This window comes from Panthera pardus, unplaced genomic scaffold, assembly GCF_024362965.1.
Source record: "Panthera pardus isolate Hobbes unplaced genomic scaffold, ASM2436296v1 HiC_scaffold_25, whole genome shotgun sequence".
Lineage (NCBI taxonomy): Eukaryota > Metazoa > Chordata > Mammalia > Carnivora > Felidae > Panthera > Panthera pardus.
The window spans coordinates 4,828,680-4,951,567 of record NW_026526821.1 but is presented as its reverse complement, the minus strand read 5'-3'; the positions used below and the strand labels follow the sequence as shown (position 1 = coordinate 4,951,567).

Sequence of the window (122,888 nt, the reverse complement as noted above, 5' to 3'; positions counted from 1 at the left end):
GTAAATACCCAGTAGTGGGATTGCTGGAGCACAGGGTCGTTCTGGTTTTAACTTTCTGAGCAACCCGCCTACTTGCCAGAGCGGCTGCACCCGGTGTGGGCGGGTCCCACTTCTCCACACCCTCACCGACACCTGTCGTTTCTTGTGCTCCCGAGTCTAGCCATTCTGCCAGGTGTGAGGTGACAGCTCATCGTGGGTTTGGCTTGCATCTCCCCGGTGATGCGCGATGCTGAGCATCTTTTCACGCGTCGTGCGTTTTGCGGTGCTCTTACCTTGTACCAAAGCCCGTCCCGTGTATAGTGTCGCATGCAAAGCAGTTCTCACAGGCTCGCAACGAAAGCCGGTAACCCTCATGGCCCTGCTTCCCGCTTGTCCAGGCAGCAATCTTATTAGCATTTGTATTTCTCTTCTTTTTAACTTTTTTTTAATGTATGTTTATTTTTGAGACAGAGAGAGACAGAGCATGAGCGGGGGAGGGGCAGAGAGAGAGGGAGACACAGAATCCGAAGCGGGCTCCAGGCCCCGAGCTGTCAGCACCGAGCCCGACGCGGGGCTCGAACTCACCGACCACAAGATCACGACCTGAGCTGAAGTCAGACGCTCAACTGACTGAGCCACCCAGGCGCCCCTAGCATTTGTATTTCTTAATCATGGGGCTATATTACTTTTTCTTGAGTTTTCCTTCTAAGGAAGGTAAGGATTAGTTCCAATATAACCTTTCTCTCCACCCCCGTCTGAAACACAGTCTCTTTCCCTCCCTCTCATAGTGTTATGTCACAGTTTTTGGCTCTGTCGGTATCCTTTTGCTTGATAAAGATTTAAATGTTGTTCACAGCAAGGTATTGTCTGTTCTACGATTATATTTCCCATTTACTTATTTATTTATTTATTTATTTACTTATACTTTATTTATTTATTTAATTTAAATCCACATTAGCTAACATATAGTGTAGTAATGGATTCAGGAGTAGAATTTAGTGGTTCATCCCTTCCATACGACGCCCAGTGCTCATCCCAACAAGCGCCCTCCTGAATGCCCATCCCCCGTCTAGCCCATCCCCCCACCCACCTTCCCTCCGGCACCCCTCAGTTTGTTCTCTGTGTTTAAAAGTCTCTTATGGGGGCGCCTGGGTGGCTTAGTCGGTTAGGCGCCCGACTTCGGCTCAGGTCATGATCTCTCTGACCCTCCCCCGTTCATGCTCTGTCTCTCTCTGTCTCAAAAATAAATAAACGTTAAAAAAATAAAAGCAAAAGTCTCTTACGGTTTGCCTCCCTCTCTGTTTTTATCTTATTTTCCCTTCCCTTCCCCTGTGTTCATCTGTTGTGTTTCTTAAATTCCACATATGAGTAAAATCCTATGATACTTGTCTGTGGCTGGCTGACTTATTTCACTTAGCATAATACACTCTAGTACCATCCACATTGCTGCAAATGGCAAGATTTCATCCTTTTTGATCACCAAATAGTATTCCATTGTATGTATAAACCACATCTTCTTTATCTATTCATCAGTGATGGCCATTTGGGCTCTTTCCATAATCTCGCTATTGTCGATAGTATTTTTTTATGTTTATTTATTTATTTATTTTGAGAGGGAGAGAGAGAGCAGGGGAGGGGTAGAGAGAGAAGGAGAGAGAAAATGCCAAGCAGGCTCCGAGCTGTCAGCACAGAGCCCGGTGCGGGGCTCGATCTCATGAACTGTGAGATCATGACCTGAGCCGAAACCAAGAGTCGGAAGCTTAACCAACTGAGCCACCTAGGTGCCCCCATATTTCCCTTTTATATATAACCTTTATCCCCCTTCCCAAGTTACTAAATCCCAGTGTTTTGTTTGCTTAGTTTCCTTCCTTCCTTCCTCTCCCTCTCTCTCTTTCTCTCTCTCTGTCTCTTTCTCTCTCTCTCTTCATCTCTTTCTTTCTTTCTCTCTCTCTTTTCCTTCCTTCCTTCCTTCCTTCCTTCCTTCCTTCCTTCCTTCCTTCCTCCCTTCCTCTCCCTCTCTCTTTTTCTGTCTCTTTGTCTCTCTCTCTCTTTGTCTCTCTCTCTCTTTGTCTCTCTCTTTCTTTCTTTCTCTCTCTCTCTCTTCCTTCCTTCCTTTCTCTACGCCCAGTGTGGAGACCAATATGGGGCTTAAACTCACAACCCTGAGGTAAAGACCTGAGCTGAGATCAAGAGTTAAACACTTAACCGACTGAGCCACTTAGTTTCTTTTTTTTTTTTTTAAATGTTTATTTATTATTGAGAGACAGAGAGACACAGAGCGTGAGCAGGGGAGGGTTAGACAGAGGGGAGAGACACAGAATCCGAAGCAGACTCCAGGCTCTGAGCTGTCAGCACAGAGCCGGATGCAGGGCTCGAACTCACAAACTGCGAGATCATGACCTGAGCCGAAGTCGATTGCCCAACCGACTGAGCCACCCAGGCGCCCCTCTTAGTTTCTTATATATCTTTATAATTAATTCAGCCCCAGACTCTGACAGAAGTGTAAGAGCATTCACATGTCAGGTACTGTGTAATTTTTTTTTAATGTTTATTTTTGAGAGAGAGCACAAGCAGGGCAGAGGCAGAGAGAGAGAGAAAGAGAGACAGAATCTGAAGTAGGCTTCAGGATCTAAGCTGTCAGCACAGAGCCCGATGTGGGGCTTGAACACATGAACTGTGACATCATGACTTGAGCCAAAGTCAGATGCTTAACCAACTGAGCCACCCAGGTGCCCAGGTACTCTGTGATTTTTATGTATTTTCTCAGAAAAGTCCCGCCTGGAGCCCTCCATTCTCTTGCTGCTCTCTGGACTGATTGGTCTCTAGACCTGCTGCACAGCTCTCATCCCAGGAAGGCCCTTCCTTCACCGTCATCTTCCTTTGTTCTCTTTTGGGTTGATCCCATTTTCCAGATCTCTAGCTTCCTCTTTCTTGTTTTACATCCTCATTGTGGTGGAGCACATCCTTAAGCTGGTTTCTGAGAAAGGAGTATGGGAGATAACTTTTCTGAGAACTTTACATATCTGAAAATGGTCCATTCTGCCCTCACACTTGAGTGATAGTTGTACTGGGTATAAAAATCAAGGTCAGAAATCATTTGGAGGGTTTTGAGAACGTTGTTTGCTGATTGCTGGCTTCCAATGTTGCCCTTAAGAAGTCTAATACCATTTTAACTCCTGATCCATTTTTTTTTTTAATTTCTGGGGAAATTATTCAACTTTAATTTCCAACTTTCTCTTGATTTTTATTTGCTATTGTATTTATAATTTTCAAGAGTCTTTCCTTTCTAATTACTATTGTTTGCTTATAACAGCCTGCTCTTGCTAGATATATGTGTTCTTTTCACTGAGGATATTACAGTTACTTTTTTCTTGTTCTGTGAATAAGAGGGACTAGATAATGGCGATGGTCTTTAAAAGGTTAGCATTGTTTTCACTGAGGGTGGTATAGTTCTTTTTGTTGTTTTTCTGTCCCCTGCATTATCTGCTTCATACTAGTCACTTTGGACTAGGTTTTATTCTCTGCCATTTTGGAGGCTTTCCTTAAATGTCTGGTGATCCTTGACTGTCCTTTAATATATTTACGAGTTAAACACCAAAAGGCTGATGGGAAGCTGCATTTATGTAGGTGGGCTTTGCCGAATCGTAGGTATCCATGCAGGCTTACTGGGCAGGGACCTCACAGATACCTCCCCGGGGAACTTCTGGCTCTGGAATCTTCCTGTCTCCTGCCTGGCAGCAGAAGACTGACCTCTCAAGGAAAAAAAACAAACAAACAAACTGTGAAACCCAACAGTTTAATGTGTAGAGTTTTATTTGCTACCTCTGCTTTTAGCATGACATCTTGCCCTGGAGAGTCTCTAAGTCCAGACATCCCCTGATAACACTTCAGGTTTCATACAGGGGTTAGGAAGAGAATCTGGGGCTAGACCTCCTTTGTAGACTTTGAAATAGTCCTGTTTTCAGCCCCAGGGCTCTTTTGCTTCTGAGGTTCCTTGGGCCACCACTTGCTAAGACTTTGGGGGCACGAGTGGACTTGCTTCTGACCCCTCCCCCTCAACTGGCCTGGCAGCCCACCTTTTCTCTGCTCTCTGTCACCTGCTGTCAATATGTTGCCCATCAGACCTCCAGACTCCAGAAGGTTGCTGCCATCTCTCGTTGACTGTGTTCTCTTCTCCTTTTCCATGTGTCCATGTGATCTTGTGCCTTTTTGTTCTCTTTCTGTAATTTATTGGGATTTCAGAAGGAGGTAGATGTGAACGTATGTGTTCTGCCTGGCCCATGTTGGGTGCTCGGTACGTACATGCAGTTCTTAATAAACTGACGGCTGATTTTTTTTTTTAATGTTTATTTTTGAGGCAGAAAGAGAGAGAGCAGGGGAGGGGCAGAGAGAGAGGGAGAGAGAGAATCCTCTGACAGTGCAGAGCCTGATGTGGGGTTCGAACTCACGAATCTGTGAGATCATGACCTGAGCCAAAGTTGGGCACTTAACAGACTGAGCCACCCAGGTGCTCCCTGACAGTTGATTTTAACAGAAGTAATGACCACCTAAGGTTTTTTTATTAATTATTATTCTCCTGGGGGATTAAAAAAATACCAAGTGTAGGAGTGAGAGTAGGGGGTTATTAATAACCCTTAGGAAGTAAATACAACATCACTTGAAGAAGACCCATCCTCACTGAGGTTTTTGTTGAAAGTCATTCCTCTTAGAATGTGTCCCTGCTTCCTCTTGAAGCTCTCACCAGGAATGGTCTTTCCACACGTCTCAGCTCATTCTCCTGGCGAGGGAACTGAACCAGGGGCTCCACAGCTAAGGGTGGAGAGTCTTAGGTTCCTGCATGATGCTGAGCATCTGTGACATCTCTGTGACTATGTGTGAGACCTGAGGGGGGCTCCCAGGGAACCCCATCCCATGTCAGGCTGTGTGGCCCCCCCTATTCTGGGATAGCAGTTGGCCCCACCTGGGTAGGAAAAAACAGATTTCCTCAAATTTGCAGTTCTGGGCTCTTATTTACTTATTTATATTATTTATTTTTAAAATTTTTTTAATGTTTTTATTTTAGAGAGAGAGAGCAGAGGAGAGGGGCAGAAGGAAAGAGGGAGAGAATCTCACGCAGGCTCTGTGCTCAGCTTGAAGGCCGACATGGGGCTCAATCCCACGACCCTGGGATCATGACCTGAGCCAAAATCAAGAGTCAGATGCTCAACCGAATGAGCCTCCCATGTGCCTTCTCTGCCCATCTTATTAAAAAAATATAGCAACATGAAAATTCGGAACCAGATTTAGGGGATGTGGTTCGTCGGTTTGGAGCCTCCAATCAGCACCCAAAGCGTTGATTCATTCAACCAGTGTTTACTGAGCTCCTACTATGTGCCCACGCACCTTCCCCACCCTGGGCACGTGGTGGGGGGGCCAGACAGACAAGGGCCTGCTATTCTAAACGAGAGAGGCCGACAAGAACTAAGGAAACAAAGCAAAGGCTCCTTACAGTGAAGGGTAAGGCGGTAGGACATTCCAGGCAGCGGGAGGGGTGAGAAGACCCTGACAGGTGGGGGCCCAGGTCGGCCCTGGGCCCTCACGTCCACCCAGCGGGGTGTGTGGGAGGAGGAAACCGGTCACTTAGGACCATCCGGCACGGATTACAGGTCTCCAGCTGCTGCCAGGCTCCCCCCGCAGTGAAGCAGAACCTGCTCCCCGGCCGCCGATGGCCGGGAAGCGGCCTGGGCCGCGGCCCCGATGCGGCCCTGATGCGCTTCTCTGCCTCCTCTGCGTCAGGAGCCGCCACCCCCCGCCCTGCCCCCTGCAGCCTCCCTCTCGCCTGAGTCACCCAGGCCCCCCGAGACCGGCCGAGTGCGGGCGGCAGAGCCCGCGTCACTGTGAGCTGTTCTTTCCCAGGCCGGTAGCACCGCTGGGAGATTAAACACATTCGCTTAGAGAAGGCAAAGAAATAGCTTCTTCTGATAACCAGCATCTGGTAGTTAATGGGCCTCTGAGAGCTGTATACAATTTAAACTTTTTATTAAAAAAAAAAAAAAAAAGCTCATTTACTCTCCTGGGAGCTTGCACTATGAAATTATAAACTGCATGGGTTTTTTTTTTTTCCCCTTTTAAACGTGACTGAACATAGAATGGAGAACATTAATTTTGTGTTGTTTTGTTTTGAGCTAGAACTATAGGTTTTACTTTCCCCTCCGTTGATTAAAGCCATCCTGGGTTCTATGTGGAGGGTATTATAAGGAGCCAAGGAAGGAGCCAGAAGGCTGGAGTCTGTGGGCTCCTCCCCAGCCCCCTCGGGCCGCCCGGATGACCCCTCCTTATTTCAGCCCAGAGTCTGGGAAGCACGGCCTCTTGCCCAGGAGAAAAGGCCTGTGGTCTTTCTCTCCGGCCATGATATTTTCTACCAGCATCAGCCGCTCCAGAACCAAGCGGCCCTGGGAGAGAGGGCATCTCAGTCCAGTCCAGAGAGCCTCCCGTTAGAAGTGGCTCATGCTGTGCCCCACAGAGCAGCTCTGACTTGCTTTCCCCAAATACAGTCAAGGAATCCCACCCCTGTGAGGGACTGGAACCCCGGAAGGACACCCCAAGACAGAGACTTAGCCCTCGGGTTCTGGGGAGCAGCTGGGCAAGGCCCCTTCTCCGGCCTGTGCCTTCAGCATCCCCCCCGAGCAAGATACAGTCACCCACCCCTCACCTAGCCTGTTGCCCGCCCCCCCCCCCACCCCCCCACCATGAGGGACGCTATGCCTGGCGTGTGTCTGTGGCCTCTTCGCAGGTCTTGGTGTGGGGATTAAGCAGGACCGTCAACGTTTGTTTACTCGGCTGTATTTACTGAGGTCTCTAGCACGTGGCAGGCACTGCCGAAGCTGCTGGAAAAGACGGCAGAGACCCTCCCCATTCCCACGGAGCTCACAGCTGCGGTAGAGGAGGCAGAGAATAAACATGAATGCAAGAGGTCATTTCTGACGGTGATCCGTACGCATTATAAGGAAGAGACGGCATGATGGAACGGAGGCCGCTGTTCGGGGTTACTGATGGTTGGCCTCCCTAAGCAGGAGACTAGAAAAAGCCAAGCTTCTGAGGATGGAGGTGGGGGTGGGGGGGGCGGGGAGGGAAAGAGAAACGGCAATGACACATGCAAAGGCCCGGAGGTAGGGCACGGTTTATTGTGATCGAGAGACAGAAGGAAGGCCCGTGCAGCCAGGATGTGGGCATGCACAACAGCCAGACCTTGCGGACATCAGTGGCCGAGGAACTGGGACTTTATTCTGAGCGCGCTGGAAGCTCCTGGAGAGTTTTTAACAGGGCAGGGCGGTAGCCTGAACCAAAGTAGCATGACAGAGAGCCAGAGTTCACCTCCACTGCTTTTATTCTCTTTCACACATTCTCTGGGAGACACTCACTTCGCTTCCTTTCTTTAGAACCATAATCCCCTTGGTTGACTTTAATAACCAGCAGGAACATTTTTCAGGCTGTTTAATTTTATTAAAAGATTCAAATTTGATGATAAATGGTGTCATGGTTGCCTCAAGCCTCGGATACAAGACTTGCTCAGCCATGGACACATTATCGCCACCCACCCCCCTCCCCACGGGGAACCGCACCCCCCCACCCCGAGGCAGTCTGAGACCGTAAATAATCTTAATTACTTTTTGTACTTCGGTAAATACACCAGGAACTCTCCTAGCTTTGCGAGACCTACAGAGAATATTAACTTGGTGGGGTTCTTTTCTTTTGTATTTTTGTTGTTGCTGTTGTTGTTGTTGAAGAAGAATGGGTAGATAAGTCAGAGCAATTTCAGCGGGCTAATGGAACCCCACACAATCTCACGGAAGACAGGGGCTTGCTCTGAAAGCATCATTAGCCTCACAGACAATTGTTGTTCAAGATCTGTGATAAGAGCCAGAGATAGGAATCGGGGGGAGGAAGGAGGGGGCGTATCACAGGCACAGAGTCCGGAAACCCTTGAGCCCACCAGGATGCTAGTTAATTTCGCAGTAGACAGACGAGGCCCTGGGAACACAGGCAGGGGCCTTGTGTCCTCCCCCCACCTTGATGACAGCCCCCCCCCCAGGCAGAGGAGGACATCACGCGGCGAGCAGGCTGCCTCCTTCTCCAGAAGTTGCCACGTAGCCCGGTGACCCTGACCTCTCCCTGGGATGGTCCCCAAAACACACTCGGAGGTTCCTCTCCCTCCTTGTCAGTTAAGCACAGGGAGCCTTGAGAACAGAGGACGCCTGTGCGGGGCTAATTACAGAGCAGGCCGGTGTTACCGCGATCATTAGTATTAATTACTCTCAAAGGCTGGAAACCGGGTTCCTCCAAAGACCTGCCCCCAGCAGCCAGCCTGGTGCGGGCGCGGGAGGCGCTCCTCTGGGCCCCGGGGAGCGCTGGCCCCGGAGGGCTGCGCAGTGCGGCCGGCTCGAGGCCCCGGCTGGCAGACGCAGGGGCAAGTGCAGGCAAGCGCCAGCAGTCAGAGCCGAGGCGCCCCCAAGGAGACCGGCCCTCCTCCAGAAAGCTGCGACGTACCCGAAAGCCCGAAGCAGCATCTTGAATTCACGGCTGCGGTTTGAGTTTGTCTCGCTAAATTCGGATTAATCGTCTTCAGCCCACAAGCCGCGGGCCCGGCCGAGCAGCCCCGGCCCCGTGCGGAATGTCGCTCCCGGTCCCCCAAAAGGCCGAGGACGGGACAAGGGGTGCTGTCCTCCACCCGCCCGGGAAACCCCGGAGCGAGCGCTCAGAAACGCGGGGCGCTTGCCGCGGCCGCGCCCAGGTTCGTGGTCAGCGCTCGCGTCGAATTGCCCGCCGTGGTGTCCTCGGCTTTGCAGGTGCGCCTGGATTCGGGTGCTCACCCACCCCCCCGCCCCGCCCCGCCCCGGGGGGCAGCGGGGCCGCGTCGCTCTCCACGGCGGCGGAGACACAGCCGAGCGGGGGACGGGCACCTCCTCACCGATGGATGGAGGGGTCTGCGCCCCGAGGGAGTCCGCCGGGGCGGCGAGGGGCCAGAGGAGCGGCCTGTAGGTCACACGTTAATTTCATAGCCACTCGAGGAGGGCCAGCCCTAGAGCAAGGGGCAGGGCGGGGAGAGGGGCCGCTCGGGGACATGGTCCCGCGCCCCTGAGGTCGGGCTTCCGCAGCAGGGGCCCGGACACCCCGTCGCAGAGCACCAGGGGCGCCTGGTAGGACGTGGGGCGCTTCTCCGGGGAGTCGGGACTCGACCCGTCCGTGGGCCTTTGTCCAATGAAGAGCAGGCTTTGCCCGAGGGGGTCTAGCTCCATCTTGAAAAGCTCGTACTCCACGTGGGGGAGCCTGATGCCCAGCGGCAGGCACCCGTTGGTGGCTGTGACGTCCCGCTCGGTCCCCAAGGACCAGGCCCCCGGGCCCCCGCAGCTGCTCGGCTCCGAGAAGTTGAGCATGGCCGTGGTGACCTGGTCCATGGGTGTCACCCGGGCCCGCGTGACCTGAAACACCAGCTCGGTGCCCCCGAGGACCTTGTTGGACGGCGTGCCCCTGGTGTAACGGCCGGCTGCGTAGACGGTGAAGGTGGGCTGACGGCAGGCGGGGTCCGAGAAATGGTGGTAATACCCTTCCCAGGAGCGGTTGTGCCCGTGGAAGGTGAAGAGCCTGGTGAGGAACAGCACGGCGGGGCGCACCTCGCACCCGGGGCTGACCCAGCGGCCGCCCAGGCGCAGGGGCAGGGCCACCTGGGGGGGCAGCACGGGCGGGTGGTGCTCGTTGGAGCCGGCGATGAGGCTGCACGCGGGGCAGGGGCGAGCGTGGTGCTGGCAGAAGGCAAGGAGAACGGTGAGTGTCCGACGTGGACGGGGCGTCGGGGCGCACCCTGCACCGGGGCATCGCGGGCCCCGCCCGTCACTCCCTGCCTCCCGTGCCAACGGCCACTTTGCCCTCCTCGGACCTCCGTAAGCTCCGCCCCCTCCTGGGCCTCCGCACCTGCTGCCCCTCCCCCCCCCCCCCCCCCCCCCCGGTGTTGGCCTGGCTGGCTGCTCCTTGTCCCCCCGAGTCTCTCGGCTCCGGGAGGCCTTAGCGACACTTTTCCAGATGGCACACCTCTTCTCTCCACCCCTCCCCCTCCCTTCGCTGGAGGGTAGGTCCCGAGAGCCCGGAGGCCCGCGGCTACTCTGTTCCCAGCTCCCTGCACAGGGCCGGGCTCACAGCAGCCACATAACGCGTGGGTGAATGAGCCAGAAAGAGTGGAGGTGCCTTACGCCCTGGGATTTGGAGGTTTCCTGTCCCACACCCCGCCTGCTTGGTCCTGAGATTCGGCCATTGGAGTTTGTGGCCTTTCTCCTGGCTCACTGTTAACCCCCTCCCGCCCCCCGTCACTTTTAGGAGCTTCCTAAGTGCCAGGCGTTGTGCAGGGCCCAGCTCGGGCAACCGCCACGTGTTCTGGCCGAAGCTGCTGGAGCTCCGGGAGCCCACGGCCCAGCCCGGACGTGGCGGAGACGGGCTGGACCGTGCCGTCTGGAGCCTCTTCCCCGTCCCTTCCAGACTGAAAACTTCACCCTCCTCGGAGCCGCACCCTCTCCACCTCGGGGTGGAGAAGAGGCGCTCTTTTTGCTTCAAAAACGTCCCCCGGGAAGGTGGGCATCGTTCTCTCCCTCCCTTAGAAAGCACATGTGGCGACAGGGAGGCAGGGCCACGAAAATACTCCTGCCCGTTGCTCAGAGTCTCACCGAGGAGACCGTGGAACTGAGACGGTCCCTGCTTTACAGAGTCCCCGAGCTGGGCTTGCAGTAAAACCCGTCAACAGGAAACGGATGCCAAATCCACGTGTGGGGAAGGACTCGGGCTGCATTTTGGAGGAAAGAGGCTCAGTTGAGGCCAAAAAGGAACCAGATATAGACATCTTGGTGTGGGGTTTTTTGTGCATTTGTTTTCATTTTGTTTTGTTTTGTTTTGGAAGGGAGCTGTTGCCCAGAATTTGATCCAGAGCATCATTCTCAAAGGTAAATGTCCTGGGAGCGACCGCTTGTCAAAGCAAGGCTTGACACTGGGGACTGGCAGACATCCCAGGAGGGAACCTCAGGCCAGGGGCACGGGCAGGACAGGCCAGGGAAAAGAGGGGGCACTTTGAGAGCCCAGCTGGGAAGTCAGCTCCATTTTTTTTCTTTTTTCTCTTGCAAACACACACACACACAATTTGCACAGATTGCTGCTGGGTGAGTTTTATGCCACACAAGCGGCATTCGGGAGTTCTCGTTTAGAAAGAAAATATTGGATGATTAAGAACAGGGGTTTTTGTGTTTGTTTTTAATTTTTTGCTTTTTTCGTTTTCAGATCTGCCACATGAGCAGCTTTTATTTTATTTTTTCTAAATTTTTTTTTTTAACGTTTATTTTATTTTTGAGACAGAGAGAGACAGAGCATGAACGGGGGAGGGGCAGAGAGAGAGGGAGACACAGAATCGGAAGCAGGCTCCAGGCTCCGAGCCATCAGCCCAGAGCCTGACGCGGGGCTCGAACTCACGGACCGCGAGATCGTGACCTGGCTGAAGTCGGACGCTTAACCGACTGAGCCACCCAGGCGCCCCTAGCAGCTTTTATTATTTGTGTCTGTGATGGACCTCAACTTGCCTCGATTTCCATAATATGGAAACATGCATTATTTTTGGCTTGGGGGATGTTGACGTGAGGGCAGAGGACGGGAAGGCACTTTGAAATGCCAGCGAATGGCTGCAGAAATGTGACGGACAGAAATGAGCAAGCTGGGTATTTAGCTGCCGGGCCGGTTAATTGGAACGCTGGCTGATAAGGGTCGAATTTAGGCGTTTTAACCCACATTTGGACTGTTGTCACACTGATGGGGATTGACAGGGCAGGATGCATTACATCAAAATAACACCAGGGCTGTTCTCCCCCCCTCTTCCCCCGCTCCCTTCAAATCTCTTGCAGACAGGACACTGGGGATGCTGTTTGGTAATTTGGGGCAACTGGTGTTCTGCATAACAAATCGAGAGGTAGTGAGCCTTTCAGGTGGGAGAGGAGAGAGGAGAGAGAACAGGCATTTCCTCCTCTGCTGCGCTTGAAGGGGAAGAAAAATGAAAAACCTTTGTGGCGTCATCCTGCAGAGGTCTGGAGTGGCACGTGTTAATACACAAGGCCCCAGCCAGCAGAATTCACGCTTGTGCGGAAGCCAAACTCTTACTGGTTCAAACCTGTTACATAAAGTTATCTCTCAAACAGCACATAACAGTTTCTAATTAACCCCCAGAGGTGACAGCAGGCTTAGATGATTTTGGTCGAGTGTTGGCTGATTGATTAGGATTCTACATCCAGGCAATGAATTTGGGGATCAAATTGGTTTTAAATTAACTTCTAAAAATGTTATGTTTACCATCTGGTTTGGGTCCTGGGCAAAGCTTGGGCCCCAGAGAGCATAAGGTAACGACTAATTCGTTCCTTGGGGGTTTATCTGCAGCATTTTCTTCTCTGAAATGATCTTTTTTTTTTTTTTTTTCCCAGGGAGGGGGCAGTTGGTGAGCGGATATCTAATTTAATGTCTGTGCATCTGGCACTGCTTGCCTGTGCCCACATTCCTGATCTGTTTCTCAGTCACCGTTCAGGTTGTATTGGCCACGCTGGCTGGTCAGGCAGCAGGACGGCAGGAGTCTGCGGCCCCAGAGTCCTGCCTGGGGAGACCTGAAAATTGTCATCTTCTGTGCCCCGGGGGTCCGTCCTCTCTGTATTCAGAGCCGTTTGCCCTCCTAATGAGGTAGTGGGCACCAGTAATCACCCCACTGCCAGAGCCTTCTCCTCTCCAAGTAGGATTAACGTCAGACCAGCCTAGAACATTGGCTGCCAAAAAGGGAATAATTTTGAGATCATGAAAAGAACTCGGGCTGATTTTCTGATTATGAGAACTTCTCACGCTTCTCTGCTGTCCGGATCCTGGCTTGGGAGGAGGTGGTGGGAGAGGAGAGGAGGGCAGCTGGGCTCATCCCTAGTGCCCTCCTTTGGGGTACTTTGGCAAGCAGCTGCTCCCAGAGATGAGACATTGCCCGTCTGCTTTCGTTCCGTGAGTGTTGAGTACACAGTAGGCACTCAATACATGCTGAATGATGCGAGCATTGCCTAAGAGCTCAGAGAGCACTTGGTGGCGGACCTCCTGAACTCATCCATCCAATCTATTTGTTCCCAGTTTGGGTTTTTTTTTTTTAAATGCTTATTTATTTATTTTGAGAGACAGAGAGTGGGTATGTAGGAGTGGGGAGAGGCAGAGGGAGAGGGGGAGACAGAGAGAATCTCAAGCAGGTTCCGAGCTGTCAGCGCAGAACCTGACACGGGGCTCGATCTCATGAAGGGTGAGATCATGGCCTGAGCCAAAATCAAGAGTCGGTCGCTTAATTGACTGAGCCACCCAGGCGGCCCTGTTCTCACTTTTGAAAGATATTCCTTGGGGACCTTGTACTGACATTCTCACCATGGCATCCTACCTTGACTTCGCTTTCAATAAACCCTAATAAAAGTGAACTTTTCTGTAATTGTGAGTGTAGGCAGCAAACCCCTGTACCCCGGGACCTCTGACTTTGTTGCCGGCCTCCTGGTAACCGTGTTGCAGATCCTGGGAACATCGTTTACACCCAATTAGGGAGAATAAAGAATTCGCGTTCGTAGTATTCCCGTGTTACAAATTAGTGCTTTAAGGCTTGGGCAACTATTTTAGTAGAATCGGTTTCTGTTTAAATTCTTTTGTATTTTATTTTATGCTTCTACAAACACTTTTCTGAGGAGGGGTCCTTAGGCCTCACCAGCCCCACTGGAGAAGTCACGAGCCTCCCTGCGCCTTGCTGGCCAGGCTCTGCGTTCCCTGCCGAGAGTCCATTCTGCAAATGAAACTCAGATTCTTTCTGCCCGTGTGCTCAGCAGGCAAGAAAGGGCGACCGGGATCTGCCCCAAATGGGGGCGGTTTGTTTGTGGCCGCTTCATTTAAAAATGTACGTTAAGCACCTCGAGTGAAATTCACGCTGGAGTTGGGGCGGGGGAGGCGGGTCTCACAGGGCAGGTCCCTTGGTACTGCCATCTCCTGCCCAGAGTGGGGGGGTGGGGGGGTGTCCACGGGCCATCTGGGAGCAGAACCCCAGGCCCCACCCCGGACCCACAGAACCTGACGTTCTGCATTCAGACCTGAGGTTCTGCATTCTCAGAAGGTGCCCAGACGATGCCGTCTCAAGTCGGCGTCGTGAGAACAGTCAGCCTCAGAACGGCTGCTGCCCCTGACTTGGGTATGAACATCTCTGGCTCTAGGCCAACAGGGAGGTCCACGCCGAGCTTTAGAGCGCTGCCCTCCACAGGCTGTGTGGCTGTCCAGCAGAGCCCTGGAGAAGGGCTGACCTCTCCCTGGTTCCTTCACTAGCATTTAGTGGCCCCGACGGTTCGCCAGACCCTGGGCCACGTGTGGCGACACTGGAGAGTGGGACCCCACCCTTGCGGAACGTCTACTTCTAGAGGAGAAGGAGGCGGGTAACAAGTAAACCATGTAGCCCAGGGCAAGCTGAGCGCTGGAAAGTGTGCAGAGTGGGGATTGGAGGGCACATCTGATCTGAGAACTGAGAGAGGCCTGCCCAAGCCCACATGGCCAGCAGGGCAGAAGGGGACCCTCTGGGGCCCGCAAGAAGGATGTCAGGAGGGTCCGACACAGACAGGCTGAAAAGCGGATCTTTTGGAAGAAGCCAGCCCCGTAAAGACCCGAGTAAAGGTGTCTCAGGCAGAGGGAGCAGCATGTGCAGATGTCCTGAGGCACGCAGGCCAGAGTGGGGGTGCGGAGAGGGTCCTAGGCAGGGACCGGACCATAGAGGCCCTGCTGGGTTGGGGCTCAGTGCCCGCCCTTCCAGGGCCCCGGACTCACCAGGGCGCTCTGAAGCGGGCGCTGGTAGCCCGTGGGCCGGTAGTGCCTCCTTTCCACTGGGTCGGTGTGGACGTCCCCCAGGTATAGCTCGTCCACCAGCCGGGGCCCGGCCCGGGGCTGCAGCTGCACGCGGCGCTGCGTGCGGACCAGGCTGAGCTCGTGCATGGTGAAGCCCAGCGCCTCCGTGCAGTCCCGCTTGGCCCGGGCGCTCAGCAGCTCGTACAGCGCCCCGGGCAGCCAGGCCCGGGCCGGGGGCAGCCGCTGGGCACAGTCCTGGCCCGCCCAGGTCTGGTTGAGGCTCCTGGTGACGTCGAGCAGCGCACGGCGGCTGTGGAAGACGATGCCCACCTTGTGTAGGTGGTAGTCGGCCTCGGTGGCACCCCGGGTGACCCAGGAGGCCCGGCGCAGGCGGACCTTGCCCTTGATGAGCAAGGAGTGGGCGGGCTCCCGGCAGAAGGGGTCCCTGTAGTAGAACTGGTAGCCTCGGAAGAGACGGTTGGGGTAGAAGGTGTAGGAGCGGGTGAGGAACTCGGGCCCCGGGCGCACCTCGCAGCTGTCGGACAGAGACGGGGTCGGACAGAGCCGTGAGAACCAGCGCGTTGAGCCGAGCGCCTCCCTCTGGGCTGGGCTCCTGCAGCCTCAGTTTCCCTGCGTGGTCTCAGCCCCACCCTGCAGCCCAGCGGCCCCGCCACGTCGTGCCCTGCGGCCTCCTTCAGCGGACACCCTCCCTTGCGGCACGGGTCCCGGTGGGTCCTGTGGATCCCCACTGGCCCAAGAAGTGTGCCGGCCTTGCAGCCAGAGGACCCGGGCTCCAATCTCGTTTCCGTCCCTCAGTGGCTGCGGGGAATGCCCCGCTGCTTCCTCTGTGACGTGGAGGCATCAGACTCACCGTCAGGGCCTCCGGGAAGCCTGAAGCACGGTGACAGTGCCTGGGGGGTGCTTGGGAAACAGAGGTTCCCTTGCAGCATTTGGGGAGCCCTGTGCTGTGAGCTGCAGGAGGCCGTGGCCTGTCCGTCCTTCCCCCACTGGGTCCCCGGCACCTGGCCCGGAGCCTGGCACCCCACGGCCCCTCCCTGGGGCCTCACTCAGTGAATCGTGACCGATGGGCACTTACATTCGGTCTCCCCTTCGCTAGGTTGAGTCCCCTGACCGAGTGTAATCCGTGTCTGTGGCACGTTTGTCGGTCTAAACCAGGGGTCACCAAACTTTTTCTGGGAAGGGTCAGATAATAAATATTTGTGGGGTTTTTTTTGTGTGTGTGTGTGTGTGGGGGGGGGGTGGCCAGGCGGTCTCTAGAGCAAAAGCAGCCAGAGACCATAAGGAAACGGGGTCGGGGAGGAGGCATGATCGTGTGCCGGTAAAACTTTGTTCACCAAGAACAGGGGGTGGCCGTCCCCCAGGGCTCTTCTGCTGGTGGTGAAAACTAGCACGGGGTGGCCTTGAGCACAGAGGGCACCCAAATGGCTCCTAGACCCACCGCCGCACCCTGGATTCGCGGTTCAGACTTTGCTGCGGAGGGTTCAGATGGGGCGGACGTTGGATGAGTTCCGGGGGGAACGAAAGAGCAGGCAGGTACCCCCTTCGCATGGCTCACACCATCTATACTCTTATTTTTGCAAGAGTTTTCAGACCAAGGCTGATGGCGCAAAGGAAACATGTTCTTACCCAGCACGCAAACAGTTCCCTTTTCCTTTCTTTCAGTCTTTCTGATTACGTGAAGGAGAAAGTCCCTGTTGGAGCTAACGTGTCTTTAACGCCAACCTCCCTTTTCTCCCAGAGAGAACAGACTCTGAGGCAGGCGACGAATCCAGTGAGAATTTAATTATGTTGTCTTGTTTTCATTGACTTTCTTTTTACAGTTGCCTCCTATTTATGGCAGGTGGCTGTGCTCTCCCTATCCACAGTGAGATTACGCTTCCGTTAAAAATAATTATAGTGCGTGGTAAATGTGTGCAGTTTACTGTATACCAATTATACCTCAATAAAGCTGTAAAAAGAAATGAATATATTTAGGTAAACAAAAGCAAGCTGGTTTAAAGAAAAATGGTAAGGAGATGCCAGTACAGGAGGTAGTTAAAAACAGAGAGGGGTGACTCATCCACCTGAGGGTGGGCCACAGCCCTGTCCTCACCTGCATCCCAGACGGGGCCGGAGGTGGGAGATTTGCCTAATGGGGTGCAGCAGGCCACAGCGGATACCTCAGTGGTTCCCGGACTCTGGATTGTTCCCTGCACTGCCCCCAGGAAGCAGCAAAGCCTGTCTAGAGGGCACGAAGAGGAACTTTCTAGGAAGAAAGTTCTAGAACTTTCTGGAAGAAAGTTCTAGAACTTTCTAGAAGAACTGTCCGGGAATGCCGTTGTCTCAGGGCAGAAGCAGCCTGCAACCAGTTCTGATGTTCCCCACACCCCAGTTCTATCTCAGAGTGACCCGGGCCGGTGGCGCCTGGACCTCACCTGGGTCTTGGAGTCGGGGCCGGGGCAGAGCCTGGGAGTGCATCCAAAGTGGCTTTACGGAGCTCATGTCCCCTCCCTCCGCCCAGAGTGCTAACAGATGTTTGGCCGTCGGGTTTCTCCCTGACCCCACGAGGTGCATGGGGGACGTGGAGTGTCCAGTCCCTGACCCCGGAGCAGGACTGGCCCAAAAAGGGATGGCGGGGGAGGCAGGGATGTATTAGGTGGGGAGGAAGCCACTGCCTTCTCCCTCACCCAGGAGGGAGGACTGCAGGGTTCACGCCCCACTGATGAGGGCGGAGCACAAAGCCGGTTGCCCCAGAGCAGCAGACAGGGCCTCTGAAACGCCAGGCGAGACGGTCAAGGTAGAGAATTCAACAGACCCGCGGGACGCCTGGGCCCTCTCTCGCCTGCTGCTTCCTGCCTCAGGACTCTCAGCTGAATCTTACCACCTCTGAGAAGCCTTCCCTGACCACTCTCAAGAGAGCCCTCCCAGATCCCTGGCTATCACATCCTTGGTCTCGTCTCCTTCGTTACGGAGCTTAGTGCCGTCTCAAGTTTACGTCCCTGATTTCTGTGTTAGCCGCGTTCAGGCTTGTTCCCGCCGTGGCTCCCCCAGACCTCGCGCGTAGGTGGCACTCAGTGAGGACTGCCTACCAGGCGCTCACGTGGGTTTCATTCACGCTGGGACGGGATGCCCAGCACGGCCCTGCCTACCAGGTTTGCTCTGTGGAGGGGGCGGGCAAAGCCACGCGTTTGACAGCTGGTGAGCCTCTCGGACCACTGGACGAGCCGTGCCGCGTGGGTGCTGAGGCTCAGGGAGGGTGAGGTCTCCCTGCCGGGGGCCTGCGATCAGGGAAAAATCTCAGGGTCTTACCCAGTGGAGACCCAGGGCCCATCGAGGCGTGGGGGCAGCAGTGCCGTGACGGGTGCTCTGTTGGGCAGGGGCCGTTGGCAGCGAGGCTCCCAGTGTAGGTGGCTGTCCCCTCCCGTCCCAGTCGCCTCTGCCGTGTGGGCTGCAAAGCAGACGGACATGGGTTAGTGGTCCCGACTCCCTGCAGAGACTCTGCCCGCCCTGCCCGCCTCCCCGACCCATCCTGGGCCACAGCAGAGAGCCAGGCACAGTCTGGCTTTGGCCTCTCCCCAGGGTGCCCAGCTCCCCCTCAGCCGCACCCAAATCAGGGTGCCTAGAATCGGCCTCTGGACCCATCGTCTCCTGCATCTCAGACGTGACCGCCACAGAGTACTAGCCTCCTGGAGGGGGATTACCCCAGGTCCCAGCGCTGGAAAGTCTCTGAGAGTTGCTGCGACACACCAGACTCCCAGGAGCCCAGATCTTCCAAAGACGGGCGCCGCCCGGTCCACCGAAGAGCCCAGGTTCTCCTTGACCTCTGCCCCACGGAGCAGGCCAGAACGGCCACCTGCCTGTCGAGGCCACTCGCACAACGGGCCCTCCTTGGTTGGTGGGGCCCGTGTGTCGTCCGTCTGGGCGTCACGGGCCCCCCCGCCGGCACCTGGCACATAGCGGGCGTGTGCAGGCCTGTGGCGCGTGCCCGGGCTGATGCGTCCGGCTGACGGCGGGGCCGGGGAAGAATCGGAGGCCCAGGCAGGACGGCCGTGAGCCGCGGGGGCCTCAGATCCTCCCGAGGGACCCCCACATGTGCTCATCTTATGGAGACAAGCCAGGCTTGGCCACGGGGCTGTTCAAAATCCCTCCTGCTTGCTGTCCTGAGGCGAGCGCCCCGGGGCCTTCGGCTGCTGAAGGGCAGCGGTTTCTCCGGAAACCGTCATCTCCACTCAGAGGGCCGGGCTTGACACAACGCAGATGGCGGGATGTGTGGGAAGCTGGGCGGTGAGCAGCGTCCAACTATTACGGCAACGGGCCGTGTCCAGGGGCGGCCGGCCTCGACCCGCTGGCCGGCTCCCGCGGCAGGGCTTTCCAACGGCACTTCCTCCCACCCAGCCTGGGGCCCACGCGATGGGGGGCCAGCGGGGGACCCGGGCCCTGACGGCCCAGGGGCCCCAGGAAGGCTCGATGGTGGAGTGGAAAAGCAGACGAAAGGTACATCCCGCCCCCTTCTCCTCTGCACACCACACCTTCCTGGCACCCCCCCCAGGGCAGGCCTGGGGAGGCCTGGGGGTCCCACACCAGCCCCTTCGCAGCCATCCGATGGGGCGCGTGACCCCCAAACTCTCTGCGCCTCCGCAGCGTCTCAGGAAAATGAGGCAGAGCAGAGTCCTCCCTTCCTGGAGGCCCCGGGGTCTCATTTGGAGACCCTTGGGATCCCCCGAGATCAGCTGAGAAAGCAGAGGTGACGCCCTGGTGACCACAGTCATGGCAGCCACAGTTTCTGTGAACCGAGTGTCACCCCCCGAGGGTTTTATTCGCTGCCTGACTTTCGTGACGGCCCTCGGAGGCGGGCGTCAGCATCAGCCTCCTCTTATGGGCAGAGAGACAGGCTGGGTGAGCTGGGCTTGGCTTGCACAGGGGCACGTGCTGCCCAAATGTGACAAAACCCATGTGGTCAGACTCTGGCTGGCTGGTTTCACTATTGGCCGTCTTGCATCACAGGCAAGGAGAAAGGGGCTGTTTTCAAGACTCGGTGGGATGAATTTGCTGGATGGATGGATGGATGGATGGATGGATGGATGGATGGGTGGATGAAAATGCTGATGCCCCACTGCGTCCTTGCTATATTCCCAGTGTGTCCTATAGCTGATTTATGGGTTTTAACCCACTAAATAGGAGGAATGAAAACAACCACCCTACCAACTGGGGCTGACATGGCCCCCCATGGACACATGGGGCTGCTGGAGGGCTCTCAGGCCATACCAAGGGGAGTCTTGAAGAAGAGGCTCGTGGGGAGTTCCGTATTAACTGGGGCACATCTCGTTTCTCGCGGGGCGTGGGTGGGCGGGCACTGGAATTGGGCCACGTTGCCAGCGTGACCCTATCAGGAATCCTGAGCCAGGGTTCACATCCGAGTCAGCACCTCCAACCTCCTCCTGCTCCCACGAGCGGCCTCATCGGGGGACACCGGGGCCCCTGGATTCAGTCCTGCGGTTAATGCAAACATCAGCAGCGTGAGCAAACCCTGTCTGACAGTGCTGATTTGGAGACTGCGTGGAAGCAGAGGGAAGAAAAGAACCGAAGGGGTCGGTGTTACCTGCCTGGCCGGAAAATCGAGCTTATGTCTCAGAGCAAAACAGCGGACGGGCCCTGAAGGTTATGTTGGCATTGTCTCCACCAAGCTCTGTTTCTGGAGGAAATGTTTTCTGTTCAAAAGAAAACAAGCCTTTCCGCCCTGTACTCTCTGAAGGTACCGAGAAGAGATGGCCCTTGATGTTAAATTCTGTCCCCAGTCCTCAGAGGGCACATTCCCGCTGAGCGTGTTTTAGTCTGTCCTGTTTTCCTAGGAGAAATTAGGATCTAGGGAAGCCATGAAGTCCCAACTGTGTTCGGAGCAGACACACGCAAAACACGACACACAAACCGGAGACCTTCGTGGCGAACGCACCAGAGTGGCGCATAAAACGTCGCCTCTTGGCCGTTTGCAAAGCTTCAATTTAAAGGTCGCAAACATGAAATCAACCAGTCACCGATGAATATATGGAGGGCTTTCTGTTGCAGCTTTTGAGGTAGCTTTTTGTTTTTTTTCTCCCCCGACCTCGTCTGCCCCCCCCCCCCAAAAAGTCTTAGCTTAAGGAACAGCTGAACGCAGATGGTGCCGTGGGTCGGTTGCACAACTTTTCGCGGGGACCTGATAGACCGAGTTCAATGCATGGGCCAAATTGATTTTTATCAACCATGGGTTTTTAATTAACAGTGGTGTCCACTTACCGCCATCCATTATTTACTGTTTACCCACTAATTAAAAATTATGCTGCCTTCGCACTCGTAAGAGCAGGGACATTTGAAATTAGATAGCATCGTTCAAATTACCTGCAGAATTACATCCAGAGCGCCCGATTGCTCAGACCAAGCTACCGGGGTTTAAAATATGATCTGCTCCGAGCTGATGTGCTGTCGTGAGTCAGAATGCCAGGAACAGCCTACAGAGGCCAACACCGTACAGAGCCTGCCGGGGGCCTTAAGGGGGGCAGGAGGCTCGCTAAGCCTCTTCTGAACACACGTCTGCAGACCAGCTGCTCTGTCTACATTATGGTGGTGAGTCCTTCCAGCAGTCCCAGGGGAAGCAGCCTGTCAGTGTGCTGTACCCGCCGGTGACATCTACAGACCCAGTGGTATAATCCACACGACGACCCGTGATTCTGCCGATGCCCCCGTGTTGCAGATGAGGAAACAGGTTCGGAGATGGTGTCACTTACCCCAGGCAGATGCTTCCTTCCCAATTAAAAAAAAATAAATAGATTTTGGCGAAATACACCTAACATAAAACTCATCACTTTATTATTTTTTTTAAGTTTATTTATTTTAAGAGAGAGTGAGTGGGGGAGAGGAGCAGACAGAGAGGGAGAGAGAGAATCCCAAGCAGTCTCCCCACTGTCGGCTCCATGCCCAACCACACACAGGGGCATGAACCACAGGGTTCAAACTCACACACCGTGAGATCGTGACCTGAGCCGAAACCAAGAGGCAGACACTTAACTGACTGAGCCACCCAAACGTCCCTAAAACTCACCATTTTAGCCATTTCAATTTTTTTTTAACGTTTATTTATCTTTGAAGGAGAGAGAGCGAGTGGCGGAGGGGCAGAGAGAGAGGGAGACACGGAATCCGAAGCGGGCTCCAGGCCCCGAGCTGTCAGCACAGAGCCCGACGTGGGGCTCGAACTCACAGACCGTGAGATCATGACCTGAGCCGAAGTCGGACGCTCAACCGACTGAGCCACCCAGGCGCCCCTGAAGCTCATCATTTTAGCCGTTTCAAAGTGTACAAGTAAAATCCAGTGGCATTTAGGTCAGTCACCATGCTGTGCAACCATTGCTGCTGTCTAGTTCCAGAATGTTCTTATCACCCCAAAAGGAGGCCCTGTACACGTCAGTGAGGACTCTTCATTCCCTCCTCTCAAACCCTGGCAACCACTAATCTGCTTTCTGTCTCCACGGATTTGCCTATTTTGGGTATTTCATAGAAATGCTGTTAACAATCTGTGCCCTTTTCTCATCCGGTCTTCAGAGGACGTGGTTATATCCTCATTGTGCGGATGAAAATGAAGGCTTAGAGAACTTTCACACCCAGCTCCCCCGTCCGTGTTTTCTTTAAAGAGCACGATAAGAGTGGGCCTGAATGAAAAGGGGTTTGTAGCCAGACAAGTATCAGGTCTTCAGAGATCCTTCTTTTGGGGGCAAAAAGCAACAGAAAAGCAGTCTTTCTTCCTGTCCTAATTGGCTTGTTCTGAGGTTCTGGGAGGTGAGTCAGCTGATTCTGGGTGCGGCTGTGAACATTTCTTACCCTCATGGTTGTGCGCAGATTTTAGAGGGTGTTAAAAAGCAGCCACGGGGCGCCTGGGTGGCTCAGTCGGTTAAGCGTCCGACTTCGGCTCAGGTCGTGATCTCACGGTCCATGAGTTCGAGCCCCGCGTCGGGCTCTGTGCTGACAGCTCAGCGCCCGGAGCCTGTTTCAGATTCTGTGTCTCCCTCTTTCTCTGACCCTCCCCTGTTCATGCTCTCTCTCTGTCTCAAAAACAAATAAATGTTAAAATAATAATAATAATAATAATTAAAAAAAAAAAAAGCAGCCACAGTTACCGTAGCAAACCCATGCTGTGCGGTCCGCATTGTCGAGGACAAGACCGAATTTTACAAGGGGGTTGGTCTGTGCTTGATTTTACAATATTAAGAAATGCTCAAAGTAAATAACATTTAATAAGTAAATGCATAAATGACTCACAGACAGCCCGAGGGAGGTGCACAAAACGAAGGGGGACAGGCGTGAGGTTAACTCATCACTGCACCTCAGAAATGCAAAAGGACAGTGGCTGTGTGTCCTCGAGCTGCTCTGACAAGGGACCACAAACGGGGAGACCTACCCAACACAACTTTATTCTGTCAGACCCTCAGACCACAAGTCTGCAGTCAAGGTGTGGGCAGGGCTATGCTCTGTCCGGAGGCTGGAGGGGAGGATCCTTCGGGCATCTTCTGGCCTCAGGTGGCTCCAGCCGTCCCTTGGCTTGTAGACACATCGCTTCAGTTTTCACCTCCATCTACACGTGGGCTTCTCTCCTGTCTTTCCAGTGTCATCCTACAGATGCCACCGTATTTCTCTTTTGGGCGTTCCTAGCAAAGAGGAGGGATGCAACTTTCCTGCCTCGGGGCTGTTGTACATGCTGTTCCTTAGCCAGAGCACTGTTCCGTGTGCTTTGTGCTGGGTTCTCCCTCTGCAGTGAGGTCTGAGAGCACATGGCAATCCCCGGCAGGCTGATATCAAACACCCTCTTCTCCTCTTTTCCATTCCCCCTTTGTTTTGTGTGGTACTCGCTGCGCCTGGCAACTATTTACCTGCTTTCTGTTTTTTATTTACTTTTATTTGTTGACTTTTCAATTTGAAATAATTTCAGCCTCACAAAAATGTTGCAAAAGCAGTAGAAAGTGCTAGCATACCCTTCCCCTAGTTCCCCAAATGTTAATATCACGCACAGACATAGTTCTTGATCAAAACCAGGACGTTAATATTGATAACAATGTCAGTAACTAATCTACAAACCCTATGCACACTTCACTGACTGTCCCATCAGTGTCTCCTTTTTGGTCCAGGATCCGGTTCAGGATCACCCATCACATTTATTTTTCACGCCTCTCGTGTCCTTTCATCAGAGACACTTCTTTGGTCTTTGTCTTTCACGACCTTGCTGATTCTGAAGAGCGCTGGCCAGTATTTCATAACGTGTTTCTCAGTTGAGGGTTGTCTGAAGTTTCTTCATGATTAAATTCAGCCTATGTAGTTTTGGCCGGAATGCCATAGAGGTGATGTTGTGTGACTGCCAGCGCAACACCCCAGGAGACACCTGGTGTCACGTCAATTTGTCCCAATACCGGTGATGCTCACTCTGATTATTTGCTTAAGGAGCTGACCGCCAGGTTTCTTCACTGTTAAATTACTACTTTTCTCTTTGTAGTTAATAATTATTGTATGGGCATATACTTAGAGATAATGTAAATATCTTGTTTTTCATTACACTTTAACCTCCACTAATTTCAGCATCCATTGATGACCACTGATGATTCTTGCCTACAGCAATTATTACTGTAGTGTTTTCCAAATGGATATTCTCTAGTTCCACCAAAGCTTCTGAGTTTATTGATTGGAATCGTGCTGTATGGAAGCACTGTCTGTTCTCCCATTTACCTCTTTATTCAATTGTTGTTTGTATTAATATGAACCCGGATATATTGATTTTGTAGGTTACAATCCATTGCTATCATTATTCATGTTGTTGCTGAATTGTCCCTGATTTGGTCATTGGGAGATCCTTCAACTTAGCTCTTGCGTAACTTTCTATATGCCCTGGTCATTTTTGTGAGCACTTCCTCATTTTCTGGCACCGGAAGATCTTCCAGGCTCATTTTGTACTTTCCTTGCCCTTGCCCTGGAATCAACCATTTTTTCAAGGAGTCCTGGTTCTTTTTTTTTTTTTTTTTTTTTTTTTTTTTTTGATGGATGGTGTTTAGAAACCAAGATCTGGACTCTGGGTGTGCTCACTGTTGCTGGGGTGTCACACAAGTTTCCTCAATTTTCTTTTCTTTTCCTTCTTTCTTTCTTTCTTTCTTTCTTTCTATTCTTTCCTTCCTTCCCTCCTTCCTTCCTTCCTCCTCTTTTTCTTTATTTCTTTTTCTTTTCTTTTTCCTTCCTTCCTTCCTTCTCTTTTTCTTTATTTCTTTTTCCTTTCTCCTTCCTTCCTTCCTTCCTTCCCCTTCCTTCCTTTCTTTCTTTCTTTCTTTTTCTTTCTTTTCTTTCTTCTTTCCTTCCTTCTCTCCTTCCCTTTTTCTTTATTCCTTTTTTTCCTTCCTTCCTTCCTTCCTTCCTTCCTTCCTTCCTTCCCCTTCCTCCCTCTCTTTCTTCTCCTCATTTTTCTTTATTTTTCTTTCCTTCTTTCCCTTTCTTTCTTTCTTTCTCTTTCTTCTTTCCTTCCTTCCCTCCTTCATTCCTTCTCTTTTTCTTTGTTTCTTTTTTCTCCTTCCTTCCTTCCTTCTTTCCTTCCCCTTCCTCCCTCTCTTTCTTTCTTCTCATTTTTCTTTCCTTCTTTCCCTTTCCTCTTTCTCTTTCTTTCTTTCTTTGTTTCTTTCTTTTGTCTTTCCACCTTCCTTCCCTTCTCTCCTTTCTTCCTTCCTATCTCTTACTGTCTGGTTTGTCCACTACATGAGAACAGGTCTTTATCTCTCTTGCTTACTGCTGATTCTTCAACACCTAGGGCAATGCCTGATGGATACTCAATTCATATTTGTTGTCAAGACTTGAAAGGACTTAGAACAATGCCTGCCCATAGTAAATGCTCAATAAATGCTAGCTATAATTGCTCCTTTAGTTGAATGAATGAATGACTTGTGCACCATAACACTGATGCACATGAGCTCCCTGTTGACACTTCTCCCACACTTTGGGGTTTTCCCTCCTAAAAATCAGCTGGTGATTTCCATTACATGTGTGGCTGTTATGATCAGGCTTGAACTGGAAGCAGAGAAAGAGAAGGATTATGGTTGTTGGGATCCCTAACAATGTGGCTAAAGGTGCAAGGGTGGTGGATAAGGGAGTTCCCAGTAGGCTGGGGGTCTTGGGTGATCCAAACAAGTAGAGAAGAAAGAGAATTAGGTGGAGAGACATTTAAGTGTGAGCATCAAATCCTGCTGAGAGCTTCGAGGACAGGCTGGATCCAGCATCAAAACCTGAGGCCAGGTGCTTTGCTTTAAATCCTTTGATGTTGTTGTTATTATGTGTGTGTGTGTGTGTGTTTCAATGTTTATGTTTTGAGAGAGTAGGTGAGAGAAAGAGAGAGAGAGGGAGGGCCAGAGAGAGAGGAAGAGAGAGAGAATCCCAAGCAGGCTCTGCACTTGTCACCATGCAGCCTGACACAGGGCTTGAACCCACGATTGTGAGATCAGGACCTGATCCAAGATCAAGAGTTGGGCACTTAACCCACTGAGCCACCCAGGTGCCCCAAAGCCTTTGTTGAATCTTGGAACCTACCCCAGCCAAACCAGGACCCCGATGCGGTTGTATACCCCCAGGAAAGGCTCTACCTGGCTCCGTGGCACTACTCAGTAGAAAGAGAATACGAGCCACGAATGTTAGCCATGCATGTGATTTTACATTGTCTAGTAGCCACATTGAAAAGGCTAAAAAGTAACAGCTAAATTAATGTTAATGATATTTTATTCAGCCCCGAATATTGTGTCTTAACATGTAATAAGTATGAAAACTATTAATGAGATAGATGCTTTTTTTCCATAGAAGTCTTGGAAATCAGCTGTGTATTGACACTCATAAAACAACTCAGTTTAGAACTAGCTGCATTTCGGGGGCTCAGGGGCCACATGTGGCTGGTGGCTGCCATATGGGTGGCCTCGCTCTGGCTCAAGAGTGGAGTGTGTTTTACCTTTGCTTGTACTGGATGCTTTCAAGCTGGTTTCTGAAGACCACTAACGTTTTTTTCTGGGAGAAAAGGGGAGGCCCCGTGAGTGGAGCTTTAGCTCCCCCCCCCTCCCCTGCCGCTTTAGCCCACATAACCCCTGGTTTATATATTGGGATGCTAATTAAGATCTGCTTTGGATAAAAGTGTTCTCTTGCTGAAAAAAAAAAAAAAAAAGAAAAGAAAAGAAAAAAGAAAATCGGAAACCCTCTGGTTTATTTCAAAATCCTCAGCTTGAGGTAATTCACCTGGAATGTTTGGACTTGGAAGCTTATGCACATTTTCAGTAAAAATCCCCGCCCCCCAAAATAAGCCCTCCTGATTAGAGGTGGCCGCTTTTTCCAAACGGACATGTGCTGGTGTGCAATGGTACCCAGCGGCTGCTTCGCCAACAAGCTTCAGAAACCGGCTGTTGCAATGACAGCCATCACTGTGCTGCTACAGGAAAAGACGTGCTTTCCAATGAAGTCATCGCACAAAAGGCACGCAGACTTTCCATTCAAACTCCCCCGAGAAGGTTACGGATTGTCATGCTGGGACGGTACCAGCAAATCGCAGAAATATGAAGACAAACGCTGAATGCTAAGGAGTCAAAACTTCCCCTCTGGTGTGGACGGCGGGGTCTTCGGATCCCTCATATGTCCCTCATTTGGCCATAATTGAAACTCATCCTCCCTCCAATCTGAGGCCTTTGTGTTCAAGGCCGAGTGTTGGGGATGGGGAGTTGGGGCGGGGGGAGTGGAGATGGGCTTTGTGCTCTTGGGAAACTCAGAAACGGCGTGCCCTAGAAAAAGGACAGGCCGCTGCCCACTCCCTGCAGCGCCCGGGACTTTGAAGCGTGCCCTCCTGTGCTTGCTGAGCTCAGGGATTTGAAAGTCACCCTGAGGAATCCTGGAGGGACTGGGGGACTGGAGAAGCAGGTTCCGAGCTGGCGGGAAGGAAGAGGGCATCAGAGTCAGATGTCAGTGTGTTGAAGGGCTAGTGGAGGGCACACATGGGTCTGTTACTGTTCACTCCGTTCCCCACGAAAAGTCCTGGGGGCGGCCTGGACCATGGTGTCGGTGGAAAAGGTGGGTCTCACTTGGTGCCACCTGGAGGGGGCGATTGTTTTACGTTTGTGTTTCCGAAATTGAAAACATTTTGTAACGGGGAGCGGCTGGTCTCGCAGACGTTTCCCCGCCCCCCACCCCCCACCCCACAGCTTGTGTCTAGCATTTCCTGCTGAGGGAAAAGGAAATGTACAGCTCCGGGGATGGGGAAGGAATGGGGGGTTTGGGAAATGAGTCTGGCCCACCAGGCCCGGCTGGTCAGCCAGTGTTTTTTGTTTGTTTGTTTAGGAATGTTCCAGTACAAAAAACGGTTCCCATCAAAACTCTCCCTCGGCCCCATGATCATGCTAATTACTCCTCGTTCTGGCTGGGGCTTCCCCCCAGATGAAAACTGGAAAATTCCAGCCAAAGCCCAGCTGTTTCCAAGTAGTCAAGGCATTAGGGTGATTGATGGAAGTTTTTGCCTTTTCACCCAGATGTTCTGGTGTCTTAGACACAAGGCCTCGTCAGCTCGACTCCAGTGCCCGTGTTCCCAGATCTGCATGTTGGTCCTTAGATGTTCCTAAATTATACCAAGTCCAGCGGGACATCCTGGTGCCTGCTGTAGGGGTACAGTTACCAGTCAGCATTTGCTCAACAGAACGTGTGTCCCATCGGACCGAATCTTTGTTCGTCCTCTCGGCGGAAGCCTGAAGCTTTCATCGTTCCACACAACAGGAGTTGGGTAAGATGATCACAAGGTTTTGACACATTCAATGAGAAGGAAGACGTGTGTGCAATCGCAGGGAAGACTCTGGAAGAAAGCAAAGCAAAAGGCATCTTCGAGCGGCACCTTGAGGAGCTTAACTCTTCACGGGGCCTTGGGAGATGGTTCTCCACCAGCTCTTGCGTGGAGGGGCCAAGAACGTTCTCGTCCCACAGAAACATTTAGGTCTTAAAGAGAGAAGGATGGAGGCCAATGGTTTCCGTTGAGTGTCTTTGGGTTTGAGAACTGCCGGGAGGCGTGGGGGGTCACGGGGAGCAACCCGTCGTTGGGGGAAGTGTACCACTTGCTGGGCTGTTCTTGGGAGTCTCCACAAGGGGGCCCTCTTGAGCTTTGGTTGGGGTGGTTGGGCGCCCCGGGTGAAACCCGGCACCACCTCCAGTGTCCGGCCTCCAGCCTGGGGCCACCAAGGCTCCCTGGTCCACCTGGACTTCCGTAAAGAGGGAGCCCATGGAAGGCCAGCTCTGGGCCCCAAGTTTTCTCCCACAGGGCATCATTTCTACTCCCACAGAGAACGTATTTGGAGACCAAAGGGCACAAGTAATGGGGTCACCCAGCCTTGCCTTCTTTCAGAGAAGTTTGCAGCACGGAACAAAAACTCCAACTGGAACCACAAGAAAGGGCATCTAGGAGGCTTCATAAACAACAAAACAAAACATCCTGGCTCCTTGAGTCTTTCCCTAAAGACACATATTGGGGGGGCGGGAGGGGGGGGGGGCTTTGGGTCAGCTACGACAGGAAGCACGGAGATTTTAAATGCAGGAAAATTATTGTAATTTAACAAATCAATTTTTCTTACATTGCGTTGAGATTAAGTTCGTGGTCTCTTCCATACATCGAAAATAACGAATTTCCCCAGAGTGCAGTTTTGTGGGAAAACCTCCATCATGTTTCGAAAAACCCATTTTGTTAGGAGTTACCAGATTTTATTTTAAGAGAAATGGTAATATTTAATTATGGCATTATTTTACCGTCCAGAAAATTAATGTGCTTTCAGACTTTCAGGAGTAAGGCCCTGCTGTAAGTCCGAACCCTATTTTTAAATTACCATACAAATAGAATCCCAAAGACGCAAATATTGGCTTAAGTGTTGCAGACGAGGTCCAGGAAAATGCGTTGGCTTCCTAAATGTTAAATAAACAGGCTTGTAATTCTTGCCTTCCCCTGCGACCCCGGGCGGGGGGCAGTCGCACGCTGGGGAGGCACCCAGGCTCACAGAGGGGACACAGCAGTGCAGATTGGATAGACACAGAGGATTCATCATCTATGTCCCTGGTACCATCCCGGGAATGAGCCCACATTTCTGTAAAGCTCCAGAGTCTGCAAAGCCCACGTTCACGTCTCTGCCCGGTCGCGCTAAAGCCTTTGCGATGGGAACTTGATCACCCCATCTTACAGACGGGGAAACAGAGGCTCAGGAAAGGAGCGTCTGAGAGTGTCAGGCTTCGGTCACATAAGTCGGTGGGTGGAAAGGCCCAATCTCCAAACCAGGTCTGTTCCCTGTAAATTCCAGTCTCCTTCCACCTACACACAGCCCCTAGTGTTTGCTCGACATTTATCGAGCACCTACTGTGTGCCTGGCACCAGGTGGAAAGATGCTTCTACAAGGGCTCAGGGTACCGCTCCAGGGCAACAGAACCTTGGAGATGTTCTGTGCGATGCTGACCCAGTTTGCCGAAGGGAAGAACAAGGAGGGGCCGCCAGGAGGGGCCTTGCCGCCTACGTGCTCCTTGAGAGGAGCTGCTTGACAGGTGGACGAGAGCCATCACGGGCACTCGGGCAGAGGCTGTGAAGGTGGCAGGGAGGTGTGAAACAGCAGACAGTGTGGAGGAGACGTAATTAGTCCCTGTGACGGGCGGGCACAGGGCGAGGGTTGTCATGGGACAGGGAGGGGGGCAGGAGGCACCAGCAGCTACGCAGGAGGCCCTGTTCGTCCCTTCAGGGGTCTGGAGTGTTCTTCAAACAGACGGAGCCATGCGGGGGCTGAGAGCGGGTGGGCGTTTTGAAAGGCAGGGCTGTGCCTACGTGGGTGACACTGGCCGTGATTCCAGGGGAACATGATGGACAGCTCACGTCTGACTGGTTACATGTCTGTTTTGATTTGGTTCAATAACTGATACATCACGCCTGGGATTTCGTTGGTATGAGGCTAAAGCATACAGGGATAGGTTGGGTTTTTTTTTAAACTAAGTGAAAATGAGTTACTTTAGAGAGAGAGAGAGAGAGAGAGAGAGCAATCCAATTATAGGACAGTAGTGATCAGATATGGCCGAATTGCCATGGTGGCCATTGGGGACCAACGCTCTAAGGCCTCCTGATTTCTGTGAAGGATGATCTAGTGATGGGTGTTGGGTGGGGGTGGGGAAGGAAGGGCTTGAACCTGTGAGAGACCCCCTCAAATCCCAGCCACGGAGGTGAGGTGGGGGCAGGCGTGTTGAAGGGCAAAGCCAGCCCGGCACCGTTGAGATGTGGGGTGAGGGCGGGAGCAGAGGTGGCTTGGCTGTGTGGGTTCTCATCCCGGAGACCGGTTTGGGGGGGTGTTGGGTACCACTCCATCGCCCAGATGGAGAACTGGGGAGTTTTGTCTCTGGGGTTTGTTGTTTGAGGAGCTTCTGGGGCATCCGGGAGGAGGCAGCCGTGAAGGGCTCACTGGGGCCACCCATCCGGGGACGATGCACACGTGGGGGTGAGGGCAGAGGCCGGAAGTCGGGCAGAGGCAGAATCCCAAGAAGAGCAGCCCCAAGGGACGGGCCAGGGAGGGCCGAGGAGGGCCACTCGGAGGGGATCAGAAGTGCTGGGAGCCTGTTGTTTACAAGTAGGGTTGCAGATAAAACAGAAGGTGCACACTGAAATTTGATTTCCAGAAAAATCCGTTGGTATCAGTGTATCTCCAATACCGCATGGATGAGCGTAGGCGTTTGGAGAAGAGAGACGAAACCAGAGGGGTAGGGAGATTGTGTTTTATGCCTTAATTATTATTTTTATATAAGATCTTTTATGCCATACACAGGGCAAGCAAAAAATGAACCAGAAGATACAGAAAAACATGAAGGTGATATAAAAGCTTAGCCACGATTGCCTCACCCACAGTGAATTGCCGTTAACCTGCTGGTACACATTACCCTGCAGATTCTAGAGTCTGGGATGCAGAGAGAGACAGCACAGGGGCTCTGGTGCCCTTTGAACTTGCATCTGCAACAATGCTTGGCTCTCGGTAGGCACACAGTGCATTTCTGTCGAATGAATGGATAAATCTTTCTCGACTTTTTTTTTCTTTTATACACACATACACGCGTTTATTCCGTTATTGTTTACAAAAGTGGGATCATTTTATGCATTTTACTTGAAATGTGTGTTTTTGTCTTGATCATAGATTTTGGAGACCTGTGGGGGAAGGTTGGCTTTTTAGGACCGGTGGGGGGGCGGCGGGGGGACTAAGGATTATTCAGTCTTCAAGGGAGGAACCAGGGGAAATGATAAAGTAGCACCAGCAGGAGAAATAGTAACCGTGGGGAGCAGGTTCCCTAATCAAGGAGAGTCCGATAAAAACAGGCTAACCTCTTCAAACAAAGGCAATACAGGGCTTGCAGTGGAATTTTCAAAATGTATGAAAAAGGTGTAAAATGGAAAGCGAAAGTTGCTTTCTACCCTGAAGCCCTGCTTGCTTTCTCCCACGTGCATCATTTTAAGTTACTCGTGTGTCCTCCCAGTCAATGGTTTCATGCCGATCTCTGCATATAAATGCATATGGTTTTTATTTGGCTGTTAAATTTTTTTTTTATGGACGCGATCTTTCTATACACTTTGTTCTGCATTTTGCTTTCTACACTTAAACTATCAGGGATAGCCTTCGACCTTAGATGTGTCTCTTTGTGGCAACCAAAAACAGTATTCCGTATAGAGATGAATCTTCATTTACCGAACCAGTCCTCGCAGATGGTCATTCAGACCGTGGTCAGTTTCTCTGGCTGGTTTTGTTTGTTGCTGTTACTACGTTCGGCAATATGTTGGACATCCTGGTAACATCTTAACGTATTTTGGTGGACATTTTGTACGTATCCTTTGGAAAAATCCCTAACAAAGAGATTTAACATTTTGTTGTGCATTTAACATTTTGATAGATTTGACCAAATTGTCCTCCAAAAATGCTGTTTCAGTTTAGCCTCCCCCAGATGGTATACGAGAGTATTTGTGTCCTTTTACCTTTTAATTTTTTTTAATGTCTATTGATTTTTGACAGAGAGAGAGAGACAGAGAGAGAGACAGAGCATGAGCGGTGGAGGGGCAGAGAGGGAGACACAGAATCAGAAGCAGGCTCCAGGCTCTGAGCTGTCAGCACAGAGCCCGACGCGGGGCTCGAACTCACAGTGTGTCCTTTTACCTTTTGACCACACTGGATATTATCACATTTTTCACTTTCTGCTATCTAACATATGAACAGTGGAAGAGAAATTACAAGCTAATGAGAGTTTGTGGCTAAGCACACATTTCTGTGCCTATAAGTAAGCAAGGGACACAAGTTAATAAGCAGACACTCCACTACCTTGGATTCATACGCTTCTGTTTATTTTCACTGATCCCACCCTGGGTCGGACCACCACCATTTCTCACCTAAAAGACTGACAGTTGCCTCTCACTGTTTCCCCAGCATCCACTCTGTCCCCCCGCCCCCGCCCCCGCCCCCGTAATCCTTTCTCCATGAAACAGTAACTGTGATCTTTAACAGATGAAAATCAGCATCCTGTTTCTACAGGGTTGCTCTCTGAATATTCAGAGGACACCTTCACTATGCACAACTAGATTTGATGTAAAGTATAATTTTGCAGACAGTAGGGCAGCCTCTGAGTTCCCTGGCCCCAAGAATGAGCTGAAGTGGGAGCCGTGGAGACCCTCCTGGGGGCAAATGTCATTGTCAGCACTGTTAGTGGTCAAGAACCAGGTTGCTGGGAGAAACAAATATGAATGTTCTCTTGAGAAAAGCATGATCATTTTTCTCCCCCAAGATTTTCCATGGATTAAGACCAAACAAATATGAGTTCTCAGCTAAAGATCACCAAATACACAAGTAAACTATGGGAGTAAGAGTTAGCAGAAACAAAATCTTACATCCCAAGAGCATCAGATATTGGAATTACTATCACAGAAAAAAGAAAAGCATATATGAAATGTTTAATAAAGTTTGGAATTAAAAAAACAATGAACATTTAGCAAATAATCATCTCAGTAAAATACATCACCTAAACTTAAATTTGGAAACTAATGAAGTTGATGCCCTTGTTATTACACTGTATAAAAATAGTTTCAAAACTGCTGTTGGAAGAAAACATACTTTTGCTTCAGTTCTGATGTTAGGCTGTTTACATTTTAACTTCTAATGTGCCTTGTCATTGAGACTGTACTTGATCACAAAAACCAAGTGCTTATTACAGGTGCATCTGTATCAGCAATTAAAGAATAAATAAGTAAAGGTGATACTGTAGGAGAAGCTGAAGCTCGTATAACCTGCACCGGAAATCTGTTCATTAGCTTGCTTCCCAAAGAGCAGAAGAACTCAGTCTGAATATGATCTATTACTGATGGATTTCAGCCACAAATACACCAAGTACTATTTTCTCACACGGCAATATGCTAGGTAGTGCTGGAGATACCAAGTTATGGCAGAGTTCCTGCGCTTAGGGTCTTTATCAAAATAAATAATCTTTACTAAGCAAAAAGAAAGAAAAAAGAATAACAAACATGAGCCTATAAGAAACGACCAAGCAGATTTGGAAAAAGAATCAAATACAACAATAAGAAATAAAAAAAAATTATTAATATGAAAACTTAGTGTCTGGACCAAGGAGCAGGTTAGACACAGTTGAAAAGGGCATTAGTGAACTGGAAAATAGATGTAAAGAAATTACCCAAAATTTGGGAAAGGAAGAGAGGGGGCTGAAAACTAAGAGAGAGGGGTTGGAAGGCATAGCAGTTAATATTGAGAAAGTCCAATATCTCCTAGAAGGAGAGAAAAGGAAGGGTAGTGGAGAAGCAACAGATGAAGAAACAATGACTGATAATTTTATGGAGGCAATGAAAGACCCCCAAACACTGGTGCCAGGAAGAACAGTGAGCACCAGACAAGATTAATAAAAATAAATTAACCCTTGGACCTGCAGAACACTAAAGGTAAAGAGAGAGAGAGAGAGACAGAGACAGAGAAAGGAGCCATTGGCTTAGAATTGTGTACCCGGCCAAATAATCTTTCAAGAACAAGGATTAAGCAAAGGCATTTTCAGGTAATCACTACTGAGTGGGGCACCGAGAGGACGACTATACTAATGACTTTTTATACAAGGGAATCGAAGAAGGAATGTTTGGCTTTTAAGACGATTTCATGAGCCAAGAATTTGAGAGTGTTGTACATCGAAACAACAACAACAGCAACAACAACAACAACTGAAGTAATAATCTCTGATTTTGTGGGGTCAAAACAAAAAAAGACATGACTAAAATATTGGAAAATAGGAATATGTGATTTTGGAGAGGAATGTTTAGGTTCGTGTTCCGAATTCTTTGTGTTCTCAGGAAAAGGGTGAAGCTATAAGCAAAGGGTGAAGATATAAACGTGTTCTAATTTCAGAGGTAGTCACGAAAGTTATAAAAGTATTGTATAAACTTCCAAATCAGAGGAAAGGAAAAAAACTAATGGGAACAAACACAACCCAACTGATCTTTTGAATATATCGGTGTCACGTACATGATACACAAATATAGATCATACATACATATATATACACACATACATATACATGAATATATATGACAAGAAAGGAGGAAGAAAGCATAAAAGCATAATTTGTAGAAAATAAGCAGGTGATAGAAACAAATGTGATTTACTTGCCACTTAGAAGACAGTATCGAAGTGGATTTTCAGGACTCCCGCTATATGTTATTTACATACTCAAAGCGTACGAATACAAAAAGGTCGAAAGTAAAGTGATCGAAAGCCACTCATTTACTAATACTAAGTGAAAGGAGACTGATGTCAGATAAAGTAGGATACACCATAAAAAGCATTATCAAGGATAGAGGTCACTCCATAAATGGTCCAATTTGCCAGAAAGATATCATAAAATAGCATCAAAATATACAAAGCAAAAATTGCTGTTGACATAGGGAGCTATTGACAAACCCATCACCCTGATGAAAGATTATAACAAAATGTTTTCAATAATTTATAGGTCAAGCAAAGTTAGTAATGACACAGAAGATTTAAAAACACAATGAACAAGTCGAATTCATTTTATATGTGTGTTGTATAAGCACAAAACCGTGCTCAGCCATGAAAGAATGTACTTTCTTTCCAAGCACACATACAATACTTACAAAAACTGACCCTGTGCTAAGTCATAGATTACGTCTCAACAAATTCAGAGAATTGGTATTGTACAGGCCACATTACTGATCACAATGCAACTAAATTAAAAGTCATAAATAAAAACATTTTAAGAGATTCTATGTGTTTGGAAGTTAAAAACACTTCTAAAACACTAACACTCAGGCATTAATGAAGAAATCAAAATAAATAAAAAACAGAACTTACAGCTGAGTAAAAGTTGAAAATAGTACATATCAAAACTTGTAGAATGCACAGAAAGCAAGACTTTGAGGTAAGCTTATACACTTATAAACATATTTAAAAGAAGAAGGATGGGGTGCCTGGGTGGCTCAGTCGGTTAGGCATCCGACTTCAGCTCAGGTCACGATCTCGTGGTTCGTGAGTTCGAGCCCCGCGTCGGGCTCTGGGCTGATGGCTCAGAGCCTGGAGCCTGCTTCCGATTCCGTGTCTCCCTCTCTCTCTGCCCCTCCCCCATTCATGCTCTGTCTCTCTCTGTCTCAAAAATAAATAAACTTAAAAAAAAAATTAAAAAAAAAAAAGAAGAAGAAGGCTGAAAATTAAAGATACTTATCCAACTTAAAAAGTTAGAGCAAGATGCCTGGGTGACTCAGTTGGTTGGGCATCGAACTCTTGGTTTTGGCTCGGGTCATGATCTCGAGGTTCGTGAGTTCAAGCCCCACATTGGGCTCCGTGCTAAAAGTGTGGAGCCTGCTTGAGATTCTCTCTCTCCCCCTCTCTCTCTCTCTCTGCCCCTCCCCTGCTCTCTCTCTCTCTCTCTGTCTCTCAAAAATAAATAAATAAACTTAAAAATAATTTTTTTAAAAGTTAGAACAAGAAAAAGAGTAAGCCCAAATAAGGGCAAAGGAAGGAGGTAATAAGGGAAAAAAACAAACAAACAGATATTAAGGAAAAAACACAGAATAAACAAGGCCCAAATTGATTCTCTGAAATCCTTAATAAATGAGATAAATCTCTGTTAAAACTAAAGAAAAGAACTGTGGGTGGGTGGGCGAGAAGAGAAAAAAATCAGGAATGAGAGGGGGCAGAACTACGGATCGAGCAGAGGTATTTTTTTTTAAAGAAGCTTATGATTCGATATATGTAACTGCTGCCTAAGTAGTTTCATAGCTGAGAAACTGAGCAGTAATTTGAAAACTCCCACCCCGCCAATAAACAGAAAACAAAACAGAACACAAAACGAAAAAGAAGCACACAAACACAAAAACCCCAGGCCAGAGTGTTTTTACAGGAGTTCCACTAAACTTTAAAGAAACCGTTCATTCCAATTTTACATAAACTCTTGCAAAAAGTAGAAAATGAGGGAGCATCTCTCTCCTCCTACGTGAGGCCTTTTTACCAAGGGCAGGGCCTGAAGTTCCTCCAATTTGGGAGATCTCCCTGACAGCAACCCGTGCGGACGTATGCAAAAGTGAAATAAAAGTAAATCTTGATTTAGAAGGAGAAAAATATCACAAGAAATGACAAATGTGAGGCCGTTGAAAGATGTCAGAAACACAACACGCGGGAGAACAGCACACCCTCCTTATCGGTCAGCTGCTCAACCCTTCTGCAGCCACTTTGCCAACGTTTTTGGGGTTGAGGACTCTTCGATCACCTCTTCATATGACAAGGATTTTGTACTTCCGTTTTCTTTGGCGAGAGTAGAAAGGCCATTCAGGCTTTCTTCTGCCCTCGTTGACTAAAAATATCTTTCTTTGGTTATTGATCATTTAGAACCCTTTTTTTTTTTTTTTTTTGGTTCACAAGCTCACTGTTCTATGTCCTACATTTCGTAGGGTGTTATCAATGTTTGGGAAATCTCTACCAAATTTCCTTCCCATATGAGCCAAATGATGCGAAGTAACTTTCCGTTCGGTAGCTCTGACCCCCTATGTTTCACGCCTTGTCTCTCCACCACCCGCATGAGTTAGGTGACTGGTGCCCGAGGACAAATCCAAATGCACCTTCCTTCATGACCGTAGCCCCTACTACCCACCCAGGGGCAAGAATACTCCTGAAGCCAGCCCCACACCAGCTCGGATGGCAATAACTTAACAATACAGGGACGTGGCTGCAAAGCATGTGAATATATCCCACGAAGTAAAAGGATTCCCAACTCAACCTCTCCTTAAACTGGATCCCCCAAATGCCTGTGCTCACCCCAACACTTTACAGCAAGAGGCAGAGATGGAAGGGAGTCAGGGTGGAAAGAGCGAGCAGGGAGCAGGAAGAGACTCTCTCCTAACTGGATAATGTTAAATGGCTTCCATTTTCAATGTCTGTGAAAGCTGATCTCCATTTGAACACGTTGCTAGGGTTCCGCCCCCCACCTCCAGGTGTTGGAAGGGACCCTCACAAGAGAAAGACCGGGAAGCCTTTTGAAGACAGTGTGAGGAAGGGAAATTAAGGACAGGGTGAGAAAGGAAAGTTATAGGGCAATCTCTTTATGGACAAGGTTGCAAAAGTCCCAAATAAAATATTAGCAAATGGAATGCAGTGGCATATAAAAGGATCATGCATCGTGTCCATGTTGGGTCGATCCCCATAATGCAAACACGTTTCATATTAGAAAAATCTATAAATGTCATTCACCACATTCACAGATTAAAAGAGGAGAACCATACGATCTGCTACTCATAGATGCAGAAAAGGCATTTGATAAAATTGTACACCCATTGATAATTTAAAAAAATCTTATCAAAAGAGAAATAATTTTGAAATGTCCTGATGCTGATTAAGGGCAGTAGTAAAACCTGTACATTAAAGGGTATATTTTTTTAAGTTTATTTATTTCTGAGATACAGAGTGCAAGCGGAGGAGGGGCAGAGAGAGAGGGAGACACAGAATCTGAAGCAGGCTCCAGGCTCCGAGCTGTCAGCACGGAGCCCGACACGGGGCTCGAACTCACGAACCGTAAGATCATGACCTGAACCGAAGTCGGACACTTAGCCAACTGAGCCACCCAGGTGCCCCTAAATGATATTTCTTCATAGTGAAATACTGAACTTTTGAGATCAGGAATAAGAAAAGACACCACCATCACAGTGGATGCCAGTTAGTTTCAATGCTTACTGTAGGTCCTAGCAGTAAGGGAAAAAAGGCATAAGGATTAGAAAAGAAATAAAAATATCACTATTTGTAGAAGATAGACTTATCTTTGTACAGAACTCAACATCTACAGAAAAATGGCTGGAAATAATAAGAGTGTTTAGCAAGATGGCTGGATAAAAGAAATCAATGTAAAAAAATCAATTACATTCTGTAACAGCAACAAATAGTTGGGGGAAAAAATACCATTTACAATAGTAGTAAAAAGTATAAGTTACCTAGGAATAAATCTCATGAAAGTAAGCAAGACATATTTGGAGAAAACTACAAAAATGTATTAAAAGACAAGATATGAGAAATGAAGTGATGTATTAATGGATCGAGAGATGTCTGTTCTCTTCTGATGCACAGACACAATGGATTCCAGTCAAAAATCCCAACAGGCTTTTTTTTTTTTTTTTAGGCTCTTGACAAGATGGCTATAAAATTTATACTGAAGAAATAGATTATGGGGGCCTGTTGTATCAGAGATCAAGATTTATTGAAAACTTGAATAATTATAACATTGTATATTCTGTGAAGACATCAACTGACCGGTAGAGTCGAGAACTCAGATACTGGCTCATGAAATTTATAAGCTTGATATACGCGACGGGATTGCTGATCAGTGGGGAAGAGACGTCTTTTCAAAAAACAGGACCAGGACAACTGGTTTCCACACAGCAAATAAGGAGATTGGAGTCCTGCCTCACACCATACCCCCAAGCCAATTTCCAGTGGATAAAAGACTTAAATATAAATGCAACATGCTAAAACCTTAAGGACAAAATGTAAAAGAATATGTTTAGGACCTCAAGGTAGCAAAGGATTTCTTAAACAAAATGCAAAGAAAGACAAGCGGACAATATTACATAAAAATTAGGAACTTGTGTTGCTCAAAAGACACCATGCAGAGCATGAGAAGAAAAGCCACAAACCAGGAGACGCTACTTTGCAACACAATAACCAGCAAAGGATTAATATACAGAATATGTAAAGAAGTCCTACAAATCTTAAGGAGAAGAAACAATACAGTAGAAACACAGACACAAAACACAAGCCAGTATTTCACAGGAGAGGAGACACAATAGTAAATAAAGCTATGTGGAAACGTGCTCAAACCCATTAATAGTCAGGGCCATGCAAATTACGATGCAACGAAGTAACATTTTATACTCATTAGATTAGCAAAAATTACAAAATCCATAAACAGCAAGTGCAGGTGAAGATTGGTGGGGACCCTGTCAGTGGGAGCGTAAATTGGGATAATTACTTTGTAAAGCAGCTCTTGTAACTGAGTTTTATGAAAGTTTACCCTCTGAGAGTAGCAGCTTACAAGCATTTCCTGTGAGTCACAGTTGGAAGTGTGTCTAACTTCAACGCCCACTATGTATGCTGCCCACGCACGCGCACACACACGCACGTGCACAGGACAGAAGCAGCAGTTTGGCGGAACAATACTGGCTCTGAGAGATGACCGCTCTATAAACGTTAAAAAAAATTTTTTTTTTTTAAATTAAACGTTAAAAAAAAATTTTAGGGGCGCCTGGGTGGCGCAGTCGGTTAAGCGTCCGACTTCAGCCAGGTCACGATCTCGCGGTCCGTGAGTGCGAGCCCCGCGTCGGGCTCTGGGCTGATGGCTCGGAGCCTGGAGCCTGCTTCCGATTCTGTGTCTCCCTCTCTCTCTCACCCTCCCCCGTTCATGCTGTGTCTCTCTCTGTCTCAAAAATAAATAAACGTTAAAAAAAAAAAGAGATGACCGCTCTGTAGCATTCTCTTCTCTTTCGTTGAATAAAACCCACTGGGTTGGGCCCCATGAAATCGCCAGTAATCACCACTCAGATCGTGGAACTCTCGCGCTCGTGTTACCCGGTGACGAGTGCAGGAAGGTTTGTGACACGCTCGCCTGTGATAGCCCGAAACTGGAAACAAATGGGATGTTTGTAGACCAAAGAACAGAAGAGTAACCTGTAGCAGCCTTACCCATTGGAACATTATACAGCAGTGAAAAATGGATATAAACTGTGGCCACATCCAACAGCACCCCCACATGGTGGAAACAGAACACGGAGTGACGTAAGTGGGCGCAGAAGAATGGATACAGTGAGCAGTAACACAGAGCTCAAGAACAAGCCCGGCTTAAAATGTACATTCGGGGCGCACGTGCCCTGAAGAGGCAAGGACGGATAAACACAAGGAAGGGAAGGGAAGCCGACAGGTGGAGAAAGACTCTGGCGAGGTTCCGGGTCATCGTGCGAGAGACGGGTTCACAGGTGCTCATTTTATGTTACATTTCAGAGGACACGGAGTTTTGCTGTTATCAAGTATTAGGTCATAGAAACGTGCATACGATCAAGTTGCTCTCCTGTTTAATACTCTTGCCGTTTGTAAGTCCTAAGAAATCCGATCTTGGCCTGGGATTCCCCTCGTCATTTTCTCCTGGTGCCAAGCACACTATCGCACCCGCGGTGATGGGCTGAATGCTTGTACCCTCCGCAATGTTAGTTGTTGAAGCCCTGCTCCCCCAGTGTGATGGCATTTGGATGTGGGGCGTTTGGGAGATAATAACAGGTTTAGATGTAGTCATGGGCGTGGGGTCCCCACGCTGGCATTAGTTCCCTTACAAGAATAAGCAAGACCCCCAGGCACAGCAAGAAGGTAAACCAGGAGGTGGGGGGGGGGGGGGGGCTCACCAGACTGAGAATTTGCTAGTACCTGGATCTTGGGCCTCTGAGGTCCCCAAACTGAGAACCACATGTTCAAGCCTCTCTGTCCGTGGTATTTGCTGTAGCAGCCTGAAATGACTGAGGCACCCAGCGTGTAACCACCCCAGGGCCTTTGAACTTGGCACTGTCCCAGGGATGCTCTTTTTGGACCTTCTGGCTCCTTCTCATCCTTCGGCTCCCTCTTTGGTAGGAGCTTCGCATGACCCTATCTTGAGTTGGGCCTTCGGGAGCCCCCTAGAGCCTGTTGTGCCGCCCTTCCCTCCTCCCCCCTCCCCCCAACCTACAGGGAACAATGGCAACCCTGGCCACCACCTTCCCAGCACTGACCACTGTCAGTGCAGGTCAGGGCATTTGCTGACCACAGGCCCTTGCAGCTGACTGTGAGCCTAGGGAGGGCCGGGATGCCTCTGTCTTGCTCACCTTGTCGTCCGCCAAGCCTGTTGCCGTATCTGCCAGAGTCTCACAGCAAACACTGGCCGCCAGAACCGGCTATATGATTTGCAGGGCTCAGCGCATGTTGAAAAAGCAGGGCCCATGTTCAGAAACTGAAGAATTTCAGGAGAGCGATAGCAAAGCATTAAACCCAGTGCGAGGCCCCTCTCAGCCTGGGGCCCTGGATGAAGGCCCAGGCCACGCGCCCACAAGGCCGGCCCTCTTGCAGATAAATGTGGGAAAGAGCTGGAACCTGCATACAACAGCACAGGGCCTCGGGGTCTCACTGAGTGACCTGTGAACCACATTAACCCCCCGCTGAAGGCGTGCTTCTGCTAGGGGACCAGGCAGGGGCCTCACTGCTCCCTGACCCCCGGCATACACCTGTCCCTTAAAGGCAAGGGCCATGGCCGCAGTGCCCCGCGGCTGGAGCCCAGGCTGGGCCGGACAAAGCTAGCCTGGAATCCAGCTCCTGTGGCTTGGGGTGAGATGCTGGTGCCTCACCCCAGGAAGCCTCGATTTCCTCATCCGTCCCACGGGTTCAGAGCTTGCTGAGGGAGACACGCAGGTGAAGCGCTCCGCGTGGTGTCCCACGCGTAGGGAAGAGCTCCGCCCGCGTCTGTGGTCCCGTCGCGGCACCGAGGGAGGAGCGCGTGGGTCCACCGCTCTGGGCCGTGGTGGGACCCTCCCCCCCGCCCCCCTCTCCCGGCCCAGGCACAGCAGGTGCTGCCTCCGTGCACACAGCCGGCTCCGCGGGGGCAGGACCCCCAGCTCAAAGGTCACTGCTCGCCTGCCCGTGGGCACCTGGCCCCCTCCCCACACCTCCGTTTCCGCATCCTCAGCCCGGGGCTAACGCAGCCCCATCACTCATTTCTGGAGCCGGGAGTGAGGACCACATGATGGGGGGGGGGGGGGGTGGGAGCCGCTCACTCTTTACGACTATTTTTATGAGCAGATGAGGGCAAGGGGCATTTCTATCCAGTCCCGCTTCCCCCAGGGTTAATGGGTTCAGGTTGGTTTTCCGAATCCTGAAAAGAAGTTTTAGTCTGTGCAATTAGCTTTCATTTCGCAGTAACCTGCGCCCAGCCCCGGGTCAGGCGTGGGAGGGCCGTGAATAGGAGCAAAACGGGGAAGTGGCGCCAGAGGGGTTCCCAGCCCGGCCCAGGAGCCGGACCCCGGGGCAACAGTGGCTGGGGGGTGGGCGGGCCGGGGGGCCGTGCCGCGTGCGCTCCACGCATCGGAGCTATGGGCTCGTGTGAGGTCCAGCCCGCAGGTGCGCGCGGGGACAGACGGGGCTCACGCGTGCTCACGGATGAGACGCGATGGCAAATCGTGACACGTCCAAGGAGATCGGGAGGGTTCCCCTGAAAGGACTGGCAAGGAGGGCTCCCCGAGACGGGGGCCCGGGGAGGTGCCTTTGGGGCGTGACACGCGGGCATGAGCTGGGGGCTCCCCAGCTGGGCTGAGGGACCAGCATGTGCAGAGACCCCGGCGGGAAAGGGGAGGGCGGGGCCGGGGGGCGGCGGTGGCCCCGGGATCAGGCCCGGAGGCTCGGGGCAGTTTGGACCTTATCCAGAGGCCCCAGAAGCCCCTGCAGGGCGCTGGGAGCAGAGGCAGCGGAGGAAGCCTGAAGCTCAGCGCGGTAGAGGGGGCGGAGGGGGGCAGGAGGAGACCTCTCAGGGGCTTCCCGGTGGGCCGGGCAAGGATGGGGGAGGCCTGGGCCTCGCACGGAGGAAAGGGGGCGTTGTTAGTAAGACTCTGATCTATGCTCAAGTGAAAAAAAAAAAAAAAAAGGTTACCCAAACTCTGAAAAAAAAAAAGTCACCATTCAAATTTGCGTGTGTGCAGTACAATGTCTGAGCTCAGGGACCTGGTCAGGAGGTCCCTCTGCAGAGCGACCCTGCGGGAGAGGCTCTGAGAGGGGCAGCTGCAGGGGTGGGCTGGGAGAGGGCTCAGGGGGCCCTTGGAGCCAAGAGCCCTGGAGGCAGACCAGGTTTTGGGGGGACGGTGATTGGGTTAAAGTTTAGGGAGTCGAGCTGAGGTGTCTGGGGGCTCCCACTGTGCCCGAGGAGTGGAGGCCCGAGGGGCAGGTCCGGGCCAGAGTCTGGCCTGGGGGCTGACTTCTCCCCGGGTCTCCAGGGAGGCCTGGGACCCTGGCCGGGACTCCCCCTGCTCGGGGGGGTGAGCTGCCCCAGGAGAGCCCGAGGCATGGATCAGGAAGGACGCCTCTGGGCTTCACGAGGCTCAAGGCCGGGAAATGCGGGCATCCACGTGAGCGGGAGGGGCCACGGCCAAGACCCTCAGAGGCGATGTGGCCGATCTGCGTGGTGTGGCCAGCGTGACTGAGGAGCTGAGATTGTGAACGATGAATACACTTGAAATTTAGCAGAGTTCCGGATTTACAGGAAAGTTGGGGAGATGGGACAGAGTCCTCCCGAACCCCATCCCCAATTTCCCGGCTATCAACCTCTCACACTGCCCAGCACATTCGTCACCGCTGCTGACGAACTGATGTCGCACCATCGTTATTTACTGACAGTCATGCTTGATTCAGATTTCCTAGGTTTTTACCCAAGGTCCCTCTTTTGAGAAACTAGATCTTTTAAATTTGAAAGCGGAAATTCAACTCAGTTATTGGGAAACTTACATTTTGGAACCACATGGGTAAGTGCATGTCTGTTTCAACCATAGATTCAAACCTAAATACAGATTCAGCATGTCCTTCCTTCCTTCCTTCTTTCCTTCTTTCCTTCCTTCCTTCCTTCCTTCCTCCTTCCTCCCTCACTTCCTTCCTTCCTTCCTCCCTCCCTTCCTTCCTTCCTTCCTTCCTTCCTTCCTTCCTCACTTCCCTCCTCCCTCCCTTCCTTCCTTCCTTCCTTCCTTCCTTTCTCACTTCCCTCCTTCCTTTCTTCCTTCCTTCCTCCCTTCCTTCCTTCCTCCTTCCTCCCTCACGTCCTTCCTTCCTCCCTTCCTTCCTTCCTTCCTTTCTCACTTCTCTCCTTCCTTTCTTCCTTCCTTCCTCCCTTCCTTCCTTCCTCCTTCCTCCCTCACGTCCTTCCTTCCTCCCTTCCTTCCTTCCTTCCTCCTTCCTCCCTCACTTCCTTCCTTCCTTCCTCCCTCCCTTCCTTCCTTCCTTCCTCACTTCCCTCCTCCCTCCCTTCCTTCCTTCCTCCCTTCCTTCCTTCCTTTCTCACTTCCCTCCTTCCTTTCTTCCTTCCTTCCTCCCTTCCTTCCTTCCTCCTTCCTCCCTCACGTCCTTCCTTCCTCCCTTCCTTCCTTCCTTCCTCCTTCCTCCCTCCCTTCCTTCCTTCCTTCCTTCCTTCCTTCTTCCTCCCTCACTTCCTTCCTTCCTCCCTCCCTTCCTTCCTCCCTTCCTTCCTTCCTTCCTTCCTCCTTCCTCCCTCACGTCCTTCCTTCCTTCCTTCCTTCCTCCCTCCCTTCCTTCCTCCCTTCCTTCCTTCCTTCCTTCCTCCTTCCTCCCTCACGTCCTTCCTTCCTTCTTCCTTCCTTCCTTCCTCCTTCCTCCCTCACTTCCCTCCTTCCTTCCTTCCTTCTTCCTTCCTTCCTTCCTCCTTCCTCCCTCACTTCCTTCCTTTCTTCCTTCCTTCCTTCCTTCCTTCCTTTCTCCCTTCCTTCCTTCCTTCCTTCCTTCCTCACTTCTCCCCTTCCTTCCTTCCTTCCTTCCTTCCTTCCTTCCTTCCTTCCTCCTTCCTCCCTCACTTCCTTCCTTCCTCCCTCCCTTCCTTCCTCCCTCACTTCCTTCCTTCCTTCCTTCCTTCCTTCCTTCCTTCCTTCCTCACTTCCTTCCTTCCTCCCTTCCCCCCCTTCCTTCCTTCTTTCTTTCTTTCTTTCTTTCTTTCTCTCTCTCTCTCTCTCTCTTCTCTCCCTCCCCTCCCTCCCTCCCTTCCTTCGTTTCTAGAGCGTGAGCTTGGGGAGGGGCAGAGGGAGAGAGAAAGAGAATCTCAAGCAAGCTCCACACTCAGCACAGAGCCTGACTCCGGGCTCGGTCCCACGATCCTGGGATCATGACCTGAGTCAAAATCAAGAGTTGGACCCCCCACTGACTGAGCCACCCAGGTGCCCCAAGATTAAGTGTCTCTGATGGAAATTTTCTGTCCGAAATGGGATGTACTTTAAGTGTAAAAATACACTGCAGACTTTGAAACTTCCTTGGAAGTTTCCGTGGAAAAAGAATGGGAACTATCTCCATAATTTTAAAATGTGGATTACATGCCAAAATCATAATACTTCAGATATATTGGGTTAAAGAAAATAGAAAGATAACTAAACATTAATTGAAATATGTAATTACATAACTTCATTTCATTCATTTTACCTTTTAACAAGGTGGCTACTAGGCCGTTTAAAATTGCACGAGTGGCCAGCCTCCAGGGCCACTGACCAGCCCTGCCTTAAGAGGCAGGAGCCAGGGCACCTGGGTGGCTTAGTCGGTTAAGCTTCCGACTTCGGCTCAGGTGGTGATCTCACGGTCCGTGGGTTCGAGCCCCGCATTGGGCTCTGTGCTGACAGCTCCGAGCCTGGAGCCTGCTTTGGATTCTGTGTCTCCTTCTCTCTCTGCCCCTCCCCTGCTCTCGCTCTCTCTCTGTCTTCCAAAAATAAGTAAACGTTAAGGGGCAGGAGCCTGCAAGGGACAGAGGAGCAAATTCAGGGAGCAGAGAACAGATGAGGGGAGCAGGGTGGGCTGAACCTGTCGCTGGTGGCCTCCGGAAGGGAGGGGGGAGGAGGAAGAAGGCAGGGTGAGTTCAGAAGGAGTCCCGTGGAGGCGGCAGGGGTGGAGTCAGTTTGGGGAACCGGTGGAGGGGGCCGGGGGGGGCCTGACAAGGTGTGCCGAGGATTTCAGGGACTTGCCAGAGAATCGAACGAGAGAAGGCAGAGAACGTGTGGGTCACTGGAAGTGGACAGCGTGGGTGAGATCCGGTGATACGGATCCCTCCCAACTGCTTGCGTCTGGTGGTGCTGGTGGGAGAGCAGATGTAAGGGCAGGCGTAAGAGCAGCCTGGGTGGAGACTGGAGGAGGTGGGTGTGATCCAGAGGCCGTGGCTCCGCGTCCAGCTCGCATCCATCTGAACACTCCACTCCACAGAGGAGGAACCTGGACCCGCTCGCGACTTGCCCTTAGACGCCACATGCTGGCGGCTTCCACCATGGAAACGGATGCTCTCCCAGTTCTGGAAGCTGGAAGCCCCAGACCAAGGTGTAGGTGGGGTTGGTTCGTTTGCAGCTTCTCTCCTGGGCTTCTCTCTGTGTTTTCACATGCCTTCCGAGTCTCCCCTTTTCATGAGAATGCCGGTCACGGTGGAGTCAGGACCCAGCCCAGTGACCTCAGTTTAACTCCATCACCTCTGAAAGGTCACAGTCAGAGGTAGTGGGTTGGGGTTAAGACTTCAAGTATGAATTTGGCGGCGGGGGCAGAACACGGTTCAACCCATAACACATACCCCAGCTCGCAGGATTGGGTCCTGCCTCTATTAATATATTCTCATTATTAAAAAATAATCCAGTGTAGGGAAACAACAGCCTCTCAACATCCTTGCCCCTTCCTGGAGGCAACTGTTGTTATTAGTTTGTGTATCTTTCCACAGCTTTTTAAATGAAGGAATATAAATAAATATGTGTTCTTGGGTTGGGGGGGGGGCAGGCTGTGTTTAAAATAAAATTTAAATCCTGTTACGGTGAAAAACCTGGCTAATGAAAATTATGTTTCAAAACAGACGGAGGCATTCTTTGTGCTAAATATGGTGTTCTTTGTCTCATTTGCAATGGAAACGTCCCTTGTTTAAAAAAAAATACATTATTAAGAGGCCTTACAATACAAACTACATTTTCCAATTCAATAGCGTACAAGGTCAGCCAAGCAAAGACAATGTAAACTAGCTTCAGAAGTGTCTTGCTCAATAATGAAATTTGTTCAGAGGGGCCGGCATTATAATCAGAGCCTCGTGTCGGCTGGCTGTGTGCAGCTGAAGTGTTAGCCTCTAAAATGAGCCCCTTCGGTGGCTGGGAACCTAGCCTATTAGAGGGTGTTGAGTGCAGTCCCAAATATCACATTTCCTGATTAACAAGGATATAATTTCTTGGAGTTAAAAAAAAAAAGAGGGAGGCACCCAGGTGGCTCAGTCGGTTAAGCATGTGACTCTTGATTTTGGCTCAGGTCATGATCTCATGGTTGTGAGTTCGAGCCCCCCCCACATCAGGCTCTGTGCTGACAGTGTGGAGCCTGCTTGGGATTTAACTCTCCGCCTCTCTCTGCCCCTCTTCTGCTCACTCACTCTCTCGCTCTCAAAATAAATAAATAAACTTAAAAAAAAAAAAAAAGACTAAAAATAAGGAGGCCGTTAACATCCTTGGTCTTCTTGAATTGGCCTCTGAAAAAAGAACAGTCGCCTGTTACTGGTCCGGGGGGGTGGGGGGCTGACAGGGACACACTTGACCAGGAAGAGGGTCTTATTTTTTTTTAATTTTCTTTTTTTTTTTTTTTAATTTTTTTTTTTTCAACGTTTTTTATTTATTTTTTTGGGACAGAGAGAGACAGAGCATGAACGGGGGAGGGGCAGAGAGAGAGGGAGACACAGAATCGGAAACAGGCTCCAGGCTCCGAGCCATCAGCCCAGAGCCTGACGCGGGGCTCGAACTCACGGACCGCGAGATCGTGACCTGGCTGAAGTCGGGCGCTTAACCGACTGCGCCACCCAGGCGCCCTTTTTTAATTTTCTAAAAATGTTTATTCTGAGAGAGAGAGGGAGAGAGACAGAGAGAGAGAGAGAGAGAGCAGGGAAGGGGCAGAGAGAGAGGGAGACACGGAATCCGAAAAAGGCTCCGGGCTCTGAGCCATTAGCACAGAGCCCGACGCGGGGCTCGAACCCACGAACCGCGAGATCGTGACCTGAGCCGAAGTCGGACACTTACAGGAAAAGAGTCTTAAGGAGAACTTTTAGAAGAGCACGTGCAAACTGGCCACCTGACCTCTGTCCTGGTCTGGGCACCGGCCGAACGGGCACCCCCATCCCTGATAAACTTGGTCTCCCACTGAATAACAGCGTCTTTGACTGCAGACCCTAAGCCAGTGCTGCTTCTAGAACATTCTGCCGCCTCCGTCAGGCCAAAGCACCTTGTCCTTGGAGCTCCGCCCTTGGTGGTCACCTCCTGGTGGATGTCATGTTGCCTCGCTGAGGCCGTGGGCTCTGCCCTCACATCCCCCCGCCCCCCTTCCCTGGAGTCTTGTCTCCACCGTGTGTCCCTCTGGGTGTCCGTCCGGTCCCCACCTTGGGCCTGGAGCCCTCTCTCCCTCACTTCCCACACCAACTGCGCTGACGGGGATGCGGTTGTGACTGACGCCGGCTGGAAGTTGGTTTCTACTCCGCAGGCCCGGCTGCCTGCCTCACGCCTCGGTGTGACCGTCGCCCGTGTGTCCGGCCTAATGGACTCTGAGCGTGTCTGCATCTCCAACCGGGGCAGGGAGGTGGGAGGAGGGACAGGCGTGCCCATCCTGGTAGTCACACACACCACGGAGCCGGTGGCCCGCCAGCTGCGAGGGAGGCTGGACGACGCTGGGCCAGCAGAAGGGACTCGGGAACGGTGGGAGAGGAGGGGAAGGGGTACTGGGGGGGGGCTCCCCGCCGACCACACCCATGCCCCCCCCCGCCCCGATTTCTCACTCTTGCCCACCACCTGCCCTCCCTGAGCCACCAGCTCGGTGTTTGGTTTCATAAACATCATGCACCGACCCACCTTCCTTGCCCAGCAGCTGCTGGAGAGAAGCCCCCCGACGTGCAGGGGACCAAGCCGCTCCTAGTCAGCTGCTTCCCTTCCCCTCGGCGTCCCTTTCAAACCTTCCTCATCTCCCAGAGCCGCTGGCCCGACTCTGGGGGTGACATCCCCGTCTCCGCATCCCACCTCCCTCAAGAAGAGTCCCCTCCCCCCGCCTTGCACCCCTCCCCCCCAGCTCCTCCCCCCAAGCTCCGCCCCCTCTCCTTCTCCAGAACCTTCTGTGTCCTTTCAGAAGTACTGACCCTTCTCAGAAATACTCAGGCCTGCTCAGCTCTGTCACCCGCCCTGGCCTCACCCACCGCCTGGCCACACCAGAATGCTTCCATTTAATCTCCCAACAGGTATTCTGTGTGGGCCTACTATGCACCAGGCCTTTTGGCATCTGATAGTTTTAGCTTTTTCTTTTTTTTTTTAATTTTTTTTTTTTAATGTTTATTTATTTTTGAGAGAGACAGAGACAGAATGCGAGTGGGTTAGGGGCAGAGAGAGAGGGAGACACAGAATCCGAAGCAGGCTCCAGGCTCGGAGCTGCCAGCACAGAGCCCGATGCGGGGCTTGAACTCACGAGCTGTGAGATCATGACCTGAGCCGAGGTCAGATGCTCAACCGACTGAGCCGCCCAGGCGCCCCATAGTTTTAGCTTTTAAAGAAAGACGACATCTAGTTAAAAAACAACAACAGAAAACAAGCCTCGGTGACCATGCAGGCTGTCGGAGGGAGCCTGTTACGAGCTTGCTCTGCTGAGCCGAGTCTATCACCCCTGGGTGCCCCACTGGCCCCAGATGGAGCCCAAGCTCCTGGGCGGGGCTGGGGGCCTCTGCGACCTGTCCCCTTCCATCTGACTGCCTCCTACCACCGAGGTGAGCCAGGAATGACGGCAGAGCGCCCTTCCTTGTGTCCTCTTGGCCAACTCCCACTTGTCCCCCCGGGACCTCACCAAAACTCCTGTGCTCAGGGAGGCCTTCTCTGAGTCTCCGAGGGGGGCAGCCCATGCTCTTAGAGAGTCTACCACCTGCATTAGGATTTTGTGACTGCTGTCATTCACACATCCACATGACTGCTGTCATGTCACCCTTCTGCAGCCACCTCCACGGTCTCTGTGAAGGAGGGGCGGTGGCTACGTTCAGCAGACAGGTGCCTTCTGCGAGTGCTAACATAGCTAAGAACATCCTTGCTCTCGGATAACTTGAGCACCATATGGCCCATCCGGATTCTTGATCTCCTCCACCTCCGACCCGATCCATTTGGGCTACAGCTAGCCCCTAAGGCTAGTAAGGAATTTGGACAACGAGTTAGAAAAAGGTGACCCTCCGGGCAGGCACAGTCCCCACCAGGGCCCTTGGCTGGGCTTGTGGAACACAGATATCATTTCGGTCCGGTAGAGCGGACAACCCACCCGATAGTTCATGGTGGTCCAACCACCACAGTCTTCCCCAGAGTCTATCATCCTCCTGATAGCAGAGCACGCATCTGGGAGTCATCTCGTCACCCCGCATCGTGGGTTGAATTGTGCTCCCCGGAAAGAGACGTTCAAGTCCTAACTCCCAGTACCCATGAATATGATCTTGGAAATCGGGTTTTTGCAGAGGTGGTCAAGTTAAGATGATGACCTACTGGATGAGGGGGGGCCCTAGTCCAATAACCGGTGTTCTGAGAAGACGGAAACTGGGACACAGACCCAGAAGACGTAGGGAACCATGCCGTGTAAAGACGGGGATAGAGACTGGAATGAGGTGACCAAAAGCCGGAGAACACCCAGACCCACCAGAAACTGGAAGAGGCAAGGAAGGAATCTCTTTGGAGCCTTTGGAGGGAGCACGGCCCTGCCGATTCGTTGACTTTCCAGCCTCCAGAACTAGGAAAGAATACATGTCTGTTGTTTTAAGCCCTAGTTGGCGGTACCTTGGTCTGGCAGCCCCAGGACACTCTCACGGCATCCGCATCCGGTCCACTGACGAGTCCTAGTGTTCTGCCTCCGCATGTATTTAGAGATAGTTCTGCTCTGTCCATCTCCGCCAGTGAGGCCCAGCCTTCCCCGCTGCCTCCCAGAGACCCATTCTCCGTCCAGCAGCCGGACAGCCTTTTTGAGCCTCTAAATTTGCCATTGGACTTGACCACAACCTTGTCCAAGACCTTCTACCACCGCACGAGCTGGCCTGCCCTCCCTTCTGACCTGTCTCCATCACCCTCTCCTCCTCCAGCTGTTCAGATTTCCCTCCCGTTCCCTAAACCGACCAAAGTGACTTCTGTCTCTGGGCCTCTGCACCTGCTGAGTCCCCGACTCTGGGTCCCTTCATCCTAGATCTTTCCATGGCCGGCTTCTTTTCCTTTCATCTTTTTGGAGCGAGCTCCAAAGTGGCCTCCTCCCAGGTTCACGGGCAGCCCTGCCCCTGGTGGGTCACACCACCCCCTGGCTTCTCTTCTTGTCACAGAGACGTCACCATCAGTCATTTCCTCGTTTATTTCTTTCCTTATTGCCTGCTCCCCCCTCCCCGCCCCAAGCCCCGCACGGAACTAGAATGTGAGCCCCGTGAGGGCCACACCCGTTTTGTTTACTGTTGCGTCACCCCCCTCCCCCAGGGTGTAGGACAGGTGTCTGGCACACAGTAGGCACCGCCTGAATGCCTGCTGAAGAACTGAAAACTTGAACAAAGAAATACACCATTGAGTTGAAGTTACATGAAGTTGCATGAAGGGAGAGAAGTGTGTCTTTGTACTGAAGTGGGATAAAAAAAGAAAAGAACTTTCCGAGCAAATTAATCTACGTAAACAGGGTGAACCCTGTGTTTCGCCCTGTCAGTAATGAACTGCAGAAGCCCTGGCCTCAGGCTCCCGGGAGGATCGCTCTGGAGACGGATATGTAAATTCCAGGCGAATCTGTGTCCTTGGTGAAGCCCTTAGAGGGTTTGGGGGGGCTCAGGCCCCAGCCTGTCCTCCCTGGGCCCCCGTCAGCAATCACGAATGCTCTGGATAGGAACGGACTTAGCTCCTCACATGTACCTGGGGGGCTCCGATGGGAAGTCGGGCGGTCCCTAAGCACCGTTAACAGCAGAACACAATTTCTGAATTGCCCCTAAGCAGGCGCTTACCAGCCCTGAATGCTCGGAGTGGGGTTTGCCAGGAGAATGATGGTGCTGCACAGTTACCCTCTCTGAGATTTCAGTGGTTACTTTAAAGACTATCTGTCTATCCATCCATCTACCTATCTATCTATCTCTCATCTATTTTGAGAGACAGACAGCAAGCTGGGGAGGGACAGAGAGAGAGAGGGAGAGAGAGAATCCCAAGCAGGCTCCGTGCTCAGCACGGGGTCCGAAGCGGGACCTGAGCCGAAACCGAGAGCTGGACACCCAGGGGCCCCTCAGTGGCTCCTTTAAATGGATCCGTTGCAAAAGGCCGACGAATAAGACCGGGGAGGAAAAAACAAGGCCGAAGGTCCGCCGTTGTAAGATGCCAGGCACCCCTGCTCACTGGCAAGTTGGTTTTCATCGCAGTCACTGGGGGCTGCTGGGAAGGAAGTTGGAGCCCAACAGATCTGGTTAAAGCTGACGGGCTAAACAGTAGACTTAAGTTTCCAACTATCTAGAAACCACACCCAACCACCAAAAACACATGTTAAAACAACTCTAATTGTATATTTCAAAGAACAAGCAATTTAGTTTCACTGCGGTCGCTGGTGATTCCAAGCTAAATACATCCGTGTCTTGTTCTCCGTTTTTAGGCATGTTTTTTCGGGAAGAGTGGGGTTGGGTGTGAGCTGTTGTTTTTCTTCCCCTTCTCTGCATAATTTAGTATTAAGGCTGGGGGACGGCAGCCCAGATTTTGCAGTGCACATTGAGCTCTGGGGAGAGCTAACGATGGAGACCAGAGCATGCACACCATCCAGCTAACTGCTCAGAGAGCACGGTCTCAAAATGGACATTGGAGGCACCGGGTGGGTGCTTTGGTTGTAGGCAACAGAAGCCGCGCCTGACTCAGCAAACCGAGAGGGAACTCCTTAGAAGAGCGTGGGTGAGCACTGACCTCAGCGGTGCCCTGCACCCGGCTGGTGGGAACTATCCTACGGTGCCCCTAGGACACCCCGCGTGGGCAGGGTGCACCCAAGCTTCCGGTCACTTGCACGGAGATTCTAGGTCCCGGAGCCGGCACCCTATCTGCCCAGCCTGACACTCCTCCCCCAGCTGGAGGGGAGGCACCTTGACTGCCAAGTCCTCCAGGATGAGAGTCAACGGGGGAATTTTGCTGTGAGCAGAAGGAGGCGTTTGTCCGTTACATTCTGCGTCGGGCAAAAGAGGACTTGAGAAGGGGGGTGGGCGGGGGATGCCTCAGGGCCAAGGAATCAACGCAGCGAATCTCCCCGGTGTTGGTGAGGACCGCACCTTCCCTGGTTCTCCCGTGTGGTGAGAAGTGGGTCCCTCAGCCCCCTGGGCTGCCCATGCAGAGACTGTTTGCATCTCTGGTCTGCCAGGGAGCAGTGAGGCTCCCTGGGCTCACAGGGTCCGGCATCTCGCGCGCTCTGGATGGCTCCTGAACAACCACCAACCCACAGGCTCCGGTCTGTCCAGGCCTCTGCCCCTGAGAAGCCTCCTAACCCCGTGGCCTCCATTCACTTGGGGGGTCCCAATGACAATGACAGAGGCACCTGGGTGGTTAAGCATCTGACTTTGGCTCAGGTCGTGATCTCGAGGTTCGAGAGTTCGAGCCCCACATCGGGCTCTGTTGTCGGCGAGGAGCCCGCTTCAGATCCCCTGTCTCCCCCTCTCTCTGCCCCTCCCCCACTAGGGCGCGCATGCTCTCTCTCTCTCTTTCTCTCTCTCTCTCAAAAATAAATAAACATTGAAAAAATGGCAATGACAGCAATACCCGAATCACAAAGTGGCTGTGAAGAAATAACGTAATGTCCCCCTAAAGTGCTTAATGAGAGCAGGTGCCCGGTGGATGTTAGCTGTTGCTGATACTGATACATCCGGAGCCATGGCCTGGCCTCAGTCACCCTACACGGACTCTAGTCCCCTGTCCTGTAGCCCCGTGTGCCCCTAAAGCTTCTCTAGGCCTGGGACCCGACACCAGGCCCCCCACCCTGCAGCTGGGGCAGGCTGAGCAAACCCCAGCCTTCATGACTTCTCCAACCAGACTTTCCGGGGGGGGTCCTGGCAAACCTGGGGGACTGTGGCCCTGGGAGGCTGCAAACCCAGCCCAGATGGAATTGATCCTGAAGGAAATACACAAAGACAGAGAAATCACCCATAATCACACCTCCCAGAGATAACCACTCACTCGCCTATCTTCGTCTAGTTCATTTTTAAAGAATAAGGATGCCCCCGTCCACCCCCCACCAGTGAAAATAAACCTGAGAGCAAATGTATAGATACCGGGTTTCTGTTCTAACGTTTTATCAAAAATATCTTTCCGTACCGTTCAATGTGGTTTTCTGACATATGATTTTTTTGTGGGCGCGTAATTCCCTCCAAATTTATTCAAGTCTTTGCCTCGTGTTGGAATATTTAGGTTTTGGTCTCCCGGCCTCCTTCCCTCCTTGGGTCCCTGGGTCCAGCTTGACCCCGTCCACCTCTCAGCTGCAGACCGGTGACATGACTTCCAGATTCTCCACTTCCCAGAAACACCCGCTGCCAGTCCCACCCACGGGTGGGTCCTTCGAATGCAACACAAGGTGTCATGGGCAGATTTGCAGCCCCCCCCAGATATGTTCGAACCCTAACCCCAGTATCTTGGCATGTGACCTTATTTAGAGATAGGGTCATTACACACGTAAATAGTTAAGAGGAAGTCATACCGGAGGAGAGGTGCCCTACGCCAAGACGACTGGGCTCCTTCCAAGAAGGGGTGAAGAGGGACAGACACGCAGGAGGCAGCCACGTGACGGCGTGGGCAGACACTGGAGGGCTGAATCTAAAGTCAGGGGAGGCCACAGATTGCCAGCCAACACCAGAAGCCATGAGGGGCAAGACGGGATCCTGTCCTACGGGTTTCAGAGGAGCGTTGGCCCTGCTCCCACCGGGATTTCAGATTTCCAGAAGCCCGAGGGCAGTGACTTCCCGTTGTTTTGAGTCACCCAGTCGGCGGTACTTTGTACGGCAGCCGTGGGACGCGACGCAGACTTCCCAAATCCTCTGCCTGAAACACACCGCATCAGACCACCCACCACGGTGGGCCCTTCGGCTACCTGGTCGGGCAGAGGCCAAGCCCCCTCGCACCTGTGGAGGCAGGAAGCTGGGCTTCTGACCCCCTCCCCGTCCTCTGTGCCCCCGGCCAACCGTTTCTGACCCTTCCTCTCTGGCCGTGCTGCTGTTGTCCCCGGAGGCCTCGCAGCTGTCCCCGAGACGCAGTGTCCCTTGGTCTCTGGATGGGAACCCGCAGGGCAGCGTCCTGTCCCTGTCTAATGGTGTGAGTGACCCAGCAAACGCCTGTTCTGTGCCTGGCGCTGTGCTGACTTTTCCACCCACAGAGTCTCCTGGCAGCAACCCCGTGGTTGTAGACGTTATCTGGCAAAGGAGGAGACCGAGGCAAGAAGGAGGAGTAATTAGCGAACGGAGGCGCAGCCGCTGGGGTCTGAATGTGGGAAGCTGTTTCCAGGACCCAGTCTACACCGCAGTCCTCGCTGACGGACAGTTGGGGTCCTTCCCGCTCCAACAGCTTTCTGATCGGCACGTAATCGGGGATCTAGGAAGCTGTCCAGCCGGCTTGCCTGCAGTCTCTGTATGTGCTCCCCACGTGGGGGCCACGCACGGAGACCAGGGCCCCGATGCCTCGGGCGAGTACGTCTCCCGGTGCCCAGACGTCACACGGGCTCGTGGAGGAAGGCAGCAGGGCAGGGAGGCCCCTGCCTGGGCTTGGAGCTGGACCCTCACTGGCGGGGCATGGTTGGTTAAGGCATGAAGTTCCGTGGCCCACGAGTCTGGGCCCTGGGCTTCCCGCCGGATGACCCCTGGGCACATGATCTTGCTTCTGTCTTCCGTGAAATGTGCCCATCACACAGGGAGGTCACAAGAATGAGGCAAAGCGAGCGGTGTGCTTGGCACGGCCCCCTGAGCTATGCCCTTCTCCCCAAGGAAAGTCGGTCTTGCTCTCCCACACATACACTCAACATGTGGTCATTTATGGTAAGAACATCTGGCCATCTATCCGTCCCTCTGGGGAAAAATGCACGTTTAGCTTATAGCCTATGAATGTGCCCTTGCACATGTTCCAATGGAGTAGAAGCGAAAAGGCTGAGGAATTGGCAAGTTCCCTTTTAGGAAGCATGAGTGGACAAGTGGAAGGCTGCAAGAAACGGCAACATACACAGGAGACCGTTTGTTTTCTCTATGTAAAGAGCACTCACAAATCAACAAGAAGAAAAGATGTTTTCCAAAAGGTCAATACAAAACTGGACAAAGGATATGACCGGACAGTAGTTCACAGGAAAATCAATTCAAGGGGTCCATGAAAATCCAAACAGACGTTCCTCTTTTGCTCATTAGAGGAATGCAAATCCAAACAAGCGAGCATCGCCACTGGCAAGATTTTTGAAGAATGATAATGACGAGGACTGCAAGGTTGGGAACTGGTGCTGTCCGAGGCCATCTGTGGGGAGTGCTAACTGGTGCAACCCATCTGGAAGGAAGGCTAGTGAAAGAAGTTAACACACACATTTTGCCACGGCAATTCCACCGTTAAGAACTTACACCCAGATGCACGGGTGAAGGGGAGGCTGGGGGAAGACCAGTGCGGGCAAACAGAAGGGACGGCACATGAGTGCAAGGAGACCGTGGTAGAAGGGACTTCCTTGTGACTGCGTCACGACAGTGGCTGGCGGCCACCGTCTTCTCCAAGGCGGAAGAAAGCTTGTCTGGGAAATGTGTGGGGACGAGGGGTTCCGATGGGGACTGACGAGCACCAGAAGGAGAGGAGAGAGCACAGAGTCGCAAGGAAGAGGGGTGAGTGGAGAACGCGCTGAGCTGGACAGAGGGTCTGGCTGCGACTGAGTCCCATGCACGCTTTCCTACAGCCTATATCGTGACAGGATATGAGCATTTTCAATCTCAAAATGCACCTCCCCCCCCCCGGAAGTGGCTGACAGCCTCGATTAGATGAGGGGGAGAGAAATGAGGGCCGAGGAGCCAGAGTAATGACCGAGGGCTGGAGGGCTGGGGAGGCTGGGTTTCCCACCCCTGCTTCTCCTCCGGGGAATGCTGTGCGTGTGCTGACGTGGGTGCCACGTGGAGCGTGGGCCTGTTGGACGTGTTCAGATAGCCCACCGCCCTTACCAGCATGACTACGAGGCTCGGGATTCGGGGAGCCTGCGGGGGGCCAAAACCACAGTCAAACGCATGTGTCCTTGTTGGTGGAGCTCCTTAGGCTCAGAGACTTTCAGGGCTGGAGGCAAATCCAGGCAGCTTCCTCACCGAAGCAGCCCCCTCCCCCCACATCATTCCGTTCGCTCTTGGATGCCTCCAGTGATGGGGAACTCACTAGCGGGTTCCTTCCCTGCCAAAACCCTTCAGTGGACCCTCCACTGCCCTCGAGGCGAAGTCCAACTCCTCCTCGAGGCCCTCTCTGATCGAGCCCCTGCCAACCTCCGGGCTCACCCACAGCCACCCCCCTGCCCCTCCGCTCACCCCTCGCCAGCCCCGGGGGCCTCCTCTCTGGTCCCCCAGCACATCACTGTTTCCTTTCACCACCTCGGTCTTGGCACATGCCGGTCCCTCTCCGTGGATGTTCCTCCTCCGATTAACGCCTCCTCTTTGGTCAGATTTCAGCTCGCATGGCACCGCCCCACCCCGCCGCCTTCCTCCTAGGCTCCGTGCCCCTGGATGTCCTCTCTATGGTGCTCATCATTTTGTCATCAGTTTCTCTACTGAAGATTTCCTCGCCCGTTTGACTCAGGCTTCTACGAGGACGGGGGGGCGGGGGGGGGGCTGCCTGATTTAGTTCTTGTCTTCAACGCCGCGTACCAGCAAGGGACACGAACCCAGCGAGGCCCCCGGTGCCCGGTCGCCGAGACGAGCCTCACTTGGGCGTCTCTGCTGGGCAGCTGCTTTCGTCAGCTTCACCCGACGGCAGCCCCGGGTGCGGCCAGTGCTCCCATTTCGCAGAGGAGGGGCCTGGGGACGGCGGCTGAGGCTGCGGGACTTTGGGAGGCAGCGCACAAGGACGGCTGAGCCCAGTTCACTCTCGGGGGGCGGGGGCCGTGCCTCGTTTTGTCAGGGTTGCCGGTCCCATCGCAGCGGTCACGGTGTCCTCAAGGACATGCAGGCCATCCGAGTGGGAACCAGACGGACGTTGAGGGACTCGCTCAAGCGCGGTTGAACCGGCGACTGGCGGAGAGCCGGGGCCCTGCCTCTTTCCTCTGCAGGGCTGGAGAAGTTCGTGCAGGGTCTGGCTCTTTGCAGGGAGAGCATGGAGGGTTCACCAGGTTCTGGCCAAGCGCTGGCCTCAAATCCTCTCATGTAACCCTTCTAGCACCGCCTGAAGGCTAGGGCTATTCCCCACTGACTGATGGGGACATCGGGGACAGAATCGGCGCCAGAGCTAGGGTGGGGACCAGGTCCGTCCCAATTCCCAAGATGCCGCTCTCAAGCTCTCTGCAGCACACAAAACATGCGTTGGGTTCGGCCACGCCCGGCCGGGCTCCGGGGCGCACAGGTGGGGGGGGGGGGCCTGGGTGGGGGACCGGTCCCGCACCCCCTCCCCCGTGCTGTCTCGGGTACCCCCTGGACCACAGGCGGCCCCTCCAGCTGGGAGGTCTGACATTCGCTGGGATATGCTAGTCGCTGTGGCACCTTCCCCGCCCGCTCGTGTTCTGCAGCTCACTTACTGGGTCGTACAGTTCGTTTCCTGCATCAGGGTCTTTTGCAAACTGTCTGAATATCCCAGGAGGACAGGGGACTGGCTTTGCACGGAGGGTTCCTGAAAGCCACTTGGGCCTAAGCAACGACCACACCACACGTCTGGCCACACCTCATGGCCAGCCCCTGGTGCCAACTTCAGAATTTAGGTCTCAGCTCCATTGTCCTCAAGTTCAGTCCGATTTCAGGGTCCTCTCTCCCTGCATCGGGCTATCGATCTTCATTTTCTAGACCGGCTTTGGCGGTGAAAGCAATATGCCTTGGAAGTTTCATCAGGGGCTCATTCTGGCTTGAAGCTTTCATTAACACAGTTAACTTCCAGTACATTGCACAAATGTTTCTTCATGTGTGGCTTCTAATGGTCTGCCATCCAGATGGTTTTGAAATTAAGGAAGCTGCTATATTTGCCTGGAGCTGCTTATTTTGAATTTGGAGATTAGACCCCCGGTCAGGAGATAAGCAACACAGCTGGCCACCGAGATCCGTCCCTAGCCGTTGCCTGTGCGGCCAGAGGAAGTTTCCTATGACAGCTGTCTGTGTTTTGTTTTGTTTTTTAATTTTTTTTTAATGTTTATTTATTTTTGAGAGACAGAGAGAGAGAGAGAGAGACAGAGCGTGAGTGGGGGAGGGTGAGAGAGAGAGGAGACACAGCATCCGAAGCAGGCTCCAGGCTCCGAGCTGTCAGCACAGAGCCCGACGTGGGGCTCGAACTCACAAACCGTGAGATCATGACCTGAGCCGACTGAGCCACCCAGGTGCCCCTGTCTATGTTTTAAATAACTAACTCAGGGGCACTTGGGTGGCTCAGTCGGTTAAGCGTCCGACTTCAGCTGAGGTCATGACCTCATGGTCCTTGGGTTCGAACCCGCGTCGGGCTCTGCGCTGACAGCTGGGAGCCTGGAGCCTGCTCCGGATTCTGTGTCTCCCTCTCTCTCCGCCCCACCCCTGCTTGCACTCTGTCTCTCTCCGTCTTTCAAAAATGAAAAAACATTAAAAAATTTTTTTAAATACCTAATGTAATTACCGATCTTCATCCGCATTTGATCTTCAGATGAGCGTCCTTAACTTTCTTCCCAGTTTTTACTCTCGGTTTTGAAAGCGAGTCCCACATCGACAACTCATTCATTACGGAACAGCCTCTGACTCTGTTTTAGTTCATCTGTCTTGAAACGATAACTTGCCATCACAGAGTGTATGGCTCGAGATAAAAGCAGGACCGAAATTAGAAAAAAGAAATACAAATGAGGGGGGAAAAAAAAAGAAAAAAGAGGCTGTGGTTTTTCGTTTCCCCCTCAAGCAGCACTTGCTGAGTAAGGAGATTTTTAGAAGCCAGAAATTGCTGTGGAGCAAACCAGCGCTGGAAGCTGGTGAACTGGCACAGGATCTGTCTGGCACTGCAGGGCTTGGGGGAAGGTCTCTGCTGCAGCGGGGGGACGAGACCGCTACCCACAGCCGCGCTCCCGTCATCCCCGAGGAGGAGGAGGACGTTTTCAGAGACAAGAGGGAGGGAGGAAAAAAAAAAATCAGCGTCCAAATTAGAAACTACCTAAGCTGCCTTGTTTTCTTGGGGCCCCCACTGTGCCTTTGATTTCCTGATTGCCCCAAGCAAGAATAACAAAATTCATCAGACCCGGTGATTTTGGCAGATTTCATTTGAAAAGCCACCAGTTGAGTCGGATTGATCCATTCCAGTGGTTCTCGACCCGGGGGCGGCTTTGCAGCTGGGGGACCCTGGGCACTATCTGGAGGCCCTTTGGGTCGTCGTAACTGGGAAGCTGCTGCCTTGCTGGCATCTGGGAGGGGGAGAGGCCAGGGGTCCCGCCACATATCCTGCCGGTACAAGGAACGGCCCCCCCGAGCGAGGGATGGTGTGGACCACAACGTCAGTGGCACTGGGGCTGAGCGACCCCGGCGGTGTGCACGCGCGTGTCCTCAGTAGAAGTTCGCCTGGTGGGACCCCTGGTGTGCCTGCCGTTCGATGCCAGATTTGCAGAACCGGAGGCCTAATTGATGGACGCATCTGAAGGATTAACGGGGTTCTGTTTCCTTTCACTAAAGGCCAAAGGGTCTTGCTGCCGGGAGGTGCAGCCAGGGGTGAAAAGAACTTCTGAAGAAAGTGTTCAGCGGCAGACGGTGCCCGAGTTACGAGCAGGGAAATGCAAGGGCTGCCCGCAGGGGACCGTCACCCTTTCTAGCCACAGCGTCTGCCTCGAGCGGGGGTTCTGGGGCGTCCCCGTCTGCCCCCCCACCTCATCCCCCGTGGCCCGTCAGGCGCTCCTGGCTTCTCTCCTGTGGAATCTGTCGCGCTCGCTATGGCAAAAGGTCGCCAAGGAGTGAAGCGCCCCGGGCTCCCCGAGAGCCAGCCGCGATGCTGAACTTCCAGCCATTTTATTAGCGTGACGAGAAGTGCGGGGCCTGCCAAAGACAACAGCCCTGTGCTGTGACCAAGACTGCAGGTTTCTGGGGCAATCTGGCCTCTTGCTCTCGATGGCCCCATCCCGGCGGTGCCGATGGTGGGGGGAGCCTCCTCCCCGCCCTCCTCCCACCTCAGCCCCCAGAGGAAAGTGCGGACGTCCTTGGCCAGGCTCTCCCCTCGCCCTCCACTCGTTCTCTCCTGCCCTCTCTCATGGCCCAGCAGGGCAGCCCTGGCCTGCTTTTGCATTGGTGGACGAGTCCCGGGCAAAGGACGGGCGAGTGACTGCTCACCCCTGGCCCCTGGCAGCAGGCAAAAGGAGCCCCTTCTGATGGATGTAGCTGAGACTCCCCACCTTGCCAACCCGGCCCTCCCTCGACCTTCCTTTGGACCCCTTCCCTCTCTTCTTCAGATATCTTGCTTAGAACTTTGGGGTTGGAAGAAAAGACTCGTGGATGAGCTCCTGTAGGTGGACCAGACTGCTCCTTGCCCGCAAGTGGAGGAGAGTGGCCCTGCCAGTTTACGGGCTGCCCTGTGGCACCCGGCTGCCAGCTTGGAGAGTGTTCCCAGGCAGCGTGCTGAGGGGTTCCCCTGCATACCTTCTCGCACCCTCACAACAATCCCAGGCAGAGGGAGGATTCTGTAAGCCCATTTGACAGATGAGAAAGTTGAGGCTAAGACAGCTGATGGACATGCCTGCCCAAGGCCACACAGGTTTGATATGAAGCCTGATCTGGTTTCTGAGCCAGGTGCTCTGACTCCAGGGCCAAGATGATTCTTCTTCCTTTTTTTTTAATTTTTTTTTTTACTGTTTATTTTTGAGAGAGAGAGTGAGACAGAGCGGTGAGTGGGGGAGGGGCAGAGAGGGAGGGAGACCCGGAATCCGAAGCAGGCTCCAGGCTCCCAGCTGTCAGCACAGAGCCCGATGCGGGGCTCGAACCCACGAGCTGTGAGAAGGTGACCTGAGCCCAAGTCGGACGCCCAACCGACTGAGCCACCCAGGCGCCCCTCCAGGGCCAGGATTCTTAACCCTTCACGATGCGAAGGTGCTTGGGGGTGAACCTGGGACGGGGCACACTTCCACGACTATGGTCGTTCTTGCCCTTGTGGCCAGTGGTGACGTGGTGTGGTCAGTTGGCATTTGTAGAGAGTTTTGTCTGTGCCCACCCAGCGGGAGAGCAGTTAGTCCTGCAGAAAGCACTGCCTCCTCTACCTGGAGTCCCTTGGCTGTCCTCCCTCCTCCCCGTCCGGCTTGTCGGACACAGTGTGCGCTCAGGGTCACTGCACCTTCCCAAACTTCTCCCCCGAGCTCTGCTGCAGGGGACAAACCCTGAACACCCACAGTTCAGGACTCAGTGGGCAAGACCGGATCCTACAGCCAGATCGGAGGGATTTGGGGTTTATAACTTCCCACGGGGGTTTCAGTGGGCCTGGGGTCCTCCCACATCTTCCTGGAGGTCGGGGTCCCCCTGGGGGCCCGGCAGGCGCCTGGAGTCCGGGCCCCGACGGCACACAGCACGGCGGTGCGGAGGGGAGAGGACGAGGCACGGTAACACGGTACGGCGGGGCGCAGGGCGCGGAAGGGACCCCGGAGGAGCGGCAGGTGCTGGCCGGGTGAGGCCGAGGAAAAGCTCTCGGGGCGCAGCACCGCCCGCCCCGTGCGCAGGCCCCCCACAGCAGTCCCTGCGGACCTCCCAAGGAAAGTCCGACGGCGAGCTTCCCTCCCTCCCGAACTCAGGCGGCGAGCCGGTGGTGGGGACGGGGGCACCTACCTCCCAAAAGCACCAGGACGCAAGCGTAGGGGAGCATGGCCGTGGGCATCCCGTCGGGGCTGGCCGGCTGGCCCGCGGAGCGCCTCCGCAGTGCGTGGAGAGAGGAGGCGCGGGGCGCGGGGGCGCGGGGCTCTGAGGGCGGAGGCGGGCGCTGGCGTTACAGCTGGGGTCCTGCGCTGAAGTCGCGAGGGTCCCGAGCCCCCTTCGGCGGCGTTCACTGCGCTCACCCGCCGCCGGGGCTGTTGATAGCTGTAAGTCGAGCCGCGCACTCATAGGTCCGACTTGCCAGAAGAGGTGGAGACAGCCCCAGGCGTTGCGCGCACACCAGTGCAGCGCGCCCAGCCCTCCGGCGCTGCTCCTCCTGCCATTCGGACCCCCCAGCGGACCCCCCTCCGTCCCCTGGGCCTCGCCTCCCCCGAGCTCCTCGCGGTGAGCAAGGAGGCCTCCCTGCAAGGCTTGTCCCGGCCAAGCCCAAGCGGCGCGGTCCTCCCGCCAAAGCGCACCCCTAGCCAGGCCGGTCCCTGGAAGGGCATGGGGGTTGGTGGGAGACTCCTCTCTGCCCCGCTGGGTCCCAGGACCCCCGATGTTTCTATTCAGGCCTTTCAGACACTCTTGGAAAAGTTGCGGTCAACTTGGAGCCCAGGAGCTCGGGAGCGCGGTGCGAGTGGCCAACCTGGGGTGCCCAGCAGCCTCTCTCTGTAAGGAGCGCGTCCTGCTCCAGAGAACATCCAGGCAAACAGCGTGGAGCCGACCAGGGCGGTTTCCTCCCCCCACCCCACCCCAACTCCTCCTCCTCCCCCCCTTCTCAAATGAGTGAGTCAGTTTAGGGTGGCAGAGACAGGGCAGCTGGGGGGAGGAGGAGGGGAAGGAGGAGGAGACAAACACCATGCCCCCAACCCAGACAGCTCTTGTCCCCCACCCCAGGCCCGGGGGCCTCCCCGGGAACCTCCTGAGTGCCAGGGGATCCTTGAATCCTTGATGAGCATCTGGGAAGGAGGTCCTCTGCAGCTGTTGGGTTTGTGATGGAAGCAGAGAAAAAGCATCAGGGCTTTAGCTGGGTCATTTCTGCCCTCATGGACCATGTGGGTGATAGACGTGACGCTGTGTGGGGGGAGGGAGGCATGGGGGCTGGACACGGGTAGATCTGAGGTCCATTTCCACGTGGTGGCCATTGACCGAGAGGACGGAAGGAGGGCGAAAGAGAAGAGAGACCCCGGGGAAGAGAGAGGAAGGGAAAGAGAGCTGGCAGGGCGAAAGGGGCACAAGAGAGGCAAAGGAGGAGCGGGGGAGGCAGAGACAGAGAAGCCAGGAGGAGACGCGGGGAGAGAGACCAAGAGGAGACAGGAGGATGGGAGGGCAAGAGCAGAGATGGAGACCTGCCCCGAGGTCCCCATGCTGTCCGGAGACTGCCCCTCCGGACGGCATGGGGACCTCGGGGCAGGCCTCCCAGGGTGCACGTCCACACCGCCGGCCCGCCCTCTGAAGGGTTTATAGACCCATGTGTCCACCTCTGTCCTGGGGCGGGTGTCTGAGACAGCACCCACCTGTGGATTCCTCGCCAGAAGCTTGGGTGAGGCCCCCAGGAGCCCTTCAGCTAACTTCAACCTCAAGGACCCCTGATCTGGGGACCCCCTCCCCCCCCGCCCCAGCCGGGCCCTAGCTTTCGTCTTCTCCAGAAGCAGCAGATATGAGCAGGAAGGGCAGAACGAGGCCACAGCGTGATCTTACACAAATGGAAATGTGAGAGAAGCGATCAATTCTCTTCCTGAAAATGACTTTTTTTTTCTGGTCTCTATGGATTACTGAGAACAGCATGAGACCAGAGTGGCCGTGCGGAAGCCCAGAGCGGGTCTCAGCTCTCCTGCAGGCAGTGGCCACAGCACGCATTAAGTTCAAGTGTGTGGGGGTTCTGACTTTTATGGCGGGCAGGGAGTTGCTCGGGATGATTGTTTATAATTGCGTAATTGTGATTATTTGTGGCAATTTTGTGTCTTTGAATCCGCAAAATGTACAACGACGGATGGTTGTGCTAACTGCATGCTGTCCTGTCTTACCGTTGGAGACTGCACAGTCTGGGCTTTTTTTTGCAGCCCCAGGCTGCTGACCGGGTTTGTCGTGGGGAGGGGCTGTTATAACCCGGGTGGGTTATAAGTCAGTGCTTTTGAAGTTACTATACTGCTATTCGACGTGGGAGCTCCCCACTGAGGATGGTGCCCAGTTATTAATTGTTGGATTGGCTTATTTATAATAAATGCAATTGCGCCGTGGCATTGAGAGCTCGGCGGTGGGCCAGGTGCTTCAGAGGCATATATGCCTTCCTGCAAGCGACCTGATGGGAGGTAGGAATTCTTGTTTGCCCCATTTAAAAACGGGGGAAACTGAGTTCCGAGAGGCTGGGCCAGGGTCCCAAGGCCACACAGATGGAAAGTTGGCAGAGTCCCTTCTTGTGACCAGGGTGCTCTGCGTCTCCGTGGGGGCTCTGTCTCACCACGCTGCTGGCTCTGTTCTAAGTCTGAAGATCCTAGATGTTTTGTTTTGTTTTTTTTTTTTAATGTTTTATTTATTTTTGAGACCGAGACAGAGCATGAGCAGGGAAGGGGCAGAGAGAGAGGGAGACACAGAATCGGAAGCAGGCTCCAGGCTCTGAGCTGTCAGCATGGAGCCAGATGCGGGGCTCAAACTCATGAACCGCGAGATCATGACCTGAGCCGAAGGCGACACGCTCAACCGAACTGAGCCACCCAGGCGCCCCCAAGTCCAAAGATCCTAAAGGAAAAAGCCCATTCTGTACCAACAGCCTTTCTGGGAAGAAGCTTTGGAAGGACGATGACGGTGAGAGCAGTCCGTAAGCCTCAGCGGGGCCCCGCCGAGGAGCCCGACAGTTAAGGCTGGGACCCGTGCCTACTTCCTCTTCATGGTCGTGGCAGGGTGGCCCTCAGGAGAGGCCATTCCGGGACAGATACGGGCTCCTGTACAGGTGAGGGAAACAGAAGTTCAGGACAGCGAGCTACCTGTTCTGAGGCAGATTTACTCCCCGAAGAGAAAAAAGCGAAGAAAATGAACAAACGATGTTTGAATAAGACTCTCCTGTAGTTACAAGGAGGTAAAACAAAACAGAAAGAAGGGACCAAAGCTAAAAACTTACTAACTGGCTTCAAATATATTTATGTTTAACAAACAAACAAGCAATATTGTCCAGACCTTGCATTTTGCCAGAGGAAGGGTGGGTATATGCTCGGTTCCGGACCCTTTTTTACATACAGAACAATCAATTATAAGGCTGTTTGGGGGACAAGCGAATTCTTACTCAAGTCCCCACTCTGCTGGCTGTGGAGTCACATCCATGGGCTCTATCCCATTTTGGCCTCCAGAAGCCGAGCCTTTCTGGGCTGTTACCACAGGGACCCTCCCGAGGCGGTCAGAGCTATTGGGGCTGGTGGTGGGGGCGGGGGTGGCCCAGGGTACTCTTTTCTGGGGGCCGTGCACAGCCAGCGTGAGGGAGGCAGCCATGAGCCAGATGTCCATGATGGGAGGGCAGGAGGCCAGCCTTCCATGCTTTGCTTTTACATCCCACCCACCCCTCCCCGCAGATCAAAGTCTGGGGGGTGGGTCCGTGGAAAGCACAATAGAATGGTAGAACGGAGCCTCTTCCTTTCCCTCCCCCACCAAACACCTACCTCCTGCTCCTTGTCCTGCTACCAACGCCGTGGGAAGGTAAAATCGCCCCATGAAATCTTGCCATAAAATGGTCTGTTTTCCTCTGCTTGTTATCAGGGGTACCTGATCAAAGCCAGAGTGCTCAGACTTGGTTATCTAATAACCAAATAAACAACCGGGCCAGCTTCCCTGGTTGGCAACGGGGGGTGGGGGAGGGGTGGCTCTGGATGAAGTGAGAGGCAGGCCAGAGTGGCTGGGTCCCTCTTGGTGACCATCCCTGCCTACGCAGTGTCACACTGGCCAGATCCTCGCTGTGGACCCTGTGCTCCAGGTGGAGAAACTGAGGCAGGGAAACCATGTTCCTGCCCTCCGGGGGAGGGTAACTGGCACTCATTTGTCCCCTCTGGTGATTGCCATGGCATCAGCCTTATTCCCCAGGGTATCCGTGCTCAGGCCATGCCTTGCGTGTAATGGAGGCTCATCACAGGTTTGCTGAATGAATGAATGAATGAATGAACACGGGGTTTACATCAGAAAATGTGGTCACGCACCTTTTTTCTTTAAAAAAAAATTTTTTTTTTTAATTTACATCCAAATTAGTTAGCCTCTAGTGCAACGATGGTTTCAGGAGTAGATTCCTTACTGCCCCTTCCCCATTTAGCCCATCCCCCCTCCCACAGCCCCTCCAGCAGCCCTCAGTTTGTTCTCCATATTTGTGAGTCTTCTGTTTCGTCCCCCTCCCTGTTTTTTATATGATTTTTGTTTCCCTTTCCCTTATGTTCATCGGTTTTGTCTCTTAAAGTCCTCATATGAGTGAAGTGCTAGGATATTTGTCCTTTCTCTAACTAATTTCGCTTAGTATAATACCCTCTAGTTTCATCCACGTAGTTGCCAATGGCAAGATTCCATTCATTTTGATTGCCGAGTAATACTCTGTTGTATATATATAGACCACATCTTCTTTCTCCATTCATCCATCGATGGACATTTGGGCTCTTTCCATACTTTGGCTACTGTTGATTGTGCTGCTATAAACATGGGGGTGCATGTGTCCCTTGGAAACGGCACCCCTGTATCCCTTGGATAAATGCCTAGTGGTGCAATTGCTGGGTCGTAGGGTAGTTCTATTTTTAGTTTTTTGAGGACCCTCCATCCTGTTTTCCAGAGTGGCCACACCAGCTTGCATTCCCAGTGGTCACGCATCTTAATGCCACCACTTAGCAGCGTCCTGGGGCCAGGGCTAGGGTGAGGGAAGTGGGGCACCCAGGGCTCAACGCATAAGGGGGGGGCTCACTCTCAGGTGCCCACCCTGCACCTATACAAGCTTGCCTCACCCGAGCCCTCGTTCTGCGACTCACTCTGAGTCCGGGTTTCTTCTTCTGGAAATGGGGATGATGCTTGTGCTGCCCAGTGGGATTAAGAAGTCAGGGTCTGCAGAAATGAGCTTTGGATAGAGGATCTCGTCTTGCCAGGTCCTGAGACTCTGGAGAGAGGGGGAAGGTCACACAGCGGCTGTGAGATGGAGCCTGGCTGACAACAGGGTCTGGGACTTGAAAGTCTGGCTACTCAGCCTGGCTCTAAGCTGCTTGGGGCCTGAATGGCTCCTTGTTCACCTGCCTCTGGGGTAGGCAGGTTGTGAAAATGCCCTGGGATTCCCAGAAGCTTCCCCCACTAGTCCTCACACCTGTCTCAGTCTTTATGTTCCATCAGGCTGTGGTAGGAGCTGGAAGACATTGGAGGGTTTAACCAAACATGTAGGTGTTCAGTGAGCACGATGGACGAATAGATGAGTGGATGGGTGGTGGATGGATGGGTGGGTGAGTGGGTGGGTGTGTGGATGGAGGGATGGATGAATGACTGGATGGATGGATGGATGGATGGATGGATAGGTGGGTGGGTGGATGGATGGATGGGTGGGTGAGTGGGTGGGTGTGTGGATGGAGGGATGGATGAATGACTATATAGATGGATGGATGGATGGGTAGGTGGGTGGGTGGATGGATGGATGGGTGGGTGAGTGGGTGGGTGTGTGGATGGAGGGATGGATGAATGACTATATGGATGGATGGATGGATGGATGGATGGATGGAGGGATGGAGGGATGGATGGGTAGGTGGGTGGATGGATGACTCAGTGGGCAAGTGAATGGACAGGTGGAGCTACGAGCATTGCAGTTGTCACAGTTGTTCTGGGTGGTGCCCTAGCTGAACGGTGTGTTGATTTTATCCTCACATCCATTAATTTATTAGTAATAATTCATCAATGCATCAACTAACCCTTGGATTACAAGTTCCCAAACCGTGGAGGTGCATCACAGTCCTTGCACTTAAAGGGCATTCTTCCGCAAGATGGGACTATGTGTTCCCGTAGGAACTCTATAGCCGCAGAGCCCAACGTAGTGGGTAAGTGCTTAAACCCTTTGCCGGGGGAAGAGCAGATTCGTGTTCTTATGATGCCAGGCCTGCTTGCCTGGGAAGTTTGGGTTGGCTTTCCTTCTAAGTCTCTGGGTCCCCCAGCCCAGCCCAGCCTCTCTGATGCCAGGACTGCTCATGCTTGGTTGTGGAATGACTGGATGAGCCTCCCAGTCTGGACACCAGTAGCTTTGTCTATAGGACACCCAGTCGGTTGTCGCTGTTCAGGATTGATGGACAGTTTGGAGCTATTTAGACACACCGGGGCTCACAGGCCAAGTGTAGACAGAACGGGTTGGTTTAGTCCATTTTACCTGAGAAGCGAGAACGTTTAGTGTTGACACCAGGGTTGAGGAGAGGCCGTCCAGTCCAGGGGAGAAAGGAGGCTTTGGTGCCTGCGGGAGTTCATGTCCTGGCATCGCCACTCACGGGGTGCATGACTTTGGACAGCCTTTCTGAGCCTTTGGCTCATCAAAAGTGAGAATCTTCAGAGGCTTGGGGGAGGATCCCGGGAGGTGATGCAATAAACTCTTAGTGTGGGGCAGGTTGTACGTCCTCGGTAAGATGGTGGCCGTTACCATTGGGGGATGCGTCCCCTAAACACAGAGATGCGTGACCCCTGTGGTGCACCCAGACCTCATGCTGGGCTCAGTCCTGCAGGTGTTGGAGCTGGAGGGCCTCAGGAGATCATCTAGCTCGCTCCTTTCCCAATGGTTCCTTGGGGGTCTCCTCAGGAGGAGGAGACAGGAAAGGAGGCAGCTCTCCCCACCTCCCCGGCCTCAGCAGCATCACAGAGCTCTGTTTAGGGAGGGGAGCTGTGGTCCCCTAAGTGCATCTGTCAAATACGGACTCCTCAGAGCTGTTAGAGCAATGAAGGAGATACACACGCAATACAGAGAGATCTAGAAGGCACAGTGTCTCGGGAAAGAAGCGGAAAGGCTCATTCATGTAAACCCCAAACACAGGTCTACACACAGCAGACAACGTGCTTTTCACGTACGTGTGTATCGGAGGCAGGACATCACACACGTGTGAGTAGATGCCTGTAGGAGGGAAGTGGGTGTGGAAGTTGGGGGCGGGAAAAGAGAAATTACCCTAAATACACACGAGGGTCCTTGCAGACACTGAGGTTACTAGCACACATGAACCCAGCAATATTATTTCGACTTTCTGCATCTGAGCTCCAAAAAGTCAGGGGAGCAAAGGAGGCGGGAAACCCCTGACGTCCCCCTTCTCGAATATGGAGAAACTGAGGCACAGCGAAGGGCAGAGGGATTGCCAAGGCGGCGGTGGGGTATCACACTAGAGTCAGAATTCTCCCCTCCGAGCCTAGACCCAGAAGCTTGGGGCAGGTTTCTTCTCCTTCCTTGGTATTTGCACAAGGGCTGTTCAGAGCAGGGTCTGCCCTTCCCACAGTCGCCAGCCCCCAGCCGCCATCCGTTGGGACAATTCCTCTGGGCCGAGGGGCTTTTTGTGGAAGAGGAAAAAAAAAAAAAAAAAAAAAAAAAAGAAGGCAGGGGACATGCGTGGTTTCAGACTTGACTTTTTAAGCAAAAGTTTACTGTTCTCTTCCCATTATAAAAAGCATTACATGTTCCTAATAAAGCTAATTTATTAGCTAATATATCTAATAGATTCAGAAAGCACAAAGTTTATTATTTGTCTCCCATTATAAAATTAACAGTGTTCCTAATATACTCTGGAAAATACAGAGGAGGAAGAACAAAAGTGAAAGTCACACACAGTTCCGTCACCCGAGAACAAGCCCCTGCTGACATTATGACTTTTTTTTCCCCGTTTACATATATTTTTTTTCCAATCTGTGGTCAAATTTAATAATGTCAATGTCTAAATAAACCACTAATTCCCGAATTTCATCTTTCGGGTTAATTTACCAGCTATTAAGGACCAGGCAGGTGCAAGGCTGTGGGAGGGGATGGGGGGGGGGGGGGACAAGAAGGGCAGAAAGCAGTCATTCTTTTTTGATCCAAATATCCTGCATGGTGGATCTGCCTGTGTTTTGTTCTGTTTGAACCTTTCACCATATTAGGCAGCTGTTTGCAAACTGTCCTCCGCTTCTGATTTCGGTCTGGAGGAGGCAAATTGATTTTAAATAGAAATATCTTATAGGTGGTGTTGTTTGGGCGTTTAAAAAAAATCCGTCCCGAGGTGCCCCCACCACCAACTGCCGGTCAACAGGGGAGGATGGAGTATTGTCCGTGAGTCCACGTTCAAGGTGAAAGACAGAAATTTGGGGCTAGAGGATCCCACACATGCTCAGGGCACGACCAAAGCAGAAGACCTTACTTATTTTCTCTTTCCTTCCTTTTTTTTTTTTTTCAGTTTACAATTAACATTCAGGGTTTAGTCTGCACCCTCCCTCTTGAAATGGAATTTTTATCTCTTGATTCATGCTACAAGATAAAATCCCTGTTTATCCAGTTGCATGAATAATTGATAAGCTCTTTCCAACTTGCCAGAAGCAACTTAGCAGTCTTGCCTTGCGGCCTGGAACCCATGGCAATTTCCTGAGCGCCAGCGAGAGACCTTTGCACAGTTTCTGCTTGAAGTCCACCGACTTTCTGTCTCAGGGGTGGGGTTATCTCTTGATCCAGATCGGGGAGTTAAAGATCAGGCACTCAGGGTTCTAGCGTTGGGGATGCGGGCGTGGTTGCGGGGGCGGGGGGTGCAGGGGTGGGGGCGCACGCAGAGGTGTCCACCTAAGATTTTCTGAAGCCGCGTCCGACCGTGACAGGTGTGGATTCTGACGGGAGCCTCCCTCCCGCTGGTGGTTTCAGAGTTCACGGCATTAATTAACTCTAATCTGTTCCCTGATAGTTTAAACCAGACCCAGGATGTGAAGGCATTTTCTTTCCTACATATTTAATGGGCTTAATGAGATCACAGTAAGAACCTGTGTTTGGACTCAGGTCCATTCGGCTCTCTGGCCGTGTTTATGCGATAAAACGCAATGGGGGGCGATTTGTGGGCTTAGCTGGGGCTTCTCCTTTTTAAACAGGTCTGGACAGATACCTGTTATATTTGGCTCATGCGAAGCTTGCACGAAGAATTTACAGACCAGTTCTTGAAGGCCAAGGTCAGCGTGTGTTGGGATGGCGCTCCTGGTGCAAAACGCTCTAAAGAGAAAGGATGGCTTCCTCCCCCTCCTTCCTCACCCCAGGGGTCCTCCCACTGGGGTTCAAGGTGGTAAACACTCGGGTTTGATGCAGCTGAGATTTGCATGTGCCTTTGTAGCCACAGGGTGCTTGTACTGAAACCTGTTGGGAGAGCCGGCTTCCAGGTCTCCTGGGAGCTGTGTAGTGGGGAACGAGGGGCTTTGATTTAAGCCACTCGACATTTATCAGCCACAGATACCCATTCAGCTCTCTCCTTCCGTTCACGGAAGGTGGTGAGAAAATGAATCGGAGGCTGATTTGTTGTTGTTGTTGTTTTCCTGGCCTGTTTTCCCAGAGCCCCAGGAAATTAAGAAACATGCCATCGGTTTTAGCAAACGCTTTCAACAAACTAACAGCAGATATCCCGGCGGAGGCCTAGGATCTCGACGCGGACCCTGCTGTTAGTGATCCTGGCCCTCCTCACGGGCGCTGCTGGACAAGGCGGAGGCGCCAGGGGATGCAAAGGGTCGCCACAGTGATGCAGAGGCGTGAGTGACTCTCCTTCTCGAACCTTCTCAACCATGGTTCTCATTCATTCGTGGCCTGCTGGCTACAGAGGAAGGGGAAGGGAGGGGTTTCCCGGGCCACGAGAGCAGACCGCAGGCCTCAGGGGAAGCCGGTAGGCACCTGTGTGCCATGAGCGAGCCACCTGCAGACCCCTGAGAGCAGCAGGCATCTCCTTGGAAGCTGGTCCCCAAGGCGGTGCTGGGGGGGCCTGCCCCTGAAACCCCCCCAAATCCACTGGTTTCTGCTGTGTCTTCAAGGCTGTGTGGTTTCTTGATGGGTCTCAACGGTCTGTCCTCTACCAAAAATGTCACAGTGCAGGAGGGGAACAAGGGAAATCGCACCAGGTGGCCCTGCCTCTCGGAGTGAGCTCTGCCCAGCACGGACGCGGGTCCCATGGGCTCGAGGGCTAGTGGGCCGCCATGAGCGGGATTTGTGTTCTGAATGAATAACATGTGCGTAAAGACATAACCCAGTGCGTGGCACAAGGTGAACGTTGGACAGTGTTGGCCGGGGAGACCATGAGGGGGAGGAGGAGGCTACCAGGAGTCGGGAGTCCTGGCTGTATCCTAGACGCTCCACTGGCTCCCGTGTGCCCTGGGCAAGTCCCCGTCTCCCTCTGGAGCAGATCGTTCATCCACAAAAACATCCCAAGCGCATGGGAAGGAGGTGAGAAGCGTAGAGCACAGTTGCCGATCTCGAGAAACTGACCCTGCACAACTTCCAGACTCCTGGAGCGTGCTTTCCCTCCTTTCTTGGTTCCGGATTCCAATAGGAAACCCGTTCCCATGACGGCTTATTTCACGTTCCATATGTTTTCTTTGCTGAAGTATCTGTCCAGCTCTTTGCCCATTTTTTATTTGGGTGCGTTGGCTCTTCTTTTTATTGAGCCCTCAGTGTTCTTTACATATTGTGGGTGCAAGTCTTTTACTAGGTATGTGACTAGCGAATATTTTTTCCTAGTCTGTAGCATTCCTATTCATTTTCTCAATGGTGCCTTTCGAAATGCCTAAATTGTTCATTGTGATGAAGTACACTTCATTGTTTTATCTTTTGTAGATTGTACTTTGGGGGCCAGATCCAAGATATGTTTATCTAGGCCAAGATCACAAAGATTTTCTTCTGTGTGTTCTCCTAAGGTGTTTTTTTTTTTTTTTATAGTTTTAGTTTCACATTTTTTTAATGTTTAGTTTTGAGAGAGAGAGAGAGAGAGAGAGAGAGAGTGGGGGGAGGGTAAGAGAGAAAGGGGGACAGAGGATCTGAAGTAGGCTCTGCACCGACAGCAGGGCTCTAAGTCACGAACCGTGAGATCGTGATGTGAGCCAAAGTCCGACACTTAACTGACAGAGCCATCCAGGCACTGCTGGTTTTACATTTAGACCTCTGATCGATTTGGATCGAGTTTTTATATATGGTATGAGATACAGATCACATTTTTTGGGTGGATATCTGACTGTTCCTACAATGTTTGTTGAGAAGGCTATCCTTTGCCCGTTTAATTCTCTTTGCAACTTTATTAGAAATTAATTGACCCATAGGCATAGGTTTATTTCTGGACTTTCTATTCTGTTTCATTGACTCATCTATTTACCTTTTCTCCAATGAATTTCTCTACTGTCTTGACCACATTAGCCTGGAAATCAGGTAGGATGGTTGTATTCTCTGACATTTGTTATCTTATTCTAAGTTTACTCTTCCTTTCCAAATAGAGTTTTCATTATTTTTCCTTTGTCTTTTCATATACATTTTAGAATTGACTTAATGATTTCTACAAAACACATCCTCCTCAGGTTTTGACTGGCATTGTGTTTGAGTATGTGGATTGGTTTTAGAAGAATTGACACGTTGGCAATACTATCTTCCAAACTATCAACATGGCATACTTCTCTGTTTATTTAGGTCTTTGATTTCTTTCATCACTGTTTTCTGGCTTATGGCATATACGGTATGCATGAGTTTTGTAACACAAAACACCCATCAGTATTCATGGGTTTGTGCTATTGTAAATGGTACCCTAAAAACTTCAATTTCCAACTGTTCACTGCGGGTACATAGAGACACAATTAGTTTTTGTATGTGGACCTTGTATTCTGTGATCTGGCTGAACTTAGTTTTTATGTCTCGTAGCTTTTATTATTATTATTTTTAAATTTTTTCCCATTTATTTATTTTTGAGAGGCAGAGAGAGACAGAGCATGAGTGGGGGAGGGGCAGAGAGAGAAGGAGACACAGAATCCGAAGCAGGCTCCGGGCTCTGAGCTGACAGCATAGAGCCTGACACGGGGCTCGAACTCACAGACCGTGAGATCGTGACCTGAGCCGAAATCGGACGCTTAACCGACTGAGCCACCCAGGCGCCCCAGTGTCTCGTAGCTTTTTAATAGGTTCTTTGGAATTTTATACGTAGACAATTGTGTAGTCTATGAATAGAGATGGTTTTATTTCTTCCTTTTCAACGTGGATGTCTTTTTCCCCCTTTGACTTAGTGCATTGGTACAATACCGAATATGAGTGATGAGAGCCAATATCCTTGCTTCGTTTTAGGGGAAGAGCATGCTCTCTCACCATTATGTAGGATGTTTGTGGCAGGCTGTTTATAGACGCCCTTTATCAGGTTAGCTGCCCTTCTCCTCCTTCCTTTGTGAAAGTTTTTATCAAGAATGTGTGTTTATACAATGGTTTTTTGCATCTCTTGTGATGATCATGACTTTTCTTCCTCAGTCTATTGATAGGGTGAATTACATTCTTTGGTTTTTGAGTGTTGAACCAGTCTTGCATTCCTGGGATAAACCCGACTTGGCCATGATGTATTATCCTTCTTACATATCGTTGGGTTTGATTTGTTCATATTTTGTGAAGGATTTTAACTATATTCATGGAGGTTATTGATCTGTAGTTTTGTTGTAATGTCTCTGTGTGATTGTGGCCTCAGGATAAATGATGGTCTCATAAAATGAGTTTGGAAGTATTCCCTCCTCTTTTGTATTCTGGGAGAAGATGTGTAAAATTGGGATTATTTCCTTCTGAAGTACTTGGTAGAATTCACCAGTGAAGCCATCTGAGTCTGGAGTTTTCTTTTTTGGAAGTTTTGTTTTGTATTGTCTCTAATTTTTTTTAATGTTTATTTATTTTTGAGAGAGAGAGAAAGAAAGAGATAGAGTGTGAGCAGGGAAGGGGCAGAGAGAGAGGGAGACACAGAATCGGAAGCAGGCTCCAGGCTCCAAGCTGTCAGCGCAGAGCCCGACGCAGGGCTGGAACCCATGAACCGCGAGATTGTGACCTGAGCTGAAGTCTGACGCTTAACCGACTGAGCCACCCAGGTGCTCCTGCCCCTCTTTTTGGAAGGATTTAACTGTATGTTTAATTTCTTTAATAGATAAAGACTCATTCAGGTTATTTATTTCTTCTTGAGTGAGCTTGGTATTTTGTGTCTTTCAGGGAATTTCTCTATTTCATTTAAGTGGTCAAATTTGGGGGCATAGAGTTGATTGTAATATCCTCTCACTATCTTTTAATCTTTGCAATGTGATGTCTGATCTCTCATTCTAGAAATTGATCACTTAAGTTATTCTCTTTTTTTCCTGGGTTCATCCCATTAAAGTTTTATCAGGTTTTTTTAATTTCTCTTTTTCCAAGAGGCAGCTTGGGGTCTTATTTATTTTCTCTATTATTTTTCTGCTAACAATTCCAGTAATTTCCGCTCATTATTATTTCCCTCCTTCTGTTTATGATTCTTCACCGCTGGCTTATTATTTATATCCCTTTAAACATTTTTAGTGGTTGCCCTAGGTTTTACAATATGAATCTTTAATTAAAAATTCTAACTTCAAATAATAGGATACTGCTTTATGTCTTGGCTAAGAAACTTACAACAATATGGTAATAATTCTTCCCTTAATGCTTTGTGCCACGGGTGCTATATGTATTTTACTTCTGCATCCGTTATGAGCACACGGTCGCAGCTTGCTACTGCTTTCACTTTTGCTACCACTCTTTCGAAAGTCCCTTACCCTTTCGAGCAGGAGCTGGCAAACTCTAAGAAGTCACGTGGTGAACCTTTTAGGTTTGCAGGCCCGATGGGTTTCGCCGCAACTTCTCGCCTCTGCCATTGTGGTGTGAAGGCAGCCATAGACAATGTGCATATGAATGTTATGAATTCAGTAGGTCTTTCCTTTTACAAAAATGGACAGCAGGCTGTGTATGGCCCCCACGCCAGGAATAAATTTGGAGGTTAGTTTCTTCTTTTCGCATTCTATAGACGTCATTTCTGTTGTCTCTTGGCGTATCGAGTTTCTGACGAGAAGCCCGACATAATTCTTATCTTCGTTGCTCTGTACGTAATGCAATTCCCCGCCCTCGGCCTACTTTTGATTTTTTTCCTTGTCCTTCATTTTCAGCAGATTTTTAAAGTTTATTTATTTATTTGAGAGAGAGAGAGAGAGAGAGAGAGAGAGAGAATCCCAAGCAGGCCCCACACTGTCGGCCCAGAGCCCGATACGGGGCTCAGACTCATGAACCATGAGATCGTGACCTGAGCCGAAGGCTGGAGTCGGATGGTTAACCAGCTGAGCCACCAAGGTGCTCCCATGTTCAGCAGTGTTGATGTGGTATGCTTTGGTCTTTGTTTTTGTTTATGTTACTCTGGTTGGTGTTCTCCAAGCTTCTTGGATCTGTGATTTGGTATGCATCCTTCGTTTTGGAAAATGTTGACTGTGTTTATTGTGTAATTTCAATTATACTAAGTATTTAAAAATATTAACCTTGTTCTCATGGTCTAGAATACGGTCCGTCTTGGTGAAGGTTCCTTGTGTAGTTAGGTAGAGTTTTCTATAAATGTCAGTGAGACGACTGTTTCTTCAAATACTTTTTTTCCTGCCTCATTCTCTCTTTTCCTTCTGAGAATTCAATTACATTTCTGCTAGACCATTTATTATTGTCCCACAATTCTTGAATTCTCTGCTTCTCCTTTAAAGGGGGAAAAAAAAAACCCACCTCTTTTCTTCTTTGAGTTTCAATTTGAATAATTTCTATTGACCCATCTTCAATTTTATTACCTGTGTGAAGTTTACTAATGAGTCTATCAAAATCATGCTTTATCTTTGTTACAGGTTTTTATTTCCAGCACTTCCTTTTGATTTTCTCTTACAATTCCCGCTCCTTTGTTGAAATTACCCCTGGGATAATTCGTGGTGTCCTCAGTTTCACTAGAGACTTTAACATGCTAATCATGGTTATTTTAACTCTGATCATTCCAACCCCTGTACCATTTGGGAGGCCGATTCTGTGGATTCTTTTGTTCCACAATGGTGTGTTGCTTTTCCTCGCTTCTCTGAAAGACTCACAATTTTTTATTGAAGGCCAGATACCCGCTACAGGCCAGTAGAGACCGGGGTGAATAATTTTTAAGTCCGTGCCTTTATTTCTGCTAGGCCTTTAGTGTGGGGAGGCGAGTCCATTTACGTAGGAGCTGGGCTGGGTTTATGCCTTGTTGTAGACGGAGATGTACCCTCAGTGCGCCCCTTGCTTCAAAGCCCTCTCGTCCGGGCTTTCGGTTTGGGCTGGGGGTTGGCTTCCTAGGGGGCATTCCTCAGGGCGTGCTCCGCTCTCAGTTTTAGGTCTTTTTTCTTTTTCTTCTTTTGCTCTTTGCCAGAAGCAGTAGAGGCTGGTTTGCCTCGTGGGGAGCGTTCTCTGCTGTTCTGACTAAACCTCGGTCGCATCCAGGCGCGGCGTGATCCCGTCCAACCCCCAGCTGTGGCTCCGGACTCAGGATGCCTTCCGGCCCATCCCAGCCACCCCGGGAATAGACGGCTTTTGTTGCTGTCTCCTTTACTCCCGCCACTGGACAACGGGTGCCTAAGGGTACCAGGTTGTCTTGCCCTTCCCCTGGAAGTTCTAGGGCGAGGGGGGAGAAGGATCCAGGTGGGGCTTTGTGCTTTCCCCGTGGTGGCTGCCGTCCCCCTCCCTGGGACACGCACTGGGAGGGAGCCTTCTCCGGATTGTCCCCCTTCCCTTCCTGATCTTTCTGTGAGCGCCGGTGCAGCAGTGGAAACAAACCTGTGTATGGAATGAATTCCTCTGGTGTGCGTGACTCCCAGAAATGCTCTATTGTCTCACGAGCTCACACTCAATCTTCAGCAATTTGTTAAATATTTGAGCTTATTTTTTCCTACCGGTGTCCAATGGCGTTTACCCCGGGGTAAGCAAGCGCTCCCGTCCCTCCTTGGAGGCGCCTATCTTTCCTTGTAGTTCAGGTTAGTTGGTTGCTTGGCAACCTCAGCTCTCTGCTGGATTACAGAAAAGTTGCAACATTTCAAATGGCCGGGCCTGTTTTCTTGCCGTAGTGGTCGGCATAGGAGCGATGTTCTTTCCAGCTTTCTGCACCCACGGTTGCCAGACTTAAAAAAAAAAAAAAAATTGTTTTTCAGTAAAAACTAATGTGCCTTTCAAAGAATAAGTTCACGATGCAAAGCAAAGGATAGCACAAGTGTTGGGTGGAGCTGTGATCTGAGGGAACGTTATGTTAGGGGACAAGAGCTTTGGGACCTGCGGCCCATCTCACGCCGTCCCTGTGACCTTGGGTCAGATTCTTGACCTCGTCCAGTTTTTCCTCTTCTGTACGATGGAGATCAAATGCGATCTACTCCAGAGGATTGAAAGAGCTGGTATATAGGGGCGCCTGGGTGGCTCAGTCGGTTAAGCATCTGACTCTTGGTTTGTGCTCAGTTCATGACCTTGAGGTTCATGAGGTTCATGAGATTGAGCCCCATGTCGGGCTCTGTGCTGTCAGCACGGAGCCTGCTTGGGATTCTCTGTCTCCCTCTCTTTCTGCCCCTGCCCCGCTCACGCTCTCTTTCTCTCCCCCCAAAATAAATAAATAAACATTAAAAAAGAGCTAATATCTAAACAGTGCTTGGCATGTGGCTGGGTTCATGTGAAGTGCTCCGTAAGCAGTGGTCTTAGCGACCTGAAGACCATCTTTGTATAGGAGGCAGAGGCAGGTCCAGACGCACACAGATGAGAAATGAGTTGTGTGTTTCTTTTTTTTTCTGTATGATTCCCACGTCTCCTGGACTCTGACTGGTGTATGTGGGGAGCGGGGGGGGGGGGGGGGGGGCGGTGCGTGCAGCGTGTTAGTTCGAGGCTTTGATGGAATTCTCTGAAGTCTCTCTCTCTGCCACGACGTCCACCTTGGAAGCACATCCTGAGGCAAAAGAAAATGTGCAGATCAGGAAATATTTGAAGAGAGCGGGAGAGAGCATGTGAGTGTTAAGCCCAGTGCTGGACACATCGAAAGCACTCAGTAAACACTGGGAAAGTGACAAGAAGGAATTCTGCGTCGTCTTTGATGGAGAGAGGCTGGAACTGGGAACAGACCCCCAGCTCGGTCTCACTTTTATCAGCCATGTGTCTGGTTGACCCTGGGAAGGACCCTTGACTTCCCCGCGCCTCAATTTCTCATCGGCGAGATGGCAGAAATCTCTGCTGCCCTCGCTCACCTCATACGATTGTTACAAAGTTGAGACGTGACGATGTCTGTGGCCGTCTGAAAACCCCACAAACACGAGGCCTCGGTGTTAAAAATGATCACTCGAACCCATTCTGAAAGGTTGAAGGATATGTGAAAAGTGGACCTTGGGGCCTTTTCAATTATGGCTTCAGAAATAGTTAAGGTAAAGTCAGGCAGCAAGTGATCAATTCTTCTGGAAGTTCCTACCCCAAGGAGGCCCTCTGATTTTTGCGGCTGCCCGACATGTTTCTTAACAAGTTACCTCCAACCGGAGGAACACCAGTGGTTGTCGAGGCCGCGGTTTGTCTGGCTGATTTATACAAATCGGCGAAACAATATCTCCAGCCCGTTCTTTGATCTTGGTTTGAAGCGAGTCAACTTAAAAGCTCGTGGGAGCTAGAAGGAGATCCTTCATATAAATGTGTCCACAAATCTCTCCCGGATGCTCGGGCTGAGGCCTCGGCTAGTTGCTTCAAAGGCCTCATCCATCACGACAGGGGGAATAAAAACTCAAGTTGTGCTTTATTAATCTTATTGATTGCCACCCTTGACCCGACTCCACCCGTATCCAGATGCGGCGGGAGGTTCTAACTCCCCTTGTGCCGTAGTGGGTCTCCACTTACTCTGCCGCGGCTCCCTTCTCACCTGCCCGTCCCCAGGCGCCGTCCCTTTCTTTGGCCATGAGGGACAGTGGATGGGGATGGTAGCTGTCACTGCTAGAGCTGGAGCACCGCGGTGGGTAGGGGTGCTGGCCCCGGAGCCTGACGGCCTGAGTTCCAATCCGAGCCCCAGCACATACAGCCCTGCGTGTGTGTGTATGTGACCCGGGACGAGCTATAGAAACCCGCCGCTGCCTCAGTTTCCCTGTTTAAAGTTTAGACGCTGTGTGGCTCAGGGTCACACCAGAGAAACAGAGCCAGTAGGATATACATTTTAGGACACGCGTGTTAAGGAATCAGCTTCCCGGACGGAGGTCTGGCTGAGTGAGTTGAAATGTGCCGGGCAGACCAGCAGGCTGGAGACCTTCAGGCAGGAGCTGAGGCCACTGTCCGTGGGCAGAATTTCTTCTTCTTCAAAGAAACCTAAATGTTGCCTTTCAACTGATTGGATGAAGCCCTCCAAATCATTCAGGATCATCTCCTTTATTTAAAGTCACCCGGTGATGCTAATGCATCTACACAAGGCCTTCACGGGAACACCCACGTTGGTGTTTGTTGGAACGAGGAGGTCCGATAGCCCGGCCACGTTGACACATGACACTGGCCGTAACGGGTGGTATAGGGCCGATGTGGAGAATAGCAGAGGTGTTTAGTATTTAGGGTGGGACCTGGCGTGGAGTGAGCCCTCGCATAAATGTTAGCTATTATTGTTGCTGAGAGAATTAAATGAGGAAATACTCACCGTAGCTTGGTGCTTAATAAGTGCCCAGAAAGCATTAGCTCTTTACAATGTTTTCAAAATCCCACTCAATATATATGTTTTAAGCTTCTGTCATGAGCCAGGCATTGTTGTTGTTTTTTTTTTAAGTTTATTTATTTATTTTGAGACAAAGAATGTACGAGTGGGGGAGGGGCAGGGAAAGAGGGAGAGAGGGAGAATCCCAAGCAGGCTCCATGCGGCCAGTGCACAGAGCCCAACGCGGGGCTTGAACCCACGAGCCCGTGAGATCACCACCTGAGCCGAAACCAAGAGTCGGACGCTTAACCGACTGAGCCACCCGGGCGCCCCAAGCCAGGCATTGTTAACTCGGGGATATAATAGTGTGTTCACTGACTGGGGCTGATGGTAACAAGCAATCGCACACACACACGTGCGCACACACACGCACACGCACGCACAGAGCCGATGACAAACAGTGACCTCATAGGGTGACACGGGAGCTTCTAATGGAGGACCACCAGAGGCTGGGGAGGCTTCCTTGAAAATGTGAGTCTGGTGCAGAGGTTTGAAGGACGAGTGGAGTACCAGGGCACGGACGGTGGGCGTGGATGGGGGGAGCTATGGAACCATACCCTGGGGAGAAGGACAGGCACAAACATTGGCCCCACGCAGGACCCGGGTACTGCAGGGTGGTTCCAGCCAGCACGTGCGAACTGGGTCCCAACCGGGCCCTTGATCGCTTCAGTTTCGTGTTTGTATTCCTTTTCTCTCTTCGGCTGAACGTAATTTAAAGAATTGCTTATTGGCTCTGTATCTATTTCCGAATGACAGTACCAATGTTATTACTAACAGTATTATTATTCCTAAAGGCAGTTTAAGACTTCTCAGTCGTTCTGTGTATCCCACCGGGGAAGCACACCCGTATCGCTGTGTTTTCAAATCACTGGAAATGATTCTTCTTGAGTTGGTTAAATGAGGAGTTGACAAACCTTTCCTCAAAAGGCCATATGGTCCAGGTACAAAATGGGGCTCCCTCTTGAAAGAAATGAGGAGGGCAGAGGTGCTTCGTATGCATAAGCCCAGGCACTGTGCTAGGCCCGCTTTGCTGGTACCCCCACATCAGGTCCGTCCCATTCGGCCCACATTCATTATCCACCTTAACTCTTCCTGCCACCTCAGTGCAGCCCCAGCCATCCTCACTTCTCACCTGACAAGAGCCACAGCCTCCGGAATGGTGTCCCTGCTCCCTCCCGCTCCTGCTGGGCCCTGCCCACATTCCACCTTCCACCGAAGCCAAAGTAAGTTTTCTTTCCCTCACCTGAAAACGTAACATCATACAGAAGAGGGAATCACAGAATAATCAGGCAGTGCTCCTCTGTGGAACGTCAACCCAGATCATGAGGTCACCTTGCTCTGTCTTAGAAACTGTCTCCTCCTTATCCCCCCAGAGAGAACCAGTGTCTTGAGATCCAGCTCTGTCGTTTCATTTTGCCTGCTTTTGGGCTGTTTTCAAATGGACAATTCAGATTCTGTTCTTTTGTGTCTGGCTCCTTTTCATAACATTAGACATTTTTATTTTGTTTTTGAAAAAGAGAGACAGAGAGAGAGCAGGATAGGGGTGGAGAGAAAGGGGGGCAGAGGGTCCGAAGCAGGCTCTGTGCTGACAGCAGAGAGCCCGACATGGGGCTTGAGCTCATGAACCGTGAGATCATGACCTGTGCTGAAGTCAGATGCTTAACCAACTGAACCAACCAGGTGCCACTTGCATAACATTTTTAAGATGAGGCTCAAGCAAGCTGTTGTGTGTGGTTCTAGTTCTGTCATTGTCTTTGCTGGATAGTGTTCTCTTGACGAATATGCTGTAATTCATTTATCCGTTCACTTGATACTAGATTGTTGTTTCCATTTTCCTACTATCACCAACCCTTATGTAAACATTCTTGTACAACTTTGTCTCCGTTGGGCACAGGTTGATCTTTCTGTGTTATAGGGTATGGTATGTTTTTATATACATTGCCAAACAGTTTGCCAGAACGGCAGTCCTATGCTACCCTTCTGCCAGCAGGTGCAAGAGTTCTAGCTCTTCTGTGCCCTTGAAATACTTACTACTGTCCAGCGGTTTTGTGTCTGTTTCATTTTGTTTCTTTAGTTTGCCATTCTGTGGGCGGACAGAGTACCTTATTGTGATTTCAATTTGCATTTCCCTGATGGCTAATTAGATTGAGTCTCTTTTCATGTGCTTATCAGTCATTTGGATATCTTTTTGTGAAGTGCCTGTTCAAGTGTTTTGCCCATTTTTGTATCAGATTATTTGTATTTTCTCCTTAGCTTGTAGTAATTCTTCATCTGGATGTTTCCTTTGTCATTTGTATGTGATTCAGTGATCAAAAGAGAAATCTGACCATGTCACCCTCATGGCCTCTCCTTCTTTATATTAGCATGTGGAAAGGCCCTACATGTTCTTGCCTGCTTCCTTCTCCAGCCTTCCCTTGGGCCACCCATTCTCTGGCTTTTCTCCTTCAGCTACACTGGACTCTCTTATATATAACTCTGCTGCCTCCACTCCAAAATCCCACAGAAGGCAGAGTAACTTAGAGACTAAGGGGAGACACTCTGAAGCCAGCCTGCCTTGGGTCTTACTCCTCATGTGTACAGGGATGATGATGATAATAATTTCCCCCCATAGAGTTGCTGTGAGGAGGTGATGTGCAGGAGAGCTTAGAACAGTGCTTTAGCTTGTGGTAAGGAATGTGAATATTTGTTATCACCATTGATCAGTCGTTGATGTTCTGCTTTCTGAAATGTCCCTTCTTCCATCCCCCATGACTCCAGTCCCCCTGGACTAATCCATATCCATCCTGTAAGTTTCAGGTAAATCTCCCATCCTCAGAGAAGCCCCCTGTATCAGTCAGCACAAGCTCAGTGAAGCTGCAGTAACAAACAGCCTAAAGCACTCAGTGGCCTAAAACAGTAAAGATTTATTTCCTGCTAAGATTGCATGTCCTTTGTGGGTTGGTTGGGGGCTCTGCTCTCAACTTTTTGCATCCTTCTTCCAGGGCCTGGTCCTGTGGATCAGCCAGTACCTGGAACACAACTGGGCATAGTGGCAGAGGGAAAAGAGGGCTCTGGCAAGTCTCAAACAGGAAAGTAAGTGCTTAGCCTAGAAATGACCCTCCTGTCCCTTCACCCCTCTCCTCATTGGCCAGAATCAGTCACATGGACACTCCGCCCACAGGGGGCCAGGAAGTTCAGTCCTGCCATGTGTTCAGGAGGGGAGAAAACTGGAATGTTTGGAAGGAAGCATCAAAGACCAACAACACCTTGCCTGACCCCTGAAGGAGTCGGGCTACTCTACTGTGTGCTCTGATCCTGTGCTTTCCTTTTCAAAACACACCTCAGTGTGTAGTTGTGCATTTGTGTAACTATCTGGTTATTATGTGTGTCCTGCACAAGAATGTGAATTCCACAAAGTCAAGGCCCTGTCTGAATCGTTCCTTGTTCTCTTTCTGTTTCTGTTATTTGCTCCCTGTAGAAAATTGAGTTTTCAGTCCCTTCTATGGGGAGTTTAGAATCTGTGCCAGTCAGTCATTGAGATACATTGAAGTACAGTGGAATAGGTTCTGGATTCTTCATCCTGCTATCTTTAGATACGTTTAACTATTTTTTTCTATAACAATTGATCATGGAAATTTTGGGATCTATAAAAAAGTAGAGAGAATAGTATTAATAAATCCTCATGCACCCATCATCCAACTTCAACAGTTACAACATGCCAATCTTAGCTAACTCCTCCATTCCCTCCCCATCAAATCCAACACGTAATATCATTCCATTCAAAAATAATTTACTATGTGTCTCTAAAAGATAAGGACTCTGTAAATGTAATGTCACTGCTGTTCTTCAAAAATGAGCAATGGTTTCTTAATGTCACGTAAATATCTAGTCAATGGTCCGTAAATGGTTGCCTCACAAGTGTTTGTTTTTTACAGTGCTGTGTTCAAATTAAGATCTAAACAAGATCTGCACGTTGCATTTGTTTGGCGTGTTTCAAAATCTTTAGTGAGTCTCCCTCCTCTTTTTTATTTTCTTGCTACTTCTTGTTGTTGTTGAAAACCATGTCCCTTGTCCTGTAGTAGTTACCATAGTCTGGATTTTGCTGATTCCATATGCATGGTGTCCTTTGACATGTTCTTCTATTCTCTGTGCTTCCTGCAAATGGGTAGTTAGCTTTCAGTTAGAGCTAGAAGTTTGGTGAGACTCATTAGATTTCTCAACAAGGATGCGTCAGAGGTGGTGTTGTGAACTTCCTATTGCATCATACCAGGAGGCATGTGACATCTGCCTGTCTGTCTTTCAGTGATGTTAAGATTGACCAGCCTTGTCAGCCTGATCCATCCTTTAACAAGGGGACCATTAGCCCCTCACATCATGGTTTTATCAGCAAATGATGATCACTACTGCCACCCATCAGATCACTAGGGATTGTAAAATGGCTATATCCCAATTGTATTATTCATTCTGCATTTATTAGCTGGAGCTCTTCAAAAGGAAGAATATTTCCTCATTTACTATTCGGTTACCCTGAAATATAGTTGGTACAGGAAAGGCAGGATAAATGCTTGAATCTTTCTCTTTATTTACCTGTTTTCAGAATAATGAGCTACATCCCTCGCAACTTCTGAAGGTGACCAATGTATTGTTTTGTCTTAATGTAAGAATCATTATGAGCTCATGATTTTAACATATTTGATGTGCTTTAATCAGTTAGAGTGATTATCCTTCTTGATGATGACACTGTCCCGTCCTTGGCCAGTAGGAGCCTCTTGAAGTTGTTTTCTGTTCTCTTTTGATCCCCTCTCCCCACCCCCAGGTGGAGTCTGATGGCTTTCTTGCTTCCTGGGGTGACAAGATGTTTTGGGCCCGTGTTGTAAATGTCTTGTTCCAGCCTTGGAACCAGACCTTTCTCCAAGGACCCCTGGTTCTCTTTAGGGGAAATGAGTATTTAGAGACCACAACCTGTGTCGTGTGGGTGCTCAGTGCAACCAGACTGATCGCCATTTCTAGGCCGTTTCAGTGGACAGAGCCGGGAAATAGGTAACGGGAAAAGACAGCATGGGTTCATACTGAGACTTTCATTTCAAGTTTAAGTTGACAAGGTTTTTCCTGGATTGCTTTCATTTGATATTTGTATTTTTCTCTTAAGCTGACAATAATTACCATAATTAGTTAACTGGCTTTGTGTGTGTGTGTGTGTGTGTGTGTGTGTGTGTGTGTGTATGCATGTGTGTTTCAAAATAACAGTACCAATGACATTACTAACAATATCATTATTCCTAAAAACAGTTTAAGATTTCCTAGTAGTTCTTTTTGTCCCATCAGGATATTCATCCAAAGACGAAGTATTTTCAGCTTTGTGGGCCACGTGGTCTCCAGTCTCTACTGCAAATGCTCAGCTCTACCATTGTGGCACAAAGGCACCTCGCTAGACAAAATGTAAATGAGGTGGCTGGGCTGGGATCCAATAAAACTTTATTTATAAAAACAGGCAGCAGGCTGGATGTGGCCAGCTTGTGGGTCATATTTTGCTGACCCTCCACCATAGATCACCAACAGGTTCATATACTTCCTTTTGATTTGCAATTACTTTCACTTAAATTGTTGGCTTTTTCATTTAAAATTCCCTTGTTTTATTAAGTACGTAAACAATTTCATTGCTCTAAAGCCAAAAGTATAAAACAAGGTGCATTTGAAAAAGCCTAGCTTCTCCCGATGCCCTTTTGATAGCGTCTCTGGTCTCCGGGCTTCGCTGAGAGAGGGACACTCCCTTTTTACTGGTCAGTCTCATCACTGGGTGATTCTCCTCCAGAGAGGACCTCCTAACCATTCCTGACACAGGTCTTCATCCGCTTTGAGCTTTAGTGGGCATCACTTTTAGCAACAGCCCCCGTCTTTAATCAAGAAGGAATTACCCAGTGGCTAGGCATTATAGTTTTCTTTTATAACCGGCTCGTTTAAAAAAAAAAAATTAATTTCAGTTCAACTTTTAAGCGAGGGAAGGGAAAGGATAATTGTGCCGCGTTTTCCGAAAAGTTATGAAAGCAGGCAAGGGGTGGTTTTTCCGAACTCCGCTCCTCACGATTAATAATCATCAGGCTGCGTCCTTCCCCCAGTTTGTACCTGAGCTGGGAGCTCTGGAACCAGCCCACTGGGTTCCGCTTCCAGGATGCTTCTGGGAGTCGCCTGTTACTAGAGAAGGGCTTTGGGGTGAGGGAGGAAGCCCGAGGGTAGGATGGGGAGACGCTCACCACGGGGCTGATGGGTCCCACTCCCTCCCTCCCCTTCCCCCCACCCCAACCAGCCCTTTCTCCTCGGCTCCCTTCCACCCTTATTTTTCTTCGAATCAGGGGTTGCGTGTGCTCCCATGCCTCAACACTGACGCAGGGAGTTTTCAAACTGCAATTTATCGTGTGGATGAAGGTTTTATCTCCTGTTTGGTGCCCGCAACGTTGGGGTTCCAATTTCCACCCAGGACCGGTTCCCTGTGGAACAGGGCAGGCCTTGCCTAACATTTCTGTCTTGGTTTCATCTCCTGGAAAATAGAGTTAATATCTACCCCGCTCACAGTAACGCAGGAATTAGTCACTGTTTTCAGGGCGCTCATCTCGTACCTTTGCCAGCGCCAGGCAATTCCACCAACAGCCCCCAAATTATATCTGATGGCACAGTCGCTGATGAGCAGTATTTATTATCAGTGTTTCCATTGTGAGGCTCCAAACTAACACTTAGGAGGTCGCCGCTTAATTCATAAATCCGAGAAGCTGTCAGAGTCGCTGCAGTGAGTGGGGTTCGGAGAGGAGGGCCACTTTGAAAACATCACCACCCACCCGGGGCCAGCCTTCCTCTGAGACCGGGCGGGCAATCACGGTGAAAATTATAAGGTCACCATGGGATGTGGCTTCATCCCATTCAATTTCAGGCTATGATTAATCTCTTCTGATGTTATTTTATTTGAAAGAATAATCTAAAACCAGCCCCAGACAGAACACACTCCCCTGAAAAGGGAAATGTACTGGGAAGAAGGGAGCGTGGCTCACGGAGAAGCACTGGCCTGGGGACCCTGGGGGAGGTGGCGGCCACGGATGGCACAAAGAGGCCCGGTCCTGAATTTATGGCTTAGAAATGGAGAGCTCTGTCCTCTCCCAAGTTGGTGATTCACGACCTCGTCTGGGTCTGACTCCATCAAAAACACGTCCAGTCGCAAGAGCTGCCAAACAAGTGGGTTTTCTGGGGCCGGCAAGACCCCACACGGTTCTCCCCCGGCCTGGAGATCCGGGTATCTTGTCTGCTGGGAATCGGTGAGGCCCCTCAGGCTGAGATTTCCCGCCCTCTGAGCTGTACAGGGTCCCCAAGAAAGGCCACCCTCCCCCCCAGAGGCGGGCTGCTTTGGTTCGGATGGTCCTCCAGGGCGGGGCTTCCCGACTGGTGCTAACTGACCTCAGGGACCGCATCGCTTGGGGCTGCGGGGTCGCCCGGGGCGTTTGGCCGTATCCCTGGCCTCCTCCACCCCCTAGATGCCGTTAGCAGCGCCTCGGCCCGGGTCGTGACAACCCCACACGTCTCCAGACGTGCTGGTGTCCGAGTGACTCCAGGGGAGAAACAATCGCCGGAAGCCTGGAGACCTCTGGCTGGGTGGGCGAGGCTGTGGGCCGCAGATAGTGGAGAGGGCATCTTCTTGTGTCTTGTGCACGCGTCCCTCCGGGCAGCCCAGCTACCACTCGTCGTAACCTGCCTCCCAGGTGCCCATTTGAATTGTGCCTGCAAACCAGGTGGTTAATCAGCTCCCCAGCGCCACTGGGAAGTGTCACTGCCTAAGCGAGCATGTAATTACCAGCTTGCACCCTCGGTCGCAGGCACGCAGAAGTGGGGAGCGCGTTTCTGCGCTGGGCTGGGGGGAGGGGAGAGGGAGAGCCGCCTTTGGAACGGGTCGAGAGTGTCAGCGATGACAGGGACAGGATGGTGCGGCTGGCCTCTGGGCCCTTGAAGGCGGCTAGCGCTACCTAAGCTTTCCAGGGACGAGGGAGCACGCCCCCCACACCCGGGCAGCCCCCTCCCCCCCCCTCCCCCCGCGGGGTGCTAACCCGTGAGCCCTTTGTGAGCTCCCGGCAGCCTTCTTCCCTTCGGAGACCTCGATCCCCACCATCTCAGGCAAATTAGAACACACCCACGCTTTACTTTCACTATAATTTATTTGCAGTAAAAATATTTGAAAGGGGCTTAATGATTTTGCTTCTTAAATTATCTGGCGGTGGGTAATTCATCAAAGTGGCAATTACCTGTGATTTCCCCCACGACCAATGGCATCCTTAGGAATTCTTGCAACTGTTTTCTCAAATGTAATGAAGTTTTTATGACCACTACATCATGGACACTGCATCCAGCACGCGGCCAGGAGTTCTCACTGCTGCATTTGGCAGGCATTTAATGAAGCATTTATTAATTTTGAGTTTGCTGCTTTCTTGTCGAATTTCGGAGCTGATAATTTTTCTCCACGTTGCGCACACTTGCACAGGCCCAGCAAAGGCCCGCGCTTAAGGCTCTGAGGAGAGCCTCGCCCTCAGCGGAGACGAGAAAGTTCCAGAGGCCGCTGGACCATCGCTGTGCGTTTAGGGGCGGGGCAAGGGGCTCGCCTGCCTTTTGGGGTAACTCCCGAGTTTCTTTTTCTTAGGGTTTTTTTTGTGTGTGTGTGTGGTGGTGAAAAACTGAGTCACAACATCTGGCCATCCACATGTGCAATTTGCAAGCATCAGACATGGGCGTTCATTCCTTACTTCTTGATTAATTTATTGGACGTCAACTTTCTGATCAGCCCGATGCTTTAATCATGGGGAAATTGCCTACCAGCTGGGGATTTTACTTTTCTCTGTTACAGCAAATGAAGTGTAATTGCTGAGATGCGATCCAGTCGGAAAAACAGTGAGAAATTAGGCGTAATTGGGCGACATTTCCTGACGCGTTAGAACACCGAGCCCAACATGGGATTAGCTGGTGTTTTGTTTTCTTTCTTTTCCTTTTTTTTTTAAAAAGAGACCTCACAATGCTTAATCGTACTGAGGTGCTCTTGGACGGGTGGGACGAAACCAGAAAGAGCAGGTTTCCTGGAAGCTTATGGTAATATTTAAAGATACATGAAGGGACAGGACAATTAAAAATGTGCACGAGTAGCTTTAGGGCTGACGTTATTGATGCCTTTGTGATCAATAGCGCTATTTTTATTTGGATTGCTGGGTAAGAACAGGCTTTAGGCAGCCCTGGCCACGGAATTGAGAGAGCCTTAGACAGGGACCCCGCACGCCTCCCGCGTCAGGCCCAGGATAAGGGCTGATTTAGAGCTTTGGGTGATGGAGGGAGGCGGTTTTCATCCGTGTATCCCCAGGAGGGGGGATTACATCTGCCCGGCTTCCAGACCCCAGGTGGAGCGGAGCCATTTATAACAGAATTTGAATTTTAATCTTGGGATCCAACGACTGCTTTAAGGGCGAGCTCCAAAAGCCACAACTTGTTTTCAAGAGCTTTACCCAAGAGACTAAAGAAATCCCCTCTACGGCGGTGTCCACGGTTGTTTTTGTGGAAGGGATTTGAAAGAGAACATTTCATAAACAGGAGCCATGAATCCTAGGCCTGTCTGGACGAACCGTGGGGACAGGGATTTTCCGATAAGTCGTCGCTGATGTTTACTGGGCGCTAATGACACGCAAGGGGGCTGCTCGGTGCCTTTCACGTCTTGTTTGTTTTAAAACTCGAGACAATGGGTTGGATTTGATTCTTGGGCCCATCCTCTGGGCCTGTGACGTCCCATATGGCAACCACTCACTCACCGTGTGCAGCTGCGAGGGTGGGCTGGTCCACCCTGAGAGGAGCTGTAAGCGTAAAACATACCAGATTCAGACTTGGGGGGTGGGGGGAAGGGGAGCTGCTTAATTAATAATTTTCTATATTGATTCCATGCTGGAATGTGGAATGATACTCTTTTGGACACACCGTGTTACATGAACCATGTGATCGAATTCTATTCTTTTTACGGCGTACTCTTGTCTTACCTATATAACAATGGGACTGCTAGAAAACAAAAAGATAACACATGTGACTCACATTTCATTTCTATTGCACGGTGCTGGTCCGCTGGAAGAAAAGGGGCACAGAGGGGTCGAGCAGCTCGCCCAAGGTCACACAGCATGCAAATGGCAGAGCCTTTTAGATGCTAACAGCATTGCCTCCAAAGGGGATTTGCGGGGGGGGGGGGGGGGGGGGGGTCTACTTTTCTTGGTCAGCTCTCTGTCATGGGCCCTCCACCCCTGGCCGGCCCTGGTTGAATCCATAAACCCCCTCTGTTCTCAGTTTCCCCGGCCGGGTCACCGGGGAGTTGGGCTGTACTGTGTGTGTGTGTGTGTGTGTGTGTTTCTCCAGAGAATGACATCTTCAGTTTTATATTCTTTGGGCACATAGTGGCGTAATGTGTGGAGGAGAGCATCAGTCTCTCTCTTAATGCTTATTTAATTATATTTAATTAGGAATCTTGTCATATTTTAGCCTGCAATTGGTCTCCCGGGGCTGTCTGCTGCGAAGATTTTTGAAAAATCCAAACTTTGTTCCTTGCTATCGATCCATGTGGCTAATGGGCCTGAGTAGGACTGATTTCATCTGTCCTTCTCACTCAGAATGAGAGGCAGGAGAGACCAGGCAAAGGCAGGCTGGGTGTCTACAGGCAGCCTCCCGAGACGAGGGTGGCCAGGTGCCTGCATTCAGGCGCTTGCCCAGAAGTCTCTACTGGATGTTCCCTCGCTGTGCCCATGCCCGCATCCCGGGGAGACCTGGCTTCTGGCATCATCTGTGCCCTTGCTGGCATGGTACCCTAAAATGGATGCCCGCCCCTGATGGCAGAGAGGGGGGTCTGCGAGGGATCAGCACCAATTCTCGACATCCAGTGCTTGAACCAGCCACCTGTTCCCTGGACCTGTGTTCTCTAGCTGCCTGGTCTCCCGCTGGGTTGGGCAGGATTCTTCTAGGGGTAGGGTGCCACAGAGAAGGGGGCCCTTCTTCAATGCTGCCATCAGGGTATTTGGTGGAAAATCGGGGCAGGGTTCAAAAGCAAGATGGACGTCCCCCATCCCATCCCCCACCCCCTGATGAGGTCAGCTTCTGCCCACCAGGGTGGCCGAAGGGTCCCAGTGCCCCTCCAGCTCACCTTCTGTGCCCCCTCTTCGGACGTTTAATCAGTGTAGTTGATTAGTTGAAACACACCACAGAATGGTCGGGGACTCTGGCTGGTGGCCAGGCCGCCACTGTCATTTATGGCTGGGTGATTTGAGGCCAGCCTCCCCACCCCACTGAGCCTCCGATCCCTCATTTACAAAATGAGACTCATCATATCTGCCCTGCCTCCCCTCCCCGAGTTGTTGAGAGGCTCCAACAACGTATGAGAGAGTGATATGAAAATGTGGGTAAACAGCAGAGTGGTATTTAAATGCATGCTATTACCATAATTGCCTTGTATTGTGTGTGTGTATCTCACCTCCCCAATTAGATGCGAGATCCTCGGTGACAGCCACCATGTCTCGCCCCTTTTGATATTCCCCACACAGCCAGGATGGTGTTGAACATATGGCTGCGGCTCAATAAATATTTACCGAATGGAGTTGAATTTCAGATCGGTTCCAAATCATCCTAAAAACTTGGTCAGGTGCGGCCCAAAGGTTTTCTCCGGGAGAGGGGCAGTGAGAGGGAGGCAGGTGGCCGGGAGTGTCTGTGGAATGAATGAATCCGTGAATGAATGAATGAATGAATGAATGCCTTGCGGCACTTGCTCTCCTCTCCCGGCCACGGCTTCTGACAGTAGCCATGAAATCTGCTGTCTCTGCTCGAAAATGACTCCTTCTGTCCTGCGGGATATGCTTTCCGCATGGCGCCTCGCTATAGTTCAGATTTCTATTAAGTAGTCAAACATAATATAAAATTGCCAACAAAAAGATCGTTCCCGGATTAATTAATCTCCCCCTTTACATGGGGAAAGACATAAAAAAGAGCGTAAGATAAGAAAAGAAAATGAAATTAATCTTATACTTTCTATGGCTGCCTGTTAATTTCAAGCTTTCCTGCATCCGGGCGCCGGTGCCTCTGCTCAGTTTCTAGATTGCTTGGTACTTAAATGAAACGTCTTATTAATAATTTCTGGGCTATGCTGTGCAGCCAAAAAGAAAAAAGAAAAAGGCATTCAGGAGCCACAATGAGTTTATTTTTATAGTAACGCATACCTTATCATCAGGTATGGCCAATACATCAAACCGAGAAGCCAAATTTGTAGACTATCTCATGCCGCTATCGATAAATCACTTAACACTAAGCTGCCGAGTCAATTCTGCCCTGACACCAGCCTCTCCTCGGAGGGGAGATTTGAGAGTAAATGTGGAGGTAGCCTGAGAAGTTTCACAAAAGAAGCTGAACTCTGCTAATCAGAAAGTAGCTGCATTTTTAATTCCAAGACGACCAAGCGCAATTCAGCAGTCCTGACGACAGGCAGAGCCCCAGGGTGGAGATAGACGGCTCATGTATCTTTGCCCTGCCAAGCCTGCAACCTTACAGTTTCCAAAATGTCCATTAACCCCAGAGGACATTCCAGCTGGCCCCTCACCCCACCGAGACGATGTAAATATAATGATTAACCAATCCGCACTAGCATCAAGATTTCTTGACGCTCTTCTTCACTGAAAAATGCATTAGCTCCTGGCAGTACGTCCAGAAATTAATTCACAGACAATCCGAGCGTCATCACCCGTGATCTGCCCTGGCTAACTGCTCTCTGTTAGTGAATTTGGGGATGGAAATCAGCTATTTCCATCCACTTCATCATCCGGAGACCTCAGTACATAGCGTGTCTCTGGTGAGTGCTGTTATTATAACCTGTTTCTGGAATTGCTGGTACTAGGAATTCTGCAGAAACAGGTTCCCACCCAAAGCCATCAAGCGGGTGCCTTTAAGTCTTAAGACCAGCCTTTCATCTCTGTTTCGAGGTTGTTGGCCGAGACGAGAGTTTTATTTCAGCCCGATGACTGTTTTAATTTTTTTTTTTTTTTTTTTTTTTTTAAGTAGTGACATATCCCTCCAAATGCTGAAGTCCAGAGGTGGCTCTCCCAGCCTGGGGGAGAGCCATCGCGAGCATCCCGTGGTTGGGTCTGATGAGGGTAGGGAGAAACAGGAGGGCTCCCTAAAGGAATCAGAGCTAGCATGAGTCACCTTTCAAAATGCAAAGTGAGTGAGCAATGAATCAGTGAATGGAAGAAAGCCTACAGGGAGAATTCCCTAGCGTTCTGGAAAGGAAGCCTCCTTTTACTTGCCCACCATGAAGCCCCCTCTCCGGCGCCCCACCTGACCCTCTTAACAGTCCTCCTGCCTGGCCCTTCCCAGCACCACCCTCCGCCCCCCCCCCCCCCCGACGATTTGCCAACCAGGGTGGCCTCCAGATCTCTGATGCCCGAGCTCATTTCTCTTCTGAGCCCCAGCCCCACTCACTGGACTTCCTATTACTGGACGTTCTTCCTTTAATGCTTCTTCCCCACCGTCCCCGTGACATCTCGTCCTCCAGATTTTAAAACCTTGCTGCAGGGATTACTTCTACTGGACCCTTCTCTTCCTCCTGCCCACCAAGTGCAGGGACAGCACCCCCCCCCCCCCCCCGCTTCCTGTGGACCTGCTGTGTATCTGCAGACTGCATGCACGACCCACATTTGTTTCTGATTCCTCAAGGAGATGCACATGCCCTGAAGCATAGGCTGCTCATTTGAGGTTCTCTGGGAGGGCCTGACACACCGTAGGTCTCTGCAGATAGCTATCAAACAACTGCACGTGTGTTCAAATCCGGGCCATGGGGGAGAAAGAGAAACGGAAGCCTGAGGAAGAGCTTCCAAGTTGAGTCAGAGCCAATCTATTTCATTGCAAGCGATGAAAACAAGTGACAATTTAGGGGGAAAGAAAAGTCGAAAAGACTGTCGGTAGACGTAGGCCGTCTTGAGGATGTATCAGGCATCGTGGTCATCAGGGCTCCTGAGATTAGGCCTATCGTCCTTACCGAGCTCCGTGTCGAGGGCTTTGCACATATTAGCTTGTTTTGATCTCCTGCGATCCCCTGAAGCAAGTTCCGCCCTGACCCTCACTGGAGGTAAAGCAACGCAAGGTAGAAAGCCTTAGCCACCATCACACAGCCAAAGAATGCCATGCGAGGCCATCGGGTCCTCCATGATGGTGGACTTGAATCCCTGCCGCCCACCGTTATGCGTCTTGTCTCTGGGCCTCTAAAAAGGTTGCATGATGTACAGGTCCTGTTGAAAGGGTATGTTGTTTGTTTTTGCCCTGGTGCAGACCATTTCCACCCACCTACGTCTTCCATTCAGCCTCCGGTACAATCAGTAATATGTTAGTCAGAGAGAGGTTGGCGTGGGGGTTGAGGCCGAAACTTTACCTCTAAGAGAAGCTAATGGGCCCAGTTTGGGGGGGGGGGCACAGGCCCCTGACCTTGGCTGGATAAGCCCCAAGCGCTAATCAACATTGCCGAGAATGTCTGTGTGCGCTAACAAAGCATAAATATTTGTTCTCTATTGAAGGCCTCTAGGGCCATGGCAAATAGAGAAAACACACAGAAAAACAGCCCTTGGAATCCATTCTTCCCCATAGAAACAGAAACGATGTCCTCATCATTATGTCTAAAAAAGCAGTAGATACGAAAATTGGATTTGGTCGGAGTCGGATTTTAGCTGCAAATGGGTGGTTTTTAATAAAGTGCCTCATAGCAACCGATCTGTGAAAAGCCGCTACTTAAAAGCAAGTTCATATGATCTCGGAAAATGGCTCATCCAGACAGGGCAGTCTGTAACTGTTTATTTATAGTTGTCTGTACCAGATCAGATAAGCTAGGGGCCTGTGGAGGCGGGGGGCTTCCAGAAATTACCATCCTCAGACTGTTTATGCCATTGCGAAATGGATCGTCGCCTTGCACTTTCGAAAACAGGGCTCTGGCGGGGTGGGGGACATGGGGCAGGTGGGCTCGGCCCTTGGAGGGACGTTCTCCAGGCGCCGAGAGCCGAGCGTTGTCTGTGAGGCCGGCGGCTGCCGACGTGACGTGGGGTGGAGGGGTGAGGGTCTCCTGGTAGTAGACCCGGATTGAGACGTGCCTCGGAGACTTTCTGGCCGCGTGGCCTTGAGCAAACGCCTCCCCCTTTCTTGTCTGCCTTCCTTTTTAAACAGCTGTATTTGGATATAACTCACAGACCGTACAATTCACCCACTTAACGTGCAGAAGCCCATGGTTTTTAATATATTCATCGACGGGCACGACCACCACGGCAGCAGACTTGGGAACATTTTTTGTCACCTCGGAAAGAAACCCTGGGCCCTTTCGCTGTCACCCCTGCGCCCCGTCCCCCTTCAGCCCTGAGCAGCCTCTGCCCTGCTTTCTGTCTCTATAGACTCGCCTCGTCTGGGCATTTCCCATAGAAACGGGGTCCTACGGGTGTTGTCCCTTTCGTGTCGGGCTTTTTGCTCGGCATCACGTCCCCGAGGTTCATGGGTGCTGTATCGTGTATCAGTGCTTGGATCCCTTCCGTGCTGGCCCTCGCTCTGCCTCAGATCCCTCATGGGTCCGGTGGGTGCAATGTCGCCCCGGAAGACGGGTCCGGGGTGGGGGTGGGGCGCGCTTGCTCCCTGCTGGAACCTGACGGGAGTGAAACTCCAGGTGCAGTGGGAGGTTGAGCTGTGGAAATTCCCCAAGGGACAAGTGCTTCCTTCGCTCTTTATCCCCACCCCTCCCCCACTGAAAATCGTGGCAATGGTTGAAGCTACTGCATTTCATGCATGAAAATAAAATGATTCCTTTCTTTCCCCCTCTGGGGCTCCTGTTCTCCCCATGAGATGTGTCAATTTGCATTCGTCTTGATGATAACGGTAACGTGATTTGCTCATCTCTATTGAGCTTGTAGAGGGGTCAGGCCTCAGGCTGGAGCCTTACTGAGAGCCGCTCATATTCACCCCAAGAGGCTGGAGGACCGTGACCCCCATTTAAGAGGTGGGGAAACTGAGGCTCGGAGAAGGTAAATGAGATGTCCTTTTGCAGAAAGCTTCATTCCTACGCAAATGCTCTGGGGCTCAAGAAATGGGGTTTGCCTAGACCTGGATTTTGTGATACACCCCCCTTGAGTGGCTCCAAGGAGATCTGGTGACACTGGGAGGCTGGTCTCTAAGCCCCACACCTGCTGCCCAGGCACCTAGACCCTCACGGGCACGAAGAAGTCAGCAGAAAGCCCAGCAAGACTGTATGACAGTGGGGGTGCAAGGGGGGGGGTCCCTGGCAGGCGCGGGATGGGGAGGGGGCCCGGAGAAGGTTTCCCCAAGAGGCGACGCCTGAGCGGTGTGACGGAGCACCGTGGCGGTCACCGAGGCCGGTGGGGGGAGGCTTTCTGCACATTCTCTGATTAACTGCACTTAGAGGGGTGGGTGCGGAACGTCGTGAGAGCGCGGCGGCGGCGGCCGTGATTAATCCTTCCATCGCCTGTTGGCCGCAGTTTTGCTGTTGCAGGAGGCTTTGCTGGAGAGATCGATCGGGTCTTAACAGCAGTGAGATGGTGCAGACACGGCTCACCACACCAGTGGGGCTGCACCCGGGGCCACAGCAGAGCCGCGCGGCTTCGGGGGTTCCAGCTGGGGTTTGTCCTGGTGGCCGGGGCGGGGGGACGTTTTCCCACAGGCCCCGTTTGTATGATGCAGCAGGTGGGGGGGGGGGGGGGGAGGGCGGGGGAGGAGTGGTGGACCAGAGGAGAGGACGGGGGAAATGGAAGACAGGCCGAGGTAACAGGAACAACAAGCCCTTTATTTGATCGAGAACTGAACAAGTCAACGTGCTCCCCTCACTTCCACGCCCCTCATTTCTCCCCACCACGGTCCTGTGGTGACCCCTCATTTTACTGGTGAGAAAGTTGGGAGCCTCAGAAGGGGAGGACTTGCCTGAAGTCTCAGGGATAACCGGGCCGGATTCAGGGCTTCTACCGAGGCCTTGGAACTCCCACCGCAGTGCTCAGCCAGGAGCAAAGTAGGGACTCGAGACGCCCATATTGTACCAGGGACCATCGGGCGCCCTGAGACGTGGGCTGGTGCAGGGACGGTACAAAGACAGCTTTGCCACACTGCTGGGCTGGAAGACAACTTGGGCTGTGTGTGCTGGGCTTTGGAGCACGGAGAAAGTCACCCAAATCTGCTGGGGCGGTCAGGGAAGGCACTTAGAAGGGGAGGAGGGGGTTGGATGCTGGGTTTTGATGGATGCATATGAGTCCTTGAGTTCAGGAAAGGGGTCAGCTCTTCCTGGGAATGGAAGCTGTATAGGCAAAGGCCCAAAGCTGGGACTGGGGTCCACCTATCCAGGGAGTAATAGAACTTGCCTAGTAGCTGATGTTTAGGGGGTGGGGCTAGCGGAGGAAGAAGAGAGAGCTGGACGAAGCATCATGGTACCCAGCCAGCTCCTCATTCAGCCCTGCTTTGTCAGAGCGGACACAGGTAGCCTTTTCCCAGGATGGGGTTTCACTAGGGTTCAGGGGACGGATCACCGCTTTTAAGACCCCTGTGCCTCGCGCCCTTAACCCTCTTCTGGAAGCTAAAAATGGATTCTCAGAGTGAGAGCAAAGCCGCAAGCAGAAAAGGATTCTGCTGGTGAGATTGTGTAACTGCCTCCCTCTGTCATTATCTAATTAAGGAAGGGCGGGGGACCCCCAAAGCTTTGAAGTAGCAAGAGAGAATTCTGAAATGGCTCCAGCCGAGTCCTGCTGGAGGGGTCTAATTACAGAGCAGCCTTCTCCAAGTATGAGGTTACTCAGTGCACAGGGGTTGGGATGGGGGCGCGCAGTGGCTTCGGCATCTAAACCAAAATATCCGCGGCTACAGACTCACGGGCCGGGACTTTCTGGTGGGCACTTTCCCTTTCTGGGGTAACGGCGGTGGCCTCTGGACGGTTTCGCTCCAAGTCTGCATGCATGTGCAGGGGCGTCTCAGAAAGAACCCCACTGCTGAGTGCTCTGGGCCAGCCTGTCACCGTGGGCCTTGGCAAGGGGCACTTTCTTTCTCAGGATAAATATAGAATTCTTCCAGGAATGAACGTTCAGATCCATGGTGGGTCAGAAGGAAGGAAAGAGGAAAGCGAGGCTACTGTTCCAATGGCTTTATGTGGCCCCATGAGTGACCCCGATGGGAGAGATGTGCGGGTGGATTTTTTGAGAGGTGATGGGTGGCCCCGTTCTGAAAATATCATCCTCTCACTATGCCCAGAAATGCCACTTTTAGGTAGTGACCAATTCAGCGAATCTTTATTGAGCACCTATTATGCACTGAGCACTGTGCCGGGGACGAGTGATACATGGTGTGACGATGTGACATCCAGCGGGCGTAGGCCTGGCCATCGTGAGAGTGTAAGGAAGCAGACAACGGTGGTCAGAGTGAGTGTGCTTGGGAGGGGACAGCTGAGCTCACCAAGGGGTGTTCGAAGACCACTCTGCTGGGTGGGGGGAAGGTGATCCAGACAGAAAGAGTGGGGTGGGCAAAGCTACAGGGGCACAAGGTCCGTGTGGCAGGGAAAGGGCGGGGGTGGGGTGGGGGGCGGAAGCCCAGCTTTGCTGTTTCACTGCAGGCTGGTTAGGACCCTCCCTAGCGGTGCCTGCAGGCGGGGGCTATAGACTGCCTTCCCCCCTTTACGGGATGTGGGGAAGGGGGGGCAGATAGGCTTCTCGCGCAGCCTCTGAGCCTTTGCATCTTAAGTTTTTGTATGCTGTGGCCACTGGAGAGGTTGGAGAGTCTTCAGTTTGAAATGTAAGATGATTTCTTCAGGAAAAATGATCAGATTCCTCACGACCTCTTGTTCCAAGGAGAATAGACAGTATTTTATCATTGCGGCTGTATTGTAGCTACAGCTAAAACCATCTGAATGCTTGCCAATGTAACAAAGGGAAGATAAAGTGGGATGACTCAGTTTTGGGTCGTGAACGCTCAGGAAAGTGAGACAACAGCCCCCCACCCCCACCCTGCAACGGCCTGGGTGCAGGAGTAAGGAAGATGGGCCGGGGCAGGCGGCTCCCTTGTCCCCAACCTCCACTTAGCAGACATTCAGCTAGCCTCCAGCCCGGGGTCTCCACCATCTCACTCACCTGCTTGGCATGTTAACCAGCTTTAAAAACCTTGGATGAGGGATGCTCTGTGAGTGAGTTCTTCACAAAGGCTTTCAGCCAATGTTTAACAACATACCCTGAACTAAACATGTTCCCTTGCTGCAGGAGTTCTCGGGGCTATTACATGCTAATGGACATCATGAGCACACCATAAGGGGGTTATAATGTGCAATGTTTTGCAAACCTACTTAAGTACGAATGCTTGGTTTGAGGTACCTCTCATGGGCTGGGGATTTGGTGGAAATCACTTTGGGATACACTGCTTTAAACTGGCATTACACTGTTACCATTGTCATCGATTATAACTTTAAAAGATGGCAGCAAGCAACCATTCATTCATCCGCTCTAACACTTATTCAAGTCACCATCTGTTCATTCATCCAGTCATCCATCTTTTCCCATCTCCCCCCCCACCAACTCATCCACTCAACTATCCGTCTACCCACGCATCCACCCATCCATCCATCCATCCATCCATCCATTCATCCATCAATCCATCAATCCATCCAACCACCCACCTACCAACTCACCCATCCATTCATCCATTCATCCATCCATCTACCCACCCACCCACCCACCCATCCATCCATCCATCATCCATCCACCCATACATCCACCCACCCACCCACCCACCCACCCACCAACTCATCTGTTCATCCATCCACCCACCCATCCAACCACCTACCCACCAACTCATCCATCCATCCATCCATCCACCCATCATCCATCCATCCATCTATCTATCCAACCACCCACCCATCCACCCACCCACCCACACATCCACCCACCCATCCAACCACCCACCCATCAACCCATCCACCCACCTACCCACCAACTCATCTGTCCATCCATCCATCCATCCATCACCCATCCACACCTCCACCCATCCACCCACCCACCCACCCACCAACTCATCTGTTCATCCATCAACCCATCCAGCCACCCACCCACCAACTCATCCACTCATCCACCAAACCATCTGTTCATCCATCCATCCATCCATCCATCCAACCACCCACCCACCCACCCACCCATCCACCCATCCACCCACCCACCAACTCATCTGTTCATCCATCCACCCATCCAGCCACCCACCCACCAACTCATCCACTCATCCACCAAACCATCTGTTCATCCATCCATCCATCCATCCAACCACCCACCCATCCACCCATCCACCCACCCACCCATTCACCCACCCATCCACCCGTTCATCCACTCATCCTTTGTACAACCAAGCAAGCAGCATCCAGCCAGCAAACATTTTCCAGATGGGTCATTCCATACTCTGGGCACAACCCTAGGGCTTTGGTAGATCTAAGATGTCTTCAGGAAGCTTCTAGTTTGAAAAAAAATTTTTTTAACGTTTATTTATTTTTGGGAGGCTGAGAGACAGAGTGAGGGAGGGGCAGAGAGAGAGGGAGACACAGCATCTGAAGCAGGCTCCAAGCTCTGAGCCGGTCAGCACAGAGCCCGATGCTAAGCTCAAACCCACGAAGTGTGGGATCATGACCTGGGCCGAAGTCAGACGCTTAACCGACCGAGCCACCCAGGCGCCCCAGGGAGCTTCTAGTTTAATACAAACTATCTCCTGTGTACAAGTAACCAGATAATGATTTCTGTCCTTGGGGAAATTAAGTACTAGAAGCTGAGGAAAAGAGAGAGCCCTTCTCCTCAGGTGAATCCTTGAGGGCTGTGGAGGAGGTGGCATTTTTACTTAGAGGAGAGATTTGGACACGGAGAGATAGAAGCCGAGGGCCACGGATCCCTGCAGGTGAGACCAGAGTGAACGGAGGGCCAGAGCCCAGACAAGGGCAGGTTGGGGGAGCCAGCCGGCCTGCCCCTCCTTCCTCAAGTCTCTGCTTGGCTGAGTCGTGACTGCAGTGTTGATAAAAGGCTGCTGTCCAGATGCCTCGTTACCGGCAAGAATGTCTCTAACGAGGCCTAATTCTTTAGTCGGCATGCCTTTCCTTTGGTGCTGGCTTCAGAAACGCGGAGTCCCATTTAGAAGCAGAGGCTGAAATGTGTTTGTCATCACAGCACCCTCAGACAGGCCCCCAGCACACGCCTTCTGCCACACTGGAAGGGAAAGGAGGCATTTCCCAATGTTGCACACCTTTTGCCTGGGTCCCAGGTGCTGATTCTCCAGAACATTTTACGATGGGGCAACAGAGTGGGTGACACCCGCACGCACCCCCGGAAGGAGACAAGATCCTTGGTGCTCTGCAGAGAAATCACACGTTCACCCAATAGACCCATCGGCTCAACATTCAACAGACAGTTACGATAGCAGGGGCCAGGTCCTGAGCTTGGGGTACAGAGGTTGACCAGACAGCCAAGCACCGTCTAACTGGGGGAAGACAGCAAGCCACCAGATAACTCAATAAGATAATTACACATGGCAATAAATATTTGAGGGGTCCCCTGGCGGGTAACTTCAGGGGAGGACGATTTTAGGTGGGGTGCTCTGGGAAGGCTTCCTGAAGAGGTGACATTGGAGCCATCACATGAAGGACAAGGAGCCAGACAAGGGAGAGCAGGGGTAGGAGCAGCCAGTGCAAAGGCCCTGAGGTGGGTGGGAACTGAGGTGTTCTGAGAGACAGAAATGTTAGTGGGGTGAGAGGCTCGCCAGCAGGGTGAGAAGGGTCCAGAGAGTCCCTGGTAAGGTGGCCAGGGCCCAATGGCACAGGGTCTGCCGACCACAGGAAGGAGTTTTGATTTTAAGTGCAGTAAAACGCTAACTGTGCTTCATTTCGATGTCTCGCTCTGGCCGCGGGTGGGAAGAGAGGCTGGGGGCCAGCGAGGGGCTGTGCAGTCACAGAGGGACCAGGTGCCTTAGACAGCGTTAAGGGGGGTGGTTGTCAGGGGCTGGAGGGAAGAGGAAGGTGTGGGATCTGTTGTGGAGGTGGGGCCGGCACCCGGGATCTAGCGCAGGATTGGATGTGGGATATTGGGTATTGGATATCAGATACTGGCAGAATGGAGGTGATGGAGCTCTCCCAACAGGCCTGAGCAACTGGCTAGATGGGGCCCCTTTCCCTGGGGCTGGGGGAAGGTGAGGAGGAGCGGATCTCGGGACAGGAGAGTCAGAAAGTCCCATGTAGCCATGTCGAATGAGAGATGCATTTTCGATTTCAAGGAGGTAGTTGCATATTTAAGTCCGGATGTAGGGGGGACATTGGGGCAGGAGAAAATGGGAGCCAGGGGCAAGGAGAAGCGGAACCAATTAGAGTCGGGACATGGTAGGGCGGAGGGGAGAGTGCACGACTTCGAGCTCCTGGATCTAGCCATGCCTGAAGCTTGCCCACCTTGACTCTACCTATGTGAGCCAGCCAGCCCCCATTCCCTTGGTTTCTCCTGGGTCAGTTTGAGGCCGGTTTCTGTCACTTGCTGCGGAAAGGGTCTTGACCCAACACAGGAGGCATTTTCAGTGTTTTAGGCTGCCTTTCCTCCGCCTTGTGCTGGATTTATAGCACCCCAGGGTGGCGAGTGTAGAGGTAGGAACAGGGTGGTAGGAAGAGTAGACCCTTTGTGACATCAAGTAGACCCAGGCACCAGTCCTGCTTTGCCTCTGTCTGGCCGTGTGACCTTGGGCGAGGAGACGGGCTTCTCTGCCCCTCCGTGTCCTCGCACAGAGGGGTTGTGTGAGGACAAGATAAAGACAACAGGGAGAGCGTCTGGCCAGCGACTGGTGCGTGGCAGGTGCTTAATAAGTGTCAGCGTCCTGGTCCTTTCTACCCCCACACCGATTAAAAGCTCAGGTTGGCAGTTATTTATGTCTTTGATTAATTAAACAATTGGGAAACAAATTAATTACTACTTAACGGAGGCAGTTTGGGCGACACAATCTTTGCAAACACGAGGCCTGGCGGGGAAAAGAACAAAAGTGATGCTGGGAAGCCAGGAGGGTGGAAACCACTGAAGTAGAAAATCTTCAAGGTCCTTCTCATCTGGAAAATTCGCCTTTTCTAGACGTGCAGAATGTGGCTCCCTACAGATAAATGTTGACTTATGGTTTGAGTGGCTTATTATATGTCACGGTGCCTTCAAATGGCAGCCAGGCAATCACTCTGGTGTCACCTACATGGAGTTTATCCAAGGCAAGAGGCGGAGAGGGAGAAATTGGACCTGAGTCACAGCCACGTGGCTGGCCACTGCCGTCATTCCGGTTAAATCTACCTCTGCCACTGTTCTCCATGGTCTCCCCGTGGCCAGTCCCCCAGCTGTCGGATCTGGACCGTGGGCTGAATTAAGCATCAGTGACCGAGGCCGAAGCCCGTGACCTTGACTCCACCGGTGGGGGGAGGGGAGAAGGGGAGGGGGGCGGGGGGGGGCGTTGTGCTCGAATCTCAAAACCACCCAAGTTTTTTGCCCCATTAAGTTATCATTTGCTTGAAGGAAAAGTTCCCAAGAGTCCAAGCGGCTGTGACTTCAGCCCCCTCCCCCACCCGTAACTTCCTTGCCCTCTGCATCACCCCCCCCCCGATGGGGGGCTAGCAGCACGGCCTCCTTCCGAGGAAATAGTGTGTCGGGCATCCCCCCATCCGCCTAATGCCGGTGTCGCCGGTGCATTATCTCATTTTTTGAAGGCACCACAGTGGTTTATGACTTTCTTACCTCCAAACCTGCCCTCACCGAGTGCAGGAGAAATTCCGATTTGTCAGGAACCTGTCTGGTCATCCGGAACCTTCCCCAGGGCCAGGAAGGTCAACGCCTGCCGTGGGTCATATTGACTTTATTGGATTGCTTTTTCCAGAGCAGTCGGACAGCAGGAGAGCCAGCAGGGAGGGGGATCCAGCTTTGCCTGTGAGCCTCCGCTTTGCTGCTGGGGTGTAAACAGCTCGCTGAAACCCCCCTAGATTCGGCCTCCCGCGTTGTCAGACCGGCCGAGCCAACCCAGTCTCTCTGAGTTGCTGCAAGAGCCTTCCTAGTCCCTGTGTTACTACAAAGCAAGACGCCTTGACCGCCTCCCCCCAACGGTCTCGCGGTGTGTGAGCGGGGGTGGCCGCCAAGTGCCCCCGGTCGCCTGACAAGGAGGATGCTGCTGGCCCCCGCGAGGAAGACGTCGCAGTGTGCCCCGCGGCCGTGTGTGTGCCAGGGAGAGCTGGAACAGGGAGACGGAGGTCCGGGTTTGGATGGGAGCCTGCTGGGTTTGGGCTCCCTCTCACAACCTTTTCTTTTAGTTTTAAAAAATATTTATTGATTTTATTTTTGAGAGAGACAGAGAGAACACAAGCAGGGGAGGAGCAGAGAGAGGGGGAGAGAGAGAATCCCAAGCAGGCTCTGTGCTCAGCTCAGAGCCTGACACGGGGCTCGATTCCACAAACCGTGAGATCACGACCTGAGCCTAACGCCCAACCTACTGAGCCGCCCAGGCGGCCCCCTGTCACGCCCTTCTAAGGGAGGCTTTTACAGGCAAGAGTACTGGCCAACCCACTGAGGCCACAAGAGGCGATGGGACCCGAGAGTGGGACCAGAAGCGGGTCTGGGTCCAGAGTCATTTGCTCGTGACAAGAGAGCGTGGCCGTATTTTCACTTCGGTGCACGACACAGTTTCCCAGCACCCCGCTGCCAGATCCAGGGGGTCTGGAATTCCCTAGGTGGCCCCTGTGGGGGCCAAGTGAGGATCCGTGGACGTCTTGCTGACGGAGGGTCATCTCCAGCAACGGTCCAACAGCTCAGGGGCCATGCGAGCGGGGGCGTGGCTCAGAGGTAGGAGCCCCCTTGTGGTAACTTCTAACCCCGGTGATTTATCTGGTCCCCTCTGACTCAGACTGGCGCTGGTTGTAGAAAGGCCAGCACACATGCTACCTCCTCAGAGACACATCTGTGTTTTGTCGTGCGGCAAGGACAGCCTGGGCACTGGCACGGAGGCCTGTGATCGTGCGGTGTCTGGGGGCTGCAAATCAGTGATGTCGCTAGAGGGTCAAGTTTGGGATGGGATGTGAAAAGACAGAGAGTTTGGGAAGGTCAAATTTTTTTATCTCCCGCTTCCCCCCAGAGGTGACAGGAAGCTCCATAAGGTGTTTTATTGTAATTATTATTATTTTGGGGTCCAAAGATAATGGACATGCAGGGTCGTATTAGTTTCAGGTGTACAATACAGTGATTCGATAATTCTATGCATTACTCAGAGCTCATCACGAGAAATGTGCTGTTCGTCTCCTTCACCTCTTCCCCCCACCCCCCCCACCCACCTCGCGCCTGGGAACTGCCGGGTTTATTCTCCGTATTTAAGAGTCTGGCTTTTTGTTTGTCTCTTTTTTCCTTTGTTCCTTTGTTTTGTTTGTTGAATTCCATATATGAGGGAAGCCCGTCAGGGAAAGGCAAGACCATGAGGGTTTTAATCAGGGGAGTGACACAGTCAGTGGTTTTGAAGGCTTACCCTGGCTGCAGTGTGGAAAGGTGAAACTGTAGCCAGGGTGTGATCAGGTGGTCATCACAAAGGAGATGTTGTGTGGTCCAGGCAACACATGGGGAGAGTCTAAACTAAGGTAAGGGGGATGGGGACAAAGGGAACAGGTGATGGGCCTGTTAGTAGATGCCTCTTCCTTCAGTAATCCTCACTGAGCACCTACCATGGGATTGGCATCTGGTAGGAGCTGGGGAGAGAGAAGTCCGTGCCTCCTGGCACTTATTTTCTTTGGGGATAAACACAAAGCAGTCACACGTTGTGTGAAATGTGGGTTCTTTGAAGGAGTGGCATAAGGTGTTAGGGGTGGATATAATAGGGAGACATAGTCCGATAGGTCCTCCCTAAGGGAAGGACAATTGATCAGAGAGGGAAAGGGGTGGAGGGGCGGGCCTGGGTAAGTTCAGGCAAGACTTTAGGGGAAGTGGACTGTGGTCTTTATCCTCAGAATGACGGAGAGTATCCTGAGCAAGAGTTAAGCATGAAATGATTTACATTTGTGGAAAATCAGGGTCACCTTCTGCCTGGATAACAAGGATATCAGGTGGATGACAGGGGCTAAACGGGGTGACCATTGGGCAGTCCAGGACTGTGATCACAGAGAAGGAAATAAACTGGGGGAGCCCTATAGTCACCCTGGCTCTCTGCTTGGAGCCACTTTCCTGTCTGTGGAGCCGTGGCGGGGGGGGGGGGGGCACAGTTCCAAGCAAACACAACAGTCTCAATTTGTTGAGGAGGCAGGGGTAGGAATTTGGGGAGGTCAAAGAGCCTAGAATGTGTGGAGCAGGATTACACAGAGGAGGGAGCTATGCAGTGAAAGAACTCCAGGGATATGTGTTGGTTTGGGTCTTAGCTGAACATTGAGTTACATGCATATAGGATGAAATTTCATGAAGCCATACAAATAACGACTCAGGAGCTCTGAGCTAAACAGTTCCTAAGGCTAACAGTTCCTAGGGTGTGTGAGTGTGTGAGTGTGAGTGTGTGTGTGTGTGTGTGTGTGTGTGTGTGTGTGTGTGTTGGGGGTTGGGGGGCATTCAAATTTAGATTAACCACAGTCAAGAGTCCTCACTGGCCTCTCAGGGCATTCACTAGAGAAACCAGAGGGCCTCACCTTCATAGTGGCCTAAACGAATCCTAGAATAAAATCTGCATTAGACCCACCCTAACAAAGATTAAAAACAAGCCTCAAAAGGTCAAACTGAGCCATAAGTTCAGTTTGTCTGAAAAAGTCTTTGTCCACAAAAGTCTTTATTTTGCTAGCTGCCTGCCAAAACAAAGCCCAACATGCTTTACAGGAAGACAACCAAATCTGAACTCAATGGTGTAGTACCACAATGTCCAACATCCAATCAAAAATTACTAGATATATTAATAAGGAGGACAATGTGACCCATAAGCTAGAGAGAGTCAACAGAAATAGTCCTAGAAATGACGAGGATTATGGAATTAGCAAACAAGGACACTAAAATAACTATTAAATGTATATTCAACACTTAAGGAAATTCAGTATTTAAGGAAGAAATTTAAGAGATCAAAGGAACCAAACAGAATTTCTAGAGGTGAAAAATACAATATCAGAAATGTAACAGTTACCAAATGGCATTAACATCAGATTAGAAAATGAAGTGAAAAGAGTAATCACCTTGAAGACAGAAACAAGCTGAAATGAAACAAGGAAAAAAGACTAGAAAAAATGGAACAGACTTTCAGTGACCCATGGGACAATACCACGCATGTGGAATTAGGAGTCTCAAGAAGAGAAGTGTGTTCGTGGAGGAGAATGGAAGGCAAAAATTAGTCTGAAGGAATAATGACTGAGTATTTTCCACATTTTATGAACGCAGTAAATGCTCAGGTCCAAGAAGGACAGCTTGCCACAAAGAGGGTAAACAGCAAACAGAACAGAACGAACAAAAACAAAAGCAACCTCCCCAACCCCCACCGGCATACATCATAATCAAAGTGCTGAAGAACAAGGACAAAGAAGAAGAGACATTAAATATCCAGGGGAAATGGACGCATTATGTAAAGAGGAAGAAAAAATCCACAACAATATCATGATGGAATGATGATGGAATCTTTGAAGTTCTGAAAGAAAACAATCTGTCTATACCCGGAAAAAAAATGTTACTCAGAACAATGGCAGAATGAAGACTCTTATGGAAGAAGAAAATAGTTGCTAGAATCCGACAACAGCAGCAGATGTGCCCTGAAGAAGCATTAAAGCAAGTTCTCGGAGCAGAAGCAAAATGCCAGGTGGAAACTTGGCTACAGAAAGGCTGCTATGCAAGATATATAAGAGATATTTGTTTCTCATTTAAAAATTATTGAAAAAGATAACTGAATACTCAAAACAGGCGGTAGCAATGTGCAGCTGGGGTTTACAACACGGACAAGTGAGGCGCGCCTGGGTGGCTCGGTCGGTTGGACGTCCGACTTCGGCTTGGGTCACGATCTCGCGGTCCGTGGGTTCGAGCCCCGCGTCGGGCTCTGTGCGGATGGCTCGGAGCCCGGAGCCTGCTTCGGATTCTGTGTCTCCCTCTCTCCCTGCCCCTCCCCTGCTTATGCTCTGTCTCTCTCTGTCTCAAAAATAAATAAAAACATTAAAAAAATTTTTTTATAACATGGACAAGTGAGATGTGTGATCACGAAAGCACAGAGGATGAGAGGGGCAAGCAGAATCAAACGTGGTAAAGCGTCACAGCGTACGTGAGTGGCATAGACCAGGATAAGGTAAAGGTGAAGGTTCGCAAAAGTGAAACAAAGACGTCTAGCTTGTGAGCCAAGAGTGGAAATACAATAGGATCATTAAAATACAGCAGCAAAATGGTGGATACAAACCCAACGACGTCAATAATTATATTAAATCTCCATTAAATGCAATGGTTGAAATACCCCCGTTAAAAGAGAGAGATGATCAGATTGGATATGAAAGCAAGACACCACCGCATGCCGTCTTCCAGAAAGTCGCTTGCACCGTGAAGACAGAGGAGCCAGAAACGGTGGAGGAAGACGGACTCTATAGACGCTAATCCAACGCAGGCTGGGGGCGCCTGGGGGACTCAGTCCGTTGAGCATCCGACTTGATTTCCGCTCAGGTCACGATCTCGAGGTTCGTGAGTTTGAGCCCTGCGATCCGACAGTGCGGAGCCTGCTTGGGATTCTCTCTCACCCTCTCCCTCTCCCACCCCTGCCTGTGCATGCTTGTGCCTGCGCGTGTACTCTCGCCCTTTCAATAAATAAATAAATAAATAAGTAAATAAAGTGTCAGAGTAGGCTGAAGTGGTGTATTAAGTAGAATTCAGAACAAGACATATTGCCAGAGCTAAAAAGAGACATTCTTTAATGCTCAAGGAGTCAACTCATGACCATCCTAAAGAGACACACGGAAATGGCGCAGATACAAAATACTTGACCCAAAAGCACCTGAACTGGAAAGAGAAACAGACAAATCCAGAGTTATCGTTGGAAGTTTCAACATCCCTGAATTAACAGAAGTAGGAAGAACACTGGTGTGGAGGCTCTGACCAGCGTTTTCAACCGGCACGGTCCGACTGACCTTTTTAGTGCCGAACACCACCCGGCCACGGAATGCTCATAAATCCGCTGAAAAGCACAAGCCAGAGCTACCGACTCTCTCAAATGCTGGTGAGGATGAGGGAAAACCAGAATTCCCATCCTGTGCTCATGGGAATGCCAAATTGCCAAGTAGGATGGCCACTCTGGAAAAGAGTCAGGCAGTTTCTTACAAAGTTAAATACGCATTTGCTGCGAGGCCCAGCAATCTCACTTCTAGGAATTTGCCCAAAGGAAATGAAAACAGATGCACACAGAAACGTGCACACGGATGTTTAGAGTGGCTTTATTCCTAATTGCCAAAAACCAAAACAACCCAAATGTCTGTCACCTGATGAGTGGGTGGGACATTCTCACAATGGAGCTCCTTGGCGGTATTGAGGGACAAAGGGCTGGCCCAGCCACTGGGGTAACTATGAGGGCATCATGATGGGGAAATGCATCCAAGGCCAATAGGCGAGATCACATATGATTCCGTTTACGTGACGCTCACAATCTGGGAAAAGCAAACCCATGGGTGGAGGGAGGGGGTCGATTAAAAACGGTCATGCAGGAACTTTCTGGAATGAAAAAAAAAAGGGGAGAATTTCTGGCACTATTAAATAAACAACAAGACAAGACACAGACTAGGAGAAAAAACTGAACACACCTATCTGACGAAAAGACCTGTCACTACAATATGTAAGTAACTCGTACTATTTGGTAATAAAAAAGACTAGCCGCCTATGAAATGGAGAAGGATTTGAAAAGACACTTCGCAGAAGAAAACACGCGAATGGCCAATTAGTAATGCATGAGGATGTTCGGCATCACTAAACCTCAGGGAAATGGAAGTTAAAACCACAATGTGGTACCACTCACTACACTCACCGGAATGGCCAGGATTAAAAAGACCAAGAACAGCAAGTGGTGGTGAGGACGTGGAAGAATGAGTTCTCCTACACTTTGGTTGGACAAAAGGTCTAGCAGTTTCTTAAGAACGGAGATCCATGACCCGGCATCATACTTCTGGGCGTGTGCCCCTGGAGAATTGCTCGTCATAAACTCCATCACCCGGGCAGGGCTGCTGTGACCTCACTGTGATCTTTTCAGGTCTGTGGCCGTGTTTGCCCCGCTCGGTCTACACTGCTAGGTCTTATGACGTGCTTGTGTCCCAATTTTGATAGTTGTTCTGGCTGGCCTGCTGCCAGAGTGATTTTTTTTTTTTTTTTTTGGTCAATGTTCCCATCTGTAGCAGCCCTTCTCCTACTGTGTCTTCAATCTGCTGTGTTTTTCATAAAAGCAAGGATAGTGTCAGTATTTCTGTTTTTCTGGCTTCTCACATCATCTCATTTCATCCGCTAGGGCAGAGAGGGCCACGCTCCTTTACCACCAGATCTCCAGCCCCAGCACAGTGTTGGGTCTGTGGCCTCCGAGTGGGTCTGGCTCTGGCGTGTCCTCAAGCACGAAGCTGACGGTGTAAACCAAGAGCTCAGCTGTCAGCACCACATCGCGCCCAGACGGACGTGAACGGGGGAAGACAGGAAGGGGCTGGGTGGTCAGGCGAGCTTCCCAGGGCAGGCAGAATGGGATCTTGACCCCAGAGGCTCTGAGCAGCAGAGGGAAGTCACAAGCCCAGTTAGAGGTGCTCCAGAGGACCAGCCTAGTGGCAAGCTGGCGGGATGGTGGGAGAGCCCGCGACAAATTTAGTGCCAGATTGTGCCGGGCCTCGGATGCCTGGTGGAGGTGTTGCATTTGACCACATGAATGAGCAGCCAAGGGCCCCACGCGCAGCTGCCCTGCCGTGGGTCCTCTACTCACAGCAAAGCCATCGGAATGCGGGCGCCTGGGCGGCTCTGTCGGTTAAGTGTCCGGCTGTAGGTTTCAGCTCAGGTCACGATCTCACGCTTCGTGAGTTCAAGCCCCGCATCGGCTCCGTGATCACAGTGTGGAGCCTGCTTGGGATTCTCTCCCTCTCTCTGCCCCTCCCCGGCTGGCTCTCTTTCTCTCTCTCAAAGTAAATAAACGAACTTTAAAGAATTGTTTGAAAATTGCAAGTTTAACAAACCTATCAGATTGCAAACATTCATGCGCATGGAGGCCGTACCAACTGGTGGCCCAGGTCCCTTTCTTTACAGGGGACGCGAGGGGGGCTCAGGGGTCAGACGTGGGGGAGAGGAGGCCCCTCAACCTTTCCTGTCGCTGTTTGGGGGCTTTTTTCTTTTTGCCTTTGTCCGGATGCAAGGGCTTCTCTGAAGCTCTCTTCCTGCCCTGTCTGCTGCTCCCTTTGCGAGGCACAGCCGTCGGCAGTGGGAGCGAGCAGCCCCAATTAGTATTAACTTTAGACTGGCGACCAGAGCCACGGGTAAATGAGCTTCACTACTTTGCAAGCACGTTTCTTCGGCAGTGTGAAATCGCGTCCACCGGGCGAGCCCACGCTCCCCACAGCTGCCCCAGGAAAGCGCCAAGCAGATGGCGGGCCCCTGGAGGTGGCCTTTGTCCATGGCCTCCCACGCGGAGCTCGCAGGGCCTCGTGCAAAATGAAGGTGGGCGTTGTCTGTCCAGAAAAGACGAAGGATGTTGAGGCAGCAGAACATTGAACCAAGTGGGGACCCTCCTGAGCGCGGGGCCCTGTGTGTCTGCCCAGGCCGCGCTCCCGGCCCCGAACCCCCGACTCCCTCCTGCGAGAGAAGCCGGGTCCGTCCTCGGGGGCTGTCTGAGCTCTGCCCTCCGTGTGCACGCGGAGGCTGTTTGCATCCTGGAACCGCGGGGACGCAGGAGCCCCCGGGCGCCCCCAGTCCCCCCCGCGCCTGCGGTCAAGCCCAGCCAGGTTCCAGCTCACCTCGACGCGAGGGGGTGAGGGTGTATGTTCTGGATTCTCCCCCGGACCTCTCTTCCTGCTCCCCAGAGTGTCCTTTCCTTCCATTTACTTTGGCTTAAATGTGTGCCTCATTTTTCTAGCTTCCGAAAGTACCGTTCTGGATTCTTAACTTCTCCCCACCCCCGATTTTATAGTCTTAACATACTGTCTTCCCTCTGAGCGAGGCCTTCTCCAAAACAATAGATTTCCTTCAGATCAATGCGGGCCCACACGCCCCGTCGATGGGCGTCAGTACGTCTTTCGCACCCCCAAGGCGGCTCAGCACCCCTTCAAAGTGCGCCCTGTACCTCGGGCCCCACACGACTTCTCAGTAGGGCAGGCGATCAGGTGAGACGGCCCTCTTCTTCTGCGGCCTCTGAAGGTTCTGGTGCAGGCAAGCGTCCCTTCCCAGAAGGAGGCTGCTCCTCTCAGCCCAGGGACACCGCAGCCCAGGAGACATGCTGCTGACTCACCCCCACGGACGCTCATTCTCTGATGGCACCAGGGCCTGGGAGGCATGGGCACAGGGCAGCAGAAGTGCGCGGGAAAAGCAGTCTCTGGAGTCCCAAGGTCTCCGGTTCAAATCGCAGCCTTGCCACTTTGCTAGGTTTGCAACCGGGCACGTTTCTGGGCATGTCCTGTGCTTGGCTTCCTCAGCACCTACCCCGGGGGCGGGCGAGGGGATGAAAGGGGACCGTGTGGGAGTCGAATGAGCATGATCAAGCCCAGATCTGCTGCTGCTCTGTATGGGGGGTCAGAGCAAGACGTTCCCGTGCACGTGATGCTGCCTCCAGACCAGGACCCCCGACGCCCCTCAGGCTCCGTCCAGCCTTGATCTTCTTGGCCCCTCGGGACACACCTGCCCTTCCTGCCTCCAGTCCCCAGAGGTCATTTCTCAGGCACGTGTCCCCCCACCCCTCTCTGAGGCCGGGCCTCGTCAATGCCCTCCAGTCCCCTTGAACTTGCCTAAGTCGCTGGTTTTACAGATACGCGCCTCTATGTCGTTTTACATTTCAAATGCTTGTGTGATTGTTCGGTTAACTTCTCTCTGGAAGCTCCAGGAGAACAGGATTTTGTCCGTCTGTTCATTCCTATGTCCCTGGTGCTCAGCCCAGGGCCAGGGGTAAAGGCAGTGCTGGAGAAGTCTTTGCTGCAGGACTGAATGAGTGTCTTGATGAGAGAGAGAGACAGAGACACCGAGAACTCCACGAAAGGCGGTATGCCCGGGTGTAGACGGCCAGAGTGCGGAGGCCAAGGGGGCCGGTAGTGGCATCCAGATATCGTCCAGCCACAGACCACCCGGCCCCGCGGCTGGGGCTCAGGATTCGGATCCTTCCCGAGGGCGCCGGGCTGCCTCTGAAGGGCATCCCATAGCTGCAGGGTGACATCCGATTTGCATTTCAGGAAGATGAACCACAGCTGTGTGCAGAGTGGATTTATAGCCTGGCTTCTTTGTTCAAATGCCCAGAGTCATTTTCTTCTTCTTTATAGGATTCTGCTTGTTAGGGACAGAGTAGGAGCTGAATGTTTCTTCCTAACTCCCTCGGTGACCTTGGGCGAGTCCTGGCCGCTCCACGGGAAGCCGGTGACGGACCCCCCACCGCTCCTCCCGGCCACACAGTTAGGGTCTCCCGAGGCTCTGCTCCTGCCCCAGAAAGCCCCCACCCGCCACCCTCCCCTGCCACGGAGATGTCCCCTTGGCATCACGCGGCCTCCGGAGAAGGTCTTCACTCCGTTGAGCGTGGTCTTCATGTTGTGACTTCTCCAGAAGGGGCGTGCAGCTTAGGGCGCACGTACATCGCGCCGAATTTCTTCCTTTGGCCCTGGCTCCTGTTCAGTCGGTGACAGATACAACTAGGTCTGCGCGGTTTGGGTTCCCAGAATTGAGTACAATCATGTTGACCGACTGATTTCGTGGTTTCCGTCCAGCCCCTGTAAACCTCCCCCGCAGCTGCCCCTCTCCCGCCCTTTGCTCTTTCTTCCTGGTGGGTACCCCGGAGTCAAGCGAGCCTGACTTTTTGCTTCTGTGCTGTCCCTTCACTCACGCGGGGGGCCCAGCCAGCCCTCTGTACCCCGGGGCCCCGGGGAGGCAGGGCCCCTCTTGGTACGATGTTAAATGACGCCGATAGAAAAACCCATTCGACCTCTTCCTACTGCCAAAATCAGCTCTCCCTGGAGATTTATAAAGTTTGTCTAAGTTTTGTACTGCCACCCGGGAGGGACCTTCACCGCACTTGAAAAAAACACCCACGGGTTCTTTGTGTTGTGTTGTGTTGTGTTGTGTTGTTTCTCTGATGAAGGTTTTGGCTGGAAGTCTGGGAGGGTTGGGGCGGGGGGGCGGGGTAAGGGAGAGTAAACGTAGTCGTGGTTTATTGCCCTAAGGAAAACATACTTCGGTTATGAAGTATGCCCCCTTGAAATCTCACTTGACATTCTGTAAAGAAAGAGGAACGTTTTTAAGAAGTTGGCTGAGCCACCTAATCCCTTACCTCCAGAGCGAAGCCGTTTTGAAAGATTAATATAGAGCTGGAGACAGTCAGTCATTGTAATTGTGCTTGATCCTGGCTCGTTCCTCTGCCCACATTGTCTCGGTGCTGGAACCCACAGGAAAGCTCGGCCCGGGGTGTGCCCGCGGCTGCTAAGACCAGCTTCGTTACGTGAGAAGCTGCCAGCCCCATGCTTCAGGGAGCCCTCCTCGCGGACCCTGGGGGGGCTGGCAGATCTGAACGGCGGGTCCTTCCCCGAATGGGGAGGAAGGGCCAGCTGCTGCTGCGTTTGGGGTTTCTGGGCCTTTTAAAATGGGATTCGGGATGATTTCCAAACAGCGTCTACCTTTCACACCACTTCCCTCTTGCCATCTTCTTGAGAACGGTGACCCTGGTACGCTTTTCATGGGCACCTCCACCCACCTGGGTGTGTCCCTTCAACCAGAGAAAAGTTACACGGAAGGGAAGTTTGGGGGGTACTGGGGGGGCGCTGATCTTCTCAGACACAGAGTAGCCCTCAGGGGCTCTTTGTGGACCGTTGGCTAGTTACCATCGTCTAAATTGTGAGTCTTGGTCCGGGTCAGTGTGGACGGGACTCCCCACACCAGGGCCATGTAGCAGCGTCCCGGAGGGAACAGCTGCGGCTGTGGGTTGAAACTTACAAATGTCACCCCGGATGGCCCCGTGGGCGCCTTAGTGGCGTTAGGACCTGTTGCCTTACCCGGAAACGTCAGGGGCAACTTGGAGTTTACCTGTTGTTTTCCCTCTTACCTCTTTCTTGCATCTTGTTATACTAAACAGGCCCCAGACTCCAGCGGGGGCACCCCTAGGACCTCAGCTTGCTTACCAGGGGCCGGCCGTGGAGATGTTTGAAGTCTTTGCCACACTCACCAGCTGCGCTATGGTAGGAGAGAAAAAGGCCCGAGATAACTGATTTTTTTTTTTTTAGAGGCATCACTCCATGGAGAATGGATTTCAAGGATTTCATTCGGGAGTGGAGCTAGGACCCGAACTCTAAATGCTTTGAAAACACGGATTTCTTCATCGGGGGTGGGGGGACGAAGGGGTGGCAGAAAATGTGCTCACAGAGAAATCGGATCACGGGGAGGCCGGGTTTCCCTCCCGGATTCCAGCTTGGGCTCACTGACCCGCTCGGGACTGGGTGTTGATGAACTTCACCAGGAGCTTCCCCTTGGTGTCCGAGGGCAACTCCTGACCCGGATAAAGTCTGTTCTAACCGCATGACCTTTGCAGAGAGGCAATGCTGCGTCCCCTCTGGGTCCCTGAAATAATAAATCCCCCGAGGGCCGCTCGAGGAGGCAGACGAAGGACAAAGAAGGGACAATTGCTGTAACTTCCAGGGAGCAGTTGTGTTTTTGAAATGTAATTATGATCCAATAATAACAAATATCAACATCTGGGATTCTGTAGTCAAAGCCCCCGTCGTCTGTTCGGGGGCTAATCAGGCTCTGTTTCTTTCCCGTCCGTGGACAGATAGCAAGGCATTTGGGGAAGGACAGGTACAGGGAGGGCTCAGTTCTGTTGTTCGAATTGTCACAGGAGAGGCTGCAAGGGCACAGGGCCCCCCGCTAGGCCCCGTCCTCACCGACTGACAATCCAGAGAAAGGAGCATTCAAACCCGAGACCAACAGAGGCTTGCAAGAAAAAAAAAAAAAAAAAGAAAGAAAGCAACTGCTCTCCGAACCGACTTCCTCTGAAAAGCACCAAGAAAGAAGCCAGACTTGATCAAATATTTGCACTTGTCCCCGCATTTTGGTCCCGGGCTCAAAATATGAACTCTAGACCTGAATTTGAAGATGTTTTTTCTTTCTTCTGAAATTAAAGTCCAAGGAAGGAGACGCTTTGTCCACCAAGGGGCTGGAGTGGCCATGGTGTCCCAGGCCGTCTGTTATTAGCACTGCCCCCCGCCCCTGGAAATTCTCTTTTCTGTGCATCTCCGTACTTTTTTATGCTGAACTTTCTGAACATGTCTCAGGCCGTCAAAGAGGTAGGAAAGAAGATGGATCCGCACCCCCTCCTACTCCCCAACATAACCTCCAGAAAAATCCAGAGTCTGTCCATTTTCCTGACTGGATGTGCAAAGAAAAAGAAAAAAGAAAAACTCGAGAAGACGAAAATGGAACGTCTGAAAGAACCTTGCAGCTGTGTCCTCGAGCATTTTAGGGGAAACGAGTCTGGCGTTTTCCTCCACGGCTGCTGGAGAGCAGAGACTATTTCCACTCCCAGATAGTCCGCCAAGAGGTGATTAATCCCCGGTGGTTATTAATTTTTAACGTTTGGTAGTATTTATCACCCAAGCTCGTACCTTCTACCTCAGAGGCCTCAAGACAGGGAAGAAGGCACAGGAGAGACGTGCAAACACTTAAAAACACACACACACACACACACCAAAACCAGCCAACTACAGTCTGGGGACCCATCGCCCTGACTGTACTGTCACGCATCCCAGCGTGTGAGGCAAAGAAAGACAGGCACCAGGTGTCCCGAGAGTGCCGATGAGCCAGAGGGATGACAGAGCTACGGACTTCAAACCAAGGGCCCACATAGGTTTGGCGACCAGATGTCTGTGTAGCCGGAATTCATTTCGACGTGTATTTTACAAGCCGCTGGTCAAAACATAAACGTAGTCGAAGCCCCAAGACGATCAGTGAGGTCAGAAATCTCAAGCAGTTTGTAAATCCACAGATTTTTTTTTTTTTTTTTTTTTTGCCTTGGGGATAGCAAACCTTTGTTTTTCTTGAGATGATGTAAATCGGACCGAAGTCATAAAACAGGGAAGGGGCGGGACTATTGTGATTTCCCACTTTGCTCCCCGGTGCAGGAAGTCGCGCACTGTAGATGTAGAAATCTGTGAGCTCCCCCCCACCCACCCACCCACACACCGTCCCACCGCCACCCTCCCGCCGTGGGGGAATGCCCAAGAAGCCAGGTGGCGGGACTAAGGCTGCTGTCGGGGGTCAAGCATTTTGTTCTTACTGCCTTCATAACTTTTTTCTCACTTGACATCTTTATGGAGAGCTAGCAAGGAGGCCCCGGCCACCTCAGCTCCCACAAACTCAGTTTTGGGCGCTTGCATTTGTGCGGGAGCTGTTAATTTTCCGTTTTCTAGCCGGGAATGGAATGTTGATACTGTGTGATTGCTTTATTTATTTTATACGTTTTCCTTGGAATGTCTATGTGCGGCCGCTGCCCTGGCTTGACGGCCTCTTGATTTACAGTAGTTATAAACATTCCAAAGGAGACATGTCAGTTGAATGATACAATAACATTATACAGTTACCGTTCTGTTATAAATGTGCCGACAGTTCCAAAAAATCCATTTTCTGTGCCTTCCTCCTCCACCCCATTCTTTCCTGCCACCTATGCAGTGGTGACTTTGGAAGCCACCAGCTCAACGGAAAGAGGGCAGAAGAGCTAAGGTCTAGTCATAGAGTGGCCTCACCACCCCCACCCCGACCCTCTGGAAAATGTTTCTAAGAAGGCTTAGTACTGATGTCCAGAAGCAATATGTTCGTCTGAAGGACCCATTTGAATTTTCTTTCCACAAAAAATCACGTTTACGCACGTACCCGACGTATTCCCAGGAGAAGCGTGGGTTCAGGGTGGTTGAGTAATTGAGATGATGTATCTCTCTCAGTCCACTGCTTCCTTTCTTCCTCACCCATGCAGAAAGACTGGTTTGTTTTTCCTGAACGATGTTGAAAGAGGGAAGGAAAAACACCTCTCCAAGGACACAACAATTTGGAGGTTTAGCATTCAGTCAGAAAACCCACCTTAGTATCTCCCACGGAGAAATGTCAAGAAGAGATTCCTTACACGTCTTTTCACAGAAAATCCTGGGACCACCACACAGACGTTATAATTGCCCATTTTATAACTCTTTGTTGTATACACACCTGACAACTGATATTTGTGGTAAAATGGCACCTGAAGAATTTCCATTCTCTATCCTAAAGCAGGGGTCACCAAACTACCACCCAAATAACTCCAAATTACCCATTCTCTCTATCATCATCTCCTTCTAGGTCATCACCTTCTCTCACTTGGATGATTATAATAAGTTCCTAATGGTTTTGCTAAACCCCATCCATCCACCCATCCATCCCACCATCCATCTGTCTGTCCGTCCATCCATCCATCCCACCATCTATCTGTCCATCCATCCATCCATCCATCCATCCATCCATCCATCCACCCATCCATCCTTCCACACCATCCATCCATCCATCCATCCACCCATCCATCCCACCATCTATCTGTCCATCCATCCAGTCATTCAGCCAGTCATCCAGCCAGCCAGCCATGTATCCATCCATCCATCCATCCATCCACCCATCCATCCCACCATCCATCTGTCTGTCCATCCATCCATCCATCCATCCATCCATCCTTCCACACCATCCATCCATCCATCCATCCACCCATCCATCCCACCATCTATCTGTCCATCCATCCAGTCATTCAGCCAGTCATCCAGCCAGCCAGCCATGTATCCATCCATCCATCCATCCATCCACCCATCCATCCCACCATCCGTCTGTCTGTCCATCCATCCATCCATCCATCCTTCCACACCATCCATCCATCCATCCATCCATCCACCCATCCATCCCACCATCTATCTGTCCATCCATCCAGTCATTCAGCCAGTCATCCAGCCAGCCAGCCATGTATCCATCCATCCATCCGTCCATCCATCCGTTCATCCATCCATCTGTCCATACATCCCTCTACCACACATGTTTAGTGCTTTAATAGGACCCAAGCACTGTGTAGGTCCTAGTGTAGGTGGAAAACAAAACACATGCCCTGCTCTCGAACAAAATAGTGAGTTTCAAAGTAAGACACCCACGAGGAAAAAGAGTAGGCCATCTAGAAAGAGAAGGACATCAGGGGGCCTACCTAAAGAAGGTTTGTGGCAGTCGCGGGCCTCACCAAAAGGTGCTGTATTCGCAGAAAGAACAGGTTGTCCCAACGGAGACACTTTCGAGGGTGAGAAGGAAAGCTACTCAAAATTATTCCAGGGCGACAGGCACAGACCAGCACCGGCTCAGTTCAACCGAGAGGCATGGTCACCTGGATGCCAGGGTGCAGGGGAAGAGCTGAGAAAACAGGGCAAGGAGGAGGGTGGGAACTCTTTTTCTCTGATGAGGGGGCTCCACGGGGACATAAAGGAGAACGAGGAGAGGAAGGAAAGGGGAAACGGAAAAGACCACGTGGTGTTGGGGCAAGAGTGAGATTTATGGAGGTGAAGTGAGTCCCTCGGAAGGAGGTGTGCACGGGAGAGGAACGGGGTAAAGACATGTTCCTCAGATCCTCAAGGGCCAGCAAGAGCTCATGGAGACCGCGATTTTTATTTCAGGGTGAAACACAGACAACGTAGGTACAAGTCGGACAGAGGTACTCTGTGAAAGTCAGCAGCGAGACCAAAATGCACTGCCGTTTCCAGACCCTCTGAGGGTCTCTCGCTGGAAAAAAGGTCTGAAGTTTTGCTCACGCACCAGCTCTCTTATCTGTGTTGCCATCTACAATTTC

At 51.5% G+C, this 122,888-nt stretch overlaps 1 protein-coding gene across 1 annotated transcript; it reads right to left on the bottom strand.

Annotated features, from left to right (window-relative positions):
• Positions 1-8,891: 8,891 nt before the first annotated feature.
• APCDD1L (APC down-regulated 1 like) lies at positions 8,892-64,857 on the bottom strand. Its single transcript, XM_053890103.1, has 4 exons — positions 64,135-64,857; positions 18,169-18,307; positions 14,842-15,394; positions 8,892-9,758 (listed from the first exon to the last, which is right to left on the bottom strand). The coding sequence occupies exons 1-4, from the start codon at positions 64,181-64,183 to the stop codon at positions 9,012-9,014; spliced, it is 1,488 nt and encodes a 495-aa protein (XP_053746078.1). The 5' UTR covers positions 64,184-64,857; the 3' UTR covers positions 8,892-9,011.
• Positions 64,858-122,888: the final 58,031 nt, after the last annotated feature.

Coding starts and splice junctions, on each gene's coding strand:
- APCDD1L (XM_053890103.1), bottom strand. CDS start 64,183: ATGCCCACGGCCATGCTCCCCTACGCTTGCGTCCTGGTGCTTTTGGGA. Junction 15,395..18,168: donor GGGCCCTGGGTCTCCACTGG/GTAAGACCCTGA, acceptor TCTGTCCGACAG/CTGCGAGGTGCGCCCGGGGC. Junction 9,759..14,841: donor GCCCGCTTCAGAGCGCCCTG/GTGAGTCCGGGG, acceptor GCCTTCTGCCAG/CACCACGCTCGCCCCTGCCC.